General features: G+C 45.8%; 1 protein-coding gene across 3 annotated transcripts; it reads right to left on the bottom strand.

Annotated features, from left to right (window-relative positions):
* Nucleotides 1-51,421: 51,421 nt before the first annotated feature.
* On the bottom strand, nucleotides 51,422-119,402 carry LOC137385170 (NACHT, LRR and PYD domains-containing protein 3-like). 3 transcript variants are annotated; one of them, XM_068060139.1, is made up of 11 exons: nucleotides 119,360-119,402; nucleotides 114,206-114,282; nucleotides 108,556-109,644; nucleotides 103,171-103,337; nucleotides 97,633-97,804; nucleotides 97,462-97,527; nucleotides 82,306-84,043; nucleotides 60,181-60,267; nucleotides 59,772-59,942; nucleotides 52,988-53,143; nucleotides 51,422-52,819 (listed from the first exon to the last, which is right to left on the bottom strand). In XM_068060139.1, the coding sequence occupies exons 3-11, from the start codon at nucleotides 109,625-109,627 to the stop codon at nucleotides 52,732-52,734; spliced, it is 3,717 nt and encodes a 1,238-aa protein (XP_067916240.1). In that variant the 5' UTR covers nucleotides 109,628-109,644; nucleotides 114,206-114,282; nucleotides 119,360-119,402; the 3' UTR covers nucleotides 51,422-52,731. The 3 variants fall into 3 exon arrangements, with proteins under 3 accessions (XP_067916240.1, XP_067916241.1, XP_067916242.1); XM_068060140.1 differs by lacking the exon at nucleotides 97,462-97,527; XM_068060141.1 differs by lacking the exons at nucleotides 51,422-52,819; nucleotides 52,988-53,143 and adding an exon at nucleotides 53,234-53,377.
* Nucleotides 119,403-136,485: the final 17,083 nt, after the last annotated feature.

The raw sequence follows: 136,485 nt of genomic DNA on the forward strand, positions 1-136,485 counted from the left end.
TGGGCTGATAAGTGCTAAGTAACATTCATGCCAAACAAGTGCCAGGCAATGCTCATCTTCAACAAGAGAGAATCTAACCATCTCCCCTTGACATTCAACGGCATTAACATCACTGGATCCCCCACTATCAACATCCTGGGTGTTACCATTGACCAGAAACTGAACTGGAGCAGCATTATAAATACTGTGTCTACAAGAGCAGGTCTGAGGCTGGAAATTCTACAGTGAGTAGTCAACCCCCTGACTCCCCAAACCTGTCCACCATCTACAAGGCACAAATCAAGAGTGTGATAGAATACTGTCTACTTGCCTGAATGAGGGCAGCTCCAACAACACTCAGGAAGTTCAACACCATCCAGGATAAATGCAGCCCACTTGATCAACACCCCATTCACCACCTTAAACATTCACTCCCTCTACCAGGGACGGACAATAGCAGCAGAGTGTACCAGATACAAGACGCACTACAGCAACTCACCATGCCTCCTTCAACAGCACCTTCCAAACCCACGACCTCTTCCACCTCGAAGGAAAAGGCAGCAGATGCGTGGGAAGTTTTCCTCCAGGCCACACACCATCCTGACTTGGGAATATATCACCGTTCCTTCACTGTTGCTGGATCAACATCCTGGAATTCCCTCTCTAACAGCATTGTGGATATACCTACACCAGATAGACTGCAGAGGTTCAAGAAGGCAGCTCACCACCACCTTCCCAAGGGCAATTAGGGATGGACAACAAATACTGGTCTTTCCAGTGACGCCCACATCCCACAAAACAAATAAGTATAAAAAATAACCAGTGGAAGAATGAAGTGGAGATGTGGACATGGGTTGTGTCCCGATGAGAAATCTGGAGAAATGTGTGTTTAAGTTCCCATCCCTAGGTGACCCAAAGAACATGAAACTAGTCATTTTTAGCGATGGTTCACATGCTAATCTTCCTGATGGGTATTCTAGTGCAGCTGGTTTCATAATATTACTGATGGGTGAAAATGGGAGATACTGTCCTTCAGCTCGGGAAGCTCAGAAAATAAAAAGGGTTGTTAAAAGTACTTCAGCTGATTGACACACTGGCCCTTGTGGAGACAGTGGATATGGGACTCTATTTGTCAAATATTGTAAGTGAGATTCTATACAAGGGGTTTACTGAAGATCACATACTCATTGAATGTTATGTAGATAATTGTTCATTGTTGGCTGATGCACATTCTACTAAAAGTGTCAGAAAAGGTTCCAGATCGACCTTGCTGGCTTGAAAGAAATGCCGGTTTAGTCTGAAAGAACGAGTTTGTGATGCAGAGGTTATGATAGATACACAACACCAGCAGTCTCTGTCCATTCTAATTCATCCTTCCAATGCCATAGCGCCCGAGGCAGGAGGGCCATGAATCATGGTCGGCCCCAACCCTGGCGTTAAAGTCCCCCAGCAGGAACAAATGTTTGGTATTAGGAATGCTACTAATGACATTATGGAATTCCTTGTAGAACTGGTCTTTAACTTCAGGTGGGGAGCAGAGTATTGGAGCTTAGATGCTGAGTAGGTGTACTGGACCAGAGACAGTGAGCAGTCCAATGGACAGTATGCATTCTGAGCCATTTGAAGGTGGCTCTATCATGCTGAGCAAAGAGTTTCTGATGGCGAAGCCCACTCCATGTTGTCTTGGTTCTTCAGGATCCCTACCCTGCCAGTAGAAGGTGTAGTCTTACTCTCTTAGAGATCCGCTCGCAGGCAGGCGTGTCTCCTGAAGTGCTGCAATGTCTACATTGAGTCTACTGAGCTCATTGTCAATGATGGCGGTCTTCCGAGAATCGTTGGTTTGTGTAAGGTTTTCCGACAGGCCAGGACATATAGTTCTGACGTTCCAGTTTTCAAAACGAAGGGCTAGTACCTTCTTTCCCTTTTTTTGGTCGTGCTGTTTGGTGCAATGTTACAGTTCACTTGTCAGGCAATGACCCTGAGCTCCAAGCACCCATTGAAGCAAGTGGACTGTGGCAGGACAGAACCTTAGTGACCAGGGGCTGCCTGGTTTGAGGCGGGCAGAAGGGGGTGCGAGTGGGAAGGGGGGAAGAGGGCACGAGGGGGGAGGGGGTGCGAGGGGGAGTGGGTGTGAGTGTGAGGGGGAGGGGGTGGGGTAAGTGGTGCGAGGGGGTGGGGGAAGGGGTGTGAGGGGGAAGAGGTGGGGGAAGGGGTGCGAGGAGGAAGGGGGTGGGGATGGGGTGCGAGGGGGAAGGGGGTGGGGGAAGGGTGAGCGAGGAGGGAGTGGGGGAAGGGTTGCGAGGAGGGAGGCGAGGGGGAAGTGAGGGGCAGTGGTTGTGTGGGGGAAGGGGGTGAAAGGGGGAGGGGAGTGGGGAGGGGAGTGGGAAGGTGGTGCGAGGGGGAAGGGGGTGCGAGGGGGGAGGCGAGGGGGAAGTGAGGGGCAGTGGTTGTGTGGGGGGAAGGGGGTGCAAGGGGGAGGGGAGTGGGAAGGTGGTGCGAGGGGGGAAGGGGGTGCGAGGGGGGAAGGGAGGGAAGAGGGGAGGCGTCCGGCGGAGGTCGCGGCCCTGGCCAGCGGGCCAGCCCACAACCTCCTCCATGTTGCCGTCCTCCAGGCTGACTCTGCCCTCCTGGTCGCCATCCAGCTCACGGTGGAACTTCTTTCCCGGCTCCCAGCTGTGACGGTGGAAGGGTGACCGAGGCCGGAATGTGGTCCTGAGTCTCGGCGACCACCTCATGGGCACTCGGGTCACCTGCTCCTCCCCATCGAGCTCCCAGTAGATGAATGAAGGGTTCACTGAAATAGCTGAACATTAAAGCTGCTCTTGTACATTCTTGTGTATTCCAGCCTGAATTTCTCTCTCACCTGCTCTCCCTGGCTGCAGCTCTTAGTCCAGTCTTTCCTGTTTAGTTTGTTCAAATCCCATCTACTTTGTGGAAATGGTGAAGAATCTTTCAATATCTTTACTAATTCATATTATTAATTATTATATAATTATTATTTATTAATATCAGTAATAGTGTTATTAATGAACACTGGAGATTTACACTGATTCCTGTTATTTCTCTCTCTGATCCCCAGTCTATCGGATGTCGGTCTCACAGATTCTTGTGCCTCTGCTCTCAGTACAAACCAGTCACTGAAGTATCTGAACCTGAGATCAAACTCCTTCACAGATCGATCTGTCCCCGCTCTCCGCCGCCTCATACTGAACTGCAGGAGTCTGGAGCGACTCCAGTGAGTGTTTGTGTTAATGTTTAATGTAATAAATAAAATATAAATGGGATTCAGTCACTCTTATCAGTAATATCTCTAATTATTATTGAAATATTAATCCCAGTCTCCCTGTTATTTACACTATTGTTCAATCTGTTTATTTCCTGTTTACTCTTTAATCTGTTTCAGGTTGCGGGGGAATGAGTTCAGTTCAAATGGAGTGAATAAGTTGAAGTTGCTGCAGGATACAACACCCAGACTGAATGTGGATGTGTGAGCGTTTCAATTTGTAAACATCACTGGTCTCTCTGTGAACATTTTTGGCCAATTTTCTGTCCTTCCCCTTTAATTGGCCGCGCTCCAGGTTTAAATCCTATTGGCTGTTTCACTGTTTCTGGTTCGAGCTGAGCGAGTGTCATCTCCCATTGTGACATCAGAGACCCAGCAACAGGGTCATGTGACTCAGCCGCCCGGCCCCACAGCGCTGCTTCTGCAGGATATCCGGGACTGAATGTTCCCCAATGGGGCACTGGGGAAATGTACAGACAGGAAGGGTCCAGGGTGGGGCTCAGTCTGGGCTGCAGTGGGACACTGGTAATTACACTCAATATCCCTGGGTTTGGGAATTACATTATCCAGGGTTCACACTCAGTATCAGTACCCAGTGACCCTGCTGGGAAGTGAACCTGTGTGTGTTCAGGATGGAGACAGGCTCTGTTCAGTTTGGATAGATCCCACTGTCCAATAGATACCAATACCCAGTGTCTTGGGTCACCCAGAGAGAGTATCCTATTGGGGAGGTTCCTGAAACTGGTGCACCCAGGATGGGTCAGCACTGCGAGAGGAGAAATGGGGAAAGTGCCAGTCGGGAATCCCACTGTTCTGTCTGGGTGATCGTGAGCATTTGTAGTGTTTAAGGATCCTGAACTTAACGTGTTTGTGGCACCAACATGGGAGCAGGTACTGGTGTTACCATGGAAATTAAACATTGTGTACTTACTGTGGACTGAATTTTCAAATGGAATCACCTGAGACTGTAAACCATGAGATTGTGAAAAGGTGCAATGACCCTGTGAAACATCCTGAGGAAACTGAGGGGTCGATGAACGGACTTGTTACCTGTACTCACCTGGATTTGTATAATGACTTCCACTTGGAAATGTTTTATTAAACTTCACCTCTGTATCACTGCCTCCTGGATGATGTAACAGTACTGATGAGAATTGTTATTGTGTGATGTTGAATTAAATGATACATTATCTTAACAAGTACATCTCAGGACTTCTTACCAACTTCAAATTTGAGAATAGTAGGGAAGTGTTGCTACAGCTGTACAGGGCATAAGTTAGAGCACATCTGGAGTACTGTGGACTGTCTTGGTCTCCTTACTTAAGAAATTATATAATTGCATCAGAAGTAGTTCAGAGAAGGTTCACTAGGCTGATTCCTGGATGAAGGGGTTATCTTATGAGGAAAGGTTGAACAGGTTGGGTCTATACCCACTGGAGTTTAGAAGAATGAGAGGTGATCTTATTGAAACATCTCAGGTCCTGAGGGAACTGGACAGGGAGGATTCTGAGAGGATGTTTCCACTTGTTGGGGAGACTAGAATTAGGGGACACAGTTTAAAAATTAGGGGCATCCCATTTAAAACTGAGATCAGGAGAAATGTTTTTCTCTCAGAGGGTGGTTGCATGCAAGACTACGGGTCAAGTGCTGCAAAATGGGATTAGAATTGATGGCTGGCACAGACACGATGAGCCGAATGGCCTGTTTCTGTGCTGTATAACTCGATGACCTCATGTCTCTATGAACATCCAAGAGTGCTGGACATTAAGTACAACAGCAACCAGCCTCTGAGGTTATAACTTAGTCAGACATTGTTTATTCATTCAGGGGATGTGGGCGTGGTTGGAAAGTCAAACATTTATTTAATCATTCCTAATTGTCCCTGAGGAGGTGGTAATGAGCCAGCTTCTTGAACTGCTGCAGCGCGTGTTACTCATATGTTACTCCAATCGTGCTGTTTGATAGGGAGCTCCAGGATTTTGACCCAGTGACAATGAGCGAACAGTGTGTGCTTGGAAGGAAACTTGGAGGTGGTGTTATTCCCATGTGCCTGTCTGCTTTGTTCTTTATCTGCTATCGGTCGCAGGTTTGAAATGTGTTGTCAAAGTATCCTTGGTGAGTTGTTGCAGTGCATCTTGGAGATAATGCACAACAAAAGCAGGTTGCGTTGCTGGTGGAGAGAGTTAATGTTTATTGGATGCCAATCATGCAGGCTGTTTCTTGGTCCTGGATGGTGTCAAGTTCCTTGAGTTTTTTTTTTTTTTTTATTTCCAAAATATACTTTATTCATAAAAATCTGTAAAAATTACATTGCCAAACAGTTTCCAAACAGCACCAAAAAATACAAACATTGCAAGGGAGATCAGTTTCCTTCAATACTGTCATGAGTTTCTTCCCAACCCTTCCGTTTCTCAATTGTCCTGTCAATTACAGTTTTACATTTACAGCAATTCAGAATATTAACGATACAGTTCGAGGGGTTTCCCATGGATCCAGCCCCTCAGTCCAGCTTGGTGGGGGAACCTTACACTGTGGTCTTTCCCCATTGAGCCTTTGCTGCGGCTGCCCCAAGCTTTAGTGCGTCCCTCAGCACGTAGTCCTGGACCTTGGAATGTGCCAGTCTGCAACATTCGGCGGTGGACAACTCTTTGCGCTGGAAGACCAGCAAGTTTCGGGCAGACCAAAGGGCGTCTTTCACCGAATTGATAGTCCTCCAGCAGCAGTTGATGTTTGTCTCGGTGTGCGTCCCTGGGAACAGCCCGTAGAGCACAGACTCCTGTGTTACAGAGCTGCTTGGGATGAACCTTGACAAAAACCACTGCATCTCTTTCCACACCTGCTTTGCAAAGGCACATTCCAGGAGGAGGTGGGCGACCGTCTCTTCCCCACCACAGCCAACGCGGGGGCACTGTGCGGAGGGGGCGAGACTTCGGGTGTGCATGAAGGATCTGACGGGGAGGGCCCTTCTCACCACCAGCCAAGCTACGTCTTGGTGCTTGTTTGAAAGTTCTGGTGATGAGGCATTCCGCCAAATGACTTTGACGGTCTGCTCGGGGAACCATCCGACAGGATCCACCGTTTCCTTTTCCCGTAGGGCCTTGAGGACATTCCGTGCAGACCACTGCCTGATGGACCGGTGGTCAAAGGTGTTTTTCCGCAGAAACTGCTCCACGAAGGATAGGTGGTACGGCGCCGCCCAACTGCACGGAGCGTTCCGCGGCAATGTGACCAGGCCCATCCTTCGCAACACCGGGGACAGATAGAACCTCAGCACGTAGTGACACTTGGAGTTTGCGTACTGGGGACCAAGAGCTGGAAAGTGCCATTTAGACTGCATAACACTTTTTCTGAAGGCACAAAAACATTATGGTTTGAATGGTCTCCTTCAGAACCATAATGTTTTCCATCTTCTAGGTTTCGAAAAGCCCAGGGAATGGACTGAACCAGACCCCAGTAAAGGCGATGGTCCAAGATATAAAACCGAGAGGAATGAACTGAAATGGGCCATAACACAGAGCATTGTCTGGGATATAAACCCCAGGGGATGGGCTGAATCTGGTCAGAAAAGAGGGGACATTCTGGGAATGGGGTTTGGTATGGTTAGTGTGGTTTACAGAAAATTACACATTTGCACTTCTATGAGTGAAAATACAGCTGTGTCAGATGAATGGACTTTGAGAGAACAAAAAACTTCAAGCGTAACAAACAGACAGACAACGTGTAATCCAGGGAGGATGGGCCCAGTGAGATCAGACAGTGTGTAACCCGGGGAGGATGGACCCAGTGAGATCAGATAGTGTGTAACCCGGGAAGGATGGACCCAGTGAGATCAGACAGTGTGTAACCCGGGAAGGATGGACCCAGTGAGATCAGACAGTGTGTAACCCGGAGAGGATGGACCCAGTGAGATCAGATAGTGTGTAACCCGGGAAGGATGGACCCAGTGAGATCAGACAGTGTGTAACCCGGGAAGGATGGACCCAGTGAGATCAGACAGTGTGTAACCCGGGGAGGATGGACCCAGTGAGATCAGATAGTGTGTAACCCGGGAAGGATGGACCCGGTGTGATCAGACAGTGTGTAACCCGGGAAGGATGGACCCAGTGAGATCAGACTGTGTGTAACCCGGGGAGGATGGACTCAGTGTGATCAGACAGTGTGTAACCCGGGGAGGATGGACTCAGTGTGATCAGACAGTGTGTAACCCGGGGAGGATGGACTCAGTGTGATCAGGCAGTGTGTAACCCGGGGAGGATGGTCCCAGTGTGATCAGACAGTGTGTAACCCGGGGAGGATGGACCCAGTGAGATCAGACAGTGTGTAACCCGGGGAGGATGGTCCCAGTGTGATCAGACAGTGTGTAACCCGGGGAGGATGGACCCAGTGAGATCAGACAGTGTGTAACCCGGGGGAGGATGGACCCAGTGTGATCAGACAGTGTGTAACCCAGGGAGGATGGTCCCAGTGTGATCAGACAGTGTGTAACCCGGGGAGGATGGTCCCAGTGTGATCAGACAGTGTGTAACCCGGGGAGGAGGGACCCAGTGAGATCAGACAGTGTGTAACCCGGGGAGGATGGACCAGTGTGATCAGACAGTGTGTAACCTGGGGAGGATGGACTCAGTGTGATCAGACAGTGTGTAACCCAGGGAGGATGGACCCAGTGTGATCAGACAGTGTGTAACCCGGGGAGGATGGACCCAGTGTGATCAGACAGTGTGTAACCTGGGGAAGATGGGCCCAGTGTGATCAGACAGTGTGTAACCCGGGGAGGATGGACCCAGTGAGATCAGATAGTGTGTAACCCGGGAAGGATGGACCCAGTGAGATCAGACAGTGTGTAACCCGGGAAGGATGGACCCAGTGAGATCAGACAGTGTGTAACCCGGGGAGGATGGACCCAGTGAGATCAGATAGTGTGTAACCCGGGAAGGATGGACCCAGTGAGATCAGACAGTGTGTAACCCGGGAAGGATGGACCCAGTGAGATCAGACAGTGTGTAACCCGGGGAGGATGGACCCAGTGAGATCAGATAGTGTGTAACCCGGGAAGGATGGACCCGGTGTGATCAGACAGTGTGTAACCCGGGAAGGATGGACCCAGTGAGATCAGACTGTGTGTAACCCGGGGAGGATGGACTCAGTGTGATCAGACTGTGTGTAACCCGGGGAGGATGGACTCAGTGTGATCAGACAGTGTGTAACCCGGGGAGGATGGACTCAGTGTGATCAGGCAGTGTGTAACCCGGGGAGGATGGACCCAGTGTGATCAGACAGTGTGTAACCCGGGGAGGATGGACCCAGTGAGATCAGACAGTGTGTAACCCGGGGAGGATGGACCCAGTGAGATCAGACAGTGTGTAACCCGGGGAGGATGGACCCAGTGTGATGAGACAGTGTGTAACCCGGGGAGGATGGACCCAGTGTGATCAGACAGTATGTAACCCGGGGAGGATGGACCCAGTGAGATCAGACAGTGTGTAACCCGGGGAGGATGGACCCAGTGTGATCAGACAGTGTGTAACCCGGGGAGGATGGACCCAGTGAGATCAGACAGTGTGTAACCCGGGGAGGATGGTCCCAGTGTGATCAGACAGTGTGTAACCCGGGGAGGATGGACCCAGTGAGATCAGACAGTGTGTAACCCGGGGAGGATGGACCCAGTGAGATCAGACAGTGTGTAACCCGGGGAGGATGGTCCCAGTGTGATCAGACAGTGTGTAACCCGGGGAGGATGGACCCAGTGAGATCAGACAGTGTGTAACCCGGGGGAGGATGGACCCAGTGTGATCAGACAGTGTGTAACCCAGGGAGGATGGTCCCAGTGTGATCAGACAGTGTGTAACCCGGGGAGGATGGTCCCAGTGTGATCAGACAGTGTGTAACCCGGGGAGGAGGGACCCAGTGAGATCAGACAGTGTGTAACCCGGGGGAGGATGGACCCAGTGTGATCAGACAGTGTGTAACCCAGGGAGGATGGTCCCAGTGTGATCAGACAGTGTGTAACCCGGGGAGGATGGACCCAGTGAGATCAGACAGTGTGTAACCCGGGGGAGGATGGTCCCAGTGTGACCAGACAGTGTGTAACCGGGGGAGGATGGACCCAGTGTGATCAAACAGTGTGTAACCCGGGGAGGATGGACCCAGTGTGATCAGACAGTGTGTAACCCGGGGGAGGATGGTCCCAGTGTGATCAGACAGTGTGTAACCCGGGAGGATGGACCCAGTGTGATCAGACAGTGTGTAACCCGGGGGAGGATGGACCCAGTGTGATCAGACAGTGTGTAACCCGGAGAGGATGGACCCAGTGTGATCAGACAGTGTGTAACCCGGGGGAGGATGGACCCAGTGTGATCAGACATTGTGTAACCTGGGGAGGATGGACCCAGTGTGATCAGACAGTGTGTAACCCGAGGAGGATGGACCCAGTGAGATCAGACAGTGTGTACCCCGGGGAGGATGGACCCAGTGTTATCAGACAGTGTGTAACCCGGGGAGGATGGACCCAGTGAGAGCAAACAGCGTGTTACCCGGGGAGGATGGACCCAGTGAGATCAGACAGTGTGTTACCCGGGGAGGATGGACCCAGTGAGATCAGACAGTGTGGAACCCGGGGAGGATGGACCCAGTGTGATCAGACAGCGTGCTACCCGGGGAGGATGGACCCAGTGAGATCAGACAGTGTGGAACCCGGGGAGGATGGACCCAGTGAGAGCAAACAGCGTGTAACCCGGGGGAGGATGGACCCAGTGTGATCAGACAGCGTGTTACCCGGGGAGGATGGACCCAGTGTGATCAGACAGTGTGTAACCCAGGGAGGATGGACCCAGTGTGATCAGACAGTGTGTAACCCGGGGAGGATGGACCCAGTGTTATCAGACAGTGTGTAACCTGGGGAGGATGGACCCAGTGAGATCAGACAGTGTGGAACCCGGGGAGGATGGACCCAGTGAGAGCAAGCAGCGTGTAACCCGGGGGAGGATGGACCCAGTGTGATCAGACAGCGTGTTACCCGGGGAGGATGGACCCAGTGTGATCAGACAGTGTGTAACCCAGGGAGGATGGACCCAGTGTGATCAGACAGTGTGTAACCCGGGGAGGATGGACCAGTGTGATCAGACAGTGTGTAACCTGGGGAGGATGGACTCAGTGTGATCAGACAGTGTGTAACCCAGGGAGGATGGACCCAGTGTGATCAGACAGTGTGTAACCCGGGGAGGATGGACCCAGTGTGATCAGACAGTGTGTAACCCGGGGAGGATGGACCCAGTGAGATCAGACAGTGTGTAACCTGGGGAGGATGGACCCAGTGTGATCAGACAGTGTGTAACCCGGGGAGGATGGACCCAGTGTGATCAGACAGTGTGTAACCTGGGGAAGATGGGCCCAGTGTGATCAGACAGTGTGTAACCCGGGGAGGATGGACCCAGTGAGATCAGACAGTGTGTAACCCGGGGAGGATGGACCCAGTGAGATCAGACAGTGTGTAACCCGGGGAGGATGGACCCAGTGTGATCAGACAGCGTCTAACCTGGGGAGGATGGACCCAGTGTGATCAGACAGCGTGTAACCCGGGGAGGATGGACTCAGTGAGATCAGAAAGTGTGCAATATAAGAACATAAGTAATAGGAGCTGGAAATGTTCGCAATAACCTGCACCCGCCATACAGCAGCCTAAAAGGTACCATGCAGACCTTTTGTTGCAACTAACATGTGAGTGCGACCGTGCTGAAAAAAACGCTTGTGAAACCAAGCCACACAGAACAACTCAGGTTTACATTGAACAGCTGAAGTAGGTCATTTATCTCTCAGACCCTCCTTTGCCATTCAACGATATCATGGCTGATCTTCTACTTCAGCTCCTCCTTCCAGCATTTCCTCCAAAACCCTGAATTCCATTATTATCCTCCAATCTATACTCAACGACTGAATACCCATAACTCTCTGGGTTACAGAATTCCAAAGATTCACAACTCTTGAATGAAGAGATTTCTCATCATCTCAGTCATAAATAACTGAGCCCTGATTCTGCGATGATGACCCTGTATTCCAGAGTCACAAGCCAGGGGCAACATTCTGTCAGCGTTTACCCTTTCAAGCCCTTTAAGAATGTTATCTGTTTCAATTCGTTTACCTTTCATGCTTATAAACTCCAGGGCTTATAACCCAGCCTACTCAGTCTCTGCTTATAGTGTTAATTGCATGTTAGTTTTGTTTAGTTGTGTGCAGGTAGTGAGCATTAATTAGTGATTCACTTAACTCCCTATTAATGGACACAGACTAAAACAGTTTCGGGGGTAGGAGGTGTATGCTTGCAATATATAGCTCTGCAAATAAATATATAAATGCCTATGGATCTATTCAAGTTCTATACTTCATCGACTTGCTTTCTGGAGCAGAATACATAAGACAATTCTCTCATTCCAGGAACCCTAACTTGAGAACATAAATTGTTCTGACTCTTGGCAAGTATTTCCTTCCTTGGGTACGTAAACGAAAGCTGCACACTGTATTCCAAGTGTAGCCACATCAATGCCCTAGTAAGACTTCATTACTGTTATACTCCAATCCCTTCGCAACCAAATAAAACATATGTTCTTCAAGAGAAGGAAATCCGCCGGCCTTGCCTGGTCCGGCCTACATGTGACACCAGACTCACAGAAATGTGGTTCACTTTTAACTGCATCCCCACTCCCCGAAGTGACCTTGTGAGCTATTCAGTTTTCAAGTACAATTGGGGATGGACAATGATTGCTGGCCTAGCCGGCGATGCTTCCATCTCATGAAAGAATAATAACAATAGTCATATTAATAATATAATTTGTCTTTCTACCTGCTTGCCGTACCTTCAAGTTAACTTTCTATGCTTCAAATACAAGGATGCCTCGGTCGTTCTAACTGCAAACATTTCCCAGTCTCTCACAATTTAAAACATTTTTTTCTGAAGCAAATGGAGGACATGAGACTTTGCCACATTGAATTACATCTGCCATGTTTTTGCCTACTCACTCAATCTGTCTACATCCCTGTGCAGCCTCTTTGCTTCCTGCTCACCGCTTAATTTCCACTTAACTTTGTTTCATCAGTGAACTTGAATATGTTCCTTTCAGTACTGTCACCCAGCAGGGAATGCATGATAATAAACTGATCTCTGGTTGTATTTTGTGGGTTGGACCAGCTACAGATGTGCCGGGTTAGGGCACTGCACAGCCGGGACCACAGAACCACCCCTCCCCTGTACACTGTGGTGGATTATTTAATTTATGCTGATGCCAGTGAGCCTGAGAGTCAAAGAGTCATAGAAAGATACAGCACTGAAACAGACCCTTTGGCCCACCGAGTCTGTGCCGACCATCAACCACCCATTTATACTAACCCTACATTAATCCCACATTCCCTACCACATCCCCACAATTCCCCTACCACCTACCTACACTAAGGGCAATTTACAATGGCCAATTTACCTATCAATCTGCAAGTCTTGTGCATTGGTGACAAACATCAGCAAATTCCGGGTGCGCTGCCATTGGTTAATGGACAGAAAGTCCTGGGCAGAGAATCCACCATTCTCTGGTGTACAGTGTCCATGCCAAAAGCACCAACTCGGAAAAAAGCAATCTTTATGGTCCCTGTCATTTTTTTTATTCGTTCATGGGATACGGGCATCGCTGGCTCGGACAGCGTTTATTGCCCATCATTATATTGATAATACACTGCATGTTTCTGTTGTGCCAGCCATGTTACTGAAGTAATATGCATTTCATATCCAACTGTCAAAATAAACGGACAAGTCGCAACCAAAAGCTGAGTTTTGCTATTCGCTTATTTCCCAGTATTCCATCTATTTCTCGATTGAACACTTACTATTGGATTTAATGATTGATTGAATGTAAACTGGTCATCAAAATTATAACAATGTTATTTTCGTAGTGAACATTTTTAAACCTGACTAAAGTAATTATTTTGCATTGTCAGAATTAAGGGTTCTCAAACAGTATATTACAGGTAAGAGAGTAGCTAAAGTGAATATTGGTCCTTTGGAGGATGAGACTGGGGAGTTAATAGAGGAGAACACAGAAATGGTGGAGACACTAACTTGGTTTTTTGCCACAGTTTTCGTGGTGGAGGACACTAGTAGCATCCCAATGGTAACAGGAAATGCAGAGGTTATAGGAAGAGAGGAACTTAGAAAAATCATCATCACTAGGCAAAAAGTACTAAGAAAACTATTGGGATTGAAGGCAGACAAGTCCCCAGGGCCTGATGGCCTACATCCTAGGGTCTTAAAGGAAGAGGCAGTGGAGATAGTGGATCCATTGGTTATAATATTCCAAAATTCTCTGGGATGTGGGAAAGGTACCAGTGGATTGGAAAAAAGCTAATGTAATGCCTTTATTCAAAAAGGGAGGGAGGCAGAAAGTAGGAAACTATAGACCAGTTAGTGTAACATCTTTCGTTGGGAAATTGTTAGAATTCATTATTAAGGAAGTAATAACAGGATATTTAGAAAGTCAAAATGCAATCCATCAGAATCAGCATGGTTTTATGAAGGATAAATCGTGTTTGACTAATTTGCTACAGTTCTTCGAAGCTGTAACAAGTAAAGTGGATAATGGGGATCCTGCAGATGTAGTATATCTGGACTTCCAGAAGGCATTTGATAAGGTGCCGCACAAAAGATCAAAACACAAGATAAGATCACATGGGGTTAGGGGCAATTTATTAGCTTGGATAAAGGATTGGCTAACCAACACAAAACAGAGAGTCAGGATAAATGGGTCTTCTTCTGGTTGGCAAGATGTAACTAGTGGCATGTCACAGGGTTCGGTCCTTGGGCCCCAACTATTTACAATATATCTGAATGACTTGGATTCAGGGATAGAAGGTACTATAGCCAAATTTGCAGATGGCACTTAAATAGGTGGAATAGTATGTTGCAATAAATAAATAAGAAATGTACAAATGAATATGGATAGGTTAGGTGAATGGGCCAAAATTTGGCAGGTGGAGTTTAACGTGGATAAGTGTGAGGTTATCCACTTTGGTCGGAAGAATAGAAAGGCAAATTATTATCTAAATGGAGAGAAACTTCAGAATGCTTTGGTGCAGAGGGATCTGGGTGTCCTCGTGCATGAATCACAGAAAACCAATATGCAGGTAAAGCAGATAATAAGGAAGGCAAATGGAATTTTGGCATTTATTGCTAATGGAATAGAATATAAATGCTGCAACTGTACAAGGTATTAGTGAGACCGTACCTGGAGCACTGCATACAGTTTTGGTCCCCTTATTTGAGGGGGGATGTAGTTGCATTGGAGGCAGATCAGAGGAGGTTCACTAGATTGATTCCAGAGATGAGGGGGTTGTCTTTTGAAGAGAGATTGAGCAGTTTGGGCCTTTACGCTCCAGCATTTAGAAGAATGAGAGGAGGTCTAATTAAGGGATATAAGATGATTAAGAGGATTGACAAAGTATACGTAGAGAGAATGTTTCCTCTTGTGGGCAATATAGAACGAGAGGTCATAGTTTTAGGATAAGGGCTAGCAGATTTAAAACAGAGATGAGGAGAAATTACTTCTCTCAAAGGGTTGTGAGTCTGTGGAATTCACTACCCCAGAGTGCGGTGGATGCTGGGACATTGAGTAAATTTAAGGAGGAGATAGACAGGTTTTTTTAATTAGTAAAGGGTTGAAGGGTTGTGGAGAACGGGCAGGAAATTGGAGTTGAGGTGGAGATGAGATCAGCCATGATTGTATTGAATGGCGGAGCAGGCTCGAGGGGCTGAATTGCCAACTCCTGCTCCTAGTTCTTATGACCTTATGACCTTACGTCATTAATGCAGATTGTGAATAGTTGAGGCCCAGGTACTGATTCTTGTTTCCCCCTGTTAGTTACAATTTGCCAACCTGAAAATGTCCCATTTATTTCTACTCTCTGTTTTCTTTCCATGAACAGCGCTCACCCATGCTAATATATTAACCCACAATTCAATGAGTCCTAATTTTGTGTTGTAACCTTTTGTGTGAGATCATTTTTGAAAATCCAAATAGTTTACGCCCATCTTATCCCTCTTACTAGTTATATATTTCAAAAGCTGAGATTTGTCAAACACAATTTCCTGTCATAAATCCATGTTGAAGCTGCTTCCTCATATTATGATTTATACATGCCCAGTTGTAATGTCCATAATAATAGATTCTAGAATTTTGACTACTAATGATGCCCAGTTATGGGGCTATAGTTGCCCGTTTACACTCTTCCTGTACTCTTAAAAAATGGCATTATGTTTGGTACTTTTTAATCCTTGCGAATCTTTCTACAATCTAAGGAATTCTGGAAGATCAAAATCAGTGCATCCACTATTTCTAGAGTTACCTCTTTTAAAGGCCTAGGAGGCAAGTTGTCAGCTGTCGGGTATTTTAACCATCTAGTCCCATTAATTTGTCCAGTGATACTTCTGTAATTACACTGATTTCTGTAAGTTCCCATTCATGTTAGACTCTTGATTCATTGTTCTCCATCATAATGCCACCTGTCTCTGTCTCTAATGGGCCAATGTTTACTTTCAAGAATCTTTTCCTCTTAACCTACCTATCGAAATCTTTGCAATCTCTTTTGTGTCTCTACCCAGACTACTCTCATATTCTCTTTTCTCTTTCCTTATCAATTTATTTATCATCCTTTGCTGAATTGCAAATCCCCCACCCCGAAAATCCTCAGGCTTCATACTCTTTTTGTCAACATTACAAATCTCTTCCCTTGATCCATTGCTATCTAACAACTCCTCTTCTAAGCCACAGTTTTTATGCCATAAAGGAATGTATATTTGTTGCAAATTATGCATTCATCTATTAAATGTGAGCCATTGTTTGTCTATCATTATACCTTTTCATATATTTTTCAATCTTCTTTTACCAACTCTCCCCTCGTACCTATGTGATTTGTTTTGTTTTAGATTTAAGACCTTAGTTTTAGACTTAACTAAATCACTTTCAAACTCAGTTTAAAACTATATCGTATCACGGTTACCCTTTCTTAAAGATCTCTGTACTACAAGTTTATTGATTAACTCGTTCTCGTTGCACAATACTAGATACAAAATAACAGTTTCTCTAGTTGGTTCATCCACATTCTGATCAAGAAAACTATCTTTTATAAATACCATGAACTCATGCTCCACATTATTCCTGCAAATGTGGTTTGCAGAGTCTGTATGAAGATTAGAATTCCCCATGATTACTGTATTGTCCCATTTATTATCCCATCCTCTCAGCCATCGGCACTCCTGGTATTTCATTATAACAATTACATTTTGCGTTAGGACTTGTTGAAACTAAAACCTGCTGCTTGCGCGGTGAGGAAGCATTTTTATCTGAATGTCTGAATGTGAGATTAGAAATCGCTGTTTACATTTCTAGACCATCTGTTGAATCGTGTTCGTATTTAAAAAGACCGCCTAAAATCAGCAACATCAATTGAAATGTGGGGAGAAAATCATTTGGATGGAAGCACAGTATGGGCAGTGTTGCACTGGCCGTTTGTTATACCTGCCACACCGTACACCGTTCCCTTGAAGTCAGTGGAGCTGAATATGGGGCTGGGTATTCACCAGCGGCCGATGTGAAATAATCCATTTTGCACCTCTGCTCAAGTCGATTTTCTACTCTTAACGCACTCAAGTTCACCAACGTGCCATGTGTATCATTATATTTTGTAGTGAAAGCGACCCATGGTATATTTGAGAATTTGTGACCGTGTACTTGCTATTTTTGTTTATTTGATTTATTAACAATTTACAATGGGATGTGAAAGTCACTGCCAATGCTGGCCTTGATTGTCGATCGCTTATTGCCTTGATAGAATTGAATGACTTTCTCAACAACTTCAGACAGCAGTTAACTGGAGTCATAGGGAATACCGGATAAGGACCACCGTTTCTCTTTACTTTCACCAATATCACAGCTTCGTGATCATTTTTGCTGATTATTTTTATTATTTCGAGACTGAAACTTATTGCAAATACTCAACTGGAAATGGTGAGATGTGAACTCACATTCTCTGGATTATTAGCCAAAAGCTCTGAATTGCCAGCCCAGACACATAACCACAACATGACCATAATAATGGACATCATTATTTATTGTGGCAAAATGTTTCTGTCAAAGTCATTTTGAAATACTTCTCATCACATTACACGACTAAAGGTCGGGAGCTCAACAGATCAGCAATGTCTCCATCACATCTCACTATGTTTAAATTGTGGAATGTTTTAAAGAGTCAATTTCTAACTGCATGATGCTGCAGACTACACTAACCATTTCATTGAACTTTGTTGAGCTGCGTGAAGCACATTGCAGGATGTTAATTGTCATAACACTAGCAGGTTATTTAACTTCGCTGTACACCGCTAAGCGGATGGAAATTCTGGACATAATTTTAACTTTGGACGAGGGCCTGCACCATTTAATGGAAGTAAATGGAAGAAAGCGGGTTTGGTCGCTAGGTATGGGATCAGTCGTTATTAGTTGCGGAACCTCCAAAGCTGAAGGAACTGACTAATTTGAACATTGGCCAGTGGTATAACTGGGTGATAATGAATTAGCCGCCGATTATACACCATGCCTGATATCCGATTCTGCTCACTCCAAATCGATCTCGCCAGTTTTACAGCATTTACAGCAGTTTTACAGCTAACAAGTTTTGACTTTTTTTTTGGTTTTTCAGTAGATTTGTTGGGAATTTAGAATAGTGGGAATGGAGGTTAAGGCAGTTGTATGTTCCTCCTGCAGAATGTGGGAGGTAAGGGTCGCCAAGAGTATCCCTGCTGAATGCATCTGCGGGAAGTGCACCCAACTCCAGCTCCTCACAGACCGCGTTAGGGGACTGGAGCTGGAGCTGGATGAACTTCGGATCATTCGGGAGGCGGAGGGGATTATTGAGAGGAGTTATAGGGAGGCAGTCACACCTCAGGTAAAAGAAGTAGGCAGATGGGTTACCGTCAGGGGAAGGAGAGGGAACCAGCAGGCAGTGCAGGGATCCCCTGTGGCCGTTTCCCACAACAACAGGTATACCATTTTGGATACTGTTGCGGGGGACGACTTACCAGGGGTAAGCAATGGGGTGCAGGTCTCTGGCACAGAGTCTGTCCCTGTTGCTCAGAAGGGAAAGGGGAAGAGGAGCAGAGCATTAGTCATTGGGGACTCCATAGTTCGGGGAACAGATAGGAGGTTCTGTGGGAACGAGAAAGACGCACGGTTGGTGTGTTGCCTCCCAGGTGCCAGGGTACGTGATGTCTCGGATCGTGTTTTTGGGATCCTTAAGGGGAGGGGGAGCAGCACCAAGTCGTGGTCCACATAGGCACCAACGACATAGGTAGGAAGAGAGATGGGGATTTAAGGCAGAAATTCAGGCAGCTAGGGTGGAAGCTTAGAGCAAGAACAAACAGAGTTGTTATCTCTGGGTTATTGCCTGTGCCACGTGCTAGCGAAGAGAGGAGGAATAGGGAGAGAGAGGAGTTGAACACGTGGCTGCAGGGATGGTGTAGGAGGGAGGGTTTTGGTTTCCTGGATAATTGGGGCTCTTTCTGGGGTAGGTGGGACCTCTTCAAACAGGATGGTCTTCACCTGAACCAAAGGGGTACCAATATCCTGGGGGGGAGATTTGCTAGTGCTCTTCGGGGGGAGTTTAAACTAATTCAGCAGGGGAATGGGAACCTAAATTGTAGTTCCAGTGTACAGGATGTTGAGAGTAGTGAGGTAGGGGATAAGGTTACAGGGACGCAAGACGGCACTGGCAAGCAAGAACTTGGTTTAAAGTGTGTCTACTTCAACGCCAGGAGCATCCGGAATAAGGTGGGTGAGCTTGCAGCATGGGTTGGTACCTGGGATCTCGATGTTGTGGCCATTTCGGAGACATGGGTAGAGCAGGGACAGGAATGGATGTTGCAGGTTCCGGGATTTAGATGTTTCAGTAAGAACAGAGCAGATGGTAAAAGAGGGGGGGTGGGGTGTGGCATTGTTAATCAAGGAGAGTATTACGGTGGCAGAAAGGACGTTTGAGGACTCGTCTACTGAGGTAGTGTGGGCCGAGGTTAGAAACAGGAGAGGAGAGGTCACCCTGTTGGGAGTTTTCTATAGACCTCCGAATAGTTCCAGAGATGTAGGGGAAAGGATAGCGAAGATGATTCTCGACAGGAGCGAGAGTAACAGGGTAGTGATTATGGGGGACTTTAACTTTCCAAATATTGACTGGAAATACTATAGTTCGAGTACTTTAGATGGGGCTGTTTTTGTCCAGTGTGTGCAGGAGGGTTTTCTGACACAGGATGTAGACAGGCCAACCAGGGGCGATGCCACATTGGATTTGGTACTGGGTAATGAACCCGGCCAGGTGTTAGATTTAGATGTAGGTGAGCACTTTGGTGATAGTGATCACAATTCGGTTAGGTTTACCTTAGCGATGGGCAGGGACTGCAGGGCAAGAATTATAGATGGGGGCAAGCAAATTATGACGCGATTAGGCAAGATTTAGGATGCGTAGGATGGGGAAGGAAACTGCAGGGGATGGGCACAATCGAAATGTGGAGCTTATTCAAGGAGCAGCTAATGCGTGTCCTTGATAAGTATGTACCTGTCAGGCAGGGAGGAAGTTGTCGAGCGAGGGAGCCGTGGTTTACTAAAGAAGTTGAAGCGCTTGTCAAGAGGAAGAAGAAGGCTTATGTTAGGATGAGACGTGAAGGCTCAGTTCGCGCACTTGAGAGTTACAAGCTAGCCAGGAAGGATCTAAAGGGAGAGCTAAGAAGAGCAAGGAGAGGACACGAGAAGTCATTGGCGAATAGGATCAAAGAAAACCCTAAGGCTTTCTATAGGTAAATCAGGAATAAAAGAATGACTAGAGTTAGATTAGGGCCAATCAAGGATAGTAGTGGGAAGTTGTGTGTGGAATCAGAGGAGATAGGGGAAGAGTTAAATGAATATTTTTCATCAGTATTTACAGTAGAGAAAGAAAATGTTGTCGAGGAGAATACTGAGATTCAAACTACTAGGCTAGATGGGATTGAGGTTCACAAGGAGGAGGTGTTAGCAATTTTGGAAAGGGGGAAAATAGATAAGTCCCCTGGGCCAGATGGGTTTTATCCTCGGATTCTCTGGGAAGCCAGGGAGGAGATTGCAGAGCCGTTGTCCTTGATCTTTATGTCGTCATTGTCGACAGGAGTAGTGCCGGAAGACTGGAGGATAGCAAATGTTGTCCCCTGTTCAAGAAGGGGAGTAGAGACAGCCCTGGTAATTATAGACCTGTGAGCCTTACTTCGGTTGTGGGTAAAATGTTGGAAAAGGTTATAAGAGATAGGATTTATAATCATCTTGAAAAGAATAAGTTCATTTGCGATAGTCAGCACGGTTTTGTGAAGGGTAGGTCGTGCCTCACAAATCTTATTGAGTTTTTTGAGAAGGTGACCAAACAGGTGGATGAGGGTAAAGCAGTGGATGTGGTGTATATGGATTTCAGTAAGGCGTTTGATAAGGTTCCCCACGGTAGGCTATTGCAGAAAATATGGAAGTATGGGGGTTGAAGGTGATTTAGAGCTTTGGATCAGAAATTGGCTAGCTGAAAGAAGACAGAGGGTGGTGGTTGATGGCAAATGTTCATCCTGGAGTTTAGTTACTAGTGGTGTCCCGCAAGGATCTGTTTTGGGGCCACTGCTGTTTGCCATTTTTATAAATGACCTGGATGAGGGTGTAGAAGGGTGGATTAGTTAATTTGCGGATGACACGAAGGTCGGTGGAGTTGTGGATAGTGCCGAAGGGTGTTGTAGGGTACAGAGGGACATAGATAGGCTGCAGAGCTGGGCTGAGAGATGGCAAATGGAGTTTAATGCGGAAAAGTGTGAGGTGATTTACTTTGGAAGGAGTAACAGGAATGTGGAGCACTGGGCTAATGGGAAGATTCTTGGTAGTGTAGATGAGCAGAGAGATCTTGGTGTCCAGGTACATAAATCCCTGAAAGTTGCTACCCAGGTTAATAGGGCTGTTCAGAAGGCATATGATGTGTTAGCTTTTATTAGTAGGGGGATCGAGTTTCGGAGCCATGAGGTCATGCTGCAGCTGTACAAAACTCTGGTGCGGCCGCACCTTGAGTATTGCGTGCAGTTCTGGTCACCGCATTATCGGAAGGATGTGGAAGCTTTGGAAAGGGTGCAGAGGAGATTTACTAGGATGTTGCCTGGTATGGAGGGAAGGTCTTACGAGGAAAGGCTGAGGGACTTGAGGTTGTTTTCGTTGGAGAGAAGGAGGAGGAGAGGTGACTTAATAGAGACATATAAGATAATCAGAGGGTTAGATAGGGTGGATAGTGAGAGTCTTTTTCCTCGGATGGTGATGGCAAACACGAGGGGACATAGCTTTAAGTTGAGGGGTGATGGATATCGGACAGATGTCAGAGGTAGTTTCTTTACTCAGAGAGTAATAGGGGCGTGGAACGCCCTGCCTGCAACAGCAGTAGACTCGCCAACTTTAAGGGCATTTAAGTGGTCATTGGATAGACATATGGATGAAAATGGAATAGTGTAGGTCAGATGGTTTCACAGGTCGGCGCAACATCGAGGGCTGAAGGGCCTGTACTGCGCTGTAATGTTTTATGTTCTATGTTCTATGTCAGGCTTCATTTGGTGTAGAAACATAACTGCTGCGATGGTCAATACCGGTAACATTCTGGGAAGCTTGGTGCGAGCATTGCAGGAGTGCATCTCACTATCTGATGTCATTCCTCATTGACAAGTGCTACGGGGATCTTGTCACAGGATAAGTTTTCAAATGGAGGAAACTGTCAGAACACGACACTGATCAATGTGATGTTTTGCCTCTTTTGCCCCAGATACTGAATTGAAATGTTAATTGTACACTGACTGGTGTCTCTCACTCATCATAGATAGAGCTTGCTGTTTTTATTTTGTTCAGTTGATAAAAGTACCATGAGCAATAGTATTACTATTCTGTCCCAGTGTCCGAAATCAAATCCTAAAGGAATGCATATAGGACCATTTTGCAAAATGAAGAGAGCAAGATTATTCTGCCCTGTTGTTCAGTCACTGGTAAAGGGGATCAGCGTAACATGGTCACAAAGTAAATAAGCGGAGGGATTCGCAGAAAAATATGCAAAGGTTGTTGGAGAATGGAATGTTTTGCCGCAGAGAATAGTTAAGGGGAAAACAGATGTATATTTGAAGCAGAGAATTTAAATGTCTGTGGAAAGATGAGAGTAATGCTGTAATCCAAGAATCAGTACAGATAGACAAATGATCAAATCCCACCCAGAATATATCAATGCTTTTATTGTATTACCGATATGGCATGATTTTCATTTTCTTTACTAAGATACTGTCAACCCCATTGAGATTATATTAAACAGAACATATTTAATCATCTGTTAACAAGAAGATGCCAGAGCTTCAATAGACACCATTACCTTGCAGGTTGCTTTCGGTAAATAGTCTACTTTCAATATGTAACTACCTCTCTGTGCAGTGCCAGACTTCCCACTCCACCCCATAATTCCGCATCGTTTGCAGAAATTCCAGGAATTCACAATTCCAGCTTTGAAGAAATTACACAAAATTGCGCTTTATGTCATCAGAACACAGGATTCCTTCAAATAAATGTCGGTTTTAAGATAATAAGGAGATGGACAAAGTTCTTTTTCTCAATTTCATCACGGCGACAGGGGTTCAATAGAGTCATAGAGTTAAACAGCATAGAGACCGGCTATTCGGCCCATCATGTCTGTCTCGGCCATCAAGCACTTATCTATTCTCATCCCATTTTCCAGCACTTGGCCCTTGCATGCTCTGGCGTTTCAAGTGCTCGTCTAAATACTCCTTAAGTGTTGTGAGGGTTCCTGCCTCTACCACCCCTTCAGGCAGTATGTTCCGCATCATAACAATCTACAAACTGTGAATTTAGAAATGGAATAGTCTTGGCAGGCCATATACTTCAGTGTAGTAGAAGAGAATGAGAATTCTAATACTTAATGGTATGACAGAAATTCACAATTTTCTCCTGACAGTTTGTAATGGGATAGTCTGTGGCACCTGTCCCTCCTTTCATAAATAAAAAGAAAAAAACCCTGGCAATTCAGTTAGCTGCACTTTCTTGAAGTTCAAATAATGGAATTCTCATCGTATTGTATATACCGAGCCCATACACAGCCTCAGGCGCACGGAATATCATGTGCTCTGAATCCAAGTACTATCCTAAACTGTGGAGATCCTGTTGTAAGAAAGCTGAGTTTTGGTATCCTGAAAGATAACAGTTGAAAAATCAGACAGATCTCACATTCCTTCCTTTAACTCCTGATTAAGGAATTGTCTGGGATTGGTGGGAGGAGATTGGGTTGGGTGGTTTACTCCCAGTAGAGGTGGAGGGATGAATGATGTTTGACTCCGTTCATGACCTCTGTTTCTTTGAACCCAGTTTGGATCAAAAAGAATGCAATTTATGACCCATCAATCAAGTGTGCTGTACTGTTCTATGTTCTAAGTTATCATCAATCATCATAATGAGAGAATTTCTCCAAAACAATGAAGGAAAATCCAACCCTACATCATGCACTAAACAAATTTAACGATCGCAATTCAGAACTGAAAACTAAAGTTAGGCACACAGAAGCTTAATAGGCATTAACACATATAAAAAGATTTATCTGGCAACTGAGTACTAAAACACTAATGGGTAGTTACTTAACAAAATTATGTAGCGAAGCTTGTCCAGGCAATTAACCTATCATTATAAATCAGTATCAAAGGAGGCTGAGCTTTCAGCACAACAGCAACGAGACCCTAAGGTTATACATTGGTGAGACACTTTTTATTCATTCACAGGATATGGCGTGGCTGGAAATCCCAGCTTCTGTTGACCATTTTTAATTGTCCAGGAGGAGGAGGTGATGGTGAGACACCTTTTTGAAAGGCTGCTGTCCATTTGTGAAGGCATGTTCATAGTGCTGTTAGGAAGGAAGCTACAGGATTTTATCCCGGCGACAGTGAATGAAAGGTATGTGGTTTGGAAGGGAACTTGGAAGTGGTGCAGCGTTTTATTGGTTAAGGAATCAATAACAGCTGTGAGGAGAGATGATATGCTAAATGCTTCATCCAATGATGTCATATGGGTTGAGCTGTGAAATACAAAAGGGGCTGCCACAGTACTAGAAGTGTACTGTGGACTCCCATATGGAGAAATGGAGATAGAAGAACAAATACGTAGGTGAATGTTTGAGTACAACAACATGAGGGCAATAATATTTGGGCATTTCAACTACCCTAATATGGACTGGGATACAAACAGTGTGAAAGGCACAGAGGGCACAAAATTCTTGAACTGCATTCAAGAAAATTTATTTTTAGGGAGTGCGATTCTAGATGTCGTCTTCGGTAATGAAGCTGGACACGTGGAGGAAGTAGCAGTGGGTGACCATTTGGAGACAGTGACGAGAATACAGTTAGTCTTAGTGTAATCATGGAAAAGGGCAAAGATAAAACAGGAGACAAAGCTCTAAATTAGGGAAAGCAACATTTATGAAGATGAGAGGTGATCTGGCGAAAGTGGACTACTTGAATGGAAATTATTGGCAAACCAGTGGGACACATTCAAAAGCGAGATTCTACAGGCACAGTGTAGACATGTCCCCACAAAGATAAAGGGTGGTACGGCCAACTCCTGAGCACTCTGGGTATCTAGAAGCAAACAGGGCAAGATGAAGCAGGAAAAGAAATCTTATTACGGTCACAAAAATCTTAATACTGTAGAAAGTCTAGAGGAGTATAGAAAGGTGAAGTAGAAACGAAAATTACGAAAGTAAAGAGAGGGCATGAAAAAATATTGGTAGGCAAAATGAAGGAAAACCCAAATATATTTTCAGTACATTAAGAGAACAAGGATAACAGAAAGAGTAGGGTCTATCAGAGATGTACAAGGGAACGTATGCATGGATGCAGAAGGTGTGGGCAGGGTTCTTAATCAGTTTTTTGTCTCTATCTTTACAAAGGACAGGGATGATGCAGTCATTGTAGTACAAGAGGATGCGTGTGAAATATTTGATATGATAAACATAATGAGGGAAGTACGAGAGTGTCTGAAATCCTTGAAGGTGGTTAAATCGCCAGAGCCAGATGGATTGTATCTCAGGTTGTTAAAGGAAGCCGGGGAGTAAATAGCAGAAGCTCTGTGGATCATCTTCAAATCCTCACAAGATACAGGTGAAGTACCAGAAGATTGGAGGTCTGTGAACATTGTACCATTGTTTAAAAAAGGTGTGAGGAATATGCCAAATAATTAAAGACTGGTCAGTCTGATCTCGGTGGTGGGTAAATTATTAGAATCAATTCTGAGAGACAAGGTAACCTGCCACTTAGAAAGGCGTGGAATAATCAGGGATAGCCAGTTCTGAAGAAGGGTCACTGACCTGAAACGTTAACTCTGCTTCTCTCTCCACAGATGCTGCCAGACCTGCTGAGTATTTCCAGCATTTCTTGTCTTTATTTTAGTTTTCAAGCAATCACAGTATTTTGCTTTTAATTTAGATTAATCAGGGATAGTCAGCATGGGTTTGTTAGGGGAATATCGTGTCTTAATAACTTGATTAAATTTCTGACGAAGGAACAAGGGAGATTGATGAGGGTAGTGCAGTGGATGTGGTCTACATGGATTTTAGTAAGGCATTTGACAAGGTCCAAAATGGCATACTGGTCAGTAAAATGAAAGCCCATGGGATACAGGGGAATGTGGCGAATTGGGTCCAAAATTAGCTTAGTGACAGGAAACAAAGGGTAATGGTCGACAGATTTGTTTGTGAATGGAAAGCAGTTTCCAATGGCGTTCCACAGGGTTCAGTGTTGTGTCCCTTGCTGTTTTTGGTATATATTGATGACTTGGACTTAAAGGTGGGTGGCATGATTGGGAAATTTGCAGACAACACAACAATTGGCCGTGTAGTTGATAGTAAAGTTGACAGCTGTAAACTGCAAAAAAAAAATGTTTATTCATTCACGGGATGTGGGCGTCGCTGGCCAGGCCAGCATTTATTGCCCATCCCTAATTGCCCTCGAAAAGGTGGTGGTGAGCTGCCTTCTTGAACCGCTGCAGTCCATGTGGGGTAGGTACACCCACAGTGCTGTTAGGAAGGGAGTTTCAGGATTTTGACCCAGCGACAGTGAAGGAATGGCGATATAGTTCCAAGGCAGGATGGTGTGTGACTTGGAGGAGAACTTGCAGGTGGTGGTGTTCCCATGTATTTGCTGCCCTTGTCCTTCTAGTTGGTAGAGGTCGTGGGTTTGGAAGGTGCTGCCTAAGGAGCCTTGGTGCATTGCTGCAGTGCATCTTGCAGATGGTACACACTGCTGCCACTGTGCGTCGGTGGTGGAGGGAGTGAATGTTTGTAGATGGGGTGCCAATCAAGAGGGCTGCTTTGTCCTGGATGCTGTTGAGCTTCTTGAGTGTTGTTGGAGCTACACCCATCCAGGCAAGTGGAGAGTATTCCATCACACTCCTGACTTGTGCCTTGTAGATGGTGGACAGGCTTTGGGGAGACAGGAGGTGAGTTACTTGCCTCAGGATTCCTAGCCCCTGACCTGCTCTTGTAGCCACGGTATTTATATGGCTACTCCAGTTCAGTTTTCGGTCAATGGTAGCCCCTAGGGTGTTGATAGTGGGGGAATTCAGTGATGGTAATGCCGTTGAATGTCAAAGGGAGATGGTTAGATTCTCTCTTGTTGGAGATGGTCATTGCCTGGCACTTGTGTGGCGCGAATATTACTTGCCACTTATCAGTCCAAGCCTGGATATTGTCCAGGTCTTGTTGCATTTCTACACAGACTGCTTCAGTATCTGAGGAGTCGTGAGTGGTGCTGAACATTGTGCAATCATCAGCGAACATCCCCACCTCTGACCTTATGATTGAAGGAAGGTCATTGATGAAGCAGCTGAAGATGGTTGGGCCTAGGACACTACCCTGAGGTACTCCTGCAGCGATGTCCTGGAGCTCAGATGATTGACCTCCAACAACCACAACCATCTTCCTTTGCGCTTGGTATGACTCCAGCCAGCGGAGGGTTTTCCCCTGATTCCCATTGACCTTAGTTTTGCCAGGGCTCCTTGATGCCATACTCGGTCAAATGCTGCCTTGATGTCAAGGGCAGTCACTCTCACCTCACCTCTTCAGTTCAGCTCTTTTGTCCATGTTTGAACCAAGGCTGTAATGAGGTCAGGAGCTGAGTGGCCCTGGCAGAACACAAACTGAGCATCACTGAGCAGGTTGTTGTTAAGAAAGTGCCGCGTGATGGCACTGTAGATGACACCTTCCATCACTTTACTGATGATTGAGAGTAGGCTAATGGGGTGGTAGTTGGCCAGGTTGGATTTGTCCTGCTTTTTGTGCACAGGACATACCTGGGCAATTTTCCACATTGCAGGGTAGATGCCAGTGTTGTAGCTGTACTGGAACAGCTTGGCTAGGGGCGCGGCAAGTTCTGGAGCACAGGTCTTCAGTACTATTGCCGGAATGTTGTCAGGCCCCATAGCTTTTGCAGAATACAGTGCCTTCAGTCGTTCCTTGATATCACGTGGAGTGAATCGAATTGGCTGAAGTTTGGCATCTGTGATGCTGGGGACTTCAGGAGGAGGCCGAGATGGATCATCAACTCGGCACTTCTGGCAGAAGATTGTTGCAAAAGTTTCAGCCTTATCTTTCGCACTAATGTGTTGGGCTCCCCCATCATTGAGGATGGGGATATTTGTGGAGCCACCTCCTCCAGTTAGTTGTTTAATTGTCCACCACCATTCACGGCTGGATGTGGCAGGACTGCAGAGCTTAGATCTGATCTGTTGGTTATGGGATCGCTTAGCTCTGTCTATCGCATGCTGCTTATGCAGTTTGGCATGCAAGTAGTCCTGGGTTGTAGCTTCACCAGGTTCACACCTCATTTTGAGGTATGCCTGGTACTGCTCCTGGCATGCCCTCCTGCACTCTTCTTTGAACCAGGGTTGGTCTCCTGGCTTGATGGTAATGGTAGAGTGGGGGATATGCCGGGCCATGAGGTTACAGATTGTGGTTGAGTACAATTCTGCTGCTGCTGATGGCCCACAGTGCCTCATGGATGCCCAGTTTTGCATTGCTAGATCCGTTCAAAATCTATCCCATTCAACACGGTGATAGTGCCACACAACACGATGGACGGTATCCTCAATGTGAAGGCGGGACTTCGTCTCCACAAGGACTGTGTGATTGTCACTCCTTCCAATACTGTCATGGACAGATGCATCTGCGGCAGGCAGATTGGTGAGGACGAGGTCGAGTATGTTGTTGCCTCGTGTTGGTTCCCCCACCACCTGCCGCAGACCCAGTCTAGCAGCCATGTCCTTTAGGACTCGGCCAGCTCGGTCAGTAGTGGTGCTACCGAGCCACTCATGGTGATGGACATTGAAGTCCCCCACCCAGAGTACATTTTGTGCCCTTGCCACCCTCAGTGCTTCCTCCAAGTGTTGTTCAACATGGAGGAGTACTGAGTCATCAGCTGAAGCGGGGGCGGTAGGTGGTAATCAGTAGGAGGTTACCTTGCCCATATTTGACCTGATGCCATGAGACTTCGTGAGGTCCGGAGTCGATGTTGAGGACTCCCAGGGCAACTCCCTCCAGACTGTATACCACTGTGCCACCACCTCTGCTGGGTCTGTCCTTCCGGTGGGACAGGATGTACCCGGGGATGGTGATGGCAGTGTCTGGGACATTGTCTGTTAGGATTGATTCCGTGAGTACGACAATGTCAGGCTGTTGCTTGACTAGTCTGTGGGACAGCTCTCCCAACTTTGGCACAAGCCCCCAGATGCTAGTCAGGAGCACTTTGCAAGGTCGACAGGGCTGGGTTTGCCGTAGTCGTTTGCGGTGCCTAGGTTGATGCCGGGTGGTCTGTCCGGTTTCATTCCTTTTTATAGACTTTGAAGCGGTTAGTTACAACTGAGTGGCTTGCTTGGCCATTTCAGAGGGCATGTAAGAGTTAACCACATGGAAACTAAGGAGATGACAAATGAATTGAGGATGTATTTTTCACTGATCTTCACTATAGAGGATACAAGTAACATAAGAACATCAGAAAAAGGAGCAGGAGTAGGCCATTCAGCCCCTCAAGCCTGCCCTGCCATTCAATAAGATCATGGCTCATCTGTCCCAGGCCTCAACTCCTCTTTCGGGCCTGACTCCCTGAGATTTCAAAAATCTATCTACCTCCTCCTTAAATCCATTTAGTGATCTAGCCTCCACAACTCTCTGAGGCAGAGAATTCCAGAGATTCACCACCCTCAGAGAAGAAATTCCTTTGCATCTCAGTTTTAAATGTGTGACGCCTTATTCTGTAATTATGTCCCCTAGTTCGAGATTCCCCCACCAGTGGAAACATCTTCTCAACATCCAGCATGCCAAACCCCCTTAGAATCTTATATGTTTCAATAAGATGACCTCTCATTCTTCTAAACTCTAATGAATAAAGGCATAACCTGTTTAGCCATTCTTGATAAGACAACCCCTTCATCCCAGGAATCAGCCGGTTTCCTCCCACAAGCCAAAAGACTTGCAGGTTGGTAGGTAAATTGGCCATTATAAATTGTCACTAATATAGGTAGGTGGTAGGGAAATATAGGGACAGGTGGGGATGTTTGGTAGGAATATGGGATTAGTGTAGGATTAGTATAAATGGGTGGTTGATGTTCGGCACAGACTCGGAGGGCCGAAGGGCCTGTTTCAGTGCTGTATCTCTATTCTAATCTAATCTAAATAGTTGTAAATCAGGAAATGGAAGGGAGGGAGGAACTCAATAAAATTACAATCACCAGGGAAGTAGTCCCGAGCAAACTGTTGGAACTGTGGACTGACAAGTCCCAGGGTCCTGATGGACTTCATCCTAGATCCTAAATAGTGGCTAGGAAGATTATTGATGCATTGGTTTTCATTTTCCAAAATTCCCTAGATTTGGCGAAGGTTGTATTAGATTGGAAAATAGTGAATGTAACTCCTTTTATTTAAAAATGGGAGGGAGACAGAAAGTCGAAAACAACAGGCCAGTTAGTTTAACATCTGTCTTAGGGAAAATGTTAGAAGCTATTATTAAAAATGTTACAGCAGGGCACATAGAAAAATTCAAGGTAATCAGGCAGTCAATATAGTTTTGTGAAAGGGAAATCATGTTTAACCAATTCGAGTACTTTGAAGAAGTAACATGTGCTGTGGATAAAGGGAAACCAGTGGATGTATTGTACTCAAATTTCCAGAAGGCATTTGACAAGGTGACGCATCAAAGGTTATTGCGGAAAATAAAAGCTCATGGTGTAGGGGGTAACATATTGGCATGTATAGAAGATTAGCTAGCTAACAGGAAACAGAGGCATAAATGTGTCATTTTCTGGTTGGCAAGATGTAACGAGTGGTGCGCTACAGTGATCAGTGCTGGGCCTCAACGCTTTACAAATTATATAAATGACTTGGATTGGATGATGGACCCCTAGGTCTGGTTGCTATATTTGCTGATGACACAAAGATAGGGACAGAAAGTAAGTTGTGAAGAGGACAAAAGGTGACTACAAATGGATATAGCTAGGTTATGTGATGGGCAAAGATCTGGCAAATTAAGTAGAATGTGGAAAATGTGAAATTGCCCATTTTTACAGGAAGAATAAAAACAAAGCCTATTATCTAAATGGTGAGAGATTGCACAGCTCTGAGATGCAGAGGGATCTGGGTGTCCTAGTGCATGAAACGCAAAATGTTAGAATGCAGGTACAGCAATTAATTCAGAAAGCTATTAGAATGTTATCGTTTATTATGAGGGGAATTGAATACAAAGGTAAGGAGGTTTTGCTACAGTTATGCAGGGCATTGGTGAGACCACATCTGGAATACTATGTACAGTATTGGTCTCCTTTTTGAAGGAAGGATGTAAATGCATTGGAAGCAGTTCAGAGAAGGTTTACGAGATTAATAGCTGGAATGGGTGAGTTGTCTTTTGAGGAAAGGTTGGACAGGCTAGGCTTGTATCTGCTGAAGTTTATAAGAGTAAGAGGCAACTTGATTGAAACATGTAAGATCCTGAGGGGTCTTGACAGGGTTGATGTGGAAAGGATGTTTCCTCTTGTGGGAGAATCTGGAACGAGAATTCACTGTTTAAAAATAAGGGGTCGCCCATTTAAGACAGAGATGAGGAGAATTATTTCTCTGAGGGTCATTAGTTTTTGGAACTCTCTTCCTCAAAAGGCGGTGGAAGCAAGATTTTGAATATTTTTAAGGCAGAGGTAGATAGATTCTTGATAGGCGGGGGGGTGACAGGATCTTGGGGGTAGATGGGCTCAGCCTTGATCTTGAAGAATGTCGGAGCAGGCTCGAGGGGCCAAGTGGCCTCCTCCTGCTCCTAATTCGTATGTCCATGTAGGTACCAACGATATAGATAGGACTAGGAAAGAACTTCTACATAGGGAGTATGAGGAGCTCGACACTAAATTAAAAATCAGAACCTCAAAGGTAAAAATTTCTAGATTATTAATCGAGCCACGTAGGATTAATAAGATTAGAGAGTTATAAGCTTGGCTCAAAGATTGGTGTGGGAGAATTGGTTCCAGTTTGTGGGGCACTAGCACCAATCCTGGGGAAAGTGGGAGCTGTCCTGCTGGGACAAACTCTACCTGAATCCAAGGCCCAAAAACACTCCTTTCAGGTGAAGCAGCGATTTACTTGTCCTTCTTTCAATTTGGTATATTGTATTCGCTGCTCACAATGTGGTCCGCTCTACATTGGGGAGATCAAACACAGATGGGGTGACCACTTTGCTGAACACCTCTGCTCAGTCTGAAAGCATGAGGGTCGTGAGCTTCCGGTTGCTTGCCATTTTAACACTCCCCCCTCCCCCCCCCCCCCCCCCCCCACCCCCGACCCCTGCTCTCATGCCAACATTTCTGTCTTTGGCCTGCTCTAGTGTTCCAGTGAACATCAACGCAAGCTCGAGGAGCAGCACCTGATCTTTCGATTAGGCACTCTACAGCCATGCAGACTGAACATTGAGTTCAATAACTTCAGAACATGACTGGCCTTTTTAAAATATTTTATTTAATAACCCTGTGCCTGCTTTTCATGTGGTCTGAGCTGCTCATTATTCAGCTATTAACAGTCTCACTGGACTAATGCTTTGTCTTTCACCACAAGCATTAATACACTCTTTGCCTTTGTCCCAGGACAGCGTTGTTATTTCATCTCTCCTGCCCTATCAAACACCTTCCTCTTTGTTCTCTCCCACACACCCGTCCCCTTCACTTGCTTCAAACCTAATTCTTTTCTAACCTTTACCAGTTCTGATGAAAGGTCACAGACCTGAAACATTAACTTTGCTTCTCTTTCCACAGATTCTGCCAGACTTGCTGAGTATTTCCAGCACTTTTTGTTTTTGTTTACCTGAACCATGCTGGGACCAGTGTTCCAGTGAGTCACATAACTAGTGAAGTAGAGAGGGCTTTAAACTAAATAGTGTTGGGGGGAGGGGGGGTGGGATCATGTAGGGGAAGATTAACTAAATTAAAGGGAAATGACAAGACAATAGATCAAGGTAGCAATGAAGGTAATGATAATCAGAGTATGGTTGGAAGGGATAGTGATTGCAAACTTAAAAGTGTGCCAGCGGCTAGTGCCAGAGTTTACAAAAACAGTAAAAACAAAATGAATTAAAGGTTCTGTATCTGAATGCTTGGAGTACTTACAATAAAGACAGATGAACTGTCAGCTAAAATAGAAATTCATATGTTGGACCTGATAGCAATTAGAGAGACGTGGCTACAAGGAAACCAAAGCTGGGACCTGAATATCAAAGGGTATGTGACATTCAAGAAGGACAGGAAGATGGGAAAAGGTGATGGGGTAGTTCTCTTAATTAAAGAGGGCAAGTATAATACAGGAATCATGGGGAATTTCAATCTACATATAGACTGGGTAAACCTAATTTGTACTAATGTTGTGGAGGAAAAATTCTTGGAATGTATGCAAGATGGTTTTCCAGAGCAGTACATTGAGGAACCAACTAGGGAATGGGCTATTTTAGATTGAGTATTGTGCAATGAGAAAGGGATAATTAAAAATCTTGGTGTAAAGGAGGCTTTAGGAAAGAATGACCATGACATGATAGAATTTTACAATCAGTTTGAAAGTGATGTTAAACAATCAGAAACTAGGGTCTTAAATCTAAACAAAGGAAACTATGAGGGGAAAATTGGCTATGGTAGATTTGGAAACTACGTTAAAAGGTATGATGGTAGATAGGCAATAGCTAACATTTAAAGAACTAATACATAGTTTACAACAAAGTACATTCTGTTCATGCAAATAAACGCAGCAAGGAAAGTGATCCAACCGTGGCTAACAAAAGAAATCAACGATTGGATTAGATCACAGGAAGAGGCGTATAAAGTTGCCCTGAAAAATGGTATGCCTGAGGATTGTGAGCATTTTCGAATTCTGCAGAGGACCAAGAAAAAGATTAAGGAAGAGGAAAAAAAAAATGAAAGTAAACTTATGAGAAACATAAAAATGGACTGTGAAAGCTTCTATAGTTATGTAAAGAGGAAAAGATTAGCAAAAACAAATGTGGGTCCAATACAAATGGAGTCAGGAGAAATTATAATGGGGAATAAAGAAATGGTAGAGAAACTAAACAAATACTTTGTGCCTGTCTTCATGGAGGAAAATACTAAAAACCTCCCAGAAATAATGGAGAATCAAGGGACTAGCGGAAACAAGGATCTGCAAGATATTAATATTAGAATTAGAACATTACAGCGCAGTACAGGCCCTTCGGCCCTCGATGTTGCACCGACCTGTGAAACCATCTGACCTACACTATTCCATTTTCATCCATATGTCTATCCAATGACCACTTAATTGCCCTTAAAGTTGGCGAGTCTACTACTGTTGCAGGCAGGGCGTTCCACGCCCCTACTACTCTCTGAGTAAAGAAACTACCTCTGACATCTGTCCTATATCTATCACCCCTCAACTTAAAGCTATGTCCCCTCGTGTTTGCCATCACCATCCGAGGAAAAAGACTCTCACTATCCATCCTATCTAACCCTCTGATTATCTTATATGTTTCTATTAAGTCACCTCTCCTCCTCCTTCTCTCCAAAGAAAACAACCTCAAGTCCCTCAGCCTTTCCTCGTAAGACCTTCCCTCCATACCAGACAACATCCTAGTAAATCTCCTCTGCACCCTTTCCAAAGCTTCCACATCCTTCCTATAATGCGGTGACCAGAACTGCACGCAATACTCAAGGTGCGGCCTCACCAGAGTTTTGTACAGCTGCATCATGACCTCGTGGCTCCGAAACTCGATCCCCCTACTAATAAAAGCTAACACATCATATGCCTTCTGAACAGCCCTATTAAACTGGGTAGCAACTTTCAGGGATTTATGTACCTGGACACCAAGATCTCTCTGCTCATCTACACTACCAAGAATCTTCCCATTCGCCCAGTCCTCTGCATTCCTGTTACTCCTTCCAAAGTGAATCACCTCACACTTTTCCGCATTAAACTCCATTTGCCATCTCTCAGCCCAGCTCTGCAGCCTATCTATGTCCCTCTGTACCCTACAACACCCTTCGGCACTATCCACAACTCCACTGACCTTCGTGTCATCCGCAAATTAACTAATCCACCCTTCTACACCCTCATCCAGGTCATTTATAAAAATGGCAAACAGCAGTGGCCCCAAAACAGATCCTTGCGGTACACCACTAGTAACTAAACTCCAGGATGAACATTTGCCATCAACCACCACCCTCTGTCTTCTTTCAGCTAGCCAATTTCTGATCCAAAGCTCTAAATCACCTTCAACCCCCATACTTCCGTATTTTCTGCAGTAGCCTACCGTGGGGAACCTTATCAAACGCCTTACTGAAATCCATATACACCACATCCACTGCTTTACCCTCATCCACCTGTTTGGTCACCTTCTCGAAAAACTCAATAAGATTTGTGAGGCACGACCTACCCTTCACAAAACCGTGCTGACTATCGCAAATGAACTTATTCTTTTCAAGATGATTATAAATCCTATCTCTTATAACCTTTTCCAACATTTTACCCACAACCGAAGTAAGGCTCACAGGTCTGTAATTACCAGGGCTGTCTCTACTCCCCTTCTTGAACAGGGGACAACATTTGCTATCCTGCAGTCTTCTGGCACTACTCCTGTCGACAATGACGACATAAAGATCAAGGACAAAGGCTCTGCAATCTCCTCCCTGGCTTCCCAGAGAATCCGAGGATAAAACCCATCTGGCCCAGGGGACTTATCTATTTTCACACTTTCCAAAATTGCTAACACCTCCTCCTTGTGAACCTCAATCCCATCTAGCCTAGTAGTTTAAATCTCAGTATTCTCCTCGACAACATTTTCTTTCTCTACTGTAAATACTGATGAAAAATATTCATTTAACGCTTCCCCTATCTCCTCTGATTCCACACACAACTTCCCACTACTATCCTTGATTGGCCCTAATCTAACTCTAGTCATTCTTTTATTCCTGATTTACCTATAGAAAGCCTTAGGGTTTTCTTTGATCCTATTCGCCAATGACTTCTCGTGTCCTCTCCTTGCTCTTCTTAGCTCTCCCTTTAGATCCTTCCTGGCTAGCTTGTAACTCTCAAGTGCGCGAACTGAGCCTTCACGTCTCATCCTAACATAAGCCTTCTTCTTCCTCTTGACAAGCGCTTCAACTTCTTTGGTAAACCATGGCTCCCTCGCTCGACAACTTCCTCCCTGCCTGACAGGTACATACTTATCAAGGACACGCATTAGCTGCTCCTTGAATAAGCTCCACATTTCGATTGTGCCCATCCCCTGCAGTTTCCTTCCCCATCCTACGCATCCTAAATCTTGCCTAATCGCATCATAATTTGCTTGCCCCCATCTATAATTCTTGCCCTGCAGTCCCTGCCCATCGCTAAGGTAAACCTAACCGAATTGTGATCACTATCACCAAAGTGCTCACCTACATCTAAATCTAACACCTGGCCGGGTTCATTACCCAGTACCAAATCCAATGTGGCATCGCCCCTGGTTGGCCTGTCTACATACTGTGTCAGAAAACCCTCCTGCACACACTGGACAAAAACAGCCCCATCTAAAGTACTCGAACTATAGTATTTCCAGTCAATATTTGGAAAGTTAAAGTCCCCCATAACCACTACCCTGTTACTCTCGCTCCTGTCGAGAATCATCTTCGCTATCCTTTCCCCTACATCTCTGGAACTATTCGGAGGTCTATAGAAAACTCCCAACAGGGTGACCTCTCCTCTCCTGTTTCTAACCTCGGCCCACACTACCTCAGTAGACGAGTCCTCAAACGTCCTTTCTGCCACCGTAATACTCTCCTTGATTAACAATGCCACACCCCACCCCCCCTCTTTTACCATCTGCTCTGTTCTTACTGAAACATCTAAATCCCGGAACCTGCAACATCCATTCCTGTCCCTGCTCTACCCATGTCTCCGAAATGGCCACAACATCGAGATCCCAGGTACCAACCCATGCTGCAAGCTCAGACACCTTATTCCGGATGCTCCTGGCGTTGAAGTAGACACACTTTAAACCAAGTTCTTGCTTGCCAGTGCCCTCTTGCGTCCCTGTAACCTTATCCCCTACCTCACTACTCTCAACATCCTGTACACTGGAACTACAATTTAGGTTCCCATTCCCCTGCTGAATTAGTTTAAACTCCCCCGAAGAGCACTAACAAATCTCCCCCCCAGGATATTGGTACCCCTTTGGTTCAGGTGAAGACCATCCTGTTTGAAGAGGTCCCACCTACCCCAGAAAGAGCCCCAATTATCCAGGAAACCAAAACCCTCCCTCCTACACCATCCCTGCAGCCACGTGTTCAACTCCTCTCTCTCACTATTCCTCCTCTCTTCGCTAGCACGTGGCACAGGCAATAACCCAGAGATAACAACTCTGTTTGTTCTCGCTCTAAGCTTCCACCCTAGCTGCCTGAATTTCTGCCTTAAATCCCCATCTCTCTTCCTACCTATGTCGTTGGTGCCTATGTGGACCACGACTCGGTGCTGCTCCCCCTCCCCTTAAGGATCCCAAAAACACGATCCGAGACATCACGTACCCTCGCACCTGGGAGGCAACACACCAACCGTGCGTCTCTCTCGTTCCCACAGAACCTCCTATCTGTTCCCCGAACTATGGAGTCCCCAATGACTAATGCTCTGCTCCTCTTCCCCTTTCCCTTCTGAGCAACAGGGACAGACTCTGTGCCAGAGACCTGCACCCCATTGCTTACCCCTGGTAAGTCGTCCCCCGCAACAGTATCCAAAACGGTATACCTGTTGTTGTGGCAAACGGCCACAGGGGATCCCTGCACTGCCTGCTGGTTCCCTCTCCTTCCCCTGACGGTAACCCATCTGCCTACTTCTTTTACCTGAGGTGTGACTGCCTCCCTATAACTCCTCTCAATAATCCCCTCCGCCTCCCGAATGATCCGAAGTTCATCCAGCTCCAGCTCCAGTCCCCTAACGCGGTCTGTGAGGAGCTGGAGTTGGGTGCACTTCCCGCGGATGCATTCAGCAGGGATACTCTTGGCGACCCTTACCTCCCACATTCTGCAGGAGGAACATACAACTGCCTTAACCTCCATTCCCACTATTATAAATTCCCAACAAATCTACTGAAAAACCAAAAAAAAAGTCAAAACTTGTTAGCTGTAAAACTGCTGTAAATGCTGTAAAACTGGCGAGATCGATTTGGAGTGAGCAGAATCGGATATCAGGCATGGTGTATAATCGGCGGCTAATTCATTATCACCCAGTTATACCACTGGCCAATGTTCAAATTAGTCAGTTCCTTCAGCTTTGGAGGTTCCGCAACTAATAACGACTGATCCCATACCTAGCGACCAAACCCACTTTCTTCCATTTACTTCCATTAAATGGTGCAGGCCCTCGTCCAAAGTTAAAATTATGTCCAGAATTTCCATCCGCTTAGCGGTGTACAGCGAAGTTAAATAACCTGCTAGTGTTATGACAATTAACATCCTGCAATGTGCTTCACGCAGCTCAACAAAGTTCAATGAAATGGTTAGTGTAGTCTGCAGCATCATGCAGTTAGAAATTGACTCTTTAAAACATTCCACAATTTAAACATAGTGAGATGTGATGGAGACATTGCTGATCTGTTGAGCTCCCGACTTTTATTCGTGTAATGTGATGAGAAGTATTTCAAAATGACTTTGACAGAAACATTTTGCCACAATAAATAATGATGTCCATTATTATGGTCATGTTGTGGTTATGTGTCTGGGCTGGCAATTCAGAGCTTTTGGCTAATAATCCAGAGAATGTGAGTTCACATCTCACCATTTCCAGTTGAGTATTTGCAATAAGTTTCAGTCTCGAAATAATAAAAATAATCAGCAAAAATGATCACGAAGCTGTCATATTGGTGAAAGTAAAGAGAAACGGTGGTCCTTATCCGGTATTCCCTATGACTCCAGTTAACTGCTGTCTGAAGTTGTTGAGAAAGTCATTCAATTGTATCAAGGCAATGAGCGATCGACAATCAAGGCCAGCATTGGCAGTGACTTTCACATCCCATTGTAAATTGTTAATAAATCAAATAAACAAAAATAGCAAGTACACGGTCACAAATTCTCAAATATACCATGGGTCGGTTTCACTACAAAATATAATGATACACATGGCACGTTGGTGAACTTGAGTGCGTTAAGAGTAGAAAATCGACTTGAGCAGAGGTGCAAAATGGATTATTTCACATCGGCCGCTGGTGAACACCCAGCCCCATATTCAGCTCCACTGACTTCAAGGGAACGGTGTACGGTGTGGCAGGTATAACAAACGGCCAGTGCAACACTGCCCATACTGTGCTTCCATCCAAATGATTTTCTCCCCACATTTCAATTGATGTTGCTGATTTTAGGCGGTCTTTTTAAATACGAACACGATTCAACAGATGGTCTCGAAATGTAAACAGCGATTTCTAATCTCACATTCAGACATTCAGATAAAAATGCTTCCTCACCGCGCAAGCAGCAGGTTTTAGTTTCAACAAGTCCTAACGCAAAAATGTAATTGTTATAATAAAATACCAGGAGTGCCGATGGCTGAGAGGATGGGATAATAAATGGAACAATACAGTAATCATGGGGAATTCTAATCTTCATACAGACTCTGCAAACCACATTTGCAGGAATAATGTGGAGCATGAGTTCATGGTATTTATAAAAGATAGTTTTCTTGATCAGAATGTGGATGAACAAACTAGAGAAACTGCTATTTTGTATCTAGTATTGTGCAACGAGAACGAGTTAATCAATAAACTTGTAGTACAGAGATCTTTAAGAAAGGGTAACCGTGATACGATATAGTTTTAAACTGAGTTTGAAAGTGATTTAGTTAAGTCTAAAACTAAGGTCTTAAATCTAAAACAAAACAAATCACATAGGTACGAGGGGAGAGTTGGTAAAAGAAGATTGAAAAATATATGAAAAGGTATAATGATAGACAAACAATGGCTAGCATTTAATAGATGAATGCATAATTTGCAACAAATATACATTCCTTTATGGCATAAAAACTGTGGCTTAGAAGAGGAGTTGTTAGATAGTAATGGATCAAGGGAAGAGATTTGTAATGTTGACAAAAAGAGTATGAAGCCTGAGGATTTTCGGGGTGGGGGATTTGCAATTCAGCAAAGGATGATAAATAAATTGATAAGGAAAGAGAAAAGAGAATATGAGAGTAGTCTGGGCAGAGACACAAAAGAGATTGCAAAGATTTCGATAGGTAGGTTAAGAGGAAAAGATTCTTGAAAGTAAACATTGGCCCATTAGAGACAGAGACAGGTGGCATTATGATGGAGAACAATGAATCAAGAGTCTAACATGAATGGGAACTTACAGAAATCAGTGTAATTACAGAAGTATCACTGGACAAATTAATGGGACTAGATGGTTAAAATACCCGACAGCTGACAACTTGCCTCCTAGGCCTTTAAAAGAGGTAACTCTAGAAATAGTGGATACACTGATTTTGATCTTCCAGAATTCCTTAGATTGTAGAAAGATTCGCAAGGATTAAAAAGTACCAAACATAATGCCATTTTTTAAGAGTACAGGAAGAGTGTAAATGGGCAGCTATAGCCCCATAACTGGGCATCATTAGTAGTCAAAATTCTAGAATCTATTATTATGGACATTACAACTGGGCATGTATAAATCATAATATGAGTAAGCAGCTTCAACATGGATTTATGACAGGAAATTGTGTTTGACAAATCTCAGCTTTTGAAATATATAACTAGTCAGAGGGATAAGATGGGCGTAAACTATTTGGATTTTCAAAAATGATCTCACACAAAAGGTTACAACACAAAATTAGGACTCATTGAATTGTGGGTTAATATATTAGCATGGGTGAGCGCTGTTCATGGAAAGAAAACAGAGAGTAGGAATAAATGGGACATTTTCAGGTTGGCAAATTGTAACTAACAGGGGGAAACAAGAATCAGTACCTGGGCCTCTGCTATTCACAATCTGCATTAATGACGTAAGGTCATAAGGTCATAAGAACTAGGAGCAGGAGTTGGCAATTCAGCCCCTCGAGCCTGCTCCGCCATTCAATACAATCATGGCTGATCTCATCTCCACCTCAACTCCAATTTCCTGCCCGTTCTCCACAACCCTTCAACCCTTTACTAATTAAAAAAACCTGTCTATCTCCTCCTTAAATTTACTCAATGTCCCAGCATCCACCGCACTCTGGGGTAGTGAATTCCACAGACACACAACCCTTTGAGAGAAGTAATTTCTCCTCATCTCTGTTTTAAATCTGCTAGCCCTTATCCTAAAACTATGACCTCTCGTTCTATATTGCCCACAAGAGGAAACATTCTCTCTACGTATACTTTGTCAATCCTCTTAATCATCTTATATCCCTCAATTAGACCTCCTCTCATTCTTCTAAATGCTGGAGCGTAAAGGCCCAAACTGCTCAATCTCTCTTCAAAAGACAACCCCCTCATCTCTGGAATCAATCTAGTGAACCTCCTCTGATCTGCCTCCAATGCAACTACATCCCCCCTCAAATAAGGGGACCAAAACTGTATGCAGTGCTCCAGGTACGGTCTCACTAATACCTTGTACAGTTGCAGCATTTATATTCTATTCCATTAGCAATAAATGCCAAAATTCCATTTGCCTTCCTTATTATCTGCTTTACCTGCATATTGGTTTTCTGTGATTCATGCACGAGGACACCCAGATCCCTCTGCACCAAAGCATTCTGAAGTTTCTCTCCATTTAGATAATAATTTGCCTTTCTATTCTTCCGACCAAAGTGGATAACCTCACACTTATCCACGTTAAACTCCACCTGCCAAATTTTGGCCCATTCACCTAACCTATCCATATTCATTTGTACATTTCTTATTTATTTATTGCAACATACTATTCCACCTATTTAAGTGCCATCTGCAAATTTGGCTATAGTACCTTCTATCCCTGAATCCAAGTCATTCAGATATATTGTAAATAGTTGGGGCCCAAGGACCGAACCCTGTGACATGCCACTAGTTACATCTTGCCAACCAGAAGAAGACCCATTTATCCTGACTCTCTGTTTTGTGTTGGTTAGCCAATCCTTTATCCAAGCTAATAAATTGCCCCTAACCCCATGTGATCTTATCTTGTGTTTTGATCTTTTGTGCGGCACCTTATCAAATGCCTTCTGGAAGTCCAGATATACTACATCTGCAGGATCCCCATTATCCACTTTACTTGTTACAGCTTCGAAGAACTGTAGCAAATTAGTCAAACACGATTTATCCTTCATAAAACCATGCTGATTCTGATGGATTGCATTTTGACTTTCTAAATATCCTGTTATTACTTCCTTAATAATGAATTCTAACAATTTCCCAACGAAAGATGTTACACTAACTGGTCTATAATTTCCTGCTCTCTGCCTCCCTCCCTTTTTGAATAAAGGCATTACATTAGCTTTTTTCCAATCCACTGGTACCTTTCCCACATCCCAGAGAATTTTGGAATATTATAACCAATGGATCCACTATCTCCACTGCCTCTTCCTTTAAGACCCTAGGATGTAGGCCATCAGGCCCTGGGGACTTGTCTGCCTTCAATCCCAATAGTTTTCTTAGTACTTTTTGCCTAGTGATGATGATTTTTCTAAGTTCCTCTCTTCCTATAACCTCTGCATTTCCTGTTACCATTGGGATGCTACTAGTGTCCTCCACCACGAAAACTGTGGCAAAAAACCAAGTTAGTGTCTCCACCATTTCTGTGTTCTCCTCTATTAACTCCCCAGTCTCATCCTCCAAAGGACCAATATTCACTTTAGCTACTCTCTTACCTGTAATATACTGTTTGAGAACCCTTAATTCTGACAATGCAAAATAATTACTTTAGTCAGGTTTAAAAATGTTCACTACGAAAATAACATTGTTATAATTTTGATGACCAGTTTACATTCAATCAATCATTAAATCCAATAGTAAGTGTTCAATCGAGAAATAGATGGAATACTGGGAAATAATCGAATAGCAAAACTCAGCTTTTGGTTGCGACTTGTCCGTTTATTTTGACAGTTGGATATGAAATGCATATTACTTCAGTAACATGGCTGGCACAACAGAAACATGCAGTGTATTATCAATATAATGATGGGCAATAAACGCTGTCCGAGCCAGCGATGCCCGTATCCCATGAACGAATAAAAAAAATGACAGGGACCATAAAGATTGTTTTTTTCCGAGTTGGTGCTTTTGGCATGGACACTGTACACCAGAGAATGGTGGATTCTCTGCCCAGGACTTTCTGTCCATTAACCAATGGCAGCGCACCCGGAATTTGCTGATGTTTGTCACCAATGCACAAGACTTGCAGATTGATAGGTAAATTGGCCATTGTAAATTGCCCTTAGTGTAGGTAGGTGGTAGGGGAATTGTGGGGATGTGGTAGGGAATGTGGGATTAATGTAGGGTTAGTATAAATGGGTGGTTGATGGTCGGCACAGACTCGGTGGGCCAAAGGGTCTGTTTCAGTGCTGTATCTTTCTATGACTCTTTGACTCTCAGGCTCACTGGCATCAGCATAAATTAAATAATCCACCACAGTGTACAGGGGAGGGGTGGTTCTGTGGTCCCGGCTGTGCAGTGCCCTAACCCGGCACATCTGTAGCTGGTCCAACCCACAAAATACAACCAGAGATCAGTTTATTATCATGCATTCCCTGCTGGGTGACAGTACTGAAAGGAACATATTCAAGTTCACTGATGAAACAAAGTTAAGTGGAAATTAAGCGGTGAGCAGGAAGCAAAGAGGCTGCACAGGGATGTAGACAGATTGAGTGAGTAGGCAAAAACATGGCAGATGTAATTCAATGTGGCAAAGTCTCATGTCCTCCATTTGCTTCAGAAAAAAATGTTTTAAATTGTGAGAGACTGGGAAATGTTTGCAGTTAGAACGACCGAGGCATCCTTGTATTTGAAGCATAGAAAGTTAACTTGAAGGTACGGCAAGCAGGTAGAAAGACAAATTATATTATTAATATGACTATTGTTATTATTCTTTCATGAGATGGAAGCATCGCTGGCTAGGCCAGCAATCATTGTCCATCCCCAATTGTACTTGAAAACTGAATAGCTCACAAGGTCACTTCGGGGAGTGGGGATGCAGTTAAAAGTGAACCACATTTCTGTGAGTCTGGAGTCACATGTAGGCCGGACCAGGCAAGGCCGGCGGATTTCCTTCTCTTGAAGAACATATGTTTTATTTGGTTGCGAAGGGATTGGAGTATAACAGTAATTAAGTCTTACTAGGGCATTGATGTGGCTACACTTGGAATACAGTGTGCAGCTTTCGTTTACGTACCCAAGGAAGGAAATACTTGCCAAGAGTCAGAACAATTTATGTTCTCAAGTTAGGGTTCCTGGAATGAGAGAATTGTCTTATGTATTCTGCTCCAGAAAGCAAGTCGATGAAGTATAGAACTTGAATAGATCCTTAGGCATTTATATATTTATTTGCAGAGCTATATATTGCAAGCATACACCTCCTACCCCCGAAATTGTTTTAGTCTGTGTCCATTAATAGGGAGTTAAGTGAATCACTAATTAATGCTCACTACCTGCACACAACTAAACAAAACTAACATGCAATTAACACTATAAGCAGAGACTGAGTAGGCTGGGTTATAAGCCCTGGAGTTTATAAGCATGAAAGGTAAACGAATTGAAACAGATAACATTCTTAAAGGGCTTGAAAGGGTAAACGCTGACAGAATGTTGCCCCTGGCTTGTGACTCTGGAATACTGGGTCATCATCGCAGAATAAGGGCTCAGTTATTTATGACTGAGATGATGAGAAATCTCTTCATTCAAGAGTTGTGAATCTTTGGAATTCTGTAACCCAGAGAGTTATGGGTATTCAGTCGTTGAGTATAGATTGGAGGATAATAATGGAATTCAGGGTTTTGGAGGAAATGCTGGAAGGAGGAGCTGAAGTAGAAGATCAGCCATGATATCGTTGAATGGCAAAGGAGGGTCTGAGAGATAAATGACCTACTTCAGCTGTTCAATGTAAACCTGAGTTGTTCTGTGTGGCTTGGTTTCACAAGCATTTTTTTCAGCACGGCCGCACTCACATGTTAGTTGCAACAAAAGGTCTGCATGGTACCTTTTAGGCTGCTGTATGGCGGGTGCAGGTTATTGCGAACATTTCCAGCTCCTATTACTTATGTTCTTATATTGCACACTTTCTGATCTCACTGAGTCCATCCTCCCCGGGTTACACGCTGTCTGATCACACTGGGTCCATCCTCCCCAGGTTAGACGCTGTCTGATCACACTGGGTCCATCCTCCCCGGGTTACACACTGTCTGATCTCACTGGGTCCATCCTCCCCGGGTTACACACTGTCTGATCACACTGGGTCCATCCTCCACCGGTTACACACTGTCTGATCACACTGGGTCCATCCTCCCCGGGTTACACACTGTCTGATCACACTGGGCCCATCTTCCCCAGGTTACACACTGTCTGATCACACTGGGTCCATCCTCCCCGGGTTACACACTGTCTGATCACACTGGGTCCATCCTCCCCGGGTTACACACTGTCTGATCACACTGGGTCCATCCTCCCCAGGTTACACACTGTCTGATCTCACTGGTCCATCCTCCCCGGGTTACACACTGTCTGATCACACTGGTCCATCCTCCCCGGGTTACACACTGTCTGATCACACTGGGTCCATCCTCCCTGGGTTACACACTGTCTGATCTCACTGGTCCATCCTCCCCCGGGTAACACGCTGTCTGATCACACTGGTCCATCCTCCCCGGGTTACACACTGTCTGATCACACTGGGTCCATCCTCCCTGGGTTACACACTGTCTGATCACACTGGGTCCATCCTCCCCCGGGTTACACGCTGTCTGATCACACTGGGTCCATCCTCCCCGGGTTACACACTGTCTGATCTCACTGGGTCCATCCTCCCCCGGGTTACACGCTGTCTGATCACACTGGGTCCATCCTCCCCGGGTTACACACTGTCTGATCTCACTGGGTCCATCCTCCCCGGGGTACACACTGTCTGATCTCACTGGGTCCATCCTCCTCGGGTTACACACTGTCTGATCACACTGGGTCCATCCTCCCCAGGTTACACACTGTCTGATCACAATGGGTCCATCCTCTCCGGGTTACACACTGTCTGATCACACTGGTCCATCCTCCCCCGGGTTACACACTGTCTGATCACACTGGGTCCATCCTCCCCCGGGTTACACACTGTCTGATCACACTGGGTCCATCCTCCCGGGTTACACACTGTCTGATCACACTGGGTCCATCCTCCCCCGGGTTACACACTGTCTGATCACACTGGGTCCATCCTCCCCGGGTTACACACTGTCTGATCACACTGGGTCCATCCTCCCCCGGTTACACACTGTCTGGTCACACTGGGACCATCCTCCCCCGGGTTACACACTGTCTGATCTCACTGGGTCCATCCTCCCCGGGTTACACACTGTCTGATCACACTGGGACCATCCTCCCTGGGTTACACACTGTCTGATCACACTGGGTCCATCCTCCCCCGGGTTACACACTGTCTGATCTCACTGGGTCCCTCCTCCCCGGGTTACACACTGTCTGATCACACTGGGACCATCCTCCCCGGGTTACACACTGTCTGATCACACTGGGACCATCCTCCCTGGGTTACACACTGTCTGATCACACTGGGTCCATCCTCCCCCGGGTTACACACTGTCTGATCTCACTGGGTCCATCCTCCCCGGGTTACACACTGTCTGATCACACTGGGACCATCCTCCCCGGGTTACACACTGTCTGATCTCACTGGATCCATCCTCCCCGGGTTACACACTGTCTGATCTCACTGGGTCCATCCTCCCCGGGTTACACACTGTCTGATCACACTGGGTCCATCCTCCCCGGGTTACACACTGTCTGATCTCACTGGGTCCATCCTCCCCGGGTTACATACTGTCTGATCACACTGGGTCCATCCTCCCCGGGTTACACACTGTCTGATCTCACTGGGTCCATCCTCCCCGGGTTACATACTGTCTGATCACACTGGGTCCATCCTCCCCGGGTTACACACTGTCTCATCACACTGGGTCCATCCTCCCCGGGTTACACACTGTCTGATCTCACTGGGTCCATCCTTCCCGGGTTACACACTGTCTGATCTCACTAGGTCCATCCTTCCCGGGTTACACACTGTCTGATCACACTGAGTCCATCCTCCCCGGGTTACACACAGTCTGATCACACCGGGTCCATCCTTCCCGGGTTACACACTATCTGATCACACTGGGTCCATCCTCCCCGGGTTACACACTGTCTGATCACACCGGGTCCATCCTTCCCGGGTTACACACTATCTGATCTCACTGGGTCCATCCTCCCCGGGTTACACACTGTCTGATCACACTGAGTCCATCCTCCCCGGGTTACACACTGTCTGATCACACCGGGTCCATCCTTCCCGGGTTACACACTATCTGATCTCACTGGGTCCATCCTCCCCGGGTTACACACTGTCTGATCTCACTGGGTCCATCCTTCCCGGGTTACACACTGTCTGATCTCACTGGGTCCATCCTTCCCGGGTTACACACTATCTGATCTCACTGGGTCCATCCTCCCCGGGTTACACACTGTCTGATCTCACTGGGTCCATCCTTCCCGGGTTACACACTGTCTGATCTCACTGGGTCCATCCTCCCTGGGTTACACACTGTCTGATCACACTGGGTCCATCCTCCCCGGGTTACACACTGTCTGATCACACTGGGTCCATCCTCCCCGGGTTACACACTGTCTGATCACACTGGGTCCATCCTCCCTGGGTTACACACTGTCTGATCACACTGAGTCCATCCTCCCCAGGTTACACACTGTCTGATCACACTGGTCCATCCTCCCCGGGTTACACACTGTCTGATCTCACTGGGTCCCTCCTCCCCAGGTTACACACTGTCTGATCACACTGGGACCATCTTCCCCGGGTTACACACTGTCTGATCACACTGGGACCATCCTCCCTGGGTTACACACTGTCTGATCACACTGGGTCCATCCTCCCCCGGGTTACACACTGTCTGATCTCACTGGGTCCATCCTCCCCGGGTTACACACTGTCTGATCACACTGGGACCATCCTCCCCGGGTTACACACTGTCTGATCTCACTGGGTCCATCCTCCCCGGGTTACACACTGTCTGATCTCACTGGGTCCATCCTCCCCGGGTTACACACTGTCTGATCACACTGGGACCATCCTCCCCGGGTTACACACTGTCTGATCTCACTGGGTCCATCCTCCCCGGGTTACATACTGTCTGATCACACTGGGTCCATCCTCCCCGGGTTACACACTGTCTGATCTCACTGGGTCCATCCTCCCCGGGTTACATACTGTCTGATCACACTGGGTCCATCCTCCCCGGGTTACACACTGTCTCATCACACTGGGTCCATCCTCCCCGAGTTACACACTGTCTGATCTCACTGGGTCCATCCTCCCCGGGTTACACACTGTCTGATCTCACTGGGTCCATCCTCCCCGGGTTACACACTGTCTGATCACACTGGGTCCATCCTCCCCGGGTTACACACTGCCTGATCACACTGAGTCCATCCTCCCCGGGTTACACACTGTCTGATCACACTGAGTCCATTCTCCCCGGGTTACACACTGTCTGATCACACTGAGTCCATCCTCCCCGGGTTACACACAGTCTGATCTCACCGGGTCCATCCTTCCCGGGTTACACACTATCTGATCTCACTGGGTCCATCCTCCCCGGGTTACACACTGTCTGATCTCACTGGGTCCATCCTTCCCGGGTTACACACTGTCTGATCTCACTGGGTCCATCCTTCCCGGGTTACACACTATCTGATCTCACTGGGTCCATCCTCCCCGGGTTACACACTGTCTGATCTCACTGGGTCCATCCTTCCCGGGTTACACACTGTCTGATCTCACTGGGTCCATCCTTCCCGGGTTACACACTATCTGATCTCACTGGGTCCATCCTCCCCGGGTTACACACTGTCTGATCTCACTGGGTCCATCCTTCCCGGGTTACACACTGTCTGATCTCACTGGGTCCATCCTTCCCGGGTTACACACTATCTGATCTCACTGGGTCCATCCTCCCCGGGTTACACACTGTCTGATCTCCCTGGGCCCATCCTCCCTGGATTACACGTTGTCTGTCTGTTTGTTACGCTTGAAGTTTTTTGTTCTCTCAAAGTCCATTCATCTGACACAGCTGTGTTTTCACTCATAGAAGTGCAAATGTGTCATTTTCTGTAAACCACACTAACCATACCAAACCCCATTCCCAGAATGTCCCCTCTTTTCTGACCAGATTCAGCCCATCCCCTGGGGTTTATATCCCAGACAATGCTCTGTGTTATGGCCCATTTCAGTTCATTCCTCTCGGTTTTATATCTTGGACCATCGCCTTTACTGGGATCTGCTTCAGTCCATTCCCTGGGCTTTATAGAAACCTAGAAGATGGAAAACATTATGGTTCTGAAGGAGACCATTCAAACCATAATGTTTTTGTGCCTTCAGAAAAAGTGTTATGCAGTCTAAATGGCACTTTCCAGTTCTTGGTCCATAGCCCTGCTGGTTCCAGCACCTCAAGTATATATCCAGAAACTTACTGACCGAAAACCTGCTCACTGATGTCCTGCTTGGATTCTGTCAACACTGGTAAGCTCCAGACCTCATTGCAGCCTTGGTCCAAACAAACAAAAGAGTTGGATTCCAGAGGTCAGGTGAGAGTGACTGCTCCTGTCATCAAGGCAGCATTTCACTAAGTGTGGTAATAAGGGGCCATGGTAAAATATAAGTCAGTGGGAATCGGGGAAATCTATCCACTGCCTGATGTCATTCCTGGCATAAAAGATGTTTCTGGTTGTTGAAGGCCAATCATATTAGCCCTAGCACGTGCTGCAGGAGTTCCTCAGGGTAGTGTCCTACACCCAATCATAGTCTGCTGCTTCTGACCTTCCCTCCTTCATCAGGTCAGAAGTGGGGATGTTCGGTGATGATTAAAAAGTGCTCAATTCCATTCTCAACCATTCAGACACTGAAGAAGTCCATGTCCTGCATGAAGCAAAACCTGAACATTCCGACTTGGGCTGAAAAGTGTTCAGCAAAATTGTGCCACACAACTGGCAGGCAATGAGTACCTTCAAATTGAGAGAGTCTACCCATCTACCCTTGTCTTTCAATGAAATTACCATGGTGGAATCTCACACCATCAACATCCTGGGCGTTGTCATTGATCAGGAACTTAACTGGACCAGCAAATGACTCTCCTCCTGACTATCAAAACCTTTCCACTACCGAGAAGGCACAAGTCAGAAGTATGGATGAGTGCAGCTCCAACAACACTCAAGGAACTCAACACCATCCAGGACCAAGAAACAGCCTGCATGATTGGCATCCAATAAACATTAACTCTCTCCACCAGCAACGCAACCTGCTTTTGTTGTGCATTATCTCCAAGATGCACTGCAACAACTCACCAAGGATACTTTGACAACACATTTCAAACCTGCGACCGATAGCAGATAAAGAACAAAGCAGACAGGCACATGGGAATAACACCACCTCCAAGTTTCCTTCCAAGCACACACTGTTCGCTCATTGTCACTGGGTCAAAATCCTGGAGCTCCCTATCAAACAGCACGATTGGAGTAACATATGAGTAACACGCGCTGCAGCAGTTCAAGAAGCTGGCTCATTACCACCTCCTCAGGGACAATTAGGAATGATTAAATAAACGTTTGACTTTCTAACCACGCCCACATCCCCTGAATGAATAAACAATGTCTGACTAAGTTATAACCTCAGAGGCTGGTTGCTGTTGTACTTAATGTCCAGCACTCTTGGATGTTCATAGAGACATGAGGTCATCGGGTTATACAGCACAGAAACAGGCCATTCGGCTCATCGTGTCTGTGCCAGCCATCAATTCTAATCCCATTTTGCAGCACTTGACCCGTAGTCTTGCATGCAACCACCCTCTGAGAGAAAAACATTTCTCCTGATCTCAGTTTTAAATGGGATGCCCCTAATTTTTAAACTGTGTCCCCTAATTCTAGTCTCCCCAACAAGTGGAAACATCCTCTCAGAATCCTCCCTGTCCAGTTCCCTCAGGACCTGAGATGTTTCAATTAGATCACCTCTCATTCTTCTAAACTCCAGTGGGTATGGACCCAACCTGTTCAACCTTTCCTCATAAGATAACCCCTTCATCCAGGAATCAGCCTAGTGAACCTTCTCTGAACTACTTCTGATGCAATTATATAATTTCTTAAGTAAGGAGACCAAGACAGTCCACAGTACTCCAGATGTGCTCTAACTTATGCCCTGAACAGCTGTAGCAACACTTCCCTACTATTCTCAAATTTGAAGTTGGTAAGAAGTCCTGAGATGTACTTGTTAAGATAATGTATCATTTAATTCAACATCACACAATAACAATTCTCCTCAGTACTGTTACATCATCCAGGAGGCAGTGATACAGAGGTGAAGTTTAATAAAACATTTCCAAGTGGAAGTCATTATACAAATCCAGGTGAGTACAGGTAACAAGTCCGTTCATCGACCCCTCAGTTTCCTCAGGATGTTTCACAGGGTCATTGCACCTTTTCACAATCTCATGGTTTACAGTCTCAGGTGATTCCGTTTGAAAATTCAGTCCACAGTAAGTACACAATGTTTAATTTCCATGGTAACACCAGTATCTGCTCCCATGTTGGTGCCAGAAACACATTAAGTTCAGGATCCTTAAACACTACAAATGCTCACCATCAGCCAGACAGAACAGTGGGATTCCCGACTGGCACTTTCCCCATTTCTCCTCTCGCAGTGCTGACCCATCCTGGGTGCACCAGTTTCAGGAACCTCCCCAATAGGATATTCTCTCTGGGTGACCCCAGACACTGGGTATTGGTATCTATTGGACGGTGGGATCTATCCAAGCTGAACAGAGCCTGTCTCCATCCTGAACACACACAGGTTCACTTCCCAGCAGGGTCACTGGGTCCTGATACTGAGTGTGAACCCTGGATAATGTAATTGCCAAACTCAGGGATATTGAGTGTAATTACCAGTGTCCCACTGCAGCCCAGACTGAGCCCCACCCTGGACCCTTCCTTAGATTAGATTAGAGATACAGCACTGAAACAGGCCGTTCGGCCCACCGAGTCTGTGCCGAACATCAACCACCCATTTATACTAATCCTACACTAATCCCATATTCCTACCAAACATCCCCACCTGTCCCTATATTTCCCTACCACCTACACTAGTGACAATTTATAATGGCCAATTTACCTATCAACCTGCAAGTCTTTTGGCTTGTGGGAGGAAACCGGAGCACCCGGAGAAAACCCACGCAGACACAGGGAGAACTTGCAAACTCCACACAGGCAGTACCCGGAATCGAACCCGGGTCCCTGGAGCTGTGAGGCTGCGGTGCTAACCACTGCGCCACTGTGCCGCCCTTCCTGTCTGTACATTTCCCCAGTGCCCCATTGGGGAACATTCAGTCCCAGATATCCTGCAGAAGCAGCGCTGTGGGGCCGGGCGGCTGAGTCACGTGACCCTGTTGCTGGGCCTCTGATGTCACAATGGGAGATGACACTCGCTCAGCTCGAACCAGAAACAGTGAAACAGCCAATAGGATTTAAACCTGGAGCGCGGCCAATTAAAGGGGAAGGACAGAAAATTGGCCGAAAATGTTCATATAGAGAGACCAGTGATGTTTACAAATTGAAACGCTCACACATCCACATTCAGTCTGGGTCTTGTATCCTGCAGCGACTTCAACTGATTCACTCCATTTGAACTGAACTCATTCCCCCGCAACCTGAAACAGATTAAAGATTAAACAGGAAATAAACAGATTGAACAATAGTGTAAATAACAGGGAGACTGGGATTAATATTTCAATAATAATTAGAGATATTACTGATAAGAGTGACTGAATCCCATTTATATTTTATTTATTACATTAAACATTAACACAAACACTCACTGGATTCGCTCCAGACTCCTGCAGTTCAGTATGAGGCGGCGGAGAGCGGGGACAGATCGATCTGTGAAGGAGTTTGATCTCAGGTCCAGATACTTCAGTGACTGGTTTGTACTGAGAGCAGAGGCACAAGAATCTGTGAGACTGACATCCGATAGACTGGGGATCAGAGAGAGAAATAACAGGAATCAGTGTAAATCTCCAGTGTTCATTAATAACACTATTACTGATATTAATAAATAATAATTATATAATAATTAATAATATGAATTAGTAAAGATATTGAAAGGTTCTTCACCATTTCCACAAAGTAGATGGGATTTGAACAAACTAAACAGGAAAGACTGGACTAAGAGCTGCAGCCAGGGAGAGCAGGTGAGAGAGAAATTCAGGCTGGAATACACAAGAATGTACAAGAGCAGCTTTAATGTTCAGCTATTTCAGTGAACCCTTCATTCATCTACTGGGAGCTCGATGGGGAGGAGCAGGTGACCCGAGTGCCCATGAGGTGGTCGCCGAGACTCAGGACCACATTCCGGCCTCGGTCACCCTTCCACCGTCACAGCTGGGAGCCGGGAAAGAAGTTCCACCGTGAGCTGGATGGCGACCAGGAGGGCAGAGTCAGCCTGGAGGACGGCAACATGGAGGAGGTTGTGGGCTGGCCCGCTGGCCAGGGCCGCGACCTCCGCCAGACGCCTCCCCTCTTCCCTCCCTTCCCCCCTCGCACCCCCTTCCCCCCTCGCACCACCTTCCCACTCCCCTCCCCCTTGCACCCCCTTCCCCCCACACAACCACTGCCCCTCACTTCCCCCCTCGCACCCCCTTCCCCCCTCGCACCACCTTCCCACTCCCCTCCCCACTCCCCTCCCCCTTTCACCCCCTTCCCCCACACAACCACTGCCCCTCACTTCCCCCTCGCCTCCCTCCTCGCAACCCTTCCCCCACTCCCTCCTCGCTCACCCTTCCCCCACCCCCTTCCCCCTCGCACCCCATCCCCACCCCCTTCCTCCTCGCACCCCTTCCCCCACCTCTTCCCCCTCACACCCCTTCCCCCACCCCCTCGCACCACTTACCCCACCCCCTCCCCCTCACACTCACACCCACTCCCCCTCGCACCCCCTCCCCCCTCGTGCCCTCTTCCCCCCTTCCCACTCGCACCCCCTTCTGCCCGCCTCAAACCAGGCAGCCCCTGGTCACTAAGGCTCTGTCCTGCCACAGTCCACTTGCTTCAATGGGTGCTTGGAGCTCAGGGTCATTGCCTGACAAGTGAACTGTAACATTGCACCAAACAGCACGACCAAAAAAAGGGAAAGAAGGTACTAGCCCTTCGTTTTGAAAACTGGAACGTCAGAACTATATGTCCTGGCCTGTCGGAAAACCTTACACAAACCAACGATTCTCGGAAGACCGCCATCATTGACAATGAGCTCAGTAGACTCAATGTAGACATTGCAGCACTTCAGGAGACACGCCTGCCTGCGAGCGGATCTCTAAGAGAGTAAGACTACACCTTCTACTGGCAGGGTAGGGATCCTGAAGAACCAAGACAACATGGAGTGGGCTTCGCCATCAGAAACTCTTTGCTCAGCATGATAGAGCCACCTTCAAATGGCTCAGAATGCATACTGTCCATTGGACTGCTCACTGTCTCTGGTCCAGTACACCTACTCAGCATCTAAGCTCCAATACTCTGCTCCCCACCTGAAGTTAAAGACCAGTTCTACAAGGAATTCCATAATGTCATTAGTAGCATTCCTAATACCAAACATTTGTTCCTGCTGGGGGACTTTAACGCCAGGGTTGGGGCCGACCATGACTCATGGCCCTCCTGCCTCGGGCGCTATGGCATTGGAAGGATGAATTAGAATGGACAGAGACTGCTGGAGTTGTGTATCTATCATAACCTCTGCATCACAAACTCGTTCTTTCAGACTAAACCGGCATTTCTTTCAAGCCAGCAAGGTCGATCTGGAACCTTTTCTGACACTTTTAGTAGAATGTGCATCAGCCAACAATGAACAATTATCTACATAACATTCAATGAGTATGTGATCTTCAGTAAACCCCTTGTATAGAATCTCACTTACAATATTTGACAAATAGAATCCCATATCCACTGTCTCCACAAGGGTCAGTGTGTCAATCAGCTGAAGTACTTTTAACAACCCTTTTTATTTTCGGAGCTTCCCAAGCTGAAGGACAGTATCTCCCATTTTCACCCATCAGTAATATTATGAAACCAGCTGCACTAGAATACCCATCAGGAAGATTAGCATGTGAACCATCGCTAAAAATGACTAGTTTCATGTTCTTTGGGTCACCTAGGGATGGGAACTTAAACACACATTTCTCCAGATTTCTCATCGGGACACAACCCATATCCACATCTCCACTTCATTCTTCCACTGGTTATTTTTTATACTTATTTGTTTTGTGGGATGTGGGCGTCACTGGAAAGACCAGTATTTGTTGTCCATCCCTAATTGCCCTTGGGAAGGTGGTGGTGAGCTGCCTTCTTGAACCTCTGCAGTCTATCTGGTGCAGGTATATCCACAATGCTGTTAGAGAGGGAATTCCAGGATGTTGATCCAGCAACAGTGAAGGAACGGTGATATATTCCCAAGTCAGGATGGTGTGTGGCCTGGAGGAAAACTTCCCACGCATCTGCTGCCTTTTCCTTCGAGGTGGAAGAGGTCGTGGGTTTGGAAGGTGCTGTTGAAGGAGGCATGGTGAGTTGCTGTAGTGCATCTTGTATCTGGTACACTCTGCTGCTATTGTCCGTCCCTGGTGGAGGGAGTGAATGTTTAAGGTGGTGAATGGGGTGTCGATCAAGTGGGCTGCATTTATCCTGGATGGTGTTGAACTTCCTGAGTGTTGTTGGAGCTGCCCTCATTCAGGCAAGTAGACAGTATTCTATCACACTCTTGATTTGTGCCTTGTAGATGGTGGACAGGTTTGGGGAGTCAGGGGGTTGACTACTCACTGTAGAATTTCCAGCCTCAGACCTGCTCTTGTAGACACAGTATTTATAATGCTGCTCCAGTTCAGTTTCTGGTCAATGGTAACACCCAGGATGTTGATAGTGGGGGATCCAGTGATGTTAATGCCGTTGAATGTCAAGGGGAGATGGTTAGATTCTCTCTTGTTGAAGATGGGCATTGCCTGGCACTTGTTTGGCATGAATGTTACTTAGCACTTATCAGCCCAAGCCTGGATGTTGTCCAGGTCTGGCCTCATGGGGACATGGACTACTTCAGTATCTGAGCAGTTGAGAATGGTAGATGGAATATAATGTAGGGAAGTGTAAAGTTATTCACTTTGGTTGTAAAAATAGAAAAGCAGAGTGTTTTTTAAATGGTGTGAAACTTGTAAGTGTTGATGTTCGAAGGGAATATATTTATACTCTCGCATTTCAACCTGTGTGTTAATAACCTTTGTATCTTTATGAAATGAGTCTTGTTTTATAATAAATTAATAATTTTGTTTATTATTAAAGAAACTTGGTTGGTAGATTTTTATTCAGAAACTGAAATAGATGAAGTATATAATTGGCTGTATCAGTAACTGGGTAAAACATTTAAATATATGTTGTGACCTGTGGAGAAGTGGAACTAGAGAAAGACAGTGCACTCCTCCATCCTCGCTCATAACACCAACCAGTGGAGAGTTTTCCCCCTGATTCCCACTAACTTCAATTTGCCTCGGGCTCCTTGATGTCACACTTGGTTAAATGCTGCCTCGATATCAAGAACAATCACTTTCACCTCACCCGGTCATATGGTTCAGATTCCGAGAACATCGGAGGGTAATCAAAGCCCAACAATTTACACTTGCTTTCGGCTATTTCTGATCATTGCTGCTAGGATTGTAGTTTTTTGTCTGTTATTTTTTTCGGAATATCTCCCGACAATGCAGAGCATGTGCAGATCGATCACTGACGTCATCACTGTGTCTGAACATTTGTCAGCTTGCCAGTATGGGTCTGTGCACGTGTGTGTCAACGTCACCACGTAATGACATCAGACGTAATAATGTCCGAGTGTTGCTTCACCCCTCAATGGCCGTGTTCACAATCTCTATCCCTCCAACAGTACCCCACTCCCTCCCACCATCACGCCTCAGTCGCTGCTTCTCTTCCTCACTCTCTCCCACTGTTCTCTCCCGTGCCCGCCTGCTCGTCACTCCCGACTACTCGCTGCTCCATCCTGCCTCGCTGCTAAATCCCCATCCACACCCTCCAACTACCCCGGCCATTTCTGCTGCTCCATCCCGCCACTCACTTCCTGCCGTTCTCACTTCTGTCACCCACACACACAGCCCCAGCACCCCCGCTGCTTCTCTGGGTGGTGAGGTGGGGATCGAGCAGCGGGAGGGAACAGCGAGCAGACGGGTACAGGAGAGAATGGTGAAATGGAGTGGTGAGCAGTCGGGAGTGGCAGGAGGTTGTGTGTGGGAGGGAGCGGGAAAGAGAAGCAGCAATCGCGGGAGGGAGTGGTGTATTTGACGGGGGGTGGAAGTGGTGATCGCTGCTATTGAGGGGTGAGGCAGTTCGGGTTCAATTGTTCTTGTTTTGTGTTGAATTGAGCAGCCTGACATCATCAGACTACACCGAGCTGTACACATGTGCAAACGGGCTCCTACTCTCTGCACGTGTGTGGCATTCCGCATTGCCAGGACTGGTTGGTGCATGGGCAGAAGATGTCATCACGTAACGCGGGGGAATGGGGAGAAAGCGGGGGAGGGGGCGGGGGAAGCGGGTAGAGAGTGAGGGGAGGGAAATGGGGGAGAGAGCGAGGGGGGAAGCGGTGTGAAAGGGGGGAAGGGGGAGAGAGCGAGGGGGAAGCAGGGAGAGGGGGAAGCGGGGAGAGAGCGATGGAGAGAGCGGGGGGAAAGGGGGAGAGATGAGGGGGGAAGCAGGGAGAGGGGGGAAGCGGCGAGAGAGCGATGGAGATAGCAGGAGGAAAGGGGGAGAGAGCAGGGGAAAAGGGGGAGAGAGCAGGGGAAAAGGGGGAGAGAGCGGGGGGAAAGGCGGGAGAGAGCGTGGGGGAAGGGGAGAGAGCGGGGGGGGAAGGGGAGAGAGCGGGAGGGAAGGGGAGAGAGCGGGGGGAAGGGGAGAGAGCGGGGGGGCAGGGGAGAGAGCGGGGGGCAGGGGAGAGAGCGGAGGGCAGGGGAGAGAGCGGAGGGCAGGGGAGAGAGCGGAGGGCAGGGAGAGAGCGGGTGGCAGGGGAGAGAGCGGGGGGCAAGGAAGAGAGCGGGGGGCAAGAAAGAGAGCAGGGGGCAGGGAAGAGAGCGGGGGGCAGGGGAGAGCGCGGGGGGAAGGGGGAGAGAGCGGGGGGAAGGGGGAGAGAGCGGGGGGAAGGGGGGAGAGAGCGGGGGGAAGGGGGAGAGAGCGGGGTGAAGGGAGGAGAGTGCAGGGGAAGGGAGGAGAGAGCGGGGGAAAGAGCGGAGAGTGCGGGGTGAAGTGCGGAGAGTGCGGGGTGAAGTGCAGAGAGTGCAGGGGGAGGTGCAGAGAATGCGGGGGGGAGGTGCAGAGAATGCGGGGGGGAGGTGCAATGGGGTGAAGAGGGTGGAGTGCGGAGAGGGAGAGTGTCGAGATGGGGGACTGCGGAGAGTGCGATGGCGGGAGTGCGGAGAGTGCGGTGGGGGGAAGTGGAGAGAGAGCAAGGTGGAGGTGGGAAGAGAGCGAGGGGGAAGCGGTGAGAAAGGGAGCGAGAAGCAGGGAGAGAGTAAGGAGGAAGGTGGGGGCGAGCAGCCCAAAGAACTTGGTGGCGGCGGGTGCGACTGCGACTGCGCACTCCTCCTCCCCACCTCCCCGGCCACTGACTGCAGGCTGCTCACACCCCGCTTCCTCCAACCTCGCCCACTCACTCCCTACTTCCCCCCTCCCACTCACACCCCCTTCCCTCTGCTCACCCATTCCCTCCCTGCTCCCGCCACCTGCACTCGACCTTCCTCACTCGCTCCCTGCTCGCCCCCAACCCGCTCCTCACCTCCCCTCGCTTCCCACTCCCACCCCCTCTTCGTTCCCCGCTCCCCACCCTCCCTTTGTTCCCCGCTCCCCACCCTGCCTTCGTTCCCCACTCCCCACCCTGCCTTCGTTCCCCACCCCCACTCTCCCCACTCCCTATCCCCTTGCTCCACACTCCCCACCCTACTCCCCATCACATCCCCCCTCCGCCCCTGCCCGTTCCTCCCCCCCCGCCCAGTCCTCACCGCCCCCCATCCTCTCTCTGGCCACACGCTTCCCCACCCCGCCCACTCTCCGCTACTTCCCCCACCCGCTTGCCCCCCCCCCTCTCGCCCCTTCCCCCCCCACACCCACTCCCCGCTTCGCCCGAGCTCCCTGTCCAGTGATTGTGTGCTGCCATGGGTTTAGGTTTCCTTTCTGTGATTATTTGAGCAGCGCCATCTTTATCCTGGCAGGTACCCGAACGCCGCAGACAGTGACGTTTCAGTGCAGCAGGCTGCATTTACACATGTGCCAGTGCAGCGCCACCTAGTGGTTACATTGTCAGCAAACGAAGCCTTTTTTTCGTAGCCTTTGACCTTCACCTTGAGGCGCCCATTCTCTGTTATCATATTCTACTCTGGAAATCCAGTTGGTGAAGAATATTACTGGAGCTAATCTTTACTCAGTCTTACATTAATTTAGAGTTTAGCATTACAAACATACACCTCCTCACTCAACCACACCACAATATCAATAAGTGTCTCTTTATACATGCTCAAGTGAAACCCCAGTTACTGCCCACTACCTGAACACAATTAATATATAATTAGCACTTACTCCAGTCCCTGTATTTTGCAGTCTGGGTTCCTCAGAGCCTCAAACGGTAGTTTCACTCCTGAATCTCCCAGTTTATTATCACTCAGGTTCAGATCCGTCAGTGACCGCTTTGTACTGAGAGCGGACGAGAGATCTTCGATACAAGAATCTGTGAGATTGTTTCTTTCCAGCCTGGGATCAAAGATGGAGAAATAACAGGCATCAGAGTAAATCCCCAGTGTTTATTAATAACATTATTACTGATGGTGTTATTACTAGAGTAATATGTAGTGCTTAGTAATAACACCATTGCTGATACTAATAATAATGCACAGTGTTTATTAATAACACCATTACTGATATTAATAGCAATGTACAGTGTCAGATACCAAATTATTATAAACACAATCTCACACAGTCTGGTACTTACCATAGTTTCTGTATTTTACAGTCCGGGTTCCTCAAAGCCGCAGACAGTAGTTTCACTCCTGAATCTCCCAGTTTATTGGAACCCAGGCTAAACACAAACAGACAGAGAGTGAGAAACAAACTGAATCAAACCCTGGACCGGATACAATTCACTTTCTGTTGAATGTTACAGGAAATACTTAAAAAGCCTTGAGGAAATTAACAAACAGATTTTCCTTTCACTGACAATGAATCTCACACTGTAGAACTCCTCAGATATTCAGGAGCTGTCAATAAACATCAAAGAGGGAAGTAACAGGACAGAAGGTAGGTGATTGGTTGTTGAGTATTACAGTGTGTTTTTGTCTCTCCAAGTGACAGCATTTGAATAAAGTATTGCTTGGGGAAATAAATCTATTACTTTATTAAATTAATCAGATAAATCAATTATTTAATACATTTATTGTGAATTGTTTTTAAAGACCTAATTACATTTATTCAGGTTATCAATAAGCAAATTAATTATAAAAGACTAGAGATGACAGGGCAGGCTATGTGTTGGGACTGTAGGATGTGGGAGTTTGTGGATAGCGAGACTGTCCCGCATTCCCACACCAGCAGGAAATGTCTCCGTCTTTTGTCATTCCAGCTCAGAGTCAATGGGCTGGAATGTGAGTTGGAGACATTCCCAAACATAAGGAAGGGGGAGGAATTTCTTCAGTTTTATCCAGAACACAGTCACAGCTCAGAGAAAATCACAGGTTCAAGAAGAGGGTGTAACCATTAGGGAGCAGCGTGGTGAGGACTGAGGAGAGATTGAGAAGGAGGTCCCTCAAACACAGGTGTTGTCCAAAAGGTACAATGTACTTGTTACCTGTGAGGACAAGGAGAAAGACTGTGGGGAGGACAGTCACAATGTAGACCAAGGTACTGTGGCTCAGAAGACTGTCCAAGGGGGAAAAGAACAGAAGAGAATGTGGTAGTGATATCTTCTTTGGCCTCCTTGTCTCGAGAGACAATGGGTAAGCGCCTGGAGGTGGTCAGTGATTTGTGAAGCAGCGCCTGGAGTGGCTATAAAGGAAAATTCTACAGCGACAGACTCTTCCACAGGTGCTGCAGATAAAATTGGTTGCCGGGACTGTTACACAGTTGGCTCTCCACCTTGCGCTTCTGTCTTTTTTCCTGCTAAGTCTCTTCGACTCGCCACACTTTAGCCCCGCCTTTATGGCTGCCCGCCAGCTCTGGCGATCGCTGGCAACTCACTGCCACGACTTGTGATCACTGTCACAGGACATCATGTCGCGTTTGCAGACGTCGTTAAAGCGGAGACATGGACAGCTGGTGGGTCTGATACCAGTGTCGAGCTCGCTGTACAATGTGTCCTTGGGGATCCTGCCATCTTCCATGTGGCTCATTTGGCCAAGCCATTTCCAGCGCCGCTGGCTCAGTAGGCTGTATATGCTGTGGATATTGGCCGCCTCGAGGATTTTTGTGTTGGAGATATGGTCCTGCCACCTGATGCCAAGGATTCTCCGGAGGCAGTGAAGATGGAATGAATTGATACGTCGCTCTTGGCTGACATATGTTGTCCAGGCCTCGCTGCCGTAGAGCAAGGTACTGAGGACACAGGCGTGAAACACTTGGACATTTGAGTTCCGTATCAGTGCGCCATTTTCCCACACTCTCTCGGTAGTGATAAGGATTTCTATAATTAGAGGGATGGATAGTGTCCTCTGCAGACACGAATGAGAATCCTGTCGGGTGCGTTGTCTACAAGGTGCCAGGGTAAGGGATATCTTATGGTGGCAGGAGAGCAATTTGGAAGGGGAGGGAATAATCCAGTTGTCGTGGTCGATGTTGGAACAAACGACATATGTAGGAACCGGGAGGAGATCCTGCTGAGGGAATATCAGGTGTTAGGAGCTAAATTAAAAAGCAGGACCTCAAGGGCAATAATCACTGGATTATTTCCCAATCCACATGCAAATTGGCAAAGAAACAGTCAGATCAGGAGAATTAAAGTGTGGCTAAAGAGCTGGTGTGGGAAAGAGGGGTTCCTTTGGGGCGGCACAGTGGCGCAGTGGTTAGCACTGCAGCCTCACAGCTCCAGTGACCTGGGTTCGATTCCGGGTACTGCCTGTGTGGAGTTTGCAAGTTCTCCCTGTGTCTGCGTGGGTTTTCTCCGGGTGCTCCGGTTTCCTCCCACAAGCCAAAAGACTTGCAGGTTGACAGGTAAATTGGCCATTATAAATTGTCACTCGTATAGGTAGGTGGTAGGGAAATCTCGGGACAGGTGGGGGATGTTTGGTAGGAATATGGGATTCGTGTAGGATTAGTATAAATGGGTGGTTGATGTTCGGCACAGACTCGGTGGGCCTGTTTCAGTGCTGTATCTCTAATCTATCTCTAATCTTTAAATGAAACACTGGCACCGGTACCAGCACAGGAAGGAATTGTACTGAGTTTACAGACTGCACCTGAACCAGGATGGGACCTGTATCCGAGTGGAAAGGGTAAATAGGGAGGTGGTAAAGGTTTTAAACTAATAAGACGGGACAGGGTGGGGGTGTGGGGGAGATGGGGAGGGATGAACAGAAAATGAAATCAGCCTGAATGTAAACAAATCAGAAAAGCGGAGTATTGGAAAGAAAAAAAAAGAGAGGACATCGATGGAAAGGAGGTAAATAGAATTATGGAGTGTGATTATAAAAAGATGGTTAAAAAAAGTAAGAGGAACTGTTATTACAACTGAGTTAAACTTTTCACACAGCAATACACACAGTGTAATAAAACAGGGGAACTGGAGACAATACTACATTGTGAGGAACCATATTAGGGATTACTGAGACATAGCTATGGAAAAATCTGGACTGAGCATTAAACATTGCAGGATATAAACTACTTAGAAAAGAGAGAGAGGAAATTGGGGAGGTGGAGTAGCTGTACTTAATACTGAAAACAATGGCAGGAGCAAAAAGTGACACGGCCATCAGCAAGACAGAAATAGAATCCACATGGATAAAGATAAAAGATAATAAAGGATCAACCACATTCACAGGGATAGTCTATGGACCACCTAATAGTGGAAGGAAAGTCAGGAAGAAGTATACAAAGAAATTAGGGAAATGAATAAAAAACATGGAATAATAATAATGAGGAATTTCAACTAACATGAGATTCATTGGCCAGAAGAGATATGTAAAGGAAATAGGGAATGGAGTTCCTACAATGTGTACAAGACTCCTTTCTAACCCAATATGTAAGAAGCTCAACAAGGGAGGATTCCCTACTGGATCCAGTAATGGGGAATGAGCCAGAGGAGATAAAAGAAGTAAAAGTAGGGGAACATCGAGACAATAGTGAACATTAATATTATATACTTTAAGATAATAATTGAGAAGGAGGTAAGTATGACAAAGACCAGGGAATAGATTGGAGAAAAGTGGATTTTGAGGGGCTGAGAATAGAGCCGAGGAAAATAAAACTGACAACAATATTGTCAAACAGTGATATAGAACAGCAATGGGAAACATTTAAAACCATGTTCGACATAGTCCAGGAAAAATATATTCTGCTAAAAAGACAAGAACAAGTGAAACACTAATGAGTTACCATGGATAAATAAAGACATCAGATAAAGAAAAATGAGGTCTTGGAAAAAGACAGACATTAAGTACATGAGCAGCAGGGGAGAGCACGACAAAGAGATTAGAATTTTGTTTTAAAAAGGACAAAAGGGAACAATTAAATTATCAAGGAGCAAATAGTAAAATATTTTATTGGCATATAAATAAAAAAAGGAAAATCATGATGGAAATAGGGTCAATTATTGATGGTCAGGATTATATCACAACAGACAATGATAGAGAAATGACAGAAATATTAAATAATGACCTTGCTTCAATATTTACCAGGAAAACAGGATAGGTGGACAGATTAGAAATCAGGTAACAGCATTGAAAATAAAAAGGTGAAGTTTTAAATAAACTAATCAAACTCAGAGGATAAAAACCCCTGGTCCAAATGGATTACATCCACACATTTTAAAAGAATCTAGGGAAGAGATAGCAGAGACATTACTACACATTTTTAATCATTCTTTAGAGAAAGGTGTAGTGTCAGAAGACTGGCCGATAGCTAACATTATACCGATATTTAAGAAAGGAGATAGAACATGTACAGGGAACTATAGACCAGTTGGCTTAACATCAGTGGTAAAAAATAATGGAATCTCTACTAAAGGTGGGAATAGAAGAATATCTCGAAAACAAAGATATAATAATGAAAGGTCAGCATGGATTTAAAGAGAAAGTCTTGCTTAACCAACCATGTTGAATTTTTTGAAGAGGTGACAGAGAAAGTAGACAATGTTAATGCAGTAGATGCAATTTATCCAGATTTTCAAAGAGTCTTCGATAAGGTATCACAGAACAGACTAATGAATAAGGTCAGAGATTGCAGGATAAGGGAACAAGCAGAATGGACAGCTAGCTGGCTTCAAAACAGAAAGCAGAGAATAGGAATAAAGAGTAGTTACTCAGAATGGCAGAAGGTGGAAAGTGGTGTTGCACATGGATCAGTGCTGGGATCACTGTTTTACAATTTATATTAATGATTTAGACTTTGGAATCAAAAACACAATTTCTAAATCTTCAGATGGCATCAAACTTGGGGTTGGGGGGATAGTTAATCTGAGGAGGATAGCAACAAATTACATGAAGATACTCACAAACTTGCCGAATGGACATGTAATTGACAAATTAATATCAACATAGATAAATGTGAGACATCACATTTTGGAAAGTAAGGAGGTTACATATTACTTACAAAATAAGAATCTAAATGGGGCAGAGGAGGTAAGGGACCTGGGAGTACAAATACACAAATCACTAAAAGTAGTTACACAGGTTAACAGTAAACCAAGCACTAAGGTTTATTCCTAGGGGGTAGAATTGAAAAGTATAGAAGTTATGCTAAACTTGTGTCAAACCCTGGTTGGACCACACCTGGAATACTGCAGACAATTCTGTTCACAATATTATAAAAAAGATATGGAGGCACTGGAGAGGGTGCAAAATATTTACAAGGATGATACCAGAAATGTAGGGAATACCGATCAGGAGGGAATGAACAGGCTGGTCTCTTTTCTCTAAAAAGAGAGCAGGCTGAGGGGTGACCTAATAGAGGTGTTTAAAAGTATGAAAGGTTTCGATAGAGGAGATACAGAGAGAATGTTTCCACTTGTGGGGAAAAGCAAAACTAGAGGCCATCAATGTAAGATAGTCACCCACAAATCAAACAGTGAATTCAGATTGGTCAGTCCTGTATGATGTGTTACCTCCCTGGTACTGGGGTAAAGGACATCACGGAGAATGGGCTAAGTACATTCCAACAAGCTGGAAAGGTCGGGGAAACAAAGCCAGGGCTCCTTGGATAATGAGGGAGATAGAGAATATGACAAAATAAAAAAACAGTGTATGAAGCATGTCAGGTGAATTCTTCAAGCGCAAAGCAGGCCAAACACAATGGGCTGGATTTTACAGAGCCCCTGATTTCAGGCTCCATGGTGGGGAAGGCCGGAAGATGCTTCTGGCAGAGGCTCACCATGGAGCCCGACTCCGGGAGGGCCCGGCCTGATCCTCCTGGTGGTGACAAGGCTCTGTGACGGCACCCCTGTCGCTGGGCAACGGGACCTGCATTTAAATATTATAATGAATAGATTGAAATAAACTTACCTCGAATCTTCCGGGCCCACCACGATCTCCAGTGCAGCAGCCGGCACTCCCACACCTTCACTTCCCCGTCTGGGAAAAGCAGGCAGGACACTGGTGCGGGGTGGGGTGGGGGAATTAAGATTTTTCGTGTGGGGGGGGAGCAGTGATGGGGGGGACGGGGTCAAATAATCATCATCAGTATAGGGGATTGTGGGAAGGGATGAACTTTAAACATTGTACAGTCTGGGGGGCAGGGGTGAAAGGTCACATTTCAAAGGTAAGTGTTGTGTGCAGGGAAAGGGCAAATAGTTAATGTAATTCTTATTGGGGGTGGGAAAGGGGCGTTACAATTTTATTTGGTTAATTTTGGGGGCGGGGATACTTCTTTAAAAATTCAAATTGGCGGCAGAACTGGCTGCCCTTGAAAGATGGCGGCAGTGCCTGTGCACAGATATCTGACACCATTGACGATGTCAGACAGCTCACCCTCTCCACGTTGTCGGGGGAGGCCGTACCGGCTATTTAAATGAGCTGCCGTGCGGGAGATTGCTGTGGCTCTGATGTGTGTGGTCATCTGAGAATGGAATGGCAGTTAACATAAAAGGGAACCCAAAAATCTTCTAATGGTTTGTAAATGGTAAGAAACATAGAAACACAGAAAAAGTACAGCACAGAAGGAGGCCATTCAGCCCATCGTGTCCGTGCTGGCCAAACAAGCAATCCACCTAAACTCATCCCACCTTCTGGCACCTGGTCCACAGCCCCGCAGGTTACAGCACCCTCGGTACATGTCCAGGTACCTTTTAAAAGAATTGAGAGTTTCTGCCTCCACCACCATTCCTGACAGTGAATTCCAGACACCCATCACCCTCTGGGTGAAAACGTTTCTCCTCATGTGCCCTCTAATCCTTCTACCAATCACATTAAGGGCTTCAGGGGGTAGTAAGATGTGGAGTGAGGACTCTTAGGGTCAAAGAGGGTGATATATGCTCAGAGGTGCAGGGCAAGGCTAGAACATGAAATGAATATTTCGTATCGGTGTTTACTATGGAAGTGGAATGTGACAAAATAGCGGTTGAAGTGGAGATGGTAGGGGTAATGGATGGGAGATATGGAAGGGCTTTCCCTAAACTTCCAATCTTCACCAAGATATGGGGAAGCTGCAAGAGGATTGGAGAGTGGCAGATGTGACACCCTTGTTCAAGAAAGTTTGTAAGAACATGTGTAGTAACTATAGAACAGACAGTTTAACTGTTGGGTCAGATTTTGGAACCAATGATCAGGGAAATTATTAACAGGTATTTGGAGAGGTTTGAGTTCATTAAGGAGAGTCAGTACGGATTTGTAAAAGGCAGATCATGTTTGACTAATCTAACTGAATGTTTTTAATGATGTAAGAGAGAAGGTTGATGAGGGGAATTCGGTGGACGTTCTCGATATGGATTTTAAAATAGCTTTTGACAAAGTTGCACATAAAAGGCTGGTTAATAAAAAAAAAATCGAGGTGCCTGGAATAGAAAGGTCAGTGTCAGCTTAGACAAAAAAACTGGTTTAAGGATGGAAACCAGTGAGTGGTGGTAAATGGTTGTTTATCAGACTACTGGATGATAGACATTGATGTTCCCCAAGGGTCAGTGCTGGTGCACTGATTTTATTTGTGACATTTCTAAATGACTTGAATGTTGTAACACAGTAAAATTTCAAAATTTACTGAACATTCCAAACTCTGAGATGGAGCAGACCGTGAGGATGTCACCAATCGACTGTAACAGGGCAGTGATAGACTAGTAATATAGGCAGACAAGTGGCAGATGGAATTTAATACAGTGAAGTGTGAGGTGATGCATTTTGGCAGAATGGGGAGGGAGAGGCAATATAGACTTAATGCCATAGTTCTAAAGAGTGTGGAGAGACAGAGGGACAATGTCTTCCCTAATCAGTACTGTCACCACACTTCCCTTTTATCCTTCCCTATCTTTACATCAGTTCTGATGAAAGGTCACAGACCTGAAACGTTAACTCTGCTTCTCTCTCCACAGATGCTGCCAGACCTGCTGAGTATTGACTGCACTTTCTGTTTTTATTTCATATTCCCACATGCTGTTTGTATTTGAAGTTCAACAAACTGATTCACCACACTTTGTGCTTATACACACATGTCTAAACATGTTTTTGTAATTCATGTAATCCTTCTTAATCTCTCTATCTCTGTAATCTCCTCCAGCCCCACAACTCTCCGAGATATCTGTGCTCCTCTAATTCTGGCCTCTTGTACATCCCTGATTTTAATCGCTCCACCATTGGTGACCTTCAGTTTTCTAGGCCCCAAGCTCTGGAATACCCTCCCCAGATCACTTTCCTCCAATAGGACACTCCTTCAAACCTACTTTTGACCAAGCTTTTGGTCACCTGATCTAATGTCTCCATATAAAGAAAAAGACTTGCATTTCTATAGCGCTTTTCGTGACCACCGGACGTCTCAAAGTACTTTCCAGTCAATGAAGTAAATAAAGAGTCTACAAAGAGATATAGATAGGTTAAGTGAGTGGGCAAACATTTGGCAGATGGAGTATAATGTGGGAAAATGTGTACTTGTCCACTTTGGCAGGAAGAATTGAAAAGCAGTATATTACTTATATGGAGAGAAATTGCAGAACTGCAGTACAGAGGGATTTGGGTGTCCAGGTTTCATGGAGATACCCAAGATCACGTCGTTGGCATCAGCTGGACCTCATCGTCACAAGGCGAGTCTCTATAAGCAGTGTCCAAATCACATGCAGCTTCCACAGTGCGGACGGTGACACCAACCACTCCCTGGTGTGCAGCAAAGTTAGACTCAAAACAAAGAAGCTACATTACTCCAAGCAGAAGGACCGCCCACGCATCAACATTAACAGAATTTCTTATCCACAGATGTTACATAAGTTTATAAATTCACTTGAAAAAGCCCTTCAAAACACTCCGACAGGGGATGCAGAGACCAAGTGGGCCGACATCAGAGATGCCATCTATGACTCAGCAATGACTACCTTTGGCAAACGTGAGAAGTAGAATGCAGACTGGTTTCAATCTCACTTTGAAGAGCTAGAACCTGTCATAGCCGCTAAGCGCATTGCACTGCTGAACTACAAGAAAGCCCCCAGCGAGTTAACATCCGTAGCAGTTGAAGTAGCCAGAAGCGCTGCACAAAGAGCAGCCAGGTGCTGTGCAAATGACTACTGGCAACACCGATGCAGACGTATTCAGCTGGCCTCCGACACCGGAAACATCAGAGGAATGTATGATAGCATTAAGAGAGCTTTTGGGCCAAATATCAAGAAGATCGCCCCCCTCAAGTCTAAATCAGTGGTCACGATCACTGACCAACACAAGCAAATGGACCGCTGGGCGGAGCACTACCTAGAACTGTACTCCAGGGAAAATGTTGTCATTGATTCTGCCCTCAATACAGCCCAGTCTCTGCCAGTCATGGATGAGCTAGACAAACAGCCAACAAAATAGGAACTCAGTGATGGCATTGATTCTCTAGCCAGTGGAAAAGCCCCTGGGAAGGACGGCATTACAACTGAAATAATCAAGAGTGCCAAGCCTGCTATACTCTCAGCACTCTATGAACTGCTTTGCCTGTGCTGGGATGAGGGAGCAGTACCACAGGACATGCGCAATGCCAATATCATCACCCTCTACAAGAACAAGGGTGACCGCGGTGACTGCAACAACTACCGTGGAATCTCCCTGCTCGGGATAGTGGGGAAAGTCTTCGCACAAGTCGTTTTAAACAGGCTTCAGAAGCTGGCTGAGCGTGTCTACCCTGAGGCACAGTGTGGCTTTCGTGCAGAGAGATCCACCATTGACATGCTGTTCTCCCTTTGCCAGCTACAGGAGAAATGCCGCAAACAACAGATGCCCCTCTACGTTGCTTTCACAGATCTCACCAAAGCCTTTGACCTCACCAGCAGACGTGGTCTCTTCAGACTACTAGAAAAGATCGGATGTCCACCAAAGTTACTAAGTATCATCACCTCATTCCATGACAATATGAAAAGCACAATTCATCATCGCGGCACCTCATCAGACCCCTTTCCTATCCTGAGTGGCGTGAAACAGGGCTGTGTCCTCGCACCTACACTGTTTGGGATCTTCTTCTCCCTGCTGCTCTCACATGCATTCAAGTCTTCAGAAGAAGGATTTTCCTCCACACAAGATCAGGTGGCAGGTTGTTCAACCTTGCCCGTCTAAGAGCGAAGACCATAGTACGGAAAGTCCTCATCAGGGAACTCCTCTTTGCTGACGATGCGACATTAACATCTCACACTGAAGAGTGTTCGCAGAGACTCATCGACAGGTTTGCGGCTGCCTGCAACGAATTTGGCCTAACCATCAGCCTCAAGAAACCGACACATCATGGGACAGTTCATCAGAAATGCTCCATCCATCAATATCGGTGACCACACTCTGGATGTGGTTCAAGAGTTCACCTACCTAGGCTCAACTATCACCAGTAACCTGTCTCTAGATGCAGAATTAAACAAGCGCATGGGAAAGGCCTCCGCTGCTATGTCCACACTGGCCAAGAGAGTGTGGGAAAATGGCACACTGACATGGAACACAAAAGTCCGAGTGTTTCACGCCTGTGTCCTCAGTACCTTGCTCTACAGCAGTGAGGCCTGGACAACGTATGTCAGCCAAGAGCGACGTCTCAATTCATTCCATCTTTGCTGCCTCCGGAGAATACTTGGCATCAGGTGGCAGGACCGTATCTCCAGCACTGAAGTCCTCAAGGTGGCCAACATCCCCAGCTTGTACACACTACTGAGCCAGCGGCCCTTGAGATGGCTTGGCCATGTGAGCCGCATGGAAGATGGCAGGATCCCCAAAGACACATTGTACAGCGAGCTTGTCAATGGTATCAGACACACCGGCCGTCCATGTCTCCGCTTTAAAGACGTCTGCAAACGCGACATGAAGTCCTGTGACATTGATCACAAGTCATGGGATTCATTTGTCAGTGATCGCCAGAGCTGGCGGACAGCCGTAAAGGCGGGGCTAAAGTGTGGCGAGTCGAAGAGACTTGGTAGTTGGCAGGAGAAAAGACAGATGTGCAAGGGGAGAACCAACTGTGTAACAGCCCCGACAACCAATTTTATCTGTAGCACCTGTGGAAAAGTCTGTCACTCTAGAATTGGCCTTTATAGCCACTCCAGGCGCTGCTCCACAAACCACTGACCACCTCCAGGTGCTTACCCATTGTCTCTCGAGACAAGGAGGCCAAAGAAAGAAAGATTACCTTCGCGGTCTGACTTTTTAACTTCCCCCTGAGCTCCTGAAAATCAGACTATAGGACCTCAATACCTGCCCTCTCTATGTCATTGGTACTGATGTGTACCACAACTTCTAGCTCGCTTCCTTCCCCCTGCAAACTATTCGACACTCTCTCCTTTACCCCGGCATTAGGGAGGCAACACACCATGTGGGACTCACAATGAGAGTTACAGAAATACCTGACTATGGAATCTCCTATAACCACTCTACACTTTGCTGTTCCCCCCTGTGCAGTCCCTTGCTCATTGGTGCCATGGTCTGGACTGCTCTCCAATGTGTTGTCATTCTCAGCAGTCTCCAATGGGAGGAGATGTTTCAGGTACAGGTTCAGTCCATTCCAACAAGGGTAAAAGTTAGTGGAACCAAAGCCAGGACTCCTGGGATGATGAACGAGATAGAGAATATACTGAAACAAGAAAAGGGTGTATGATTCATGTCAGCTGGATTCTTCATGACAGAACCAGGACAAATACAATAAGTTGAAAGGGGAAGTGAAGAGCAAAGTAAGACTGGCAAAGAGAGAAGATGAGAATAGAATGGCAGTTAATATAAAAGGGAATCCAAAAATCTTCTACCAGCATGTAAATGGTAAGAGGGTACTCAGAGGCAGGGTGGGGACTATTAGTAACTAAGAAGGTGATATATGTTTAGAGACACAGGGTAAGGTTAAAATACCTAATGAGTACTTTGTATTGGTGTCTGCTAAGGAAGATAATGCTGACAAAATAGCAGAAATGGAGATGCTGGAAGTAATGGACGGGTGAAAATTGCTCGGCCGGATGGACTAGAAAGGCTGGCTTTGCTTGGAGTGGATAGGTCGTCTGGTCCGGATGGCTTGCATCCCAGGTTGCTCAGGGAGGTGGGGTGGAGAGAGCAGAAGGGCTTGTTATAATCTTCCAATCTTCCCTAGATACAGGGGAGGTGCCAGAGGATTGGAAAGTGGTAAATATGACACACTGACTCAAAATAGGGTGTAAGGACATTCGTAGTAACTACAGGACGGGCAGTTTAACATCAGTGGTGGGTAAGGTTTTAGAAACAATAATCAGGGAAAAAACATTGATCAGCACTTGGAGAGGTTTATGTTAATTAAGGAGAGCCAGCATAGATTTGTAAAATCTATGAGCCTTGTTGTTTTTCAGAGTTGAGGATGGTAGACAGGAGTCAGTACTGGGACCACTGCTTTTTTGATATATACAAATGACTTGGATATTGGAATACAGAGTAGAATTTCAAAATTTGCCAATGATACCAAACTTGGAGATGTGGAAAACAGTGAAAATCAGGAGGCAAAAGGGAGGGAGGAATTTAAAACAATCACTCTCACTGGAGAAAAAGTAATGGGAATACTAATGGAACTAAAGGCTGACAAGTCCCCTGGACCTGATGGCCTGCACCTGAGAGTCTTAAAGGAAGTGGCTGCAGAGATAGTGGATGCATTGGTTTTAATCTTCCAAAATTCCCTCGATTCTGGAAAGCTCCCAGTGGATCAGAAAAAACACAAGTATAACACCTCTGTTCAAGAAAAGAGAGAGACAGAAAGCAGGAAACTACAGGCCAGTTAGCCTAACATCTATCGTTGGGAAAATGCTAGAATCCATTATTTAAAGAGGTAGTAGCAGGATATCTGGAAAAATCACAATACAGTCAGGCAGAGTCAACATGGTTTTGTGAAAGGGAAATCGTGTTTGACAAATTTATTAGAGTTCTTTGAGGATGTAACAAGCAGGGTGGATAAAGGGGAACCAGTAAATGTAGTGTATGTGGATTTCCAAAAGTTATTCGATAAGGTGCCACATAAAAGGTTACTGCACAAGATAAGAGCTCCTGGTATTGGGGGTGATATATTAACATGGATAGAGGACTGGCTAAGTGACAGGAAAGAGAGAGTCGGGATAAATGGGTCATTTTCAGGATGGCAAACTGTAACTAGCAGAGTGCCACAGGGATCAGTGCTGAGGTCTCAACTACTTACAATCTATATTAATGACTTAGATGAAGAGACTGAATGTATTGCAGCCAAATTTGCTCATGATATGAAGATAGGTATGAAAGCAAGTTGTGAGGAGTCTGCAAAGGGATATCGATACGTTAAGTGGGTGGGCAAAAACTGTTTGTGAGTCATGTACAAGGTCACCCAGGTCCCTCTGGACCACAGCATTCTGCAGTCTCTCTCCATGTAAATCACTTTATTCCTGATGGCAGATGGAGTATAATGTGAGAAATGTGAAGTTGTCCACTTTAGCAGGAATACAATTATTTACATGGAGAGAGACTACAGAATGCTGTGGTCCAGAAGGACCTGGGTGACCTTGTACATGACTCACAAACAGTCAGCATGCAGGAACACCAAGTAATTAGGAAGGCAAATAAATGTTGGCCTTCATTGCAAAGGGGATGGCGTATAAAAATAGGCAAGTCTTGCTACAACAGTACAGGGCATTGTTGTGTCCGCATCTGCAGTACTCTGTACAGTTTTGGTACCTTATTTAAGGGGGGACACACTTGCATTGGAAGTAGTTCAGAGGTCACTAGGCTAATTCCTGAATGAGGGTGTAGGCCCTGAAAAGTTGGTCAAGTAACACTTTATACCCAGCATGCTCTAAGGCAGCTAAAGATAAGTGCAGAACTTGCTGAAGTAAGCTAACAGACATGTCGAAGCTTGTGGTTAGGGATATGTGACCATTAGACTAGAGTGTTGAACAAGAATAGATAAAAGAGGAACTGATATAGGGGAATGAACAGTGGTTATTGTAAACAAGTCTGGACTTCTGTCCAGGTGGCTAAATGGCTAATGCTGTCCAAAGATGAGATAATGCTTAAAGATTTGTGCAAAACAAGATCATGTGAGTCATGGGTTGAACAAGGAGCCTTCAAAGAATATATAAGGGTTAAAACTGGAGGGTATCCTCGGTGAGAAGCCGTGAACAACTCTCCAAGACAGGACCCTGAGTCTGGAGGCTCAGTGATCAACCGTGACAAGAGACTGATCACCTCTGTGTTGACGGGTAGTATCTTGTACAAGAAGTGAGATTTGTACTTATTTGGTGTCTAAATAAAACTGTTGTAAGTTTTTGTATGCTTTAAGTGATTCTAGTACAAATAAAGTGAAGTTATACGAGACTTTGGTTTTAGTGTATCTTTGTCTGTCACATCAGTTGATACCCTGCAGAGAAAAAGGGTTCAAAAGGGGTTTGTCTTATGAGGAAAGGTTGAGCAAGTTGGACGTATACTCATTGGAGTTTAGAAGATTGAGATGTGATCGAATTGAAAAATATAAGATTCTGAGGGGACTTGACAGGGTAGATGCTGAGGGGATGTTTCCCCGAGTGGGGAATGTAGGACTGGGGGGGGCAGGGGAGGGGGGGGAGCACAGGTTCAAACTAAGGGTCCTCCCATTTAAGACGGAGATGAGGAGGAACAACTTCTCCGAGGGTTGTTAGTGTTTGGAATTCTCTTCCCCAGAGAGCAGTGGAGGCTGGATCATTGAATATATTCAAGGCTGAGTTAGACAAGTTTTTGATTGACAAGGGAGTCAAGGTTTATTGGGGGCTGACAGAAAAGCAGAGATAAGGCCACAATTAGATGAGCCATGATCTTATTGAATGACAGAACAGACTTGAGGGGCTGAATGGCCTACTTCTGCTCCTATTTCTAATGTTCTTATGAGGATGATACCAATCGCCTGCATCAGGACATTGATAGGCTATCAGAATGGGCAGACAAATAGCAGATGGAATGTCATACAGAGAAGTGTGAGGTGATGCATTTGACAGAAGGGATAGGGAGAGGCAATATAGACTTAATGGCATAGTTCTAGACTGTGCAGGAACAGAGGGGCCTGGGGGTTCATGTGCATGGGTCTTTGAACAAGGTAGGACATATTGGGAAAGTCGTTAACAAAGTTTATGGGATTTTTAAAATGTTTTTTATTCATTCATGAGATGTGGGCATCACTGGCTATACCAGCAGTTATTGCCCATCCCTAATTGCCCTTGAGAAGGTGGTGGTGAGCTGCCTTCTTGAACCACTGCAGTCCATGTGAGGTAGGTACACCCACAGTGCTGTTAGGAAGATAGTTCCGGGATTTTGATCCAGCGACAGTGAAGGAACGGCAATATAGTTCCAAGTCAGGTTGATGTGTGACTTGGACGGGAACTTGCAGGTGGTGGTGTACCCATGCATCTGCTGCCCTTGTCCTTCGAGGTGGTAGAAGTCGCGGGTTTGGAAGGTGCTGTTTAAGGAGCCTTGGTGCGTTGCTGCAGTGCATCTTGTAGATGGTACACACTGCTGCCAATGTGCGTCGGTGGTGGAGAGAGTGAATGTTTGTGGATGGTGTGCCAATCAAGGGGCTGCGATGGTGTTGAGCTTCTTGAGTGTTGTTGGAGATGCACACATCCAGGCAAGTGGAGAGTATTCCATCACATTCCTGACTTGTGCCTTGTAGATGATGGACAGGCTTTGGGGAGTCAGGAGGTGAGTTACTCGCTGCAGTATTCCTAGCCTCTGACCTGCTCTTGCAGCCACGGTATTTATATGGCTACTCCAGTTCAGTTTCTGGTCAATGGTAGGCCCCAGGATGTTGATAGTGGGGGATTCAGCGATGGAATGTCAAGGGGAGATGGTTAGATTCTCTTTTGTTGGAGATGGTCATTGCCTGGCACCTGTGTGGCACAAATGTTACTTGCCACTTATCAGCCGAAACCTGGATATTGTCCAGGTCTTGCTGCATTTCTACACAGACTGCTTCAGTATTTGAGGAGTCGCGAATGGTGCTGATATCACGCGGAGTGAATCGAATTGGCTGAAGTCTGACCTCTGTAATGCTGGGGACTTCAGGAAGGGGTCGAGATGGATCATTGACTCGGCACTTCTGGCTGAAGATTGTTGCAAATGCTTCAACCTTATCTTTCGCACTGATATGCTGGGCTCCCCCATCATTGAGGATGGGGATATTTGTGGAACCACCTCCTCCAGTTAGTTGTTTAGTTGTCCACCACCATTCACAACTGGATGTGGCAGGACTGCAGAGCTTAGATCTGATCCGTTGGTTATGGGATCGCTTAGCTCTGTCTATTGCATGCTGCTTATGCAGTTTGGCACACGGATAGTCCTGGGTTGTAGCTTCACCAGGTTGACACCTCATTTTGAAGTATGTCTGGTGCTGCTCCTGGCATGCCCTCCTGCACTCTTCATTGAACCAGGGTTGGTCTCCTGGCTTGATGTTAATGGTAGAGTGGGGGATATGCCGGGCCATGAGGTTACAGATTGTGGTTGAGTACAATTCTGCTGCTGCTGATGGCCCACAGCGCCTCATGGATGTCCAGTTTTGCATTGCTGGATCTGTTTGAAATGTATCCCATTTAGCACAGTGATTGTGCCACACAACACGATGGAGGATATCCTCATTGTGAAGGGGGGACTTCGTCTCCACAAGGACTGTGCAGTGGTCACTCCTACCAATACAATCATGGACAGAAGCATCTGCGGCAGGCAGATTGGTGAGGTCAAGGTCAAGTATGTTTTTCCCTCGTGTTGGTTTCCCCACCACCTGCCGCAGACCCAGTCTAGCAGCTATGTCCTTTAGTACTCGGCCAGCTCAGTCAGTAGTGGTGCTACCGAGCCACTCTTGGTGATGGACATTGAATTCCCCCACCCAGAGTACATTTTGTGCCCTTGCCACCCCCAGTGCTTCCTCCAAGGGATCTCGGGCCTCATAAATAGAAGTATTGAGTACAAAAGCAGGGAAGTTATGTAGCATCTTTATAAAGCTCTGGTTAGGCCACAATTGGAGTATTATGTCCAGATTTGGTCACCACACATTAGGAAGGATGTGAGGGTCCCTGAGAGGGTGCAGTGGAGATTTAACAGAACAGTTCCAGGGGTGGGGGATTTCAGCTACAAGGTTAGATTGGAAAATCTGGGGTTGTTCTCCTCACATAAGAATTAGTCGGCGGAATAGGCCACTCAGCCCCTCGAGTCTGCTCCATTCAATAGGATCATGGCTGATCTCCTGCCTATCCTCAATAACCTTTCACCCCCTTGCGAATGAAGAATCTATCTACCTCTGACGTAAAAACATTCAAAGACTCTGCTTCCACCGCCTTCTGAGAAAGAAAGTTCCAAAGACTCACGAACCTGAAAGAAAAAAAAATTCTCATCTCTGTCTTAAATGGGCGACCCCTTATTTTTAAACAGTGACCCCTGATTCTAGATTCTCCCACAAGAGGAAACATCCTTTCCACATCCACCTTGTCAGGACCCATCAGAATCTTATATGTTTCAATCAAGTCGCCTCTTACTCTTCTAAACTTCCAGCGGATAAGTTGTCTAGCCTGTCCAACCTTTCCTCACAGGACAACCCACCCATTCCAGATATTACTCTAGTAAACCTTCTTTGAACTGCTTCCAATGCATTTCCATCCTTCCTTAAATAAGGAGACCAATACTCTACACATTACTCCAGATGTGGTCTCAACAATACCCTGTATAACTGAAATATCACCTCTCTACTTTTGTATTCAATTCCCCTCACAATAAAGGATAACATTCTATTAGCTTTCCTAATTACTTGCTGTACCTGTATACTAACTTTTTGTGATTCATGCACTAGGACACCCAGACCCCTCTGCATCTCCGAGCTCTGCAATCTCTCACCATTTAGATAATATGCTTCTTTTATTCCTCCTTCCAAAATGGACAATTTCAGAATCACAGAATTGTTACAGTGCAGAAGGAAGCCATTCAGCCCATCGTGTCTGTACCAGCCCTCTGAATGAGCAATTCACCTGATGCTATCCTCCTGCAAATCTTTCCTTTCAAGTATTCCCTTTTGAAAGTTATGATTAAATCTGTTTCACTGTCATTTCAGGCAGTGCAATCCAGATCACAGCAAATGACTGTGTAAGACACTACTTCAGCCTCAGCTGGAGTATTGTGTCCAATTCTAGGCACCACACTTGAGGGAAGACGTGAGGGCTTTGGAGAAAGTACAGAAAAGATTAAAAAGAATGGTTTTAGGGATGAGGAACGTCAGTTATGTAGATAGATTGGGGAAGTTAGGACTGTTTTCCTCAGAGAAGAGAAGGCTGAGGGGTGATTTAATTGAGGTGTACAAAATTATGAGGGGCCTCGATAGAGTAGACAGGAAGGACCTGTTTCCACTAGCGCAGAGGTCAATTACCAGGAGGCACAGATTTAAGAGATTGGTAGAAGGATTAGAGGGACATGAGGAAAACTGTTTTCACCCAGAGGGTGGTGGGTGTCTGGAATTCACTGCCAGGAATGGTGGTGGAGGCAGAAACTCTCAATTCTTTTAAAACGTACCTGGACATGTACCTGAAGTGCTGTAACCTGCGGGGCTATGGACCAGTTGCTGAAAGGTGAAATTAAATTGGGAGGATAGTTTTTGGCCGGCAGGGACATGACGGGTTTAATGGCCTCCTTCTGTGCTGTAATTTTTCTGTGGTTCTATGATCACATACATTCCTGGTCTGGTCCACCAATCACTGCACAAACCTGAGCTGGGAATCCAAACACCGGAAGGATTGTGGATTTTTCGATGCCAGTTTTAAGGATTAATTATCTGCTAAAGGATCTGAGTTTGTTTCAGGTATTAATTTAACAAAGGAACTGTTAAATAGACTGATCAACAGCATGATGGTAAGGGTGACTGCATTCAAAACGTCTTATTCAGCAGACTGTCTAGAAAGTTAAAGATAAGACAGTTGCAAGGTCTTGAAAATCTGTGAGAAGCTGTTGTAAGTATCAGATGTTGTAGTAACAATCTGTTTGAAACTATGAGAAAGAGGTAAAGTGTGTGGAAAAGTACAAACTGTATTTTTCCAGCAAGATTATAAAACCAGGATTTTAGCAAGTTCGAGTAGACAGTCCATGAGGAAATCACGAAAACAATTCAACAGAAAACCACACGGGATGTCGATGGAGAATAAGGACTGAATTTTATCATCAGCAAAGAAATCCTGTCTCCAGGATAGAAAGTGAGACCGGACCCCGTGCTGGTGGGTGACGAGACCCGACCCCGTGTCGGTGGGTGGCGGGACCCGACCCCGTGTCGGTGGGTGGTGGGACCCGACCCCGTGTCAGTGGGTGGCGGGACCTCACCCTGTGTCGGTGGGTGGTGGGACCCGACCCCGTGTCGGTGGGTGGCGGGACCTGACCCAGTGTCGGTGGGTGGCGGGACCCAACCCCGTGCCGGTGGGTACGGGACCTGACCCAGTGTCAGTGGGTGACGGGACCCTGGGGCAGCATTTTAACAGCAGCAGCCAATTCAGACTTTAACTCTGCCGATGCCAGGCAGACAGATCTCAGCGATCGGGAGGAGAGGGAAATTCATCTTCCATCATTGGTGCTGTAGCCACGAGGGTGACCATTGTGAGCAGGAGGCCTCTTCATGGACCATGGAGCAGCCATAAAGGAGGATTTACCTGGCACTCTCCCCATATCAGTGAGGGTGGGAGATGCCTCTTCATTGGGCACTTAATTGCCTCAATTGGCTGCCCGGTGGGTGGCAGTGCCACTGAGGTTCCCACTGCTGGTAAAATGCCCTGGAGAAAAGAAGGTTGAGAGGGGTTCTGATAGAGATTTTTGATTTAGATTTAGAGATACAGCACTGAAACAGGCCCTTCAGCCCACCGAGTCTGTGCCGACCATTAACCACCCATTTATACTAATCCCATATTCCTACCACATCCTCACCTGTCCCAATATTCCCCTACCACCTACCAATACTGGGGGCAATTTATAATGGCCAATTTACCTATCAACCTGCAAGTCTTTTGGCTGTGGGAGGAAACCAGAGCACCCGGAGGAAACCCACGCAGACACAAGTGTACAAGATTACGACAGGTTTAGATAAGGGAGACAAAGAATATTTGTTCCCATTAGCTGATGGTACAAGGACTGGACAAAGTTTAAGTTTTTGAGTAAACATACAGGGGGTACATGAGGAGTAACTTTTTTTTTTACAGTGAGAAACATCGAAAATAGGAGGAGTCGGCCATTCGGCCATTCAGCCCTGCTCCACCATTCAGAAAAGATCATGGCTGATGGTCTAATTCAGTACTCTGTTCCCACTTTCTCCCCATATTCCTTGATCCCTTTGGCACTAAAGTATCTATCTCCTTCTTGAATATATTTAATGACTTGACCTCCACTGCCTTCTGCAGTAGAGAATTCCACAGGTTCACCACCCTCTGAGTGAAGAAATTTCTCCTCATCTCAGTTCTAAATGGCAAACCCCGTATCCTGAGACTGTGACCCCTGGTTCTGGACTCCCCAGCCATTGGGAACATCCTCCCTGCATCGAGCCTGTCTAGTCCTGTTAGAATTTTATCGGTTACTATGAGATCCCCTCTCATTCTTCTAAACTCTCGTGAATATAGGCCCAGTCAACCCAATCTCTCCTCATACGTCAATCCTGCCATCCCAGGAATCAGCCTAGTAAATCTTCTTTGCACTCCCTCCATGGCAAGAACATCCTTCCTCAGATAAGGAGAACAAAACTGCACACAATACTCCAGATGTGGTCTCACCAAGGCCCTGTATAACTGCAGTAAGACATCCTTGCTCCTGTACTCAAATCCTCTTGCAATGAAAGCCAACATACCATTCGCATTCCTAACTGCTTGCTGCATCTGAATGCTTGCTTTTAGCAACTGGTTTACAAGGACACCCAGGTCTCGTTGCAACTCCCCCTTTCCCAATCGATCACCATTCAAATAATCTGCCTTTCTGTTTTTACAATCAAAGTGAATAACCTCACATTTATCCACGTTATACTGCACCTGCCATGCATTCGCCAAACTTGTCCAAATCACATTGGAGCCTTTTTGGACTGTCCTCACAGCTCACATTCCCCCTCCAGCTTTGTGTTGTCTGCGAACTTGGAAATGTTACATTTAGTTCCCTCACCCAAGTCATTAACATATATTTTGAATAGCTGGGGCCCAAGCACTGATCCCTGCGGTACCCCACTAGTCAGTGAATAATTCTAAACATTTACAGCTAAAATAATTCCTGTTTCCCCAATACTCCCAATCCAGGGAACGTCTCCCTCGACATACACATCCTGCATGGGATTGGATTAAATATCTAATGTTAATTATTTAAACTCGGGTTTCTGTCCTGTTTCTAGTTAAAATGGTGGATGTGGAAAATATTTGACATTAATTTTCTGTTCTGCTGGTTTATATTTTATATTTACATTCTGTTGTCCAGCCTTATTAATGATGATTTATTGTAATTAAATTATCAGACCCTTTCAGTGACCTGTATTTACTGATTCCATACAGATTGTAAAATCCCTGATGGTTCACAAGGATCCATTTTAGATTTTCCAGTCCTGATGGTAAAACTAAACAATCCTCTTATTATTTATCATTGTTGTGTTAAATCTGTTTCTCTCTGGTTCAACTGAACTGCAGCCGAAGGTTAACAACTAAAACTGTGCAAGGCATGAAGGGAAAAGTTACCAGCTTTACACAAGGAGAAGGAGCTGTGAAGCAGCTGAAGTCATTATTTTCCAGCCTGCTAGGCAGTGGGTGATAAAACATTCAATGAGACTGTGGGATGCTGTGGTAACAAGGTTACAGATAAGAAGGAAGGCCAGCAGATGTATTTTGATTTTAAAACTAAGCAGACAGACGACTCCAGGCCCTGAGTGTACGTGACAAAGAACATTCACAATGCTGGGAGAAACTGGATAAGAAGGGGAGGCGAGGAGCCCCGAAAGGAGAAGACCTGCAGGACCATCACGGAAAGGGAACCCTGAGTCCACTTCAGTGAAGAGAACCCATCAGAGGGAGACTGATCACCTCACCTCACAACGGGTAGTATTGAAGTCCAAGCCGTGAGTCTTGTGATTTATTGTAACAAGTAGTTTAACAAGTGAAATAACAAGTAGCTAAGTGATTTAATTCTCAATAAAAGTGTTTATACGAAGTATCTCGTGCTGGTGTCTTTTGTCCGCCACGTCAGTTGACACCCGAGTTTGAGGGTCAACAGAACTGTTTCTTTCCCTTCATTACAGAGCAACAACACAATCTGTGACTGTTCAACACTTCAACAGTTAGAGACAAATAAACAGTTACCTCAACACCCGGAATTTGTGCAGTATGGGTCCCAGCCGCTGGAGTCCTTCACAATGAATGTTGCAGTTATGTAGATCAATGTTCTTTATGGTATCACAGAGACCAATAACGTGAGACAGGACCGCACAGTCAATTGGGGTCAGTTGCAATTTACTAAATCTAAGTATTTCCATAGATCCCACTGTGTCCTGAACCAGAGCTTTATTCTGAGACTCAAACAGGTAGTGCAATGTGTTCAGGAGCTTCCTTTTACCAGTTTCACGCCCTGTGTTTCCAATCTGTTCTTTAACTTTCTCCTTCACCCAGTCAATCACTTGGCAGGTTGTTTGATGAAGAAATTGACCCAGAAACTCCTCCAGGGGTCGAGCTGCCTGTGGGGAGGAGAGACCAGCAACAAAACGCAGAAATATCTCAAATCTTCCATCCTGCATCCTGCGGGCGTCACTGAGGAGATTCCGGATGTCCCCGCGGCCTGCAGTCAGGAATTGTGCGAGTGCAGCCACAAACTCTTGGATGGTGAGGTGCGGGAATGTGTAAACCACACTCTGGACAGAATCATCTCTCTCCAAAAGTTCCATCAGGAATCCAGACAGGAACTGGGAAGGTTGCAGATTGTACTTGATCAAATCTCCATTTCTAAACACAATCTTCTTCCTGGAGACTCCTGTGAAGGCCATCTCACCGATCTTCAGTAACACATCACGGGGGTTTTCAATCTCTCGGCTATGGTTTTTCAGAATGTTGTAAATATAGTAGGAATATAGCTGGGTGATGGTCTTGGGAACTTGCTGCTGTTTCCTGTCTCTTTGTGTAAAGAAGGGACCCAGTGACAGACAGAGGATCCAGCAGTAGGAAGGGTTGTAGCACATGGTGTACAGGATCTCGTTCTCCTCCACGTGTTTGAAAACAGCTGCTGCCACCGTCTGATCTTCAAAAAACTTGTTGAAATATTCCTTCCGTTCATTACCAACAAATCCCAGGATTTCAGCCCAGACACTGATCTCAGCCTTTTCCAATAAATGTAATGCAGTGGGACGACTGGTCACTAACACTGAACATCCTGGGAGCAGCTTGTGTTGTATTAAACTGTACACAATGTCAGACACTTCACACCAGCATTCGGGATCTGTGCACATGTACTGAGGTTCTGTATTTCTCCGATTGTCAGTAAAATCGATCGTGTCCTTGAATTCATCCAAACCATCAAATATAAACAGCAATCCCTCTGGATTCTTCCAGAGCTCTCCCAGATCATTCCCAAAGTAAGGATACAGATCCAGTATCAGATTCCTCAGGTTTATTCTACAGTTAATAGTATTCAAATCCCGGAATTTAAAACTGAAAACAAATTGAAAGTTTGGGTATATTTTCCCAGTGGCCCAGTCATAAACAATCTTTTGTACCATTGTTGTTTTTCCAATCCCCGGGACTCCACTCACTGCTGCTGAACTCCCAGATTTGGATTTTCCCCAGGAAAAACTGCTCTGGAATAATTGATCAGTTCGGATTTTTTCCAGTTCTTTCTGGAGATGTTTCTCTCTCCACTCTTCATGGTCTCGGCCTCTTGCCAGCAGTTCATGTTCTACAAGTGTCCGATCTCGAACAGTAGAAATGACCGTTAGCTCAGCGTATCGATCAAGCAGCTGGAAAATCTTAACCTTCTCCTTTATTAGGATAGTGTTCACTCTCAGTGTTTCAGTTTGTACCCGGAGTGTTTCCTTGTGTTTCTGTTGAACATCTTCAAATAGAACAGACAGAAAGTGGTTTTCAATGTTAGCTGTATTGATATAAAAACAACTTCTGAAAAACATTTTATTAGTCAATAAAGTTGCAAGATTTAATTCACAGCTTCAATAGAGGTGTGTGTATAAATTAAAACTCAGTTAATGAAAACTTCACCTGAAAGTGAAGAATGGTGAAAAGAAGTTTTAAATCCTGATTTGATTCTAACATTTACTGAACAGGGAGATGCCTACACAGGTGATATTTTCCCTCTGATGGTTAACATGATCTGTCCTGCCCTGTACGATTAGAAATCTCATTACAAATCCCCACGTGATCCTGGTTATACAACAGTAGAGATTCCACTGGATTAATTTTTAAAACCATCAGCGGTGCTTACCTTCTCCAGAAATGGGAAATTTGACATCGGACACAAGTGGGTTATACTGTGAATTGTCAGTAATCCCACTGTTATTGTATCAGACAATGAGCAGTTTATCTGGCTGGACATTGGCTCCCAGTTCGGCAACGTATCAATTTAAAAATTCTCATTATTTTCAAATCCCTCCATGGCCTGGACCCTCACTATCTCTGTAACCACCTCCAGCCTGACAAAACTCTGAGGTCTCTGTGTTTCACCAAGGGTAGAGTAACACAGTTATGTCACTGGACTAGTAAGCCAGAGGCCTGGACCACTGACCCAGAGATATATACAACCATGGCAGCTGGGGAATGTAAATTCTGTTCAGTAAATAAATCTGGAATAAAGCTAGTATCAAGAATTTTGTGCAGGAAATCTACCAGATTGTCATGAAAACCCACCTGGTTCACTAATGTCGTTTTGGGAAAGAAATTCACCCTCCTTATCCAGGCTGGTTCTAGGTGACTACAGACACACAACAATGTGGCTGACTGTGAACTGCTGGCTGAAATGGCCTGGCAAGTTACTCAGTTCTGTCAAATTGGTAAAAAAAAGTGTAAGCAGTATAAAACCAGACAAACCACCTGGTGTTGACGGAGGCTCCTGACACCACATGCATAACCAGCCCAGTCAACCCTGTAAACTCCTCTTCACCAACATCTTGTGCCAAAATTCAGAGAGCTGTCTCACAGACTTGTCAGGCATCAGCCTAAGATATTCATAATCACAGAATCATTTGTAGCTTCACCAGGTTGATACCTCATTTTGAGTTATGTCTGGTGCTGTTCCTGGCATGCCCTCCTGCACTCTTCATTGAACCTGGTTTTGTCTCCTGGCTTGATGGTAATGGTAGAGTGGTGAATATGCCGGGTCTTGAGGTTACAGATTGTGATTGAGTACAATTCTGCTGCTGCTGATGGCCCACAGCACCCCATGGATGCCCAGTTTTGCATTGCTAGATCTGTTTGAAAACTATCCCATTTAGCACAGTGGTAGTGCCACACAACACGATGGAGGGTCTCCTCAATGTGAAGGCAGAACTTTATCTCCCCAAGGACTGTGCAGAGGTCACTCCTACCAATACTGTCATGGACAGGTGCATCTGTGGCAGGCAGATTGGTGAGGACAAGGTCAAGTATGTTTTTCCTGCTTGTTGGTTCCCTCACCACCTGCTGCATACCCAGTCTAGCAGCTATGTCCTTTAGGACTCGGCCAGTTCGGTCAGTAGTGGTGTAACCGAGCCACTCTTGGTGATGGACATTGAAGTCCCGCATCCAGAGTACATTCTGTGCCCTTGCCATCCTCAGTGTTTCCTCCAAGTGGTGTTCAACATGGGGGGTACTGGTTCAACATCGGTGGTAATCAGCAGGAGGTTTCCCTACCCGAGTTTGACCTGATACCATGAAACTTCATCAGGTCCGCAGTCGATGTTGAGGACTCCCAAGGAAATTCCATTCCGACTGTATTCCACTGTGCCAACACCTCTGCTGGATCTGTCCTGCCAGTAGGACAGGACATACCCGGGGATGGTGATGGCAGTATCTGGGACAGTATCTGTCAGGTATGATTCCGTGAGTATGACTATGTCAGGTAATTGCTTGACTAGTCTGTGGGAAAGCTCTCCCAATTTTGGCACAAGTCCCCAGATGTTATTAAGGAGGACTTTGCAGGGTCGACAGGGCTGGGTTTGCTGTTGTAATTTCCGATGCCTAGGTCAATGCCGGGTGGTCTGTCTGGTTTCATTCTGTTTTATTGACTTTGTAGCGGTTAGGTACAACTGAGTGGCTTGCTAGGCGATTTTAGAGGGCATGTAAGAGTTAACCACATTGTTGTGGGTCTGGAGTCACATGTAGGCCAGACCAGGCAAGGACAGCAGATTTCCTTCCCTAAAGGACATTAGTGAACCAGATGGGTTTTTACAACAATCGACAATGATTTCATGGCCATCATTAGACTAGCTTTTAATTCACATTTCACCTTCTGCTGTGATGGGATTCGAACCCATGTCCCCAGAAAAATACCTTGAGTCTCTGGGTTACTAGTCCAGTGACAATGCCACTACACCACTGCCTGCCCGCAGACAAGAAATAAGACTCATCAAAGACAGATTCTTCAAACAAAGGAATGAACCTTCGATACGCGACCATGTTCCAGGAAAGGCTCACAAAAGCTTGTAACGTGTCCTGAAATCATCCCAAGCCAATATAAAAAAATGGGCGGACAAGAATGCAAAGACCCAAAATTTTCAACTAGGGGATGAAGTATTAGTATTATTACCTTTACAGGGTGAACTATTAAAAGCAGGTTCAGTATAAAGTTGTGAAAAGAGTGGGTACGGTAAATTACTTGATTGACACCCGTGATCACCCGGAAAAGAATTGGCTGTTTGATATCAATATGTTGATGCAATATTACCACAGGGAGGAGGATAAACCAGTACAGGTATGCTAGGTAATGGGGACTATTGAGAAGGAAAAGGATAGTGAGGATGAGGTAGAAGCAGGCCTAGACAATTTTCAGATTGAACCTCCTGCTGTCCAGTTAGCTAATACAGAATGGCAAGGAAAATTGGACAACATGCTTTTGTACTTACAGACAGAACAACGTGAAGACCTAACAAGACTTTTCACAGCGTTTAAGAGTCCGTCAGGATAAGCCAGGATGTACAACCTTAGCCACACATGATGTGGATATAGTGGAATCCATTCCGATAAAACTTGTTATCTCTTGCCCCACCCCTGCTTTATTTGCTTAAAACCTATTCCATTTCTTCCCATTGCTAGTTCTGACGAAAGATCACTGACCTAAAATGTTAACTCTGCTTCTCGCTCCACAGATGCTGCCAGACCTGCTGAGTATTTCCAGCATTTCTTGTTTTTATTTCAGATTTCCAGCATCTGCAGTATTTTGCTTTTATTTTAGCCTATAAAACACTATTAAACACTATCCTTACCGCTTAAGTCCAGACAAACAGGCTCAAGTAAAAGCAGAAACCCATGCTAGAAAACAAAGTGACTGAATGGAGTCAAAGCAGCTGGAGTTCACCAATAGTTATTCATGTTTAAACCTGACAGGTCAACCCAACTTTGCATAGGCTACAGCAAAGTCAATGCAGTAATGAAGGCAGACTTGCTCAATTTCTCACTTGGAAGACTATTTACAGAGTGGGCAGTGCCATTTGTCTTAGAGGTAAATTTGGTTCGAGAGATACTGGCAAATTCCTTTGACACCCCAAGCTCAGAAAGAAGCTGTTTTTGTTACAATGGACGGGGTTTTCCAGTGTCAAGTGATACCACGCAGATTCATGACTCAAAAAAAAATTTCAGAGACTAGTGAACCCAGTAGTGGCCAGTGTTCCTAATGATGCAGGTAATCTTGCTGAGGTGCTGGTCTTTAGGAATACTTGGAAACAAAACATGAAAAAACCGGGAGACTATGTTTGGAAGGTTGCAATTGGCTGATGGAAACAACCTTTGTAAAAAAAAAAATGTTTAAACCAAAATGCCAGAATATAAAGATAACGTTTATTGTTACAGCCTTATCATTTGAAGATTGGACACATTTTGGGGAAAAAAACGATGTTATCGCCAATGCTTTGTCAGAAATTTAACCTTATTTCAGTTCCAGGAGCAACAAAGCTACAAAGAAAAATTGTGTTAACTACCAGTAGAATGAATGATGGGTATGAATGCGAAAATGTGTTTATACTGTTTTTTCCAATTTCTGTTTTACGTTGTAATGAAACGCATTCAGGAATGGTGTTTCATTTCGCCAAGGGCGGAGGTGTTACAAGTGCTTTGTTTTTCAAAAGAAAACTTGGAGTTTTGTGTTTTGAAAGACTAGGAGAAAAAAGGATTTCTCTCTGAGAGCACTGAATGCTGAACTGGGTGGGCATAGATTGCAAGGCAACCTGTTTCCAAACAACAGCAAGGGAAATGACAGGTCACCTGACTTACTGTTAAGAGTTCAGTTTCACTTTTGCTTTGTGAGCGACCAGTGCTGGGCAGGCAGGAGGCAGAACAAACTGGCAGGCAGTTGTTTTTTTTTGTTCGTTTTTCTTTTTGCAGACCAGAAAAAGACCTCTCCCTGAAAAGAAGACTTGTCTCTCTTAAGAAAGGGAACCCAACATCTGAGTTGTGGCTGTGTTCGACCTGGAGAGAGAAAAACAGCCCTGGAGAGGAAAAGACCCAGAGAAAGAGGAGTTGCTGCTCTCTATGGAGAAAGGCTCCTTTGCTAAGAGGAAGCCCTGCATTGTTAAAGGTAGCAAATTGCTATTGCCTCCACGTTCAGGAAAATCTCTGCCTCAAGAGTGATTCCTGTTGTTTGTGTTTTGGGAGATCTTGAAATTTCAAGAAAGCTTCTATTGCTAGACTGTTACTTTAAAATTTCGGTAGAGCTGTTGCTGCATCCTTTGCTGAAAGACCCGTTTGATGCCTGCTGCAGATGAATTACCTTGAACGCCTACCCATCACAGACTGTTCATCAAACCCGCCAGGAGAGACTTCGAGTAGCATCTGACTATTCGACTCTGGGATCCCTCTCCGATCTAGAAATATCCTACCAGCCCGTGACCACCAACTATCTCATTATTGCTAAGAAATAGTTGAACATCAAAAAGCTTTTTCCCCCAGTTAACCGATTTTTGAATGCATGTGTGTGTGCATGAGGGCTAGGAAGAATAAGAAGCTATGAAATCTTTTTATGCATACAGATTTAACCCATTACTGTTTAAGATTTAGTTTATTAGTAAATAGTTAATTTTGTTGTTGTTTAAAGAAACCTGGTTTGGTGTACTTTATTCTGGGGGATAAATAAAGTGTTTAATTTGGCTAATTTTCAGTAGGAAGGAAACTTTACTAGTATGTTGTGACCCGTGAAGTAGTGGGACTGAATTAGCACTGCATTACTCCCACCTTGGTGACTACAATGTGAATAGGTATGAAGTTATCCACTTTCGTAGAAAAAACAGTACAACAGAGTAATTCTTAAATGGTGAGAGGTTGGGAAATGTTCATGTCGAAAAGGACCTGGTGTCCTTGTTCATGAGTCATTAAAAGCGAGCATGCAGGTGCAGCAAGCAATTAGGAAGATAAAAGGTATGTTGGCCTTCATTGTGAGAGGATGAGAATACAGGAGTAAAAATGTCTTGCTGCAACTGTATGGAGCCTTGGTGAGACCAACCCTGGAATATTGTGCACAGTTTTTGTATCCTCATTGAAGGAAGGATAAACTTGCCATAGAGGGAGTACAATGCAGATTCACCAGACTTGTCCCTGGGACACTGTCTTATGAGAAGAGATTGAGGAAACTGGGTTTGTATTATCTAGATTTTCAAAAAATGAGAGGTGATCTCATTGAAACATACAAAATTCTTACAGGGTGTGACAGGGTGGATGTAGGTAGGATGTGTCTCCTGGCTTGTGAGTCTAGAACCGGGGGACCTAGTCTCCGAATAAGATAGGCCATTTAAGACTGATTTGAGGAGGAATTTCTTCACGCAGAGGGTAGGAAATCTTTGGAATTCTCTACTCCAGAGGGCTGTGAAAGTTCAATCATTGAGCATGTTCAAGACAGAAATTGATAGCTATCCGGATGCTAATAACATCAAGAGATATGGAGATAACGTAGGGTAGTGGTATTGAGGTAAATGATCGGCCATGATCTAACTGAATGGTGGAGCAGGCTCAATGGGCAGAATGACCTACTCCTGCTCCTTTGTTCCTATGCTCCTAATTAAAATTACAGGTGACTGGAAGCTAACAATTATTCAGCAGTTTTACACATACATTCATTGATTGTGTTTTTATAACAGTCCAGTCATGTTACTGATTAGAATTAGAAATTGAACTACTGCGCACTTCACTCAGTGTAATGTTAAAGCAGAAAAAATTCACAGTTCATCTGAACTGTTCTACCAATAATTATACTGCATTGTTTTGTTTTGGTCTTGAATTCCTATAATGCAGGCTTGGGAAATTAAAAATATGTTTCTGTTAGTCATTACATTGGGTTCAAAAACAACTCCAGAGTTAAAGGATTATTCTTTGAGTAGAATGAGATTCTCTCTTTCACTGTCATTAGGAAGTTGGCCAATAACTAACTTTCCAGTCACTCTGAACATTGTCTTTTCCTCACATTTCTCCACAGATTAATGTTCTATTGTGTGAACATTAACATATATTCTCAGATTGGATCAAACACACTCTGATGTCTCATTCTTTGCTGTGAAATGATAACATTTTAATGTTTCACATTTCTCCACCTCTTTCCCTACAGTTTAAAAGGAGACAAATCAGAGCCAGGGAACTACAGGCCTATCAGCCTGACATCCCTTATTGGGAAGATGTTAATGGGATCAGAAGAAATGTCCTTTATGTTTACAGGGAAATGAAGGGACCAATAGAAATTCATAACTGAGCTTCTGAGAAAATAGCTTCTGCCCAACAAATTTTGCAGAGTTTTTTTTGAGGAAGTCATTGGGATGGTGGATGAGGGAAATCCTGTGCACATCGTCTACTTGGACTTTCAGAAAGTCTTTGATCAGGTTTCTCACACTAGGTTACTTCAGAAGATGGAATCTTGATGTATCAGTAGAAATTTGAAACTCTGGATTAGGAATTGTCTTCAATCCTGCAGCCAAAATGTTATAATTAACAGATGTGATTCAGCTTGAAGACATGTTACAAGTGACTGGTCCTAGACCTGCTACTTCTTCACCGTCTGTATTAATGACCTGGACAGTGGCGTTGGGAGGATGCGAAGTAGGTTTGCAGATGACACTAACATATGTACAACGGTTAAAACGGTCGAGGAGGGCAATCAAATCCAAAAACATTGTAGATGTGCCAGGAGAGTGAAGCAAACATGGGAAATGGCATTTAATTTAGTTAAATGTAGTGCCACACATATTGATCGGGCAATCAGAGAACACAGGAATCATTCGGAAGCATCAATAGTGAGAGAGTGAGAGAGGGAAAAAAGATCTTGGTGTTATTGTACACAGATCACTGAAGGTTAATGACCAATGCAAAGAATCATTGCTCAAGTTACCAAAGTACTGGGTTATATTAATAGAACCACTCAGTATAAAAGAGAAGGCACCACTTTGACACTGTACAGGTCACTGGTCAGACCACATCTGGATACTGTGCCCAGTCTTGGTTCCCCCACATGGTGAATGATATAGTGCCATTGGAAAAGGTACAGAGGAAATCTTCAGGTATGATTCCTATCTTAGGGAACCTGAGCTACTGAGACAAGGTCAAGGACATTTGTCTATTTATTTTAGAGCAGCACAGGTTTTGTTTGCACTGGAGTGCTGCCTTGGGTTGCATTAGAGTGCTACAGTGGAAGCTTGGTAAGTGAGGAAGCTCGAGAAGGAGTGAGTGAGGAGCTCCTTTCATTTCCTATCTGTCCTCAGAGTGAGGGGAGCCGAGAGCTTCCAAAGAGCACAGCTGACTGGGAGAAGACTCGGAGCGCAGCGTTCCGGACCGGTAAGTATAAAAAAACTTACCTCTGGTAAAAAAAAAACTGAAAGTGACGTCACAGGAAAGCTGTGACCTGATTGGCTGGTAGGGAACTTTTTTACTGAATTTGAAAATAAAACATTGAAAAAAATTGATTAAAACCCTAATTAACTAATTAATAAGTAGAGTAACTAAACCAGAGGGAGGAGATTACTGTATTTAGTTAGCATTTAATATTTATAGTAGGAATCTAGCACAAGGGACCATATAGTTATAACAATTTAGTCAGGATTTAATCAGTATTTATTTATTTTAAATTAATTTATTAATTAGTGCTAGAAATGTCAGTTAGAGGGGTGAAGTGCTTCACCTGTGTGATGTGGGAGGTCCGTGACACTTCCAGCGTTCCGGACGACTACATCTGCAGGAAGTGTACCCAGTTGCAGCTCCTCACAGACCACATGGATCGGTTGGAGCGGCAACTGGATGCACTTAGGAGCATGCAGGTGGCAGAGGGCGTCATAGACAGGAGTTTTAGAGAAGTGGTTACACCCAAGGTGCAGGCAGATAGATGGGTGACCGCTAGAAGGGGCAGGCAGTCAGTGCAGGAATCCCCTGTGACTATCCCCCTCTCCAACAAGTATACCATTTTGGATACTGTTGGGGGAGATGGCCGATCAGGGGAAAACAGCAGCAGCCAGAGCAGTGGCACCACAGCCGGCATTGTTGTTCAGCAGGGAGGGACAAAGCGTAGAAGAGCAATAGTTATAGGGGACTCTATAGTCAGGGGCACAGATAGGCACTTCTGTGGACATGAAAGAGACTCCAGGATCGTATGTTGCCTCCCTGGTGCCAGGGTCAAGGATGTCTCTGAACGGACAGGGGGCATTCTGAAGGGGGAGGGTAAACAGCCAGAGGTTGTAGTACAAATCAGTACCAATGACATAGGCAGGAAGAGTGACGAGGTCCTGCAGGGGGAGTTTAGGGAGTTCGGTAGAAAGTTAAAAGACAGGACCTCGAGGGTTGTAATCTCGGGATTACTCCCTGTGCCACGTGCCAGTGAGGCTAGAAATAGGAAGATGGTGCAGCTAAACACGTGGCTGAACAGCAGGTGTAGAAGGGAGGGTTTCAGATATCTGGACCATTGGGATCTCTTCAGGGACAGATGGGATCTGGACAAGAAGGACGGGTTGCATCTAAACTGGAGGGGCACAAATATCCTGGCTGCAAGGTTTGCTAGCGTCACTCGGGAGGGTTTAAACTAGTGTGGCAGCGGGATGGGAACCAGAGCAGTCGGACAGCTAGTGAAATAAATGAGGGGGAACTAGTAAATAAGGCCAGTAAGACGAACAGAAAGAGCAGGCAGGGAGATGTTGTGGAGCACAGCGGGACTGGTGGTCTGAAGTGCATTTGTTTCAATGCGAGAAGTATAACAGGTAAGGCAGATGAACTTAGAGCTTGGATTAGTACTTGAAACTATGATGTTGTTGCTGTTACAGAGACTTGGTTGAGGGAAGGACAGGATTGGCAGCTCAATGTTCCAGGATTTAGAAGCTTCAGGCGGGATAGAGGGGGATGTAAAAGGGGTGGGGGAGTTGCATTTACTTGTTAAGGAGAATATCACAGCTGCTCTGCGGGAGGACACCTCAGAGGGGTCATGCAGCGAGGCAATATGGGTGGAGCTCAGGAATAGGAAGGGTGCAGTCACGATGTTGGGGGTTTTCTACAGGCCTCCCAACAGCCAGCGGGAGGTAGAGGAGCAGATATGTAGACAGCTTTTGGAAAGATGTAAAGGTGGTGGGTGATTTTAACTTCCCCTATATTTTTATTTTATTTAGAGATACAGCACTGAAACAGGTCCTTCGGCCCACCGAGTCTGTGCTGACCAACAACCACCCATTTATACTAACCCTGCAACAATCCCATATTCCCTACCACTGACCTGCACTAGGGGCAATTTACAATGGCCAATTTACCTATTAACCTGCAAGTCTTTGGCTGTGGGAGGAAACTGGAGCACCCGGCGAAAACCCAAGCGGTCACAGGGAGAACTTGCAAACTCCGCACACGCAGTACCCAGACTCGAACCCGGGTCCCTGGAGCTGTGAGGCTGCGATGCCAACCACTGTGCCACTGTGCCGCCCTTATTGACTGGGACTCACTTAGTGCTCGGGGCTTGGATGGGGCAGAATCTGTAAGGAGCATTGAGGAGGGCTTCTTGAAACAGTATGTAGATAGTCCAACGAGGGATGAGGCCGTACTGGAACTGGTGTTGGGGAATGAGCCCAGCCAGGAGGTCGAAGTTTCAGTAGGGGACTATTTCAGGAACAGTGACCATAATTCCATAAGTTTTAAGGTACTTGTGGATAAGGATAAGAGTAGTCCTCGGGTGAAGGTTCTAAATTGGGGGAAGGCTAATTATAATAATATTAGGCAGGAACTGAAGAATTTAGATTGGGGGCGGCTGTTTGAGGGTAAATCAACAACTGACATGTGGGAGTCTTTCAAACGTCAGCTGATTAGAATCCAGGACCAGCAGGTTCCTGTTAGGAAGAAGGATAAGTTTGGCAAGTTTCGGGAACCTTGGATAATGCGGGATATTGTGAGCCTAGTCAAAAAGAAAAAGAAAGCATTTGTAAGGGCTGGAAGGCTAGGAACAGACGAATCCCTTGAGGAATATAAAGACAGTAGGAAGAAACTTAAGCAAGGAGTCAGGAGGGCTAAAAGGGGTCATGAAAAGTCATTGGCAAACAGGATTAAGGAAAATCCCAAGGATTTTTATACGTATATAAAGAGCAAGAGGGTAACTAGGGAAAGGGTTGGCCCACTCAAGGACAGAGAAGGGAATCTATGTGTGGAGCCAGAGGAAATGGGCGAGGTACTAAATGAGTACTTTGCATCAGTATTCACCAAGGAGAAGGACTTGGTGGATGATGAGCCTAGGGAAGGGAGTGTAGATAGTCTCAATCATCTCATTATCAAAAAGGAGGAGGTGTTGGGTGTCTTGCAAAGCATTAAGGTAGATAAGTCCCCAGGGCCTGATGGGATCTACCCCAGAATACTGAGGGAGGCAAGCAAAGAAATTGCTGGGACCTTGACAGAAATCTTTGCAACTTCATTGCCTACAGGTGAGGTCCCAGAGGACTGGAGAATAGCCAATGTTGTTCCTTTGTTTAAGAAAGGTTGCAAGGATAATCCAGGAAATTATAGGCCGGTGAGCCTTACGTCAGTGGTCGGGAAACTATTAGAGAGGATTCTTCGGGACAGGATTTACTCCCAATTGGAAACAAACGAACTTATTAGCGAGAGGCAGCATGGTTTTGTGAAGGGGAGGTCCTGTCTTACTAATTTGATTAAGTATTTGAAGAAGTGACGAAGATGATTGATGAAGGAAGGGCAGAGGATGTTATCTATACGGACTACAGTAAAGCCTTTGACAAGGTCTCTCATGGCAGACTGGTACAAAAGGTGAAGTCACACGGGATCAGAGGTGAGCTGGCAAGATGGATACAGAATTGGCTCGGTCACAGAAGACAGAGGGTAGCAGTGGAAGGGTACTTTTCTGAATGGAGGGATGTGACTAGTGGTGTTCCACAGGGATCAGTGCTGGGACCTTTGCTCTTTGTAGTATATATAAATGATTTGGAGGAAAATGTAGCTGGTCTGATTAGTAAGTTTGCGGACGACACAAAGGTTGGTGAAGTTGCGGATAGTGATGAGGATTGTCAGAGGACACAGCAGGATATAGATCGGTTGGAGACTTGGGCGGAGAAATGGCAGATGGAGTTTAATCCGGACAAATGTGAGGTAAGGCATTTTGGAAGGTCTAATGCAGGTGGGAAGTATACAATAAATGGCAGAACCCTTAGGAGTATTGACAGGCAGAGAGATCTGGGCGTACAGGTCCACAGGTCACTGAAAGTGGCTTTGCAGGTGGATAAGGTAGTCAAGAAGGCATATGGCATGCTTGCGTTCATTGGTCGGGGCATAGAGTATAAAAATTGGCAAGTCATGCTGCAGCTGTACAGAACTTTAGTTAGGCCACACTGAGAATATTGCGTGCAATTCTGGTCGCCACACTACCAGAAGGACGTGGAGGCTTTGGAGAGGGTACAGAAGAGGTTTACCAGGATGTTGCCTGGTCTGGAGGGCATTAGCTATGAGGAGAGGTTGGAAAAACTCGGATTGTTTTCACTGGAATGACGAAGGTGGAGGGGCGACATGATAGAGGTTTACAAAGTTATGAGCGGCATGGACAGAGTGGATAGTCAGAAGCTTTTTCCCAGGGTGGAAGAGTCAGTTACGAGGGGACATAGGTTTAAGGTGCGAGGGGCAAAGTTTAGAGGGGATGTGCGAGGCAAGTTCTTTACACAGAGGGTGGTGAGTGCCTGGAACCTGCTGCCGGGGGAGGTGGTGGAAGCAGGTACAATAGCGACGTTTAAGAGGCATCTTGACAAATACATGAATAGGATGGGAATAGAGGGATACGGTCCCCGGAAGTGCAGAAGGTTTTAGTTGAGGCAGGCATCAAGATTGGCGCAGGCTTGAAGGGCCGAATGGCCTGTTCCTGTGCTGTACTGTTCCTTGTTCTTTGTTCAGACTTACAGGCAACCTGATAGAGGTCTATTAAATAACTGAATGGCTGGATAGAGTCTCTGTTGATAGATTATTCTAGTTTATCAGATTGGGAGGACCAGCAAACACACATTTAAACTATGTAAATGTAGGAATAAACTGGATGTTCGATGGTTCTTCTTTCCCAGAGAATTGTGAGCCTCTGGAATGTGCTGCTGGCTGCTGACTCTCTGTATATCTTCAAGAGGGAGCTGGACCGGTTCCTGACTGGGACAGAGATCTCATCATGTAGAAGGTAAGTGTCTTCATAGGTAAAATGTGGTCCATGTGATCTCCTGGATTGGTCCGGGGTGGGGGTGGGGGGTCAGAGAGGAATATTACCGAGCACATTTTCCCATATTGGCTCTGGGTGTTTCCATTTTTTTGCTTGACTGTGGGGATGGTGCCTTGTGGGGGTAAGGGGTAAGGGAGGGATGAAGTGTTTAGCCATAATGGTCGAGCCTTCATGGCGTGGGGTAGGTTTGATGGACCATCTGGTCTCTTCCTGCTCATCATTTTGGTGGGACATATTGCTCGGGAACCCTTAACATCTGGGTCAAGGCACTGCTCTTTACTGTGAGCCCAGAGCATCCGTGCAGCACACAGGAGGTTTGTATTAAGATTCACAGCTTATCAGGATCCTGCCAGATGTGTGTAAGACTTCAGAAATAATAATAATCAGCAGCTGGATTAAGTGAAATACAATGTTCACATATTTACAGGATATGACAGAAATCATATGAATTGTAACTTGAATCTGTGCAGAATAATTGAGAATTGACAACAAATCCAAACGATGTTCAATCTTGTTTCTCCAGCCTTTGATTTTCTGATTCCCAGATTCTGTCAATCTCTTAAACAAACGGCTACAGTCAATCATTCTGATTCTCGGAAGTGAAATAAACAGTTTGAAATCTCCATGTCATCACTTACCTTTCAGGTGGCTGGGTAATTCAGATAAACCACGTGCGATGTCCATATAATCAAATGAATCACAACCTGTTTAAATCAATCAATTTTCATGAAATCAGATTTGTGTAATATTATAGTAAATTCTGCAGTGTTTGAATCTGAAGTTGAATTCAGTGTGTGATTTTACCGTACCGAGTTCCTGTATTTCTTTCAGTATTTTCTCCAACTTTGGTAACCTGTGGCACATTTTCACAAAGGATTCCCACATCAGCCTTCGGACCCGAGAGCCTTTCTCCATCACCAGATTTAGGAGAAGTTTGGAACTGTCTGCCCGGTTTCCCTTCTCCACGAGCTCAGTGACTTTCTGTAAAGAATAATAATGAATATCTGAATTCTCAGTTTTGAGCACAGAAAGCAGTCACTGGGCCGGGTACTGATCCATTCTGAACATGGGCTGAATATTCTGTAAACATCTTGATTCAGACATTAATGGCAAATAAATGTGATAAAACTAAATTGAAAATCAGAAGTATTGTTCTAGGAGAGTGAGGAATCACTGAGAATCTGCAGTATTTTAATGGGATTAGTTTTCTCTGTCCTTCAGTATCCAACATGACATCAGATACTGATTGACAATATGATCCACTTGTTTCTCACACTTACTTCCTGCTGTCACACTTTGTGATTTACTCAGAAATAAAACAGCAGTGAATCAGAACTCAAGTGACAGGGAAGGACGATTCTGAATGGAGGGAAGCAGCGAGAAAACTGTCTGAGAAATTATCACTAACCAATCGAAACAACCCCTGTTGATTTATCAGTCAGGAGAATCGACCAATAATTATAATACTGAAAATCCAATCACTCCATATATATTCCCCTCAGTAATTGAGATGTCAGATACTCAATGTTTTGTACACCCGCTGCCAGTATGAAACCTCAGTAACCAGGAGAACATATCCAGCAATGGATAGTCAGGACTTCCATCAACAAATTACATTTAATATAGGACTTTTAATGTCGAGAAACAACCTAAGAAACAACCACAGAGGCTGAATCAGACAGTGGGCCCGAGACAGAGCAGGATAAATTGGCACAGGTGACCAAAACCTAAAGAAAAGGTAAGTTTTAAGAAGGAATGGGATGGGGATCAGTTTCAGGACTGAATTTCAGAGCGTGGGGCCCAAGGTAACTGAAAGATTGAGCACCAGTGGTGATGTGAAGGAAGGGCTGCACAAGAGGACAGGGTCAGAGCAATGGAAAATTCCAGAGGTACGAGAATTGAAGGAGGTTACAGTGATCGGAAGCCTCAGGACCATCAAGTTATTTAAATAGAAGGATAAGAATTTTAAACTGAAGGCCTGAGGGTTGGAAGCCATTCTAGGTATGTGAGCACACATGTGATATCAGAAATGGGACCTGGAGGGGACAGGGTACAGGCAGCAGACTCTGAGTAGCTGAAGATTACAGAGTGTGTAAGGTGGGAGGCTGGGCAGGAGAACATTGGAATAGTCGTGTCTGGAGGCATGGACGAGGGCTCAGCAGGAGATGGGCTGAAGTAGGGATAGAGACTGGCAATGTTACATAGATAGAAGTAGGGGATCATCGTGATGAAGAGAATGTCGGATATGGAGTTCAGCTTGAGGGTGGATGCTGAAATCACAGACAGTCTGTCTTCGCCTCAGGCAGTGGCCAGCAGGAGTTGACAATGTGTCTGCACACGGACACCAGTGGTCCGTGGTTAAAAATGTTGAAGTCCGTGGTAATTGTAAATGTCTTGCTCCAAGTTTTCCCTCCAAATCCTGTTTATTGCCTCTGTTCTCTCCTTTTTTCCAGTCCTACTAAAACTCTTTCCCTTTGTTTTCAGTCCAGACTCCAGTTACACTCGAACCACTACCCTGTTCTTTGTACAGATACTGATGGATCCACTAATATTTTCACCTCTTCCGAACATTGTTTCAGATTCATGGTATTTGCCATTTTATCCTTTCTCTCCTATTTCCCGGTTTCTATCCTTTAACAATCTGCAATTTGAAGATCTAACATTGCAACAATTCTCAGTGGCAGCCGGGAAGCAAATTACATGTTGGGGTGTATTAACAGTGCAAGATTGAGCTGAAAGAATGAGATAATCCTGTCACTTCCGAAAATCATTCATGTGACTGCACTTAGATGACTGTGTATAATTCTGGTTGCCTCAGTACAAAACGTTAATGTTGCTACTGAAAAGAGAAACTAGAATAACTGAGAGAAGGGAGTGGTTGGAATTGAGGAACTATTGTGTAATCTGGGAATGTCCTCATTGGAAAAGAGAATGTTGAGAGGTGATATGATTGCTGTTTCACTTTGTCCAGTACAGTAGAAACAGAGGACACAGCCTGAGCTTCAAGGAGGGTAAATTCACAACTAATCTCTCGTAATAATATTACAGAGTGAACAGTCAGTCTGTAGGACACACTCACTAGGGAGGTTGGAGTTAGTATTGATTCATTCAACTGTGAATTAGACAGATATATTTCAGAAAATAACATTTTGAGATGCACTATTAGTGTAATTTAAGATATGACAGTTTTTATTTATTCATTCATGGGATGTGGATGCCTCTGGCATGGCCAGCATTTATTACCCATGAGAAGGTGCGGGTGAGCTGCCTTCCTGAACCGCTGCAGTCCATGTGTTGAAGGTACACCCACACTGCTGTTAGAGTTCCAGGATTCTGACCCAGTGACAATGAAGGAATGACAATATATTTCCAAGTCAGGATGGTGTGTGACTTGGAGGGGAATTTGGAGGTGGTGATGTTCCCATGCACCTGCTTCCCTTGAACTTCTAGGTGGTAGAGGTCATGGGTTTGAAAGGTGCTGTCGAAGGAGCCTTGATGAGTTACTGCAGTGCATCTTGTCGATGGTGCATACTGCTGTCACTGTGCGTCGATGGTGGAGAGAGCGAATGTTTAAGGTGGTGGATGGGGTGCCAATCAAGCAGGCTGTTTTGGTGCCGAGTTTCTTGAGTGTTGCTGGAGCCGCACTCATCCAGATAAGTGGAGAGTATTCCATCACACTCCTGATTTGTACCTTGGTACTTGTATGGCACGAATGTTACTTGTCATTTATAAGCCCAAGCCCAAATGTTGTCCAGGTCTTTCCCTATGTGGGCACAGACTGCTTCATATATCTGAGGAGTTGCAAATGGAACTGAACACTGTGCAATCATCATCCACATTTCTGACCTTATGATGGAGGGAAGGTCATCGCTGAAGCAACTGAAGATGTTTGTGCCGAGGACACTGCCCTGAGGAACACCTGTAGCGATGGCCTGGGGCTGAGATAATTGGCCTCCAAGAATCATGATCATCTTCCTTTGTGAAAGATGTGACTCCAGTCAGTGGAGAGTTTTCCCCCTGATTCCCATTGACTTCAGTTTTGCTCGAGCTCCTTAATGCCACACTCGGTCAAATATTGTCTTGATGTCAAGGGCCAACACTCTCTCCTTTCCTCCAGAATTTGGTTCTTTTATCCAGGGTTGGACAAAGGCCGTAATGAGGTCTGGAGCCGGGTGTCTGTGGTGGAACCCAAACTGAGCATCGATGAGCAGATTATTGGTAAGTGCCTCTTGAGAGAACTGTTGACAACACCTGCCATCACTTTGCTGATGATTGCGAGTACCCTGTGGGACAGTAATTGACTGGATTGGATTTGTCCTGCTTTTTGTGGAGCAGGACTGACCTGGGCAATTCTTCCAATTTGTCAGGCAGCTGCCAGTGTTGGAACTGCTTCCTAGAGATGTGGTTACTTCATCACTGCAGATGTGATATCGCCAGGGCCCATAGAAGTTGCTGTGTCCAGTGCACTCAGCCATTTCTTTTATCACGTAGGGTAAATAAAACTGGCTGAAGACTGGCATCTGTGAAGGTGTGGACCTCAGGAGGAGGTCAAGATGGATCATCTACTTGAAACTTCTGGCTGAAGATGGCTGCGAATGCTTCAGCTTTGTTTTCTGCACTCTGGGCTCCGCCATTATGGACGATGCAGATGTTTGCGGAACGTCCTCTTCAGTTAGTTGTTTAATTGTCCAGCACTATATGACTGGGTGTGGCAGGACTATGAAGTTTTATGATTTGTTGGTTGTGGGATCGCTTGTCTGTTTACAGCATGCCACTTCTGCTGTTCAGCATGTAGTCCTGTGATGTAGCTTCACTATGTTGGCACCTCAATTTCAGTTTGCCTGGTGCTGCTCCTGACATGCTCTCCTACTCTCCTCATTGAACCAGAGTTGGTCCCCTGGCTTGATGATAATGGTAGAGTGAGGGATACGACAGGCCATGAGGTCACAGAATGTAGTGAAATATCATTCTGCTGCTGCTCGTGGCTCCCAGCACCTCATGGATGCTCAGTTTTGGATGATAGATCTATTCTGTATCATCACATTTAGAACGGTGGTAGTGCACACAACATGATGGAGGAGTCATCAGTTCCCAAACGTGACTTAGTCTCCACAAGGACTGTGTGGTGATCACTCCTACCAATACGGTCATGGACAGATACATCTGCGACAGGTAGATGGGTGAGGACAAGTAGATTTTTTTCCTTGTGTTGGTTCTTTCACCATCCTCTGCATGCCCTGTCTGCCAGATATGTCCTTCAGGATTGGCCAGCTCGGTCAGGAGTGATTCTACTGAGCCACTCTTGATGGACATTACAGATTCTCCACCCTCACCCCCTCCAGAGTAAATTCTTGTTCCACGTGACATGAAGGAATACAGATTCCTCAACTGAGGGTGGACAATAATCAGAAAGTGGTTTCCTCGTCCATGTCTGACCTCAGGTCATGAGATTTCACGGGATTCAGAGTCAATGTTGAGGTCTCTCGTGGCCAACCTTGTCTACTGTATATCACTGGACCAGCATCTCCCATCGTTCTGTCTGGTGGGAAAAGACATACCTAGGAATAGTGATGGAGGAGTCTGGGATATTGATTGATGGTTAGACTTGATCATACCTAGGTCAGGCTGTTGCTTAACTGAGCTGTGGGATAATTTCTTTCAATATTTTTCCAAGTCTGCAGATGTTACTGAGGAATTTGGAGGGTCAGCGGGCTGTGTGACTGAATACGATTCTGGTCGGTCCACCTGGTTTTACTATTATACTTTTTTGTAGCAGTTTGAGTGACTTCCTGGGCCATTTCAAAGGGCAGTTAAGAGTCAACCACACCACTGTGTCTGGAGTCACAGGTAGGCCAGGCTGGATAAAGACGGCAGGTTTTCTTCCCTAAAGGATGTTACTGAACCAGCTGGGTTTTGACAAATATCCAATATTATTTAATGAATTCAAACTCACAAACTGCCACTGTGAGATTTGAGCTCAGGTGTCTGGATTATTGATCCAGATCTCTGGTATAACAATCCAGTAACATGATCACTATGTCACTGGACCCAAACGTGGTGAGTGTAACACGCTTGGAAGGAACAGGTGACTTTTGACCTCTGGTTCCCAAAGCTCTCCACCTCTGGGCTTTTCCACATACCTGGGTCTGTTGTAGACTAGCTGATAAAGATCAGTTAACAATTAACAACTCCATTATCAGTGCAGTATGTGACTGCCCAAATGTTAGAAGGCGAGTCAGACCTTGGTCATTTTTTACCCAGCATTTCCTATGCTCCCATGTGACTATATTCTATCAGTTCTGTGACATTGGAACAAATTAACCTCATTCTGTATCCCTCCCACTTACTTGATGCTCTTGTCCAGTGAAATGGTCCTCCTCTTTTAATACGAGACTAAGTCCCTCCACTCCTTCTTCAATCGCCTGTTCTAGTCTGTCCCGGTAGAATTTCATCAACTTGAACAGCTGGTAATCGTCGCACTTTGTCAGGAAATCAGTGATTGTGGAGTTCGGATCTGTGAACACAAATGGAGAAAACTAAACACATTGTCGGTATTCTATCCAAACTGTTACATTTCCTCTGATATCAAACAGCTGAAACCTCCTGTGAGCATTACCAAACAAATAAAGTGGGGGTGGGGCAAGAGATAACCAAAGAGAAAGTGTTGATAAGACAAGGTCACAGAGAATAACTGACCAGAAGATCATGGGGCAAAGACAAATGGTACGTTAATGGTGTGGTAAAAGACAAAGCACAGAGGGTGTTAATTGACAGAACAATAGAACAGCCTGGCCCAAAGCACAAACATGAAAAAAGCAGTGGGTAGGCACATGGTTAAAAAAAATGAATGATGAAACAAAATAAAACAAGCAAATAAAAAGTAAAAAAGAAAAAATAACTAACCCTTCATGCTCTGAAATTATTGAATGCAATGTTCAATCCGGCAGGATGCAGCATGCCTAATCGGGGAATGAGATGCTGTTCCTCGAGCTTGTGTTGATGTTCACTGGAACACTGCAGCAATCCCAGGACAAAGATGTGGGCATGAGAGCAGGGGGGTGTGTTGAAATGGCAAGCAAACGGAAGCTCGGGGTCCTGCTTTCGAACTGAGCGGAGGTGTTCCGTAAAGCGGTCACCCAGTCTGCGTTTGGTCTCCCCAGTGTAGAGGAGACCACATTGTGAGCAGCGAATACAGTATACTACATTGAAAGAAGTACAAGTAAATCGCTGCTTCACCTGAAAGGTGTGTTTGGGGCCATGGATAGTGAGGAGAGAGGAGGTAAATGGGCAGGTAATACACCTCCTGTGATTTGCATGGGAAGGTGCCGTGGGAAGGGGACGAGCTGTCGGGAGTAATGGAAGAGTGGACCAGGGTGTCGCGGAGCTAACGATCCCTTCGGAATGCTGACAGGGGAAGGGAGGGGAAGATGCATTTAGTAGTGGCATCACGCAGGATGTGATGGAAATGGCGGGGGATGATCCTTTGGATGTGGAGGCTTGTGGGTGGAAAGTGAGGACAAGGGGAACCCTGTCGCCGTTCTTCGGGGTGAGGGTAGAAGTGTGGAAAACGGGCTGGACACGGTTGAGGGCCCTATCAACCACAGTGGGGGGGAATCCTCGGTTGAGGAAAAAGGAAGATATATCAGACGCACTGTCGTGGAAGGTTGCATCAGCAGAGCAGATGCATCGGAGACAGAGAAACTGGGAGAATAGAATGGAGTCCTTGCAGGAGGCAGGGTGTGAAGAATTGTAGTCAAGGTAGTCGTGGGAGTCAGTGGGCTTATGAATATTAGTAGACAGCCTATCCCCAGAGATGGAGATAGAGAAGTTAAGGAAAGGAAGAAGTGTCAGAGATGGACCATGTAAAGGTGAGAGAAGAGTGGAAATTAGAAGCAATGTTGAGAAAGATTTCCAGTTCAGGGCGGGAGTATGAAACGGCACCAACACAGTCATCAATTTACCAGAAAAAGAGTTGGGGGAGGGGGCCTGAGTGGGACTGGAACAAGGAATGTTCGACATATCCCACAAAAAGACAGGCATAACTAGGACCCATGCGGGTACCGATAGCAACACCTTTTACTTGAAGGAAGTGAGTGGAGTTGAAGGAAAAGTTGTTCAATGTGAGAACAAGTTCAGCCAGGTGGAGGAGTGGTGATGGTGGATGGGGACTGGTTGGGCCTCTGTTCAAGGAAGAAGCAGAGAGCCCTCAAACCATCCTGGTGGGGAATTGGGGTGTAGAAAGATTAGACGTCCATACTGAAGAGGAGGCGGTTAGGGCTAGGAAACTGGAAATTGTCAAAATGACGTAGGGTGTCAGAAGAGTCACGGATTTTTTTTATCTGTTTGTGGGATGTGGGTGTCGCTGGCAAGGCCAGCATTTGTTGTCCATCCCTAACTGCCCTTGGACTGATCAGATTGCTTGGCCATTTCAGAAGGCATTTTTAAAAGTCAACCACATTGCTGTGGGTTTGGAGTCACATGTAGGCCAGACCAGGAAAAGATTTCTTACCCTAAAGGACATTAGTGACCCAAATGGATTTTTACAGCAGTCGACAGTGATTTCCTGGTCATCATTAGACCAGCTTTTAATTCCAGATTTATTAATTGAATTCAAAGTTCACCATCTGTGGTGGTGGGATCCAAACCCATGTCCCCAGAACTGGGTTCTGAATTACTAGTCTAGTGACATTATCACTGCACCACCACAGGTGGGAAGAGACTGGACCAGGGGTGAAAAGTTATTGTCAAGATAGGAAGAAATAAGTTCAGTGGGGCAGGAACAGGCTGAAACAATGAGTCTGCCAGGACAGTCCTGTTTGTGGATTTTGGGAAGGAGGTAGAAGCGGGCTGTCCAGGGTTGCAGGACTATGAGGTTAGAACCTGTAAAGGGAAGATCTGCAGAGGAGATGAGGTCAGTGACAGTCCTGTAGACAGTAGCTTGATGTTCAGTGGTGGGGTCATGGTCCAGGGGGAAGTAGGAAGAAGTGTCTGAGAGTTGGTGCTAAGCCTCTGCAAGGTAGAGGTTGGTACACCAGTCAATAACAGCACCACCCTTGTCTGCAGGTTTGATGGCACTGTCGGGGTTAGACCTGAGAGAACAGAGTGCAGAAAGTTCAGAGGGGGACTTCTCTATGCTTATCTCTTGCCCAACCCCGCATTATTTGCTTAAAACCTATTACATTTCCAGCCTTTGACATTTCTGATGGTCACTGACCTGAAACATTAACTCTGCTTCTCTCTCCACAGATGCTGCCAGACCTGCCGAGTATTTCAGGCCTTTATTGTTTTTATTCCATTCAACTCAGGAATGTTTCAGGATGGGTGTAGGATGGGAACAATTGACAGCTCTTAGCTTTGAAGATATTCTTTGTTCTAAACAGACAATGTGCCACTATCCGAATGCATGTGTGGCCATCATTTGCAGGATTATCCATTTTCTTGAAAGGCAAAGTCAATTTTTATAACTCTTCTGCTGCAGTCTGTAATTCTTCATTGTCACAATTCTCGAAAGCATGACACCTTACCCTTTACAGATCTCTGAAGGCTCTATCTGATCAGCTGAAAATTTTCCAAGGTGTTCAGTCACTCTATCTTTATGACAGACTTTAGTAATTTCCTGATAACAGATGTTAGGCTAACTGGTCTCTAATTCCCTGGTTTCACTCTCTCACCTTTCTTAAATAGCAGCACAATATTCAAATCTAAAAGAATGGTTCCCGACTCGAGAGAACTTTGGAAGATTATAGTTAGGATATCTGCAATTAGAGTCAGTCCAAGTGACAGCAAGAAACGTCCAAAGGCACTGGATACAGCAAAGGCTATGGGCCCTGAAAATATGCTGACAGTAGTACTGAAGACCTGTCCTCCAGGACTAACTTAGACAAACTGTTCCAGTACAGCTACAACACTGGCACCTACCCGACAAAGTGGAAAATTGCCCAAGTATGTCCTGTGACAAAAGCAGGACAAATATAATCCAGTTAATTATTGCCCCATCAGTCTGCTCCCAATCATCAGCAAAGTTATTGAAGGTATCATTGACAGTTCTGATGTTCAGTTTGGGTTCCACCAGAGCCGCTCGGCTCCTGACCTCATCACAGCCGTGATCCAAACATGGACAGATGAGCTGAACTCCAGAGATGAGATGAGAGTGTGACTGGCCTTGACATCAAGGCAGCATTTGATCGAGTGCAGTCTTAGGGATATAAACTGGTTCTGCATCACAAATTCTTCTTTTAACACCTCCCACTGATTCGCTATCATTTTACCCATTAACAGCTTTGCCTAGTTTACTGTTGACAGTCTTTGTCTCATCATATTGAAGTCAGCCTTACCTAAATCTGGAATCTTAGCAGCTGCTTCGCGTTTCTCCCTTTCAAAACACGAATTAAACTCAATCATATTATCACTATTACATAAATGTTCACACACTGTTAGGTTGCACCATAGGCTGCAGGACTTCCTCAGGGAAGTGTCCCAGGCCCAACCATCTTCAACTCCTCATCAATGACCCTTCCTCCATTATAAGGTCAGGAGTGGGGATGTTCGCTGATGATTGCACTGTTTTCAGTACCATTCACAACTCCTCAGATACTGAAGCAGGGAGCGCGGGAGGATCGGGGTGCGAGCGCGGTCGGATCGGGGTGCGAGCGCGGTCGGATCGGGGTGCGAGCGGGGGAGGATCGGGGTGCGAGCGGGGGAGGATCGGGGTGCGAGCGGGGGAGGATCGGGGTGCGAGCGGGGGAGGATCGGGGTGCGAGCGCGGGCGGATCGGGGTGCGAGCGCGGGAGAATCGGGGTGCGAGCGCGGGAGGATCGGGGTGCGAGCGCGGGAGGATCGGGGTGCGAGCGCGGTCGGATCGGGGTGCGAGCGGGGGAGGATCGGGGTGCGAGCGGGGGAGGATCGGGGTGCGAGCGGGGGAGGATCGGGGTGCGAGCGCGGGCGGATCGGGGTGCGAGCGCGGGAGAATCGGGGTGCGAGCGCGGGAGGATCGGGGTGCGAGCGGGGGAGGATCGGGGTGCGAGCGGGGGCGGATCCGGGTGCGAGCACGGGCGGATCGGGGTGCGAGCACGGGCGGATCGGGGTGCGAGCGCGGGAGGATCCGGGTGCGAGCACGGGCGGATCGGGGTGCGAGCGCGGGAGGATCGGGGTGCGAGCGCGGGAGGATCGGGGTGCGAGCGCGGGAGGATCGGGGTGTGAGCGGGGGCGGATCGGGGTGCGAGCGCGGGCGGATCGGGGTGCGAGCGCGGGCGGATCGCGGTGCGAGCGCGGGAGGATCAGGGTGCAAGCGGGGGCTGATCGGGGTGCAAGCGGGGGCGGATCGGGGTGCGAGCGGGGGCGGGTCGGGGTGCAAGCGGGGGCGGATCGGGGTGCGAGCGGGGGAGGATCGGGGTGCGAGCGCGGGAGGATCGGGGTGCGAGCGCGGGAGGATCGGGGTGCGAGCGCGGGCGGATCGGGGTGCGAGCGCGGGCGGATCGGGGCAGTGCCTATTTTGCACGTTAAAAGCAATTACTACCTCATTAGCACTTCTTCCTTAACAAAATGAAATAATAAAAGACAGGTGCAGCAAAGAGAATCCAGAATATGCACCTAGTACAGCTGTGAACTACTGTTCCATGTTCCACGTCTATTACATATTTTTTGTTGGTCAGTAAAGGAATGGAGAGTTTTGCTTTAGTAATTGAGGTATCAGATATTCTTAGAACAACTGTAATGAGTTTAATTCTACTAACCTGTATTTCGTTCAATACTTGTATTATTCTCAAGTATTACATCTCTGGGAGAATGAGTCGCTTCCCTGGTACTGGTTCCTGTGTCCTGATCACCTTCCCTTGTAGCAGGGTGTTGAATCTGACTTTGTTCACTGGTACTGGTTCCTGTGTCCTGATCACCTTCCCTTGTAGCAGGGTGTTGAATCTGACTTTGTTCACTGGTACTGGTTCCTGTGTCCTGATCACCTTCCCTTGTAGCAGGGTGTTGAATCTGACTTTGTTCACTGGTACCGGTTCCTGTGTCCTGATCACATTCCCTTGTAGCAGGGTGTTGAATCTGACTTTGTTCCCTGGTACTGGATCCTGTGTCCTGATCACCTTCCCTTGTAGCAGGGTGTTGAATCTGACGTTGTTCACTGGTACCGGTTCCTGTGACCTGATCACATTCCCTTGTAGCAGGGTGTTGAATCTGACGTTGTTCACTGGTACCGGTTCCTGTGACCTGATCACCTTCCCCTGTAGCAGTGTGTTGAATCTGACTTTGTTCACTGGTACTGGTTCCTGTGTCCTGATCACCTTCCCTTGTAGCAGGGTGTTGAATCTGACTTTGTTCACTGGTACTGGTTCCTGTGTCCTGATCACCTTCCCTTGTAGCAGGGTGTTGAATCTGACTTTGTTCACTGGTACTGGTTCCTGTGTCCTGATCACCTTCCCTTGTAGCAGGGTGTTGAATCTGACTTTGTTCACTGGTACTGGTTCCTGTGTCCTGATCACCTTCCCTTGTAGCAGGGTGTTGAATCTGACTTTGTTCACTGGTACTGGTTCCTGTGTCCTGATCACCTTCCCTTGTAGCAGGGTGTTGAATCTGACTTTGTTCACTGGTACTGGTTCCTGTGTCCTGATCACCTTCCCTTGTAGCAGGGTGTTGAATCTGACTTTGTTCACTGGTACTGGTTCCTGTGTCCTGATCACCTTCCCTTGTAGCAGGGTGTTGAACCTGACTTTGTTCACTGGTACTGGTTCCTGTGTCCTGATCACCTTCCCTTGTAGCAGGGTGTTGAATCTGACATTGATTACGCGATGAATTCTCCATTTCAGTTCATATGTTATCTGCAAAACATTGTATTCCAGGTTACAGCAGAATAAAGTCCCTCACCCTTTCTCCTATTCCAGTAAGTCTCTTCCACATCCTCTGCAAGGCCTTGATATCCTTCTTATATTGTAGTACCCAGAATTGAACACAATATTCCAGCTGAGTACTAACCAGTGTTTTGTTAAGGTTTAGCATAAACTCCTTGTTTTATTTTAATCTAATCCTGTACGAAGAAAGCAAAGGGTCACATATATGGTTTTTAAACAGCCTTCTCAACTTGATCTGCCTCCAGCCCTTCAGGTACACCAACATGTCTCTGTTGCTGCACTTGTTTAAAATTGTACCTCACTACATCCATATTGCCTCTCCTTATTCTTCCTGCCAAAATTTACCATGCACACTTTTCTGCTAAATTTGATCTGCCATGTGTTTGCCCAATTTACCTGTCTGTCAATGTCCTCCAGAAGCATGTCATTATTCCCCGAACTGTTTACTGGGTTTTGTGCCCTGTATACCCAAGTTCAGGTCATTAATATACATACAATAGTGCAGTGGTCCTGATACCAACCCCTGGGAGCACCATTATATTTCTTCTCCGGTCTGAAAAACATCATCGCACCACCGTTCTCCGCTTTCCGTCCCTTCGACAATTTTGTATCCACCAGTCCCTTTAACCCTATGGCCTTTCATTTTGCTAACAAGTCTATTATATGGTACTTTGTCAAGCAGCATTTGAAAGTCCATGTGTACAAAATCAACCCACTACTCTCATTAACCCACTCCATGACTTCATTGAAGAAGTTGATGACTTTAGGCAAACTTAATTTGCCTTTAACAGATCCGGACTGACTTTCATTTATTGGCGCATAAGTTTACAAGCGCCAACTAATTTTTATTCGGATTATTGTTTCCAAAAGTTTCCCCATCATTGACATTCGGCTGGTTGGCCTGTTGTTGGCAGGTGTATCCCTCTTCCCTTTTTTGAACAGGGATGTAACATTTGCAATCCTCCAGTCCGCTGGCACCACCCCACATCCGAGGAGGATTAGAAGATTGTGGTCACAGTCTCCTCAATTTCCACCCTTCCTTCCCTCAGTAATTCAGATACATCCCAATCAGACCTGATGACTTTTCTACTTTAAAGGACTGCCAACCTTTTAAGGACATTCTCTTTGTCTATTTTTATTCTACTCAATATCACTCCTGCCTCCTCCTTTCGTGCTGCATTGACAGCCTCCTCTTCCCTAGTGAAAGCACATGCAAATTACTCATTTAATACCTTATCCATGCCCTCTGCCTCCACAAATTCTCATTTTTTGGTCCCTAATCAGGTCCACTATTCCTCTGACTACCCTTTCATTATTATGTATTTATGAAACAATTCTGGGTTTCCTTTTACGTTATCCACTAATCTATTCTCATTCTCTCTCCTGGCCTCTCATATTCTCTTTAAGATCTCCTCTGCATTTTCTACATTGTTTTGTCTCTACTGTATGAACTTTACAATTCCCATGAACCGTTTTTTCTGTCTCATTTTAACCTGTATATCGTTTATCACCCAGGCTGCTCCAGGTGTGAATGCCGTTCCTTCCTTCTTCCCCTGCTCCAATAGGAATGTGTCTACTCTGGATGAAGCATCTCCTATTTGACATCCTCCCATTTTTCATTATTGTTTTGCTGGACAATTTTTGATTCCAATCCATCTGAGCCAGATCCCTTTTCAACTCAGTAAAGTGAGTCCTCCTGTACTGAAGTATTTTTATGTTTGATTGTACCTCGTCCTTTTCCGTTACTGTTATTATTCGAAGCTGGATGAGATTATGATCACGGTTCCACAAATGCTCTCCCACTAAAACATGCTACATTTCCCCACTTTATTCCAAAGAGGGAATCTTGAGATTTCTCTATCCCAGAGGCTTGTGGATGTTTCCTCATTAAGAATATTTAAATCCGAGATAGATTTTTGATGTCTCAGGGAATCGAGGGATATGGGGAGTGGGCAGGAAAGTGGAGTTGAAGCAGAAGATCAGCCATGATCGTACTGAATGCTGGAACAGACTCAAGGGGCCTCCTGTTCCTATTTCTTATGTTCTTATTTTCATAGAACTAGATTCAGCAAAACTTCCTTCCTTGTTGGGCTGGAAATACTGATAAAGGAAGTTCTCTTGTATACATTTTAGGAATTTCTCCCACTCTTTGCACATTACACTGTTACTATCCCAGTCTATATTAGGATGATTGAAATTTCCCTTCATCACTTCACTGCAGTTCTTACATCTTCCTATAAATTGCCTGCAATTTGCTCCTCAATCACTTTTCCATTATTTGGTGGTCTATATTACTTAGTAATGCAATAGCTCCTCTATTTTTGCTCAATTGTCATCGAATACATTCTTGTCCTTCTCCACTCGGCAACAACAACAACCTTCTCCAGAGCTACAATAGCTTTTTTTTTTCTATACAGCAAACACATCCCTTCTTCTTAACATTCCTGAATACCTTGTAGTCAGGAATATTAAGTTCCCAATTTGCTCCTTCTTGGAGTTTCTCTGCTACTGTCATTGTATCATTCTTCCATGTGGCGACATGCGCCTGTATCTCACCGACCTTATTTACCATGCCACATGTATTCAGGTATCTGCACTCCAAACACATCTTAGACTGTTTCATATTTGGCTGCTGTCCAATCCCTCATATTACTGCACTATTCTTTACATTAGTGCTGTTTGCTTCTCCCAGTCCTCTGTGCATCTAGTTTCCCCTCAAAACATTTTATTCTGGTGCTCACCCCACTGCCCAATTAACTTAAACCATCTCCCAAAGTACCAGTGAACTATACAGTGAGGACAATGATCCCAGCTGTGTTCAGGTATAACCTCTCCATCTTCTCCAGGTCTATCCTGCCCCAGACCTTATCCCATTGCCCCAGAATCTGAAACTCTCTCCTGCACCATTTCTCCAGACACACATTAACCTGGAGTACTGTGGTTAGTTCTGGGCATCTTAGGAAGGATATATTGGCCTTGGAGTGAGTGCAGCACAGATTTACTAGAGTGATACCAGAACTTCAAGGGTTAAATTTCAAGGAGAGATTCCAGAGGTTTGGGTTGCATTCCCTGGAATTAAGAAAGTGATTTGAGTGAAGTTTTCAACATATTATGAGAACAGTTAGGGTAAATAGAAAGAAGCCATTTCTGTTGGTTGGGGGATTCAGGATTAAGGGATAGAATCTACAAATTGGAGAATGAGGTGTGGAAACACTTCTACATGTAAAGGGTAGTAGAAACTTGGAACTCTCTGCTGCAAACACCAATTGATGCTGGGCCAAATGCTAAATTTACACCGCAAATTAATACATTTTTGTTCGCTAATCTCATTGAAAGGGATATCGGGCAAAGGCAGCTATATGGAGTTAGGTGAAATATCAGCTGAAACTCACATCCCAAGAAAGATTTTTTTTTAAATCACAGGGTCGATCTTCCCCGGGTTACACACTGTCTGATCTCACTGGGTCCATCTTCCCTGGGTTACACACTGTCTGATCACACTGGGTCCATCCTCCCCGGGTTCCACACTGTCTGATCTCACTGGGTCCATCTTCCCTGGGTTACACACTGTCTGATCACACTGGGTCCATCCTCCCCGGGTGACACACTGTCTGATCACACTGGGTCCATCTTCCCTGGGTTACACACTGTCTGATCACACTGGGTCCATCCTCCCCGGGTTACATACTGTCTGATCTCACTGGGTCCATCTTCCCTGGGTTACACACTGTCTGATCACACTGGGTCCATCCTCCCCGGGTTACACACTGTCTGATCACACTGGGTCCATCCTCCCTGGGTTACACACTGTCTGATCACACTGGGTCCATCCTCTCCGGGTTACACACTGTCTGATCTCACTGGGCCCATCCTCCCCCGGTTACACACTGCCTGATCACACTGGGACTATCCCCCTATGTTATATAGTTATCTCTGCTGAAAATCAGACTTCTGTAATATCCGTATTTCAAAAGGAGAATTTACTGTTTATGTGAGGTTCCCATTAAATTTTACTGATTTTGTGATGGATCACCAGGATTCACCTTATTCACAGATGTCCAGCTTGGAGAAGTACTGGAAGAGAAGATTGAAATTGAAGAGGTCTGGGAGGAGTTTGAGACTTTTAATAGCGAATATTTTTCCATCAAAGAGGAATGTGTAATGCCTAAGTGTGGTGTGAGGTTTTCAAGTATTTTAATAAGTAATGAAAATATCATGATTTGTAATCTGGGGTTTCAGCTACTTACAAAGTCCTGTTTAGTTAATGGGGATTTCTTTTAGTTTAGTTGTTATACAAAAAGTCTTAGAATGTGAAATTTTGTCGTGTAATTCTTGAAATTGGTTTGGGCGTATAAATCTCGTATTTTTAACATTAACAGTCTCACTAAGTTCATAATCGTCACTTTTTAAACAGTGAGATGATGAGACCATTGATATATGGAATACGTTCACGGGTTTTTCAATCTCAGCAAACACCAATAATGTGTAATTACACATTGACAATTATATACAATCATAATTCTCCAACTACCTGTGTGTCTCGCTGTGTGTCTGCCCTCACCCGTGCGTCCACTTCAAACTATCAGTCAGCGTGCTTTTCTTTACCCACTGTGGAAAGGTAAAAGTGACTCGGTCACATCAGTAATTTCTCCAAATTAAAGCTGAAGTTATCTTCTGGCAATAATTTATAACCAAATTTGAGACCTTGTAAAATTCAGTTACCTACTGTTTCATTCACCGACACTGGGATAATAAACACATAACAACAAATTATATTTTCACAGCACTTTAAACATCGGAAACCATCCCAAAGCGCTTCACAGAAGCCAAATCAGACAAAAGATGGGCGCTGAATAAAGGATGTAGAACGAGGGGTGGCCAAAAGATTGGTCAAGTTAGCCATTCTTAAGGAGTGTCCAAATTGAGGAGAGGGAGGTGGAGAGGTTTAGGTGGGAATTGCAGAGCAGAGATCAGGACCAGCAGAAGGTGTGACCACCATAGTTGTGGAGAAGAGAGGGTGAAATGTACAAGAGAGCAGAATTAGAGGAATGGAGTGTTCTCAGAGGGTGTCTTGTTGGGCTGGAGGAGGAAGGAGACCATAAATGGAGTTAAACAGAAGGATGAAAACTTGTGATGCAATGATTAGTACAAAAGAAAAATATTGCAAATGCTGGAAATCTGAAAGAAAAACAGAAAATGCTGGAAGTGCTCAGCAGAGTTCACGTTTCAGCTCTGTGACCCCTTTGTTTTTTTTTTAAACAGATACAGCACTGAAACAGGCCCTTTGGTCCACCAAGTCTGTGCTGACCAATAACCACCCATTTATACTAATCCTACATTAATCCCATATTCCCGACCACATCCCCACCACCTACCTACACTAGGGGCAATTTGCAATGGCCAATTTACCTATCCACCTGCAAGTCTTTGGCTGTGGGAGAAAACAAGAGAACCCAGCAGAAACCCACGCAGTCACAAGGAGAACTTGCACACTCCGCACAGGCAGTACCCAGAACCAAACCCAAGTCGCTGGAGCTGTGAGGCTGCAGTGCTAACCGCTGCACCACTTTTGTCTCCACAGATGCTGCCTGACCTGCTGAGTATTTCCAGTATTTTCCATTTTTGTATATAAAGATTATTGATGGAACCTCCCACCTGTTAGTAATTCAGGCAGTTAATTATTTTAAGCTTAATCATCAGGATCCTCCTATCTGTGTGAAAGACGGTTTTCAGCCCTGAACCACTTGGCATCTAAAACATTCCTGAAGTTTGTTTCTCTCTGGCGTCTGTGTTTATTCAGTCAGTTTGACAAATGATCTCATTAACATGAAATTATTTCAGTAAAAACACAAGTCTCTGCTCCATTCTCAGCTCATTCACATCCATTCCTAACTGTCTGAAACTGACAAACTGATATTGCTGTGTTAAACAATAATTCATTGTAATAATGAATCAGGAACAAGTTCTCTCTCGGAAGTTACTCCTATTCTGTGACTGGATTGTGTTCATTCCGGCCTCAAGTAACTATAGGCTGATTTTCCAGGTGCTTGGCAGAGAGGGATAATTTGTCAGTGCAAATGTGTTAATAGTTTACTGAGCTGAACTTTGTGTTTGGTGAGTTCTGCAGGTAATGAACACACCCTGGGTAAAGATCAGTTGTACAATGCAGTCACAAACACGATCTTCATCCTGATCAGTTCAGTCCTCCCCCGCCCTATTCTCTGGCACAGGGCTGAATCTGAATCGCACACCGTCTCATTCAGATTGGATTGGCCTGATCCTTTAAACAAAGTCATTCAAATTAATTGCATATACAATGACTAAACTGCCCCCTAACTGTTCAGAAGACCCCACATTGAAACCTTGTTCTGTAACTGGAAGCAAATCTTTATCCTGAATTCAGTTTCATTGTTCACTATAAAATGTCTATTATCAAACTATAAACGGGCAGAGATAGCAATGGACAAAGATTGTGGTTAGTTTATTGCAATCACACTTCATAGGGAAGGGCAAAGTGAACCATCTGATTTAACACGTTATTTATTTGGAATTATCTCCCCTAGAGATCATGAGCTGTATTTTGAAGCCAATTCTAATTCACCACAAATGCAAGTCTTTCGAATCCCAGCTCTATTAATCTCAGTATCAGGCTTTTTACAATGTTCCCCTGATCTGGATTGCCATGGAGTACTTCAATCCCCTTCTCCATCATTACAGTTAGTTTATAAAGCTGGTCAGTTATTAGCTAGAGAACAATGATCATAAAATCAGAGAGACAATCTCCAGTTAATAAGTAATAGTCTCGGCCCTGATCAGGATGTTCACACCCACCATTATCAGGTTCCAGGTTTCACTTACTGGAAATTAATCTGCAAATGTGTGTGGTAAACGAACAAATCCTTTGTATCATTGGCTGGCGAACTTTTATTGGTGGTATTGCAAATTTAACTTTTCATTTCATTTAAATAAAGATCTAACAGCAGATTCAATTAATTGTGAGACTGAAAAACTGAAATGTTAATGAATTTCAGAATTATAATTTACATTTAGTATTGCTGAAAATAGAGACATGTTGCAGAAGCTTTTCATCTTGCACTCATCAGGAAAACAGGGTCAAAATCCTGGAACACCCTTCCTAACAGCACTGTGGGTGAACCTACCCCACATGGACTGCACCGGTTTAAGAAGACAGCTCACCACAACATTTTCAAGGGCAATTAGGGATGTGCATTAAATGCTGGCCTGGCCAGTGATGCCTACATCCCATGAATGAATAAAAAAAATTCTAAAGAATACCAGTGCAAGAGAAAGAAGTAACTTTACACTGTCTGGCAAGACAGTGCTGATTGATTGGTAGAGGTGTTGCCACGGAGAATGCAGCAGTTTATGGTGACTGACAGTTAACTGATAAAATTTGATTGAAATTTAAACCAGGCAGCTTGACTCTGATTGGTCAATGCATTCCCCTGATGAATGAACCAGCTTATTTTGTTTCGCTGAAACAGGATCAATGTGTGTATGTGTTCTTTCTGTCTGCAAAGAATAGGCCCCTGTGCATTGATATACGTTTTTATCCAGTGCATGCAAATGTCCCACACTGCAAGCATGACTTACAATCTTAAATTGGTTGTCAGCATAATTCTTAGCACACTGAGCATTATTTAGCAAATGGTGTCCAATCACGCAATCACATCTAATGTTAGACACTTTGTTTTGAGTTTTGAATGCACGGGCTGGTTGGGTATGGCCTGTACCTTGCCCTTTGTGAACAGTGGAAGGGACATGTTGTTTGATAAGATCTGCCAGTCTTTGCGACTTAAGACCTATATACCTAGCATCACACTGGCATTGAATTTCATATATCACATTACTCATTTGTGTGATCGGCAGGTGAAGATAGATGTTTCACGTTGCTACTCTGCAGTAGCAACACGTGTGGTGTTCACCACTAACAGGATGCTGCCATCAAACCGAAAAGACGTCCTGTTTCTCCTGAATTTACCTTCCCGCCCCACCTACAACAATCTTAATTCCTCTCCTTTCCTCTTGCATGGTTGCTGATTCTGCCCCTGTATCCGTTTGCTCTCCAACTCTTTATTTGATTCCCTTTCCACCTTTTCCAAGTCGGATCACTATCCCTGCTTCCCTCTCCATCTTGCTGCATGTTGGATTTCCCATCCATTGCAAAGGATTCATCAAAGCTATTCAAAGTCTCCGCCAAATGTAGTTACTGGTTGGGAAAATGATACCTACAATACTGGACGAGCAATTGGTTAATATTCCTCTTCAATATTACTTTCATTTTTGCTTACATGACTTTTTTTTACTTATCACTCAACTCCTCCGTTTGGATCTATCTTCTCTGTCCTCACCGTCCTGGGTTGTGACTACATTCCACCAGTAGCAGCTGAAGAGCTGAACATCATAACAAGCTGTCCGAGCAAAGCAATTCCAAAGCATCTCACACTGGCATATTGGACAATATAAAACATTGACCAGCTGTATCTTATCCACAAAGTCAAAACTACAGAGGAGGTTTACCAGGATGTTGTCTTGTCTGGAGGGTATTAGCTATGAGGAGAGGTTGGATTAACTCGGATTGTTTTCACTGGAACGATGGAGGTGGAGGGGTGACATGATAGAGGTTTACAAAGTTATGAGCAGCATGGACAGAGTGGATAGTCAGAAGCTTTTTCCCAGGGTGGAAGAGTCAGTTACTAGGGGACATAGGTTTAAGATGAGAGGGGCAAAGTTTAGAGGGGATGTGCGAGGCAAATTCTTTACACAGAGTGTGGTGAGTGCCTGGAACCTGCTGCCAGGGGAAGTGGTGGAAGCAGGTACCATAGAGACGTTTAAGAGACATCTTGACAAATACATGAATAGGATGGGAATAGAGGGATACGGTCCCCGGAAGTGCAGAAGATGTTATTTTAGGCAAGCATCAAGATCGTCGCAGGCTTGGAGGGCCGACTGGCCTGTTACTGTGCTGTACTGTTCTTTGTTCTTATCACCCAATCAGCCATCTCACAATGATCAGTAAAGTGATAGATGAACTCATCAATAGTGCCTTTAAATGTCAGCATTGACCCAACAATAACCTGGTTATGGGTGTTCAGTTCGTATTGCACCTGAAATCTTCAGACTCAGACTTATTCACAAATGCAAGAGTTAAATTCCAGAGAAATGGTAATTGCAACTCCCCTCAACAAGGCAGCATTTGACTCATTTTGGTACCGAAGAACCCGAACATCCTGAACTCTATATGGATTAAAGAGTGCCCCCACCCGCAATCCCGTAACCACCCACCTCTCCACTCCCATTACCCCATACCCCCTCCCCCAAACTCAGGGCTGGAAACTTTGAATTTCAGTGATAGTTAGGGGTTATGTTGAAGAGTCCCGGACTCTAACTTTGTTGTCATGACCATTTCATACACTAGACATACATTTAATTGTTATTTACAACAATACAGTGTTAGCTTGCGAGATAATATTTGGAAGTTTTTTATTAAACAGTGCTGCTTCCAGTAAGTTAATTTCTGAATAAAACAATTCTTTCCAACTCGATCCATTGTGGATATTTCAACTAATCAATAACATTGAACAACTACGCAGAGAAAAGGCGACGAGTCCATTCGAGTACATAAAAAGACTATAATTGTGTTCAGTAAATTCCCGGTCCTTACCTTGTGTTGTGTCTCCTGATCTCCTGATCCAGAGAGTCTGGTGGGTTCGAGTTATGTGTTCTGCACACACCCTAATTAAAGATTAATTCCACATTCCAGTCAGAAAGATGACCTTCAGACTTTTCATTACAACACAACACGCCCTGTTGTTTGGAGCAAGGAAAATCTGAATGCCACACGGTCTCAGTCAAATTCGAACTGAATTACTGAGCTTTTATCCAATGTCATGGATTCTGTGTATGGTGGGAGAAGATTCGATCAAGGTTTTCACAAGATTGTTATCTGAACAGGAAGAATGTGCAGGGTTACAGGGAGATGACACGGGGGTAGTATTAGGTGAATTGTTCATTCAGAGAGCTGGTGGCGACATGATGGGCCGAATGGCCTCCTTCAGCGCTGTAATGATTCTGTGGTTCAGAAGACCCCACAGAAAAAGGGTGTTTCTGATTTCATTGTTCACCACAAAGCCTGCTTATTATCGGACCATAAAAAGACACAGATAGCAAGGAATAAAGATCACGATTCTTAGAATCAAACACCAGAATAAAATGTCCAGCCAACCATTGATTAACAACAGATCAATTATTATAAAATTCATCAGACAGTCTTCAGTTTATTGATCATCCTTGATCAGAATGTTCACCCCCATGTGTATTATACTCCAAGTCTCACTTACTGGAACTGAATCAGCAAATGTGTGTCATAAATAAGTGAAACAACTGTAACATTGAATAATTCCTTATTATTGGTCTGACTGTAAATTTATAATTTAATTTCATTTTTAAAAATTCTGACATGATTCAATTCATTGCGTTTCAAGGAATTTGAAAATTAATTTCTTACTTAAAATTATATTTCTCTTGACTCCCCCATATCTAATTCCCTTTCCTCTGTCTCTGTGTTACTCCTTGCAGGTTTGTCTCCCTATTATGGTCCTAACTTCTGAAGTTTTCATTCCTCCCTCACCTCTTACAGTCCTTATTCTCCGGTAAAACCATAGAACCAGAGAAAAGCTAAGGCATAGGGAAAGGCCATTCAGCCCTCGTGTCTGCACTGGCTGAAAAAAAATCCAGCTTCCCAAATCTAATTCCACCTTCCAGCACCTGCTCCGTAGTCTTGCTGGTTACAGCACTTCAGGTGCAGGTCCAGGTACCTTTTAAATGAGTTTCTGCCTCCACCACTGATCAGGGCAGTGAATTCCAGATACCCACCACCCTCTGGGTGAAAAGGTTTGTCCTCAAGTCACCTCTAATCCTTCTACGAATCATCTGAAATCTGTGCCCCCTGGTAATTGACGTCTCCGCGAGGAGAAGCAGCTCCTTCGTGATAACTCTGTCTGGGCCCCTCATAATTTTGTACACTTCAATTAAGTCATCCCTCAGCCTCCTCTGTTCTGAGGGAAACAGCCCTACCCTATCCAATCTTTCCTGTTAGCTGCAACTTTCAAGCCCTGGCAACATTCTTGTAAATATCCCTTGTATTCTCTATTGAGCAATTATGTCCTTTCTGTAATGTAGTGACCAGAACTGTACACAATACTCCAACTGTGGCCTAACCAGTGTTTTATACAGTTCCAGCATTACATCCCTGCTTTTGTATTCTATACCTCGGCCAATAAAGGAAAGCATTTCATATGCCTTCTTCACCAATCTATCTCCCTGTCCTTCCACCTTCAGGGACCTGCAAACATGCACTCCAAGGTCTCTCACTTCTTCTACCCCTCACAATATCCTCCTGTTTATTGTGTATTTTCTTGCTTTGTTTGTCTTCCCCAAATGCATTACCTCACACTTCTCCAGATTGAATTCCATTTGCCACCTTTCCGCCCACTCAACCCAAACCATTGATATCATTCTGGACTCTACAGCTATCCTCTTCACTATCAACTACACGACCAATTTTTGTGTCACCTGTGAATTTCCCAATCATGCCTCCCACATATAAGTCCAAATCATTAATATATACCAGAAACAGCAAGGGACCAACACTGAGCCTTGTGGAACGCCACTGGAAACTGCCTTCCATTCCAAAAACATCCATCGACCATTACCCTTTGTGTCCTGTCACTGAGCCAATTTCAGAAACGATTCTCAGTGTCACATTGCAATGGTTGACCTGGATAAAGTTCCACACACCTGTTCACTGGCTTTGTGCCAAGTTCCACTGGCTCCCAGTCCACCAGTAAATTGGTTTGAAGATTTTTGCCTGCTTATTATAAACCCTTCTTGCCTGATTCCCTCCCTCTTTCATTAATCCCTTCCAGCCATACATCACTGTACATACTCTCCGCTCTTCCGGATGTTCCTGTGGAACAAAATTATTCCTCATTCACCACAATCTCTGCTCCAAACTCAGCAAATATTAGCCAAGAAACTACAGCCGGGACACCTGGAGCTCTTAGGAACATAGGGAGAACAGTAGAGTCATAGAATCATCGGGTTATCCAGCACAGAAACAGGCCCTTCGGCCCACCTTGCAACCATGAAGCCTATCTATTCTAATCCCATTTTCCAGCACTTGGCCCATAGCGTTATATGCCATGACATTTCAAGTGCTCATCTAAATACTTCTTAAATGTTGTGAGGGTTCCTGCCTCTACCACCTCTTCAGGCAATGTGTTCCACATTCCAACCACACTCTGGGTGAATTTTTTTCCCTCAAATCCCCTCTAAACCTCCTGCCCCTTCCCTTAAATCTACACTCCCTGGTTATTGACCTCTCTGGTAAGGGAAAAAGTTTCTTCCTATTTACCGTATCAATGCCCCTCATAATTTCGTATACCTCCATAAGGTCCCCCCTCAGCCTTCTATGCTCTAAGGAAAATAACCCAAGCCTATCCAGTCTCTCTTCATATCTGAAATGCTCCAGCCCAGGCAACATCCTGGTGAATCTCCTCTGAACCCTCTCCAGTGCAATCACATCTTCCGATAGTGTGGTGCCCAGAACTGTACACAGTACTCCAGCTGTGGCCTAACTAGTGTTTTATACAGCTCCATCATAACCTCCCTGCTCTTATATTCTATACCTTGGCTAATAGCGACAAGTATCCCATATGCCTTCCTAACCACCTTATCTACCTGTGCTGCTGCCTTCAGTGATCTATGGACACGTACACCAAGGTCCTTCTGACTTTCTGTACTTCCTAGGGTTCTACCATCCATTGTATATTCCCTTGCCTTGTTAGTCCTCCCAAAATGCATCACCTCACACTTCTCAGGATTAAATTCCATTTGCCACTGCTCTGTCCATCTTACCAGCCCATCTATATCGTCCTGTAGTCTAAGGCTTTCCTCCTCACTATTTACGACACCACCAATTTTCATATCATCTGCAAACTTACTGATCATACCTCCTATATTCATGTCTAAATCATTAATGTACACGAGAAACAGCAAGGGTCCCAGCACTGATCCCTGCGATACACCACTGGTCACAGGTTTCCAACTGCAAAAACAACCCGCGACCATCACCCTCTGCCTCCTGCCACTAAGCCAATTTTGGATCCAATTTTCCAAATTGCCCTGGATCCCATGGGCTCTTACCTTCTTAACCAATCTCCCATGTGGGACCTTATCAAAAGCCTTATTGCAGTCCATATAGACTACATCAACTGCTTTACCCTCATCTAAACACCTAGTCTCCTCCTTGAAAAATTCATTCCAGTCAGTTGGACATGATCTCCCCCTGGCAAAGCCATGCTGACTATCCCTGATTAATCCCTGTCTCTCCAAGTGGAGATTAATCCTGTCCCTCAGTGTTTTTTCCAATAGTGTCCCTACCACTGATGTTAGACTCACTAGCCTGTAATTACCTGGTGTATCCCTGCTACCCTTCTTGAATAATGGTACAACATTTGCAGTCCTCCAGTCCTCTGGCACTTCTCCTGTGGCCAGAGAAGATTTGAAAATTTGTGTCCGAGCCCCTGCAATCTCCTCTTTTTCCACACATAGCAGCCTTGGATACATTTCATCTGGGCCTGGGGATTTATCCAATTTTAAGCCGGCTAAAACCGCAAATACTTCTCCCTTCCAATGCTAATTTGTTGAGGTATATCACAATCCCCCTCACTGATCTCTACACCTACAGTAGGTCATTCAGGCCTGAGAGCCCTTTCTGCCATTCAATGTGATCATGGCTGATCACTCTATATAACTGCCTTTACCCAATAACCACAGAATCACAGAATTGTTAGAGCACAGCAGGAAACCATTTAACCAATAATGTTTGCACTGGCTCTCCGAGTGAACAATTCACTTAGTGCCATTCCCCCGCCTTCTCCCCATAACCCTGTATATTCCTCCTTTTCAGATAACTATATAATTCCCTATTGAATGTCTTGATTGAACCTGCCTCCACCGCACTCTCTGGCAGTGCATTTCAGATCATAACCACTCGCTGCATGAAAACATTTTCCCTCGTGTCACCATTGTTTATTTTTGCCACCTACCTTATGTCTGTGCCCTCTCGTTCTTGATTCTTTCAGGAGTGGGAACAATTTTTCTCCACCTACTCTGTCCAGAAGACTCATAATTCTGAATATTTCTATCAAATCTCCTTTCGGCCCTCTGTTCTCCAAAGCAAACAGTCCCACCTTCTCCAATCTCTCTTTGTAGGAAGAAAGTAAAGCTGGTAGCAGGAGGCAGAAAAGTCACAAGTGACATTCGAAGGCAGGAAAAACAAAGATGAGCATCAACTTGTCTTAAAATGCAGAATAATGTCAAGAAGCACACAGCATTTGCAACAAGGTAGATAATTTAAAGGCGCAAATAGAGATATACAGGTAAATTCTTTTTTTCTTTTGGGCCTCCTTATCTCGAGAGACAATGGATACGCGCCTGGAGGTGGTCAGTGGTTTGTGAAGCAGCGCCTGGAGTGGCTATAAAGGCCAATTCTGGAGTGACAGGCTCTTCCACAGGTGCTGCAGAGAAATTTGTTTGTTGGGGCTGTTGCACAGTTGGCTCTCCCCTTGCGCCTCTGTCTTTTTTCCTGCCAACTACTAAGTCTCTTCGACTCGCCACAATTTAGCCCTGTCTTTATGGCTGCCCGCCAGCTCTGGCGAATGCTGGCAACTGACTCCCACGACTTGTGATCAATGTCACACGATTTCATGTCACGTTTGCAGACGTCTTTATAACGGAGACATGGACGGCCGGTGGGTCTGATACCAGTGGCGAGCTCGCTGTACAATGTGTCTTTGGGGTTCCTGCCATCTTCCATGCGGCTCACATGGCCAAGCCATCTCAAGCGCCGCTGACTCAGTAGTGTGTATAAGCTGGGGGTGTTGGCCGCTTCAAGGACTTCTGTGTTGGAGATATAGTCCTGCCACCTGATGCCAAGTATTCTCCGAAGGCAGCGAAGATGGAATGAATTGAGACGTCGCTCTTGGCTGGCATACGTTGTCCAGGCCTCGCTGCCGTAGAGCAAGGTACTGAGGACACAGGCCTGATACACTCGGACTTTTGTGTTCCGTGTCAGTGCGCCATTTCCCCACACTCTCTTGGCCAGTCTGGACATAGCAGTGGAAGCCTTACCCATGCGCTTGTTGATTTCTGCATCTAGAGACAGGTTACTGGTGATAGTTGAGCCTAGGTAGGTGAACTCTTGAACCACTTCCAGAGCGTGGTCGCCAATATTGATGGATGGAGCATTTCTGACATCCTGCCCCATGATGTTCATTTTCTTGAGGCTGATGGTTAGGCCAAATTCATTGCAGGCAGACGCAAACCTGTCGATGAGACTCTGCAGGCATTCTTCAGTGTGAGATGTTAAAGCAGCATCGTCAGCAAAGAGGAGTTCTCTGATGAGGACTTTCCGTACTTTGGACTTCGCTCTTAGACGGGCAAGGTTGAACAACCTGCCCCCTGATCTTGTGTGGAGGAAAATTCCTTCTTCAGAGGATTTGAACGCATGTGAAAGCAGCAGGGAGAAGAAAATCCCAAAAAGTGTGGGTGCGAGAACACAGCCCTGTTTCACACCACTCAGGATAGGAAAGGGCTCTGATGAGGAGCCACCATGTTGAATTGTGCCTTTCATATTGTCATGGAATGAGGTGATGATACTTAGTAGCTTTGGTGGACATCCGATCTTTTCTAGTAGTCTGAAGAGACCACGTCTGCTGACGAGGTCAAAGGCTTTGGTGAGATCAATGAAAGCAATGTAGAGGGGCATCTGTTGTTCACGGCATTTCTCCTGTATCTGACGAAGGGAGAACAGCATGTCAATAGTCGATCTCTCTGCACGAAAGCCACACTGTGCCTCAGGGTAGACGCGCTCGGCCAGCTTCTGGAGCCTGTTCAGAGCGACTCGAGCAAAGACTTTCCCCACTATGCTGAGCAGGGAGATTCCACGGTAGTTGTTGCAGTCACCGCGGTCACCTTTGTTTTTATAGAGGGTGATGATATTGGCATCGCGCATGTCCTGGGGTACTGCTCCCTCGTCCCAGCACAGGCATAGCAGTTCATGTAGTGCTGAGAGTATAGCAGGCTTGGCACTCTTGATTATTTCAGGGGTAATGCTGTCCTTCCCAGGGGCTTTTCCGCTGGCTAGGGAATCAATGGCATCACTGAGTTCCGATTTGTTTGGCTGTATGTCCAGCTCATCCATGACTGGTAGAGGCTGGGCTGCATTGAGGGCAGTCTCAGTGACAGCATTCTCCCTGGAGTACAGTTCTAGGTAGTGCTCAACCCAGCGGTCCATCTGTTTGCGTTGGTCAGTGATTATGTCCCCCGATTTAGATTTGAGGGGGGTGATCTTCTTGATGGTTGGCCCAAGAGCTCTCTTCATGCCATCATACATTCCTCTGATGTTTCCGGTGTCTGAGGCCAGCTGAATATGACTGCATAGGTGTTGCCAGTAGTCGTTTGCACAACGCCTAGCTGTTCTTTGTGCAGTACTTCTGGCTGCTTTAAGTGCTGCGGATGTTAAATCGCTGGGGGCTTTCTTGTAGTTCAAAAGTGCAATGCGCTTAGCGGCTATGACAGGTTCCAGCTCTTCATTATGAGATTGAAACCAGTCTGCATTTCTCTTCGCACTTTTGCCGTAGGTGGTCAAAGCTGACTCATAGATGGCGTCTCTGATGTGGGCCCACTTGGTCTCAGCATCCCCTGTGGGAGTGTTTTGAAGGGCTGTTACAAGTGAATTTAGAAATTTTTGTAACAGCTGTGGGTGAGAAATTCTGCTCGTGTTGATGCGCGGGTGGCCCTTCTGCTTGGAATGATGCAACTTCTTTGGTCTGAGTCTAACCTTGCTGCACACCAGGGAGTGGTCGGTGTCGCAGTCCGCACTGTGGAAGCTGCGTGTGATTTGAACACTGTTTAAGGCGGCTCGCCTTGTGACAATGAGGTCTAGCTGGTGCCAACGACGTGATCTTGGGTGCCTCCATGAAACCTGGTGACAGGGTTTAGTGTGAAAGAACGAGTTGGTGATGCAGAGGTTATGATAGGTACACAACTCAAGCAGTCTCTGCCCGTTCTCATTCATCCTTCCAACGCCATAGCGCCCAAGGCAGGAGGGCCATGAGTCATGGTCGGCCCCAACCCTGGCATTAAAGTCCCCCAGCAGGAATAGGTGTTCGGTGTTGGGGATGCTGCTAATGATGTTATGGAGTTGTTCATAGAACTGGTCTTTAGCTTCAGGTGCGGAGCAGAGTGTTGGAGCATAGATGCTGAGTAGGTATACTGGACCAGAGGTGGTGAGCAGTCGGATGGACAGTATGCGTTCCGAGCCATTTGAGGGAGGCTCTATCATGCTGAGCAAGGAGTTTCTGATGGCGAAGCCCACTCCATGCTGTCTTGGTTCTTCAGGATCCCTGCCCTGCCAGAAGAAGGTGTAGTCTTGCTCTGCTAGAGAGCCACTCGCGGGGAGGCGAGTCTCCTGAAGTGCTGCAATGTCCACATTGAATCTACTGAGCTCGTTGTTAATGATGGCGGTCTTCCGAGAATCGTTGATTTGTGTAAGGTCTTCCGACAGGCCAGGACACATAGTTCTGACGTTCCAGCTTGCAAAGCGAAGGGCTGGTACCTTCTTTCCTTTTTTCATGTTGTTTGGTGCGGTGTATCAGTCCACCTTTCGGGCAATGACCCTGAGCTCCAAGCACCCATTGAAGCAGGCAGACTGTGGCGGGACAGAACCTTATTGACCGGGGGCTGCCCGGTTTGAGGCGGGCGGTAGCTGTCCAGTGAGGTGCAATGACCTCTCCCACCGACAAAGGCAACCCGTGGCGCCCAGTTTCTACGCCAATTTATCTGGACTTATAACCCGTAACTGCTGCCTTCCGTGTTGTTTTAGTCGCTGTGAGGCAACTATGGAGTGACCTCTCCATGGCGCATGCCTGGGCAAATTTATGGAGGTTGAGAGTTGCCCAGTCGTCAAAACCCCCCTCTCGGCCTTTCTGGTGGGGTCCAAAGGAGTGCAGGACACGACGTTTGGCACCAGTATGGCTGCAGGAACTGCCGGAAACATGCCAAAGGTGACACATGACCGCCTACGGGGTTCCGCTCCGGATTTTCTGTTAGGGTTTACTCCCTTAGCCTTGGTCTCTCCCGAGACGCCCACAAGGCAGTGGGGTTGTTGGGGCCCCTACACAGGTGTAGGATGGTGCCGGTGGGAGGAGGGGATGCAAGGGGGAGGGGTAGAGGGAGGGGGTGGGGGGGGGGGTGCAGGGGAAGGGGGTGCGGGGTGAAGATGGTGCGAGGGGGGGCGGGCTGGGACGGGGTTGTGAGGGGGTGAGCTGAGAGGGTGGAGCAGGGAAGGGGACGGGGGTGGGGGGGGTGGAAGGGGGGTAAAGGGGGGGGGGGAGGTGGGGTGGAATCTGGTGCAGGTAATAAGCCATTTCTTCAGTGCCCACCATCGACGTCCGGAAAGCTCATCCACGTCCTTCGGGAGGTGAAGCATCATTTGGCAGACTTAGAGGTGATTACATTTGCTAAGGGTTTTTTTTTGCAGTGGTTTAAATAAATAAAGGCATGCAGCATTGCCGACAGTGCGCTGCAGATGCTCTCCGAGCCATCTCCCGCGGGCGCTTTGAAGTTGCGGCCGGGGGGGCCGTTCGTGGATGTTTTGGGTGTTCGGGGCACCTTTTCACAGGACTTCTCTCGGGTCCCGCAGCTCCTTCTTCACCTCAATGGACTTACCGCATGCCGTGGCTGCAGACACTCTGGACTGTGAAGACAGCAGGATCAGAGATTAAAGTATCGGCAGCTGTGCTCGTCAGTTTCATCCGGATCAATTTCATTGAGAAAACAAAGAGCAGGTGTGGCTGGGGGAGGGCAGTGGGCCCAGGTAACATACACTAAACTAACTGTTAGCCTTTAGATAGGGCTAAAATGAACTGATTTAAAGAGCCAGGGGAATTTAAACAGTTTAAGAGGGCAGATTGGGGGAGAAAACGTTAGGGATGGGAGCAGATGGCCATGGATCGAGTTGAACAGCAGGGGAGCTTCCTAGGGAGCTTCCAGCCCAGGAGCCATCTTGAACAAGTCCCGAAGGACGTGGATGAGCTTTCCGGACGTCGATGGTGGGCACTGAGGAAATGGCTTATTACCTGCACCAGATTCCACCCCCCCTCCCCCCCCCCCCTTTACCCCCCTTCCACCCCCCCCCACCCCCGTCCCCTTCCCTGCTCCACCCTCTCAGCTCACCCCCTCACAACCCCGTCCCAGCCCGCCCCCCCCCTCGCACCATCTTCACCCCGCACCCCCTTCCCCTGCACCCCCCCCCCACCCCCTCCCTCTACCCCTCCCCCTTGCATCCCCTCCTCCCACCGGCACCATCCTACACCTGTGTAGGGGCCCCAACAACCCCACTGCCTTGTGGGCGTCTCGGGAGAGACCAAGGCTAAGGGAGTAAACCCTAACAGAAAATCCGGAGCGGAACCCCGTAGGCGGTCATGTGTCACCTTTGGCATGTTTCCGGCAGTTCCTGCAGCCATACTGGTGCCAAACGTCGTGTCCTGCACTCCTTTGGACCCCACCAGAAAGGCCGAGAGGGGGGTTTTGATGACTGGGCAACTCTCAACCTCCATAAATTTGCCCAGGCATGCGCCATGGAGAGGTCACTCCATAGTTGCCTCACAGCGACTAAAACAACACGGAAGGCAGCAGTTACGGGTTATAAGTCCAGATAAATTGGCGTAGAAACTGGGCGCCACGGGTTGCCTTTGTCGGTGGGAGAGGTCATTGCACCTCACTGGACAGCTACCGCCCGCCTCAAACCGGGCAGCCCCCGGTCAATAAGGTTCTGTCCCGCCACAGTCTGCCTGCTTCAATGGGTGCTTGGAGCTCAGGGTCATTGCCCGAAAGGTGGACTGATACACCGCACCAAACAACATGAAAAAAGGAAAGAAGGTACCAGCCCTTCGCTTTGCAAGCTGGAACGTCAGAACTATGTGTCCTGGCCTGTCGGAAGACCTTACACAAATCAACGATTCTCGGAAGACCGCCATCATTAACAACGAGCTCAGTAGATTCAATGTGGACATTGCAGCACTTCAGGAGACTCGCCTCCCCGCGAGTGGCTCTCTAGCAGAGCAAGACTACACCTTCTTCTGGCAGGGCAGGGGTCCTGAAGAACCAAGACAGCATGGAGTGGGCTTCGCCATCAGAAACTCCTTGCTCAGCATGATAGAGCCTCCCTCAAATGGCTCGGAACGCATACTGTCCATCCGACTGCTCACCACCTCTGGTCCAGTACACCTACTCAGCATCTATGCTCCAACACTCTGCTCCGCACCTGAAGCTAAAGACCAGTTCTATGAACAACTCCATAACATCATTAGCAGCATCCCCAACACCGAACACCTATTCCTGCTGGGGGACTTTAATGCCAGGGTTGGGGCCGACCATGACTCATGGCCCTCCTGCCTTGGGCGCTATGGCGTTGGAAGGATGAATGAGAACGGGCAGAGACTGCTTGAGTTGTGTACCTATCATAACCTCTGCATCACCAACTCATTCTTTCACACTAAACCCTGTCACCAGGTTTCATGGAGGCACCCAAGATCACGTCGTTGGCACCAGCTAGACCTCATTGTCACAAGGCGAGCCGCCTTAAACAGTGTTCAAATCACACGCAGCTTCCACAGTGCGGACTGCGACACCGACCACTCCCTGTTGTGCTGCAAGGTTAGACTCAGACCAAAGAAGTTGCATCATTCCAAGCAGAAGGGCCACCCGCGCATCAACACGAGCAGAATTTCTCACCCACAGCTGTTACAAAAATTTCTAAATTCACTTGTAACAGCCCTTCAAAACACTCCCACAGGGGATGCTGAGACCAAGTGGGCCCACATCAGAGACGCCATCTATGAGTCAGCTTTGACCACCTACGGCAAAAGTGCGAAGAGAAATGCAGACTGGTTTCAATCTCATAATGAAGAGCTGGAACCTGTCATAGCCGCTAAGCGCATTGCACTTTTGAACTACAAGAAAGCCCCCAGCGATTTAACATCCGCAGCACTTAAAGCAGCCAGAAGTACTGCACAAAGAACAGCTAGGCGTTGCGCAAACGACTACTGGCAACACCTATGCAGTCATATTCAGCTGGCCTCAGACACCGGAAACATCAGAGGAATGTATGATGGCATGAAGAGAGCTCTTGGGCCAACCATCAAGAAGATCACCCCCCTCAAATCTAAATCGGGGGACATAATCACTGACCAACGCAAACAGATGGACCGCTGTGTTGAGCACTACCTAGAACTGTACTCCAGGGAGAATGCTGTCACTGAGACTGCCCTCAATGCAGCCCAGCCTCTACCAGTCATGGATGAACTGGACAGACAGCCAACCAAATCGGAACTCAGTGATGCCATTGATTCCCTAGCCAGCGGAAAAGCCCCTGGGAAGGACAGCATTACCCCTGAAATAATCAAGAGTGCCAAGCCTGCTATACTCTCAGCACTACATGAACTGCTATGCCTGTGCTGGGACGAGGGAGCAGTACCCCAGGACATGCGCGATGCCAACATCATCACCCTCTATAAAAACAAAGGTGACCGCGGTGACTGCAACAACTACCGTGGAATCTCCCTGCTCAGCATAGTGGGGAAAGTCTTTGCTCGAGTCGCTCTGAACAGGCTCCAGAAGCTGGCCGAGCGCGTCTACCCTGAGGCACAGTGTGGCTTTCGTGCAGAGAGATCGACTATTGACATGCTGTTCTCCCTTCGTCAGATACAGGAGAAATGCCGTGAACAACAGATGCCCCTCTACATTGCTTTCATTGATCTCACCAAAGCCTTTGACCTCGTCAGCAGACGTGGTCTCTTCAGACTACTAGAAAAGATCGGATGTCCACCAAAGCTACTAAGTATCATCACCTCATTCCATGACAATATGAAAGGCACAATTCAACATGGTGGCTCCTCATCAGAGCCCTTTCCTATCCTGAGTGGTGTGAAACAGGGCTGTGTTCTCGCACCCACACTTTTTGGGATTTTCTTCTCCCTGCTGCTTTCACATGCGTTCAAATCCTCTGAAGAAGGAATTTTCCTCCACACAAGATCAGGGGGCAGGTTGTTCAACCTTGCCCGTCTAAGAGCGAAGTCCAAAGTACAGAAAGTCCTCATCAGAGAACTCCTCTTTGCTGACGATGCTGCTTTAACATCTCACACTGAAGAATGCCTGCAGAGTCTCATCGACAGGTTTGCGTCTGCCTGCAATGAATTTGGCCTAACCATCAGCCTCAAGAAAATGAACATCATGGGGCAGGATGTCAGAAATGCTCCATCCATCAATATTGGCGACCACGCTCTGGAAGTGGTTCAAGAGTTCACCTACCTAGGCTCAACTATCACCAGTAACCTGTCTCTAGATGCAGAAATCAACAAGCGCATGGGTAAGGCTTCCACTGCTATGTCCAGACTGGCCAAGAGAGTGTGGGGAAATGGCGCACTGACACGGAACACAAAAGTCCGAGTGTATCAGGCCTGTGTCCTCAGTACCTTGCTCTACGGCAGCGAGGCCTGGACAACGTATGCCAGCCAAGAGCGACGTCTCAATTCATTCCATCTTCGCTGCCTTCGGAGAATACTTGGCATCAGGTGGCAGGACTATATCTCCAGCACAGAAGTCCTTGAAGCGGCCAACACCCCCAGCTTATACACACTACTGAGTCAGCGGCGCTTGAGATGGCTTGGCCATGTGAGCCGCATGGAAGATGGCAGGATCCCCAAAGACACATTGTACAGCGAGCTCGCCACTGGTATCAGACCCACCGGCCGTCCATGTCTCCGTTATAAAGACGTCTGCAAACGTGACATGAAATCGTGTGACATTGATCACAAGTCGTGGGAGTCAGTTGCCAGCATTCGCCAGAGCTGGCGGGCAGCCATAAAGACAGGGCTAAATTGTGGCGAGTCGAAGAGACTTAGTAGTTGGCAGGAAAAAAGACAGAGGCGCAAGGGGAGAGCCAACTGTGCAACAGCCCCAACAAACAAATTTCTCTGCAGCACCTGTGGAAGAGCCTGTCACTCCAGAATTGGCCTTTATAGCCACTCCAGGCGCTGCTTCACAAACCACTGACCACCTCCAGGCGCGTATCCATTGTCTCTCGAGATAAGGAGGCCCAAAAGAAAAAAAAAGAGAACTACTCTTTCAGGGAGTGAGTTCTGTTAATTGTATAGTAATTGAGCGTTTAATTTTATTCAGGTGGTGGGTATTAACTGGGGATTCATTTGGGCTCTTATACATAGGAGCAGACCAAAACTGTGGTTGTTGGGCTAGGAGGTGAATGTTTGTAACGTGTGCCTCTAAATAAAAGCTTGTAAGTATGTAATGACTCGGCTCCAGTTCTAACCTTCACTGTCTGGCTATCTGAAGTAGAACAAGTTCCAGACCCCTACCACCCTCTGGGTGAAAAAAAATTCTCCTCAACTCCTCTCTAATTCTTCTACCAATTACTTTAAACCTATGCCCCCTGGTTATTGACCTCTCTGCTAAAGGAAATAAGCCCTTCCTATCCACTTTATCTAGGTCCCGAATAATTTTATATACCTCAGTTACATCTTCCCTCACGCTCCTCTGTTCTAAAGAAAACAACCTCAAACTATCCATTCTTTCCCCATAGCTAAAATTCTCCATTCCTGGCAACATCCTAGTAAATCTCCTTGTCTATTGCGATCACATCCATCCTTCCTGTAAAGTGTTGACCAGACTGTACACACTACTCTTGCTGTGGCTTGTTAATGTTGTATACAGTTCTAGTGTAACCTTCCTGCTGTTATATGCTTTGCCTTAACTAGTAAAGGAAACAATCCTGCATGCCTTCTTAACCACCTTATCTACCTGTCCTGCTACTTTCAGGGATTTATGGATGTGCAGTCTAAGGTCCCTCTTCCTCTACACTTCTCAGTAACCTACCAATTATTGTGTATTCCTTTGTCTTGTTCGCCCTTTCCAAATGCATTACTTCACACTTCTCCGAATTGAGTTCAATTCAACACTTTTCAGGTAAATGGGTACGATCTAATTGCCATAACGGAAACGTGGCTACAGGGTGACCAAGACTGGAAACTGAAAATTCAGGGATATTCAACATGTAGAAAGGAAAGGCAAAAAGGACTCGGAGGTGGTATTGCACTGAAAATAAGGGATGGATTCAGTACATTGGTAAGGGAGGATCTCAGATCAGAAGAACAAAATGTGGAATCTGTTTGGGTGGAGCTAAGAAACAGCAAGAGGCAACAGACATTGATAGGGGTTGTTTATCAGCCACCAAACAGTAGTGGTAGTGTGGGGCATGGTACTAATCAGGAGATTAAAGAAGCATGTGGCATAATAATATAGTAATCATGGGTAACTTCAATCTGCATATGAAACATAATGAGCACTACTGCTGTGGAGGAAGAGTTTCTGGAGTGTATTAAGGATAGTTTTCCAGAGCAGTATATTGAGGAACCGACAAGAGGACAGGCTATTTTAGATCTGGTTTTATGTAATGAGACAAGGATAATTGATAATCTTGTTGCAAAAGAACCTTTAGGGATGAGTGACCATAATATGATAGAATTTTACATTATGTTTGAAAGTTATGTAGTTTAATATGAAGCCCGGGTGTTAAATTTGAACAGAGGAAATTATGAAAGTACGAGGGCAAATTGACTGAGGTGGATTGGGAAAATACATTAAAAGGTATTACAGTACATGGGCAATGGATAGTCTTTAAAGAAATATTACATAATTTACAGCAACTATAAATTCCTTCAAGATATAAAAACACAAAAATAAATGCAGTCAGTGGTGGATCAGGAAGTAAGTTAAGGATTGAATAAGATTAAAAGAAAAGGCCGCACCTGAAGTACTGTGTGCATGTTTGGTCCCCTTACCTGAGGAAGGATATTACTGCCATAGAGGGAGTGCAACGAAGGTTCACCAGACTTGTTCCCAGGATGGCGGACTGTCCTATGAAGAGAGATTGGGGAAACTGGGCCTGTATTCTCTAAAGGTTCGAAGAATGAAAGGTAATCTCATTGAAACCTACAAAATACTTAAAGGGATAGACAGGGTAGATGCAGCTCAGATATTTCCCCAAGTTAGGGAGTCTTGAACCAGGGGACATATTTTAAAATGAGGGCGAAGCCACTGAGGACAGAGATGAGGAGAAATTTCTTTACTCAGAAGGTTGTGAATCTTTGGAATTCTCTACCCCAGAGAGATGTAAATGCTCCATCGTTGAGAATGTTTAAAGCAGAGATTGACAGATTCCTAAATAACAATGACGTAAAGGGATAGGAGGATAGTGTGGGAAAAGGGATTGAAGTGGAAGAGCGGTCTTGATCGTATTGAAAGGCGGGGCAGGCTTGATGGGCTAAATGGCCTACTGCTACTCCTATGTTCCTATATAAATGAAGTTCTTCATCCCTGAAAACATTCTTGTGAATCTTTTCTGCACTTTCTCCAATGTATTCACATCTTTCCATATATATTGCGCCCAGAACCTGATACAATAAACCAGCTGAGGCCAAACTAGTGTATTATTACAAGTTCAATATAACCTCTTTGCTCTTCTACTCCTTGCCCCTATTAATAGAGGCCAGCATTCTGTATGTTTTAATTGGTCTCAATCTGTCCTGCCACCTTTAATGACATATGCATATATACAACCAGGTCCCTCTCTTTCTGCACCCCCTTTAGAGTCCTTCCCTTTACTTTATATTGTCTTACCATTTTCTTCCTACCAAAATGAATCACTTCACTTTTCTCCACGTTGAACTTCATCTGCCATGTGTGTGGCCATTCCACCAGCTTTTCCATGCCGTTTTGAAGTTCTACACTATCCTCCTCACATTTCACAATGCTTCCAAGTTTTGTTTCAGCTGCAATTTTGAAATTGTGCCTGTTCACCAAGATCCAAGTCATTAATATATCAGGAATAGCAAGGGTCACAACATTGCCCCTGGGGAACTCCACTACAAACCTTCATCCAGACAAAAAATATCCATTAACCACAACTCTTTGTTTCCTGTCACTCAGCCAATTTCCTATCCATGTTGCTACTGTCCCTTTTATTCCATGAGCTACACGTTTGCTCAAAGGTCTGCTGTGTGGCACGATATCAAACGCCTTTTGAAAGTCCATGTATACCACATCAACAGCATTGCCCTCATAAACTCTCTGGGTTACACATTGTCTGATCACACTGAGTCCATCCTCCCCAGGATACACACTGTCTGATCACACTGGGACCATCCACCCTGGGTTACACACTGTCTGATCACACTGAGTCCATCCTCCCCAGGCTACACACTGACTGATCACACTGGGACCATCCTCCCAGGGTTACACACTGTCTGATCTCACTGGGTCCATCCTCCCTGGGTTACACACTGTCTGATCTCACTGGGTCCATCCTCCACAGGCTACACACTGTCTGATCACACTGGGACCATCCTCCCTGGGTTACACACTGTCTGATCTCACTGGGTCCATCCTCCCCGGGTTACACACTGTCTGATCACACTGGGACCATCCTCCCTGGGTTACACACTGTCTGATCTCACTGGGTCCATCCTCCCCGGGTTACACACTGTCTGATCACACTGGGACCATCCTCCCTGGGTTACACACTGTCTGATCTCACTGGGTCCATCCTCCCCGGGTTACACACTGTCTGATCACACTGGGTCCATCCTC

Source organism: Heterodontus francisci, chromosome 28, assembly GCF_036365525.1.
Source record: "Heterodontus francisci isolate sHetFra1 chromosome 28, sHetFra1.hap1, whole genome shotgun sequence".
Taxonomy (NCBI): Eukaryota; Metazoa; Chordata; class Chondrichthyes; order Heterodontiformes; family Heterodontidae; genus Heterodontus; species Heterodontus francisci.

Excerpts from the sequence above, each read along its gene's own strand:
- LOC137385170 (XM_068060139.1), bottom strand. The coding sequence starts at position 109,627 with ATGGAGAATTCATCGCGTAATCAATGTCAGATTCAACACCCTGCTACA. Across the intron at positions 103,338-108,555 it reads AAGTATTGAACGAAATACAG|ATCCGAACTCCACAATCACT; the intron begins GTTAGTAGAATT and ends TTGTGTTCACAG. Across the intron at positions 60,268-82,305 it reads CACAAATTCCGGGTGTTGAG|CCTGGGTTCCAATAAACTGG; the intron begins GTAACTGTTTAT and ends GTTTGTGTTTAG.